Source organism: Centroberyx gerrardi, chromosome 3 (assembly GCF_048128805.1).
Source record: "Centroberyx gerrardi isolate f3 chromosome 3, fCenGer3.hap1.cur.20231027, whole genome shotgun sequence".
NCBI classification, from domain to species: domain Eukaryota; kingdom Metazoa; phylum Chordata; class Actinopteri; order Beryciformes; family Berycidae; genus Centroberyx; species Centroberyx gerrardi.
In genome coordinates, this window is record NC_135999.1 from 25,107,874 (window position 1) to 25,218,367 (window position 110,494).

General features: G+C 41.5%; 4 protein-coding genes across 5 annotated transcripts in view; all 4 read right to left on the reverse strand.

Moving 5' to 3' along the window:
- Window positions 1–855, reverse strand: part of adra2a (adrenoceptor alpha 2A) — a 2,469-nt gene extending 1,614 nt beyond the window's left edge. Inside the window, exons 1-2 of the mRNA XM_071899132.2 lie at window positions 574–855; window positions 1–396 (exon numbers count right to left, since the gene is read on the reverse strand). The exon at window positions 1–396 is cut by the window's left edge and continues 1,614 nt beyond it. Coding sequence (XP_071755233.1) covers window positions 1–197 — 197 coding nt within the window. The 5' untranslated portion in view covers window positions 198–396; window positions 574–855. The remainder of the gene's footprint in view (window positions 397–573) is intronic.
- Window positions 856–7,860: 7,005 nt separating this feature from the next.
- shoc2 (SHOC2 leucine rich repeat scaffold protein) lies at window positions 7,861–24,658 on the reverse strand. The gene is made up of 10 exons (XM_078281915.1): window positions 24,615–24,658; window positions 19,591–19,770; window positions 18,695–19,460; window positions 17,819–17,956; window positions 17,528–17,658; window positions 16,845–17,033; window positions 16,101–16,223; window positions 13,851–13,988; window positions 13,036–13,153; window positions 7,861–10,138 (listed from the first exon to the last, which is right to left on the reverse strand). The coding sequence occupies exons 3-10, from the start codon at window positions 19,395–19,397 to the stop codon at window positions 9,930–9,932; spliced, it is 1,749 nt and encodes a 582-aa protein (XP_078138041.1). The 5' UTR covers window positions 19,398–19,460; window positions 19,591–19,770; window positions 24,615–24,658; the 3' UTR covers window positions 7,861–9,929.
- Window positions 24,659–28,536: 3,878 nt separating this feature from the next.
- On the reverse strand, window positions 28,537–39,251 carry pdcd4b (programmed cell death 4b). Of its 2 annotated transcripts, none has more exons than XM_071899133.2 (12): window positions 39,196–39,251; window positions 38,586–38,694; window positions 37,915–38,232; window positions 35,598–35,692; window positions 35,009–35,122; window positions 34,334–34,555; window positions 32,039–32,136; window positions 31,360–31,474; window positions 30,453–30,560; window positions 29,762–29,872; window positions 29,490–29,629; window positions 28,537–29,264 (listed from the first exon to the last, which is right to left on the reverse strand). In XM_071899133.2, exons 2-12 carry the CDS (start codon window positions 38,626–38,628, stop codon window positions 29,204–29,206), a joined length of 1,425 nt encoding a protein of 474 aa, XP_071755234.1. In that variant the 5' UTR covers window positions 38,629–38,694; window positions 39,196–39,251; the 3' UTR covers window positions 28,537–29,203. The 2 variants fall into 2 exon arrangements, with proteins under 2 accessions (XP_071755234.1, XP_071755235.1); XM_071899134.2 differs by lacking the exon at window positions 39,196–39,251 and adding an exon at window positions 39,103–39,126.
- Window positions 39,252–41,556: 2,305 nt separating this feature from the next.
- Window positions 41,557–102,925, reverse strand: rbm20 (RNA binding motif protein 20). Its single transcript, XM_071899129.2, has 15 exons — window positions 102,801–102,925; window positions 60,373–61,426; window positions 59,590–59,654; window positions 59,036–59,142; window positions 57,762–57,862; window positions 49,242–49,388; window positions 48,200–48,331; window positions 48,004–48,083; window positions 47,291–47,652; window positions 46,917–47,260; window positions 46,343–46,429; window positions 45,612–46,191; window positions 45,421–45,486; window positions 43,427–43,548; window positions 41,557–41,687 (listed from the first exon to the last, which is right to left on the reverse strand). The coding sequence occupies exons 1-15, from the start codon at window positions 102,923–102,925 to the stop codon at window positions 41,619–41,621; spliced, it is 3,441 nt and encodes a 1,146-aa protein (XP_071755230.2). The 3' UTR covers window positions 41,557–41,618.
- Window positions 102,926–110,494: the final 7,569 nt, after the last annotated feature.

The following is a 110,494-nucleotide window of genomic DNA, read 5'->3' on the forward strand; positions in this document are numbered from 1 at the left end:
GACGCCAGGGAAACCAGGAACAGGTTCTGCGGAGCCCTCAAGGCCCGGCTTGTAAACACAGCTATGACCACCAGAACGTTACCGAACACCGTCAGCAGGATCAGGATCCCCACCAGGACGGTGAGCGGCAGGGAGATCTGGATGCTGTAGGGCGCTCTTCCTGGAAGAGTCTCATTGGTCTCGTTGTCGCACCCCATTGAAGCAGATTGGCCCACTTCCTGCCCGAGTTCACGTGAGGTTAACAAATATCATCCACTGAAAAGAGCAGGGGCTAGTAGCTCACAGCAAGACTGGAGAGGGGAACTGAATCACTCTTCTGTGGCATGTGTGTGTGGGTTTTTTCCTCTCATTGTGTGCCGGCTCCTCAAAGATCAGCTCTTGTGAATGAGGGTTCATCTGGAAGCAGGAGGGGCGCAGGCAGAGAAAAAAATCAGATCTTTCAATGCCATCAACACTTAATATTACCCATTATAGCCTACCATATCGTTTTTATTATTACTAATATCATTATTTCCTGCATTATCTCAGTGTTGTCCCTTCAATAAAGGCAAATAAAGTGCGAAATAATCTTACCTGAGGCAGTAAGCGGTGACACAATCTCTAGCGTGCCGGACACACAGACAGAGAAAAAAAACTGTCAGTAGGTAACTTCTTTAAGCAGATCAATAAGAAGCAAAGGCAATCCACTGCGTCCATGTGAAGGCTGAAGTGCGCTTTCATTGTCTCTCCTCTTCTCTCCCTCTCTCTCCCCACAGTATTATCCCTGTGCTGCATCTAGTTGCGCCTCACTAGCGGACCTAATAGAGCGCTAATCATGTTATCCCGGGCGCTGCAGCGCTGCTGTCTGTGTGTGGAGTCTCTCTCCTCAGTGTTACCCAGTCCGCCACTCCCTCTCTTTATAGCGCCCACACTGCAAGAAGTGTCCGCCTCACCGGGTCACCGAGTCTCATCACATCATCATGGGCGTCATGTGGGTCTGGCAAGGTGTGACACATACACCTCAGCCTGAGGGTATCCAGGTATGATCCTGCCGTTTTTAAGCATTACACTGGATAAAAAAGAGCAAGCAAAATTCGTCAGAAATTTAATTGGAAGCCAGCAATAAAATAAAATAAAATAAAATAGGCCTAAATAAATAAATAAATAAGCAAGTGGTGTGCCACTTAGCCTAAGTGTGTCCAAATTTGATCTCTTGAATTTTTTGCATTATAATGGAGAGCTAATTACATGATCGAGCAAATTCATCAGAAATCTATTTGGAAGCCAGCAGGATAAAATAAAATGAAATAAAACAAAATATAATAATTTAAAATAAAATAAATAAATAGTATTTATAAAAATAAAAACAAAAAACAAATAAGATAGAATAAAATAAATAAAAACTAAATAAAATAAATACAAATAAATAAAACAAAAAAGTAGGCTAATCCATCCCATCAGGAGGCATTCAGCACCAGTGTTCCCTCTAAGCTGTGAGCATCTAATAGTTTGGTGAGTTATACTGTACCTCTAACACTTTTTCACACTGACCAAATAATAACATATTGTCAGTCATCAGTCATTGCTCCTGTTTGTTCCCAGAAATTTAGTCACTGTAAGACTGGAAGTTTTGGTGCCAACTGATATGAGATGCAGGGACTTTGCCATCACTGTCCTTACTTTAAATCAAAATGTTCTTAAATAAAGAAAGAAAGAAAGAAAGAAAGAAGTGAGAAAAAAACTCCTGACTAATGAAGTGATCTAAAGAATCTGCCTCATCCAGGTTTGTTTTGACACTAAAAAAATCCTGAAACAAGTGAAAAAACATTGGAGACCCTTAAACACCCACTGTTTTTTTTCCTAACTGACGAAAAATGAGATTTTAAGAGTGAACGGGCTCTGTGGCTAAATTCCTTGTTCAGACAGACATTTTTTGCAGTGTGCCTACTAGACTTGGTTGCTTAGCAGCACAGCGCCACACCACGTGGATATTAACCGGGGCTTTTTATTACTTTGTCCCAACTCCATTTATTTGGCGACCTTTTACGCTTCATGCACCCATACACCAGGGGTTCCCAAACCTTTTCCATGTCCCGGACCCCTCAGATAGACTCACAAGACCCCCGCAGACCCCCATTAGATAGGATTTTGCCCCGAGGAAGCCATCCGATGTGACTTTATACAGAATTACATAACCGTCTCTAGGTGGAGAGATGAGATGACAAGGAGGGCAGAGAGACCTACAATCATCTTTTACATTCTCCCACCGTGCTGAAGTCTAGGAAATAAAATAATAATGAAATAAAACTGTTCCTCATTTTGTTTGGGACACCTGAAGGTTCCTACAGACCCCATTTTGGGAATTTCTGCCCACATAGACCGCCGTTTATATTGAAATAAATACAATGAAATTAAAACTGGAGGCCTGTCCCATCTTTGCAGGTTAGACAGGCAGCTGCTTTAGCAATACAGGGGTGTAGTGGAGGGTAAACACATTTAAACTCTTATTTTTATTGTTGTTTTCGGAATAGAGTTGACCCAGGCTGATATAGGCTAAATCTTTTACCTATATTTATACTAAGCAGGGCATGAAGATGTGGACTTTTAAATGGGGAAAAGTTAATGCTTTGCTGAAGATAAAACTGTTTTTCCATTGGTGCTTGCTTGCCAACTGAGGTCGTGGTTTGCCCATCATTTCATTTACCCGTCCATCTCTGGCTCTGGGGGTTTGTGTAGGAAACGTAGGAAAGGCTTTTTACCTTTGAAGCAGACAGTGAATATTCAGCCTGTCCACCTGTGCGCAGCGGGCTACAGAAAGCTCTCGGTTTTCTAATCAGCGGCAGCCTGCAGATCCTGTCTGGCCGCAGGTTGGCAAAATACCGGCGGCCGTTTGGCGATTGGACGCGGAGTGTTTTCAGTCAACATCACTTGTGTGGCGCTTGATGCATGAGGGCGCAGACAAAGCGCAAGGATACAGTGACACCTGTCGTCTCCTGCAAGAGGGTCCGAGCTGCGGCTCTCAAACCGCTTTGGACCTCAGCCGAGTCCTGCATGGTTTACAGGCTGCGGGACATGGAAGGAGGTGGAGAATGTGAAAACCAACCTGCAGGCCTTCCCATACTGCTGATATATTGTTATAGCTGTTAAAGGACTTTTTTTTCCTTTTCTTTTACAGGTGCGCCAGGAGCTGCTTTGGTGCACAGGAGAGCGTGAAACAGGTAGAAAACATATCAGTTTCCCTATATATCAGAGTAGAACTAAACACGATAGAGAGACACTGCAAGGTCACTTAATTTGCATAACAGCACTGACTTTCAAAATGGTGTAAAGATATAATATACAGACTCTCTGCCTCCCAAACTTCTCAGTATTGTACTGGAGAATAGTCAGTATGTGACTGGAGCAACTTCTACCTCTTCCAATAATAGTAATAATCCGTGATTTAACCAGCAGGGGGCGCTGTTGCACTGGAGCAGGCGGTACAGACAGGCCACAGGCCACTGCTGTGAAGAGACAGTTTCCACATAAGACCTGCACTACCTTTTATACTGGCTTTCAGTACAGGAGTATGGTTTAAACAAGTGGTGTAACTAATTCAGGGACAGAAATATTTAACCCATAAGGCCAGAACCAATCAGGGTAACAGGATTATTGACAGATTTATAAATGTATTTATTTATTGAACAGGCTTTGCTGTAAATGATCTGGTTCTTAGTTTGTAAGAAGATCAGGGGCGTAACAGTGCACACCACATTTTTGTGGGGGGAACATATCCACAGTGAAAATCACTAGAAAACCTTGAAAATAAAAAAAAATATAGGAAGGAAAGGGACTTGTGAGCTTGGCAACAGCTTCATTTTCAAATACAAGTAGTTTTGTTAGGAACTAAAAACATGAGAAGGAGAAGGAGATTAAATGTTTATTTAATGTCTGAGAGGTACCAGGTATAAAATATAAAATGGCACTAGTGAAAACAACCACTCACTTCATGAATCCAACAAAGGGCCAACCTATCTACTTTTTGTAATCATTCACTAGTAGTATGATTCTGAATATGTGTAGTATAGGTGTAGGTTTCCATGTGCATTCATTATTTGAATGGTCTTTCCATAACTGACTATAGTGGAGAAAATAAATTAAATCAGAACATTGTGTCAGTTTGCACTTAACAAATTCCCAACAGCAACCTCATGCTTAGTTGATGTTGAATGCATTTAGCTGCAAAAACGAGAACACATTCAGATATCAATATGTTTCTTGGGTACATGCCAGACAGTGTGAGCAGCCAGAGAGACGAGACCGACTTCTGCACATCACACGAAGAGATGAAAATGTTTCTTTTCAGTTTAGCGCCAGGCTGCAAGCTCTTCTGAGATTTTGGCAATGCATGGATGAAGGTATCAAGGGTTTAGGATGAAAGAGGCGTTGGTGGCATTTTGGCCTCAAATGAGTATATATCTCAGTGGAAAGCTCTTGTTTATCTCCATCTGATGGTCAACAGAACACATTCTTCATCATAAACAAAATAAAGGGGAAAATCCAAAAGACTCAAAAGGAAAACTGCAGTTTAAATTTGGTGCAAAAAGGACAGAACTGCAGCTTTTTATTGAATATCAATTTTCTCAATCATTATTCTCTCTAAAAGTATGAATGGTTCTTATGTTGTGTTTTGAATTTAAAAAAAAGACACATTTAGTTTTGTTTTTGCTCTGGTATAAAATTAGAAAAATGTCACTTTCACTCTAAACCCTTGATATTTCCATTGTGTCCAAGCTTTGCTGGTGCAAATCTTTGCAGAATGGTGGCAGGCCTACACACAGCAAACAGCATCGGCATAGAGATGAGGTGAGATGAGCACAAGAGCAAGTTCTTTTTTGTGTGTGTGGAAAAGAACATCTGCAAAAAACAGATCAGTCAGTGCAAAAGAATAAAGGATGTTTTGTGATCCAATACGTTTTGAATCTCGGACTGCATGAGTGCTCTTTGTGGTGTTCAGTGACAAAGAAACAAATACACAAGCATTACACATGATAAATTTGTAAATATTTATCGGTTTATTACAGTTAAAAAGATGTATGTACATACAGAACATCACCAAACATGGTCATTTTCACCCATTTGCAAAGTAGCACTCTTTGCAACTAGTTTGTTTCAGGATAACTGTCTTACAATGGGGCGGCATTGATTAAGTTTGTCATTTACAACCAAGCAAACAAATCATTGTGTTTTTCCTCTTTTTCATTTGCCAAATAATACTTAGTAAAGGCATATATCTCCAAAAACAGAACAGAAGGATGCTTAGTAAAAACAAATTGTTGTTGAATTGCTGGTCCGTATCCAAGTTCCCGCTGCCACCAGATGACACGCGTCTCTTTGTCTGTACACAGGTATAAACACCTCCAACTGGATCTTGGTCACCGTCGTTAGCAATGAAGACTCGCATAGAGGTAGTCATGTCTGCATCTGCCCGTCCAGTCGAGAAAAGAAGTGACCCGAAGACTTTGCCGTCTGAATTCATTAAATCCGTGGACCCAGATCCTTTCACCGTCGTTTATTTTAAAAACTGATTATCTGTCTTTGTTGAGTAAATCAAACTGTCGTAAAGGTTTCGCTTGGTGCACATAAGGCAGTCGAGTAAATGTATGGAGATACTATAGAGGGTCTGTGGGTGGGGGTTTATGTGGAGGTGGGTGGGGGGGTATACAGGGTTTCAGGTAGATGAGCAGTAGGAAAGAGCTGGGTGCTTCGCATTAAAGGGACATTCCACTAAAACTGATGTGTTGGTTGTTATTCTGCAAAAGTATTTTACTCAAGTTATGACTTGGCGATAAGGACAATGTAATTCTATGACATCATCAAACTGAATTGCCTGAAAAAAAAACAAAAAAACATTTGAATGACGGTCATGTAAGAGATTTAAGATTTTTTTCCTTTACCGTAATGCTTGGAATAGATATGGGAATATGGGATGCTTGAAATAGATACAGGAAAATGTCCATTAACTTTTTGTTCAACAGTCCAAGCACATCCAATTTGATGATGTCACAGGATTTTATTTTCCTTGATCTTGGGAACTCATAATTCAAAGCTCATGACAGCATTAAAAAAAAGAAAATCTTGGGAATTTTTTTGGAATAAAAAGGTCTGCCTGTGCAGAATAACAATGCAAGACAATTTTGGTGGAATTCCCCTTTAATGCCAAAGACGAGTGAGACGCAAGCTAATGCACATCCACCTGGTAGCATAATGGCATTATCTTCCATTGCACTCTTTGTCTTTTTGTCAAATTCTCATCACATTACAGAGTTGTAATACTGCTGAGTCTACCTTAATGTCAGATTACTGTACAGAGCAAAAAGGAAAATAAGACAGAAAGAAACTAGACCCAAATTTACACTGTAACGACCAGTTGCTTGTAATCAAGTACAGTCAGTGGCCATAGACACAAGGAATAGGCAAACAAACCCAAAAAAACAAAACATTTGACCATTAAGGCTGCTTGTCAAAGTAGAGTAAGTAGGTTAAGCATTGCCACACAATGCTTTGATACCCTTTGCAATATACAAAAAAAAAAAAATCAAAAAAGGAGCATTTGCAGATACCAAATAGCCACTAAATCGAAGTCCTCTATGTAAAAACGCCCGATTCCGACCCAGACAAATCATGTCAAATGTGTCTTTAACATGCTTGTTTCCTATACAACATAACCAGGCAAGAAAAAGAGACCAAAGAGACAGTTGTACAATTTAACAAAAAAAAAAAAAAAAAAAAAAAACAAGAAGAGTGAAAGGAACGAAATGACCTTGATTCTGAGATGCTCTCCATGGCCTAAAATCACAGACGATAGAAAAATAAACACCAATTATACTCCAATTGTTTTGGATGCTCCAGAATGCATTACATCATCCTCATCATCATCATCATGTGACCACACCTCCGACCGAACGGCCCAGTCGGAGATCTCCACCTCCTCCAAAAGCACATTTAAAAACTACATTCCCGGCTCTGATAAATGCTCTGTGGTCGATCGCCCCGTTCCAGGTTCAGTTTCTTCTCCTCTTCCTCCTCCTCCTTTCTCTCTGCGTCTCCGTACAACTGGCATTCCCAACCTTTGCGAAAATGGCACGTGAAAAAAAGTAAAAACAGAGAGAACTGAATGTAAAAATGGGACACAGCGCTCTCGCTGCATACCTAATGCACATCTCACTTTTGAGTACTCGAAGGCATTTTTCACACAATTGTTTACAGCTAAAAGTAAATACACAAAGAAAAAAAAACATCTTCCGAAGCTTTTTATATAAAACCCAGGAATGCAATGCCTCCGGTGTATTGTTGAGCGTGAACAGAGAAAGCCCTTTTTACATTTTTTTGTCTTTTTCCGACAGTCTTGTACTGTAACTGCGTTAAGCTCAAATATGCACCTTGTTGTGTCGTCTCGTCTCCTCGTCGGGTCCAAACGATTTGATCTGTTTGAAAACCACCGGGCCCGATGCCCCGACCGCAAAAGGTCAAGAGGTCAAGTGGATTTGTCCCCCGCCAGGTTTTTTTTTCCGAGTGGAGTCTGTATCAGTGTTGGGAGCGGTGGATCGATTTTTCCTTCCCCCTCCCTCTCCCCCCCCCCCCCCCCTCCTCCTCCTTGTCTTGTACAGCATATGTTTCAGTTCACAAAAGCAGCAACAGGTTCTGCTGGTAAATTAGAAGCAGCGGTACATTTGCCCCCCCCCCTCCCCCATCCACAAAAACACACCAAGCTGCTGCCAAAAAAAATATAGACCCACACATTTCAATACAAAATAGAATAATGATTGAATATAGAGTTTGGACGCAATGCATTTTCCAAAAAGAAAAAAAAAAAAAAAAAAGTTTGGTTTGATTACCTTTGTTGGGATTTTTAATGTACAGTCACTTGAAATAATACTAACTGAATACACATTTCATCATTTAGAAAAAAAATAAAAAATAAAAACACTATTCAACGTAAAATGATTCATAATAAACAATGCTGATCTGAACTGCAATCTGCAATAATTCAACTGAAGCCATGTCGCTAGCAATGAAGAAAGCAGGATATGGGAATCTGAAAACGTCTCTTACAGTTCAACAGAGCAAGTTCCATTTAGATCGACAGGATGAAACCTCCCCATAGAAAGTTACTAGTATATTCTGAGCTTGTGAAACTCAACATTAATATTTAATTGACACAAATTTACATGATAAACTGTTCATTTAACAGATAAAATACTTATTCATTTATGAAACAAAAAAATGCCCCCATCCAAAATAACCAATGAGAGGCTATTGTGTTTTTTTTCTTAATATAGAAGATGCCAATGTCTTTTAAAAAAAAAAAAAAAAAAAAAAAAAAAAGTGCATAAGAGCAGCAGCATTGCTGGGACAGTGTGGGACAAATGAAATTAAATAATAATTAAAAAAGAAAAATCCAGGGATAATTTTCCATTACATAATTGGAGGATTCTTTATAGGAGACATTGCCAGAAAATTAAGGAGAAAATGGGGAAGTGTCTAAAAGTAGAATGGCAGAGAGGAAAGGAGGGATTATTGTCAATGTTTTCATACCTTTTTTTTGAAACTCTGACATGCTCAACCACTTGTTCGAGAGACCGAGATACCGTCTTTTAAAAATGTTTGATATGTTGGTCAATGATCAGCTGGATGACAGCTCTGCAGCCCAACACTGAAGATAATAATATCAAACAAGTAAACATAATAACTAAAAATTGCACTCAAGGCAACAACCAGGATTTGTATACATATATAAAAATGTCTCCGATCACTTATCCCATCACCTATGTATGTTTTTAATTTTCAATACCTTTTTCGTCACACAAAAGTAATATACGGGGGCCACAGCACCGCCCGTTTTGGAGAATTTTAAGTCCAACTTTTTTTTTTAAGCATTTACGATTTGCATTTCTCGTATGTATACATTACTAGCTTAAGGTTTAACAACTACTGCTGCTATTTGTTAAAAAGATCTCCGATCACCTTATTTTACAACTGATATCGCTTGCTTTTACAGATTAATGCAACAGCAAAAGGAACAATTAAAAAAAAGGAAAAATAAAAAAGTAAGAACAGCAGTAATAAAAAAAAAAAAAAAGAATTATTGAAATAATTTATACCTTTGTATTCTCATGGACAATTGTGTTTAGAAATGAACCATCGGATCATTCTAAACATAGGCACAGTTTTTCAAAACTTAAAATGTAAAAAAAACAAACCAAAAAAAATTATAAACACACCATCATTAGACCTTTGTTCTCTATGGTCAAGAAGCTATTAACATAAGTTATATCTTTAGTCGACAAGTGGAAAAAAAAAAAAAGGGAATAGAATATCAAAAGAAAATGACTAGATGACAAAGTTAACATGAATTACGGCAGCAGCAGTAAATGTGAAGTTCCAAATATTTTTTTGTTTGTTTTTGCATACAATTGTATCTTTGCTCACGTAATAGATGCTTGTAATTACTGTAAATACATTGGCAATGGGAGCACGGTTTATATGGTTAAAAGACTTGCCACTTAGCTCACAGTTACTCCATATATCTTCAGTTTTGGCAAAGAGTTGGAAATATTTTTCATCTTACATGATTCGGAATGAAAGAGATGAGCGGGAGTGGTTGGGGTCCTAAAATGACCGTGATAAACTCTAGAGTGACGCCGAAGTCAAGTCTCCACAGAATCGCCTTGTTTTTGCCCGAGGAGGGTGAAGGAAGCGAACATTTCCCTCTTCCTCCTCCTCTGTTTGTTTGCCCCGCCCACACTGCTTGTGGCGAGTTTGTTTTCTTTACAGTGTATGACACACGTAATGGGGCGGGCGGGCAGGTGGCGGGCGAGAGGCTGCGGGGTGGGGCGGGGCCGGGCGGGGAGGAGGGGGCGGGGCTCGGGGGGGGGGTGAGTAGGGCTTGGGGTTGAGCGGCTCTCGGCTCAGACCATGGCACGGTACGGTCCCTGCATCTTGAGGAACTGGATGATGAAGGAGGGGCCTCCCGCGACGATCTGCGGCGGCAGGTGGCTGAGCGGACAGTTCTCGATGCTCATGATGGACAGCTTGCTGCAGAGGGCCAGCTCGAACGGGAGGCTGTGCAGGTTGGGGTTGTCGTTGAGGTACAGCTCCTCCAGGTTCTCCAGTGTACCTGAGGACGGAGGTTCAGTTAGATCAATTAGCGTTATCCAACTCGGCCTGCGTTCAGCCGACGCTCTCATCCACAGCAACTTACAGTCAGTGCAAGTGAGAAACTGGGAGAAAGTGAAAATTAAATCCATTTTATGCTCCTTATATGATGAAATGAGAAGTGTGCTTTTTAGTAAAATGTCTTCTGTTTATTTATTTTGGTAGGATGATAATGAAAGACTGAGTTTGGCTATGTTTCAGAAAAAATGGTTTCTTTGGCAAACTTTATTTGTAAAGCCTGGGAAAAAGGGAAAATATGTTCTATATATAGTATTTGAGTTTGCATATGGACAAGTTTCTCTTTACACTGATCCAACAATGTATCGTGTCTTCTAAGTCCATGTGGGCTGTGCACTTTGTGCATGACACTAAAATCAATCAAATCAAAAATCAATCAGTGCACCAGGGTCCAAAACAGACACACGCCAAGCGCCAGTAAAATGTGTATTTGGCAGATAAATCAATAAGGGTCACTCACCACACGGCCGAGACAATAACATTGAGACAATAACATTTGAATTCCTCAGTTATACTGAGTTCTGCTGCGATTCATGTTGAATTACAAATTCATTGTATTGAGCAAGTTTTACGTAAACAGAGTATCTGATTCTACACATGAAATAGCACTGAAAATGGGTAGGGTGACAGATTTCACTGAAAAATGTATATTGATTATTTTGACTGATAATTTTTTTTCTTGATAAGTAAATGTTTTGAGTTTACTAGCCCTTAGCAGGCGGACCAAAAAGCTAACTTCGGAAACTGAATGCAACAGAAGAACTTCAATTCCTAGATCTAGCAACTAGATATTAACTGGTACAAACAGACAAAATCACATCACTCCACTTCTGGCATCTCTTCACTGGTTATTTGTTATGCAAATGATTTTGAGATTTTACTGAACACTTTTAAAACATGCTCAAAGCTATATGGCAGACATATTAACTCCCAATCAGCCTTCTGACCATTGCAAAGTCCAGGCTAAAGACTAAGGATGACCGGGCCTTGACCATCAGGCTTTGGAACAACCTCCCTGAGGAGCTTAGACTAGCAGAATCAGTATCCTCTTTTAAATCACTTCTTAAAACCTATTTTTATAGACTTGCTTTTATGTGATGTCTTTTATCCTATAATTTTTTTAGCATTATATTGTTTTTACATTCTATTATCGTTATAGTCCATTATCGTTTTATCTAGTGGTACCTTCTTGTTTTAATGTATAAATATGATACTTGTTATTATTTGATTGTTAAAGCATTTTGTAAAATATGTTTCATAAAAGTGCTATACAAATCATTTTTATAAGCATCCTATAGTAAGGAGTTAAGGGATCAGAGCCAGGATGACTATATATTACTGTGAACCAAGAATGATCATATAACAGGGAAGTGCTAGGAAAAGAAATAAAAATACAGCAAGTAAGTAAGTGGTGAAAGGGAATTTCTTCTAGAGTAGGAGAAGAGATATGACGCTGCGGGCGATATGAGGCATTTCTTGAAAAAAATTGTTTTCAGACACTTTTGGCTGTCATCTTAAATTTGTTTGTTGTAAATTTGTTTTTGTTTTGAGGTTAGTAGGATGTTGTTTTAATCTCATTAGGTCTTTTTTAATCTCACCTGCACAATATTTTTCTCAGTTTTATCACTTATATGCACATACTGTATATGCAATTAAACAAATAAAATAAGCAGAGATGTGGAAGGACATGTATGGCTGGGTGGGAGAGATGGACGAAAAACAAAAAAAAAAATCGAGGCACCAGTTAGGGGAAAGAAACATGGAGGGGTGAAAAAGGTGTTGGAGGAGGGTGAAGAAAAGTTCTTCCTCAGGTCTCAGGTACAACTCACAAGTTCAATAGCAACACAATTAAAAACCACGACAAACTATTGGCGGTGACGTTGCTGGTGATACGGTCATACGTCACTCTGAAAAATTATGTGAGATATAAGCGTCTCTAAGGGCAACCTAAAGCCCCACAAGCCACAGGTATTATTAACTCTTGGGCCCAGTTTGAATACTCTAAAAATACACTCACCCTCACCTCCTTCCTCCACCTGTTTTAATCTCTGGCTTAACTCTTCGCCGCAGCAGTCACCAGCCAAACCATGTTGGATCAATCAGCGATCACTCACAGGGAGAGCAGGAGGAGGGGCGTATCGCAGCCTCTTAAGCTCCTAAATCCTACCGGTGGGATTTAAACTTTTATCTGAATAGATTTGCTCTAAAATGAGAAATCCATCATTTGGCAAAAAGTGGCACCTAGTCTTACAAAATGATTGATGGCATAGATAACACGTAATTTTTTACTAAAATGGATGTAAAGCATTTTGGACGTGTAACTTTCTATACTGAAATGTGTGGAAATGAGATTAAGAAAAAAAAAAAAAACAGCAAGGTTTAAGATTTGAAAAGATATGGAGTTCTACAGGGAATCTGTAACAAAACATTAAATCCCTTCATTAATTTTTTTTTCCCCCTGCCAAATTTTCAATTTTCAAAAGTCATAAAACCGAATCTCCTATGTGTTGCATCAATGACTATGTAATGTCTACACACGCAGAGAAGCTTATTCTGTTTACTCTAGTAAACACAATCTCCTGGTACCAAATTATTGCCGTTTTGGCAGAATTGTGAGCCAACATTCAAGATTCCATTTTTAGCCAATTTCACAAAGTAATAAGAATTTCTATTTCTGCACGTGCCTCATAAACACACACACACACACACACACTTCACTGGAAAGGTGAAAGGTCGCCCACACTGAAGCACCCTGGATCAGTTTGGGGTTTGCAGCAGTGATGGTAGGAACCTGAGCCGGTCTCTGATCTAAGTAGTTGAGGGAATGAGCAAAGTATTTACCAATCTCCTCAGGCAGGTGCTGCAGTAGGTTCTCCCCCAGACCCAGATGAGTCAGGTTGGTGAGGTGGCCGATGCCTCTGGGTAACGTAGTCAGCTGATTATTGGTCAAAACCAGTTTCTAATGGAGGGCAGAGAAACATTTAGATCATTTAAATAATTAAAAGTTTGAATAATGCATTTTTTAAACAATGAACTGATGCAAAACCTAAGGCATCACATCACAGTCAGAGTATGCTGTTTACATGTTTTGCCTTACACACATTATTTCCTTAATCACATTATTGATGTGCATGTAAACTTGGCCAGTGTATGCTGAACTGGGCAGACAAGAGGCATCATTGTTCATGTAATATAGGAAGTAACAAAAAAGACACAGACACAGAACAAGAACTAGCGCACTGATAATGTCGGTACTTCTCTTTTCGCACCACCCGCCTAATCCTTGCAACTCCACTGGGTGATAATAAAGCATTACATGGGGTGGTTGACTGGATATTGATCAGAGCATTAATTTAGAGCAGTGATTATACTTAGCAGTAGTTGGCCAGACTTCAAGACTAGAAACTTCAGCTAGGCTTATCATGAAATGCACAATCACAACCACCCTCCCTCCTGTACAGTTCAGTGATACAGCATGGCACTAACACAGCCAGGGTTAAGGATTCAATTCCCACTGAAACCGCCCATGCTAAAAAAAAAGGAAAAAAAAGTAAGAAAATAATGGAAATGATCACTTTGAATTGTGTCCACCAGTTGAGATATTTATAAGGTAATCTTGCATATACACACAACTGTAAACTGTCTGTAAATCTTACCTGTAAATCTTTAAGGTAAGCGATTTCGTTAGGTAGCGATTCCAACTTGTTCTCCTCCAGGTCGAGCTCCCGCAGCTTTCTCAAATTCCCAATACCATGTGGTAACTTCTTCAGAAGATTATTGGACAATATTAACACCTGTGTAGAGAATGGAAGTTTTGTTTACAATAAAGAATAGATGAAAACTGAAAATCAGACATCATGAGACGCAACGTTCTGAGCCACGTTTCCCTTAGTGCTTGTACCATTAAAGAAATCCACCCTAAAACAGAATTTTCATGTCTTCTTATAATGATCTCAGTTAAGTCGGTTAAGTCTAAATTTGTCTTCATAAGAAAAAAAGACCCAAGATCCTAATCTCATCATGTCATCAAGAGACACTTTACAAAACACACACTACAAAAGCAGCAATTGCTTAGAGTGTGTCTTACTTTCCCCCCTACCAAGCTAAATAACTTGTATGAAGATCTTATAATATGGTGATTTGTAGACTTAGTGAGATGTTATCCTTCATCCTCATTCTCCTACCATTGATGCCAACAAACCAAAATTACTTAATTAGACTATTGGATTATCAGCAATACTAGAAAATGTAGAATGTCTGCTGTAGTTGAAAATGCTGAAGATGTTGATATAAGATGGAAAGTGTAATGATATTATTTTGAGAACAATTGTATTGTGATTACCAATAATGATCACAACATCTTGGAAAAAAAAGAATAATCTGGGTTATCATTTTAGCCATAATTGTGCAGCCCTATTTTCTACCAAAAATGAAGTCATTGGCCTTTTTCTTTGTAAGGCAGTGCAATATCTGTGTCTTTCAGTTGTAATGGAAAAGCTCCAGAAAGCATCTCCAGATAACATCAAGAGATTACAGCCTCGATTTGAGCTGTGGGAGAAATCTGTTCAGCGTTCCCACTGAACATACACGAATTCTGTCTTGGGACACTAGTTCATATATCGTACAGCCACCTGCAGTCATTGTTTCACTAAATCAATACAGTTTCTTATTTAACAAAGTGACTCTTTACATTGTCTTTATCACTGTCTCATGGATGTGTAGTGAACGCTCAGCCGCCGTCATAAAGACTGTTTACAGTTTTGCGGATCAAGGCTGACTGCTTCTAACAGGTCTGTGCAGTAATCTTGTGTTTTTAACCAAACCCAAAGCTAAATACCAGGAATCAACGTTCCTTAGCAAAGTCCTAGTGCTATCCGTGTTAAAAAGTACACCAGACTCCAGTTCCAAAATCTTTAAGATCTATCTTCTCCGGTCGGAACACAAGAGTCACTCTCCATATTTTGTCACAGGTTGAGAACTCACCACTTCAAGAACTACCTCATATCACCTCCAGCCGGTGAATCACATCCCCTCTCACATATCGCCCTCCTGTACTCGCTCCAATATGGTTTTATCATGAAGTTCTAATTTAAAACGTTTAACTCCTTCCCTCCTTATTTTTTCTACCACTTCTCTCTCTATATGATCATTCTAGAGTCACAGGAGTATTGTTACGGCAATGTGGCTCTGACCCTTACGCCTGAACTACACAGCATGCGTAACATTTGCGTATCTGAACTTGTTGCAGCAGGGCATGTTAAGCTGATACACCAGGTCCGTTTTTGCCCTGCCCGCGGTCTGCCGGTTGTGTTGCACCCATCTACATTTTACCTACGGGTAAGTGAACACATTATCTAGTTTTGCTTATTTTTCCATAAACAACTCAAGCTGTACCGTGAGGAACTTTAACGTACCATATAGTGTACTTACGTCACCAAAAAGAAGCTTCTCAGTGGCTATCCATAGATAACCTCATCTCCAACATTTATTTAAGTGACATTGATTTATGTATCCTCTATTTTGTTTACTGATATAGTGATAAATGACTATAATAAGCAAAATCTTGGCATTTATATACATTTATATGGCTCAAATATGCAACAGACCGCGGCGTATTCTGGCAAAAATAGAAGCCATGTGTATCTCCAAAGTTGCAGCTGAGATCCGGCAACGTGTTGCGTACGCAGCCAGTGGAGCAGCTGCACACAAGTAAATGGCTGCGTATCTGATCCGACCCTTCTGACACAAACGGACAGAACCATTAAACTGCTAATCATTGGTTGCTTAGAATGTGATCCAAGAACTGAGGTTTATTCTACCGTTGCAGTCGTTGGAAGTTGCACTGGATAAGCGTGCCAGCTAAATGCCTAAAACTCAAATGTAGCCTATGTGTATCCAAGACTCACCTCGAGAGAAACAAGGCCACAGACGTCCTCTGGGATCTTAGTCAGCTGATTGGTGGCCAGGTTCAGCTCCACCATGCTAGTCCATGTGCCAAAGTCCAGCGGCAGAGACGTTAACTGGTTGTCCTGAGGAAGACAACGACATAGCTTTATTAACAAAATCACTGGCAGCGATTCAGAGTGACGACACAAGGACGCGCTGTTCAAGAGGCTAAGTAAATCAACTTCAGCGCACTATGCCAGCTATGTCACCTGCCGTCACAATAACATTTTTACAGAGATCCAAATCCTTCCTAGATCCATTACATAAAAAACAAACAAGTTCAGTGTTTTGTCTATGCCTGTGTCCCAAAGACTCAAGTATGACTGACCAATTGTATTTCTAGACAGCTAAGCCCCCAACACAAAATATTTTTGAAGAATAAAACCTCACCATTGCTCATGTAAGTGCATATTTACAGTTTTTGAAGCAGAACAGCTCAGCTATGATAAAAGAGTGTGCACTTCAACCTCACCTTTAGTTCGCATACAGCAACATACAGTATGTACTAATACCAGAAAGATAATATCACAATCAATATATCAATATAAATATCAGAAAGATGATTCATGATGTTTTCAGTTTTTCCACATTTTTTGGAAACAGAATTTTAAAGATACCAGTCTATTTACGATCTGCGTTGATCCTTCCTTCAGCAAGCCTCAGATTTATCTCTCAAACAAACACGCACCCACACACACACACACCTTCATGTTAAGCTTGCTCAGCACTTTGGCCCTGGAGAAGATGCCGAAGGGGATCTTGTTGATACGGTTGTGCTCCATGTTGAGGGAGTAGATGGTGGAGAACTGGGAGGGTCCGCCCACGGGGTACGACTGGAAGCAGTTCCTCGCCAGCGTCAGACTGGTCAGGTTCACCAAACTCGACAGGAGGCCCTGAACGAGCACCGAGACAGAGGCATGACAGAAAGCATATGATGAAGAGGTGACCAGCACAAGCTGCAATTTTTACAGTGGATGCACAAGTAGCTCTCGGACATACATAGGAATTACAATGGATAGGCAATATACATGGCAAACAACAGGTATTTAAGATAAACAAGCAGATTTGGCACATTTGCAGTGATGACATACATAGACCTTAGTGGATATGACAAGAGGATTGTCAAGTTGTGTGAAAATTCAAAGCTAAGGTGTTAAGATTCATAGTAAAATCAAAATAATAAAACTTTACTTGATGACGTTTGACAGAGCAAAAGGTACAGAGCCAAGTGTCTGACCTGAGTTTGGCTCTTGATGCCCAAAAAGTTGACTGTTGAGGTAGTAGAAACTCAAAACACACAACATGGCGGATGGCTTATAGATACACTTTAAGACGACAAAGTCAGGATTTACATTTGAAATGAAGTCCCATCTGATGCTCCACTCACCTCTGGCAACACTGAGATGTTGTTGTTTTCTAGGTTTAGCTCCTCCAGTTCTCGGCATTTGGCTAACGATCTGGGGATGGCTGACAATCTGTTGTACCTCAGACCTAAGCGATTTATGCTTGCCAGATTGCCTGCAACAATAAAAGACAAAGCATCTCAATGACAGTAACATTAGAATTCATTTTGTTCATCTGGCTTATTTATTATTTCCATTACCCTAAAAAGCTGGTGTTGGAGGAATACTTCAAAAGATTGGGACGATAAAACAAATCAACAATATTCTCAACTCACCTATAGTCTCTGGGAGGTCCAAGAGCTCGTTGTGCTGCAAGTCAAGGTTGGTTATCTGTGTGCAATTCCCAATCTCCTTCGGTAGGTGCTCCAACTGGTTATGGGCTACGTCCAGAGTAATGAGGTTACATAGCTCCCCTGTAGGAAGACGCACAAGAACACACAGGAGAGCATTTCAGATGGAGAGTTCATTCACTTCCCCTCCATTTACCCCATCAAAGAAACCCACCTAATTTTTCCCTCATTCCCTCTGTACAGAATCAGAACAATATTGATCGCCAAGTACACAAACCGTACAGGAATTTGTCTTGGTGACACTGGTGCGGAGTTTGGACAACTTACCAAGTTTCACAGTCACAACAGGATCGCACATACAGTGCAAACAGACATACTATGGGCTGTTGGACATATCACTTACATTCAAAATTCAATAATTTATAGGAATGTGCTTTTGAGTAGTGAGGTATGCAGTACGGCTGCAGCTGAAGAGGGAAGTGTAATAAGTGACCATCGGTGCTTTGGTCCGCCGTACCATGAGAATGTTATACTGAACAGAATGGGAAGTGTGAAATAAAATATGAGCAAGGGAAAACCCACATTCAGGACGGAAAATTAACACCAGCCAAATGCTGTTAAATTTTGGCTGTGGCTGGCAAGTCTGTCTCCCCTACCTGCCAGTTTGGCAGCTAACCAGCCATCATTTAGAGGTCCTATTCTAATGTAAAAATCTAGTTGGCTGGTAAATTGGCAAAAGCGGCTGGTGAATTTTGTGATTTATTAAGTGCTATGGCCAGTGGACAAAAAAAAGTTTGCTAGTTCCCACCCTTCCTATGTTTGAGGGAATCGTCCGATCTTCCCCCTTTAGTTTTTACCCACCTATCTCTGCGGGCAGCTGTTTAATCTTGTTCTCACGGATGCTGAGCATGGTGAGCTTGGACAGGTTTCGGATGTCCTTCTCCACTGCTGTGATGCGGTTGAAGCGCAGGTAGAGCGTGGTCAGCGATGTCACCCGGTAGACGACAGCCGGTATCTCTCTCAGCTTGTTGTGCCGGAGGTCCAGCATCCGCAGCTTCTTCAGGGAGTCCAGCGAGTCGGGCAGGCTGGTCAGGGAGTTCTCGCTCAGGGCCAAGGTGACCAGGCCCGAGAGGCAGCCCACCTCGGCCGGCAGGCTCTGAAGCTTGTTGCTGTACAAGTAGAGTTCAGCCAGCTGCGTCAGCTCCTTGATGGAGGTGGGCAGCATGTGAATGGACCGTTTGGACAGGTCCAGCCTCATTGAGTTCTCCTCCCGGCACTTGTTGAGCTCTTTGATCACCTCGGCATTGCTGGACTTCTTGCGCGTACCTGGCGCCGGGTTCGGTCGCTTTATCGTATTGTCAACGGAGAAGGCGACAGCTGGCGGTGCGCTGCTGGTGTCCTTCTTTCCTTCTTTGGCATCTTTCCCTTTGGTCTTGGTCTCCTTGCCACCGTCCTTAACTAAGCCGGCCAGAGCCTTGGCCTCCTTTTCCCTTTCTTTCCCCGCAGGACCACCTTTCGGGTCCTTTTCTTTCGAGTCTTTTTCTTTGCCTAAAGTACTACTCATGTCGACGTTATCGGGCCCCCTGCAGAGTTGCTCATGGGAGTCTCTCTCGTCAGGTTACTTATTCTGGAAAAAAGGGACACACACAGCCAGGGAGGCTTTTATAGAAGAATACGTTGATACATCCCTGTGCAGGCCTACACATTTATGATTATCCTTAAAAGAAAGGCCTTGTGATCCAAAGGGTTTTTGATACTTTTGATACTTCGTTCCTTCGTTAAAATGCCATGGGAGAAAAAATCCTTTGAAGTAGCTGGATTGTGGCAGCCATGGGCCACATGCTTAAACGTTTGAAGCGCATACAATCCCTGGGCCTTCAGGTAGAAGTGAGTTCAGGCTGCAAAGGTCATCAGGGTTTTCATCCTGTGTGGCTTTGCTGTTGAGGAAAAAAATGAAATACAGTTCAGTCTTACAATTTCATATTCATGCTTATTACATTTTACATTTTCAGCATTTAGGTGACACCGTTATCCAGAGCGGCTTACAATGAGTGAAACACTAGAGCAGGGTTCAACCGTAAGGATTGCCTGATGCTTGGGGCCAGAGAGAGGTGTAACCGGGACAGCTGATTGGTCAGCCTGAAAAAAAACATTCTGGTCTTAGTAGCTTTGTCATTTGATGAAAAGCCATCATCTCTGCCTCTGTGCTCTGACACTGGCCCACTCTCCTCTTTGTTGTGTTTTGACTGACTGAGATTGGACACCAATAAGTTAGTCAGGGATCCATCAACTCAGAGAGTTGTGTGGAGTGGTGGTTGGCTGGTGGTGGCTACTTCAAATTACAAAGAAAAAAGATGTTTCTTTCAACATTTTCCTTGGGTTAAAAATGATTAATCAATCCTGTATAATTTGCACCATTTTCCAAGTAAAGTGTATCAAACTGGATCATTTTAAAAGCACACTTATGGGAAACCCACAGTTGATGTCCATGACAAGAGTAAGCAACACCTAGTGTGTATGGTGGCAAAGCAGGTAGCTGACAATCACTGGTCGGGTCTGATTAATGCATTGGCAGGATGGATGAATGGAGACTTATCAGGCTCATGAATTTCCCCTCTGGTTTTTGTTTGTTTATTCCATGTTGTTGCTTGTTATATGTACAGAAAAGCTTATCCAAGTAAGTTATGGGGGTTCATCCATGAATACAATCAATGTAACAAGGGCCAATTTGAGTTGTTCAAAATCGTACATTTCAAATATATTCACAATCACTTAATTACATTTAGGTCTATTTTTCAGTCATTCTGATGTTGTAGTCAATATTACGAAAATTTTCTAGTAATATATTAGGCTACTTATGTAAAGATACCTATGTCAAACTCTCCACATTGATTCCTAAATCACCAAGATTTCAGGCAACCAACAGTAAAGGAGTGCAAGAGCCAGAGCGCCCTGACAATATTCCTTATACAGCAGACAGAAAAAGAAACACTTCAACAGGTTTGGTTGGTTGACAGTGCCATCAGATACTTGGACTAGAGCGTGCTGTACCTGTGACAGTCTAAGCAGATCTGTTGAATGTACTAGGCATAACCTCCCAGAAACTTACTCCTACTAAACAAACATGGCCCAGCGGGTGTTGACACTACTGTAAGCCTATAGCCCCACCTAAACGTACATTCAGCCATTTAGCCTTCCCATAACGTCTGCCGCACAACAATCGCATTGATTATTTATGTCTGAAAGACATCCAGACGAAAGACACAAGCCTTCGGATCTTTACACGACAAACTGAGCCGGCATGTCTCTGGCAGTCCGTCTCTGTTTAGTCTCTGTTGCTGTTGTACCTCGGCGTTCGTCTGTGTAAAGCTCTCCAGCACTAGTACAAGCTAAGCCGTTGCAAAAAGAGAGGCAGGTTTGGCTCAGGATCAGAGCTAAGTGAAAAGGTTAGGACTGCTGAGAGTAATCTTTAGAAGTGGCCTTCAAAGCATGAAGTCCCCGCAACAACAGGTCGTATGACCTTTTGGGTAGAAGAAAAGGTGGGGTCAATAACAGCAGCACCCCTTTAAATGATAGAATACTTGACAGCGTGTTCTGTAAATATAAAAAGGCAGCCACCACTTTTGCTGGCCGTCATAAATAAGGCAATGAACATCAAAAACTCTGTGTAATAGGCCTACCTGTGTACCAAAAAAACTATTAACATAATCTGAGTATAGCCAGGCCAGCCTCATCTCAAGGACTATCTAAACCAAACTGTGCAAGCAACTTCCTTTTATGGTTCTGCTCTATATGGCCCAGCCCTGGGACACCATCCTCTGAGTAACAAACTGTATTTAAAGAGTCACTTCACTCTCAGTTTCTGCCATCCTCTGGCCTATTCTCAACTGTGTAAAAGACAAAACGAGAACAGCAAAAAAGTTCTCAATCCAGTGGAGCAAATGATTTAAGTGAGTAGCTTTTCACTACTTACAATTGCCATTATGTGTCAAAGGTTAGACTTTGGCATGGGAATCAAGCTTAATAGTGTAGTCTTGTAATCCAACATTTGTTTATCCTAGAGCCAGCTACTCTTCGGTCATGTTTGTCCTGATCATGAAAATAAAGGATTAGCCAGACCTAAGTAGGTGTATTCTTAACTGCATCTCTCAAATGTGCACAGAAGGATTTTGTAAAACAGTGCAGTTTAATATGCAGGTGACCAAAGAAGCTCTCACTCCAGAAGAAGAAGAAGAAAAAAAACACTTGTGGGCGATTGCTGTTAGAAAAAGCACAGAGTCAGGGGTCATGCTGAATAACTTTCCAGTTATTTTTCATCCCTGACAACACACAAAAAGCTTAGGGCCAAGCTACAATTCACTCAACAAATTTCACAATTCTCTATGAGGAACAATAGGAAAGAAGATATTTGACAATATTATAGTAGTAGGCTAATTCTGGTGGTTCTTTTCAAGCCGTTCATTATGCCTTCCATGCGCAAGAAATGCCAGAATTTTCCAGTCACAAAGGAACCGATTGCACCAGTCGAATATTACTGTTACCACCCCATTTATTGTCATATGTAGCCTATGTGTTTTTTTTTCCTTTCCCATGTTCTAGGAGTCACTGTTCACAGCTCCTGAAACAGCAATCAGTACAAAGTTGTGTGTTTGTCAAATAAAGCGTTCTACCCTCATCGATAACCAATGTTGAAGCCTTTGAATTGCATGGATGTCACAACTGGACAACAGAGTTTTAGTTATTTTAACTTAACCACAACCTTCTGAAAATAAGGTAAGGCAATAGAAACATAACATTGTATTAGTTGTGCACAAAATGGTGGTGTTTCTTGGTAGTAATACAAGTAAGTAAGTATTTTAAACTGCAGATTACACTGTGCATGGTATTTTGTATGCCTGTGTGTCTATTCCAAGCTAAGGGATTGATTTAAAGTTCTCCTTGTGCAGTCAGTTGGCTTGGATCATAGGATAATGTTAAACCAATATGATTTTATTCCAAAATGGCCGTGCACTGTGATATATCCATTTTGTGAGTACCATGAAGCTGCAAAGACTAGACCTCTAGAGAAATGCTCACTAAGTAAATGTAAATATGAGGCACTCTCATGCACAATTTTTGAGAGGCTAATGTATGTGTACCAACAACACATATCAACAACACCATGGAACATTAATACAGGCTTGGACTTCTTGCACTTTTAACCCACATAGAGACTAATTATGCCTCCATTAGGGATATCTTGGGCCCCATCTAATAATGCAAATGCATTTATGACTAGGCAAGACTGCCCAATGTTCTCCAACTTGTTTCTCCATTGCAATGACTATTTGATCAAATAAGAAATGCATCAATGTTAGCTAATAAGTCATTACAATAAAATTCCCAATGAAAATGGAACAAATTAAAAGTGCTACGACGTGACAAATGCACTACACCAGACTACGTCACGAAATATCTGCAAACTAGCTCCTGTGGTGTTTTCTTGTCACAACACTAATAACCTAATGCAAGAAAGACACAACAAACCTTGAATAACCTTGCCTCTTAGATTCAATAGTTTTCCATACCAATGGCAAAAAAAAAATCATAGATGAGGTGGCAACTGTCTGCTACTACTACTACACAACACTCCACAGGATGTAGCTAGCTTGGGGCTACGCGTGCCAATGACAAATCCGCGGAAAGAGATTATCGACAAAACGGTGCCAATTCGGGGAAGTCAAGTCACCTTCCAAGATTAATTGATTTACATAAGAGAGACCCGTGCCTTGGGAACACATGCCGGGATTACAGATACTGCATTGTAATTTGTGTGACAATAATATAGGCTATACACAAGCTTAACCTAACATTAGCTGGCTAATTGTCGTTAGCCATCTAACGTTAGCTGGATATCTGTGCCTTAAAATTGATTGGGAGAAAGTATCTACAATATTCCCCTCTGACATTCATTCTTCAGAAACACCCCGTTGCAGTGACTGTCTAAACCGGCTAAAAGGACTGACAACAAGGCAGGAAATAAAATAGCTAAACGTCAACAGTAACGCAAACGTCAGTATGCTAGGTTGCTAACTGGCTAACGTTAGCAAGCAAGCTAGCTGACTAGCTAACTGAATTTCAGCGAGCGATCCTTCGAGTCAAGCGGGGGAGCAACAGCCATGTCCAAATTAACATAACTGGCGAAAACAAATGAATATACATATTTGCTGTGATGGTAAAACGGGTGTCAGGGTTTTCGATCACCGACAGATCCGTTCACATTGAGCGGCTGTAGCTCAAGCTAACGCTGCCCCTGCCAAGCGGGCTGACAGTGTGTGGCTGTAGGCCCGAGCAGAGCAGCTGTCAGACGTGGAGCAGCAGCCCGACCAGTGAGCTCAACCGAGGGGGAACGCTGCTGCAGCCAGTCGTGCGCAATCGGGTACGCCGTCTACAACTGTACTGACACCCCGAAGAAGGACAGCCGTTGTGTCCGTAAATATTCTCGGGTTCACAGCGTCGGACACCGAGGCAGTCAGTGCGCGAGTTATCACCATTTCTACGCGCCGTTCCCTCGCCTCCCTTACTGAATATTAGTGGAGGAAAAAAGAAAACACAGATTCTGAAAACAGCGGCCATTCCGAAGCTGAACAAAAGAGTGCGTTCTCACCCCGCAAAATGACACTGCCGCGTTACACACCGAATCAAAAGGTTGACGAGCGTGATGTCTGTGATCTCTGGAATGAATCGTAACCTTGTTAGGGGGAAAAACATTCACTGGTATGTGATAATATAACTGTTTTACCTTCAGAGGTGTGACTCCGCCATCCTTGCTTCCTCCTCTTTCCTACACTGCTGTTGCTCTGGTCCCCTCCCCTGCCACCAAATTGCGTCACTCGCACGCCTAACCAATGTATCACGAGACTTTGAAATACAATCAAATATTCCTTGATAAACATACATAGATGCACATATACACTATTAATGGAGTGTAGATTTATTCTGACCTTTATAATATGTGATTATTGGGGAGGCTGCTGCGAAATTCCTAGTGTAAATGAATAAAGGCCAATTCTAAACGAAAAATCACTACAATATTCACATTATATCCCTATACGGACTTATTTATCTGTTTGTGCTCAATAGTGAGTTCATCGTATTTTATAGTATTTTTAAAATCTCCTATGATATCACTATAATGTTGCTGTCATATTCCGGACTTATTGGGACAATATAGTTTTGCTGTGACTTTCTATATTAGTCACCAACTATGATGTAAATTAACTAATATTCAAGTAGAGTGTACAAAAAAAGAATAGCTTAGGGCTTAGAAGTTAATGTAATCAGTGAGTCCGTTTTTGAAAGCAAAATTTGAAATGACTGGCATGCAAAAATGCGATAATATCTAGGAGCCTGCTGTGCATGTAATGATTGACAACATAATACTCCTCAAAAACTCATGATTTCCTTTTATTTTACTAATAACCCTTACAAAAAAGAACCACGTGAATCCTTAAGTGCATTTTAGACATAAGCAAATATTACACTATTATAATATTCTATTATATTTCAGGCATTCCATATGAGACAAATGGGGAAACAAAAGGTTGTCTTGAGTTTATGAGGGTGAATTGTCCCTTGAATCGCCTCCAGATGGCAGTAAAGCACCGCACCTGGAAACCAAAGCACAGAAGAAGGTCACGTGATTCTCACGGAAGTGTTGGCTTGACAACCGCTGTAATCTTCGCCTGGTGCTAAAGGTGGGATTTTCCAATATTTAGATAATGTTTTGATTAAGGTTATTCGAGCATATACAATAATAGAATGATATCGATGTGTAGTGTTAGAAGTAGTAACTAGCGCTAACAGCTGATATCAGCTGAACTGATATTGGCAAATTAGCTATTTGTTTACTATATCAGTGCTAACGGTAAACCTAGCTAACGTTACCTTTAAGCTAGTTGGCCATAACGTTGCCAGTGTCTGCTTTTAAGTTAGTCCTATCACTCTGTCAGTCACCTAGCTGTAAGGATAACTTATAACGTTAATGTAATCAGAGCAAGATACTGTTACCTAACGCTGCATCGAAACCATCATGTTGAATAGAGTGAAAAAATAAATTGGCAATTGCAATTGTCCTCAAATACGTTTGGCTACCCCAGTGGTTAGCATAGTATCGTCAGACTCATGAGTGAACATTCAACATATTGTAATATAATGGTCCATAGATACAAACGAGAGGACAGCAGTGATGCCAGTTGTCAGATTATGACCAGTGTGCGTAAAGATGGCGGCTTCCATGATTTGAGATGAAATGTTTTTCTAAGTCCTATTTTTTATCTGACCACAAATATGTTGGGTTTTTTTTTGCTCTTCTGTGTTTCTGTTTTTTGCCTCTGTATTTCTGATTTTTTAATCACTTCACTTTACTTCTATGTTTCATCATTGTGCAATTAGATATACTAAACTAAATAAACTGCAGACCAAGCTCGTGCCCCAGACAGCATCCTCATGCCTCTTGGTAGTTTGGAAATGCTGGGAAGATGCACTGTGCGACAGGATGGGAGGCTAGAATGATGTAAATGATGCTACCACCACTATGTAGTGGAGTCCTGCATTTCATGGATATGTTACAATGGTTCATGGATATGTCAGTTCAATTCACCATTCATTATCAATGGAGGAATACCCAACATATTTCCCATTCAGTATTAATGGAGCAGCACCTATCTTGATGATCTTTCAAATCTTTGGTTTCTAGCCTTGTGAGAGAGCGGCCTACATTCACAAATACAGAGTCAACTGTCCTTACCCTTTAGAATAACTTTTGAATTGTTGAATTCAGTGCTATTCCCCAGTTAATTCTAGCTAGGAGATAAAAATGCTAACGTAATAAACTAATTTGTCTTGCTACCTTTCAGCAATTACACACTCAGAAGACACAATGCCTGAAGTCAAGTCAATATTCAGAGAAGTTTTGCCTAAACAAGGTTAGTACAGCAGCCGTTAGCTATTTGGCCAGCAGTAGTCACAAACAACGGTGTGTTTGTTGGTCCCACTACAACATGGGAACTGTTTGCGCTCACAAAACCAGGCACTGGGTTCTCAGTGTTGTGTGCTGCCTCTTCACAGTCTCTTTCACCAGCTCACCACCACTGCCATTGTTGCAGTATAAACAAAGTTGAGATGTATTAAGTTGTGAAACAGGCTCAGTACCAACAGCTGGATTGCACAGTCCAGCTGCAGTGTTAAAACTGTAATGCCTTTTACATGTACCAGTAGCACTAAGCACCAGATGTGTGGGAAAGGACAAAATATCCCATGTAGTGAGACAAATCTGACTGTACCACTAGCACTGATGTGTAAAAACTGACCGTCAGTACTACAGAAAATAGAGAATTGGTGAGCATTGGAGCCATTTGACACTGCTGAGAACCAAGAAGCCTACAAATGGAACAGATTGGACCCATTGCTCTGTTTTGTGACTTTCCATGTACCATATAGGGGCTTGCAGGCTACTTGTATGCTGCAAATTTAAATTAGCTACAGGCCTGCTTGGCACTCATGTTGATAAATGTTTATGCTACTTATTTGAAAAAGAGTAGCACTTGCAGTACTGAGAACAAATATTTATTAGTAAAGCCGACGCGTTTCGGCACGTGGCCTTCGAATATTTGTTCCCAGTACTGCAAGTGTTGCTGGAAGTTACTCTTTTTCAGTGTTAGCTGCCCATTCCAAGCACCTTGTCAGTGGTGTTGTGCCATAACACTTTTTCATCTTCTGCTACTTATTTGAAAAGTCTATTTGGAAAGAAAACATTTGTATTTGTATTGTGCTGGAGGCTTTTGTGAAATATGGCCATAATCCAACCAAATCTCTTTTAAACATTCTCTTTGCCAAGTTTAGTTGTACGACTGTGATCAATTATGGCGGTGTTGACGTCTCTTTGTTTTTTCTGGCAATATCCACAGGGCAGCTTTCCATGGAAGATGTTCCTACCATGATTCTGTGTAAGCCCAAGCTGCTCCCTCTCAAGTCAGTCACTCTAGAGAAACTGGAAAAGATGCAGATGGAGGCTCAAGAGGCCGTCAAACAGCAGGAACTGGCATCGAAGGAGCAGTAGAAGCCCAATGGAGGAGAATTGGGAGAGACTCCCAATGGAGTCAAGTCATCACAACAGTTTCTTTAGATGGATGGCAAAAATCCAGCGCTAGCACTGTTAACATATCAAGTATCCCTATGGACAGTTAAGTGCAATCCTGTTAAGTTATTGTTAAGTGTTACATAAGGCTGAAGTGTTGCTAAACTGGAAGAAACCTCCCACCCCCGAGGTTCCAGAGGGATAATCCTTTTGCCCGGTCCTAACCACATTTTGACCAAGAGTCTTGCTGTAGGTGGATGGGAGGTCTAGCTCATTAGGCTACTCATTTTTGCTTTTTAATAAAAAGGTTCAACTTTGAATGATCAGTGTCATTAGTAGGGCTTAGACTTACAGGTCAATTTCTTCTACATGGTTGGATTGTAATATTACAGTTGCATGTTGTAGCAATCTACTGTAATTTGGCATAAAATATACAAAAAACAAAATCTCTGCTCAGTTGTTTTCTTTTTAAAAGGTAAAATAGGCAACCTCCCTAAGTTAATAAGGGCAGAGCAAAAAGAACTTCAGTCTCAACATTTGGGTTCCAGTGTTAATATTCTGACATTCACAAAACACAAGTCTTAGATTATTTAATAGTGATTTATTGAACAAACAAGGAGCAATACTTGGTACATTTCACAAACCAGTATTCCCCAAATATAAAAATAAACACTCTGAACACCATTTTGTGAAATTATCCCAACTGGTATTTTTTTTTTTTGCACTGTACTATTGTCTTGTTGCCTTCAGTAATGACATCTTTGTGTGATTTAAAGGGTAAAAAGAAAAAAAAAGTCAAGCACAGCATAGAAACAGCAGCCAGTTAGGGAGCCAGTATTGCTTTGAACCAACGTGCCCCCCTTAGTTTGTTTTACCCTGTTATAAAGCTCTTAACACAAACCAGTCATTTCTGTACAAACACTGCTTTCTAGAAAACAGAAAAGGAGTGGCAGTGAAATCAAGAAAATACTCTACAAAAAACAACATGGAATGACTGACACTGAGAGGTGTGGCACTTTATAGGTTAGCTTATGTCATATATTGAAACACCTTGGAAAAAAGTGATCTACTTGTCTTCAATTTTAATAGAAAGTGCCGTTTTTTTTTTTACCCCACCCCTGTTTCAGAAATGTACATTCATTTGACTGTTAGAAGGGAAAAAAATAGTACCCGACTATTATGACAAAAATACGCCAAGTAAAAAGTAGCTTTTTCCTCCACTTTTCGGGAAATCTGGCACATAAAAGGGCTCCTCAGTAGCTTTCAAGTTTCACGCGACCGCCGTCTCCCTCGCTCACAAATCTCTTTCGGCCCCTGAAAAGAGAAAAAACAAACAAACATGCAAGTTATGGTAAACACAAGAGCACTTGTTCATTTGCTTTTAACCGATTGGTTGAAATATTTAAGGATGTGATTACAAACACAAAACATAAGGGAAAACACCCATCTCCTGTCAGAAATGAGTGTGAGTTGTGTGTCTGGGGAAAAAAAAATATCCCTGCATATTTTAATATTTTCTAATCCAGTATGTGCACTTACCGACAGGGACAAAGATCCCTTAACTTTTCATCAATGACTCCCGCACTGAAACTCTGGTCAACAAATTGCTCCAGGATGAAGTACGCTCGAGGGACATCGATGTTGATTTCAACAATGTCCATGTAAACTCTTTCATAGCCCTACACACACACAAAAAAAAAAGACATTGATGGTATATTGAGCGGTGTCTTGCAATAGGCCTGTAAACAACTGAGCTGTTGCAAGTAGATGGCTGGCTAGATGCGTGACTGTAACACCAGGTGGCGCTTTACCCTTCTCATTTGGTCCACAGTGATGATGGAGGACACCCAGAGAAATTTCAGTAGCTGCAGAACCATTTTGAATGTTTTCTCTCCTTTGGATTCCAAGACCATGATGATTGCCTGAGGAAAATCAGATAGATATTCACAACCTTGGATAAATACTCATAACCTTTGTGTGTCTGCTAGTAGCAAAGCAAAGCAAGATTATATTCATCAATTTCATGATAACTAGATGCAAGAGGAGCTCGCACTCACCAATGGAAAAAAAAACCCTCCTCAAACTGAGATATTGGAATACAAAAAACACGTATATTCCACACCAGACCAACTACATACTGTATGTATGCAACATATCTAAATGTATGTGTATATGTGTAGACTGATGTAAAAAGCACACCCATACTCATCATGTCTTCCATTCCTTATGCTGATTCTCTACAGCTGTTGTGCCCCATGTACTGTCTTTGTACTGCAAAAACATTTTGCACCGTTACACCTGAGCACACAGCATTTCGTTGGTGGGATGTAGAATAAACATGGTCTTGTTGTATTCCAGTATCTCAGTTTGAGGAGGTTTCTTCCATTGGTGAGAGCAAGCTCCCCTTGCCACTGGAATTTGCACCTACAGCACCGGTTGGTGCTGTAGGTGCAGATTCACTGTGGACTGTTTTTTACCCACCAATTTCAGCACAGTCTTTACCTCATAGACAAACTCGTGGTGGAAATGAGGAACCTCCAGGTCTCTCAGGCATCGTTCAGCCTCCTTGCTGTCTCCAGACAGGATGTACTCCTTCAGCAGCAGGTTCATCTGACGGGACAGAACAAAGATGATGGCAATAATTAACCTATGATAATAAGAAGAAATGAGGTTTGAAATACACTTTTTCTTGCAGCTACAAAGAGCTGTGAAAACAGTATATTAGACAATCAGCTATAATAAAAGGGAAGGCTTGCACTGCTAGCTCTGTTAAAGCTCTCTCAGCAGAAGAAGAGGTGTTATTACCAATCACTGCACCACACCCGGTGATCTTAAAAATCCCCTGTCCTCAAAAGCGGTAAGCCAGAGAGGTAAAACTCTAAAGAACTAAAAACAGTCATTTGGTGTAGTGCATTAGAGGGAAAAAGACCTGAGAACTCTTTTACTTAAACAAAGAGTGCTGCATCAATAAAATTTGGAGCAGCGTTTGCACAGAAATTACTGATTCATATAAAGAGCTTTATAACACAAAATTTTGATGGTTCAACAATCATTAGTCCCACTGCATTTGAAAAAAAAAACAAGTATATATGAGACAGGTTACATTACATTACGTCATTTAGCAGACGCTTTTGTCCAAAGCGACTTACAATAGTACATTTTGTCAACAGTAGTGAAACCAACTGTGCATCACAGTCTTCATCAGTTAAGACTTTTAATAGGAATAAGTAGCATTCGTTGACATTTTTTTTTTTTTTTTTTTAAGTTTAAGAAGGGTAAGAAGATAGGTTAGTTCAAGAAGGGTCCAGGTGTAACCTGAAGATCAGGTTATCAGACAACCATGGCTGATAGAAGTTTGGCCTGCTTGGTGTCCTCTCCAGTCTGCCTCTTGTTTGACCTCTGACCTCACCTCTTTGATGAGCTGTGTGACAGGTCTCTGGCCCCCGCCCGTCCCCCACAGGTTGTCTATGCGAAGACCTCCCATACTCATCTTCAGCAGCACCGCTGCCCGGTCCAGTGCCGCCCTGCAGGAACAAAGACACGCAAGGTTTGTGGGGGGGGGGGGGGGGGGGGGACAGCAACATCCCCTTATCACATTCCAACTTTAATTTTTGCTACATTCATTACTAGTCCCTCTTCCCAACTTGCAACTGATTGTGCCGCTGTGTGTAAAATGCAAAATTTTTTCCACACATACTGTATGTTAAATAATCCTTGCAATATCCTAAAATCTTTCCCTATCTCTTTAATAATTTCTGATTCTTATGGACCTGCATAAGTCCAAACCTCAAAGAGAACATCAGAGTCTCCTGCTCTTGCACACCCTCACTGCTCTACCTGAAGAAGTAAACTATCCCTATACATGGTTCATTTAATTAAACGTACTTTGTCTCATAGAGAGGCTTGCTTACACAATCTCTTCATCGACTAAAGCACTCTCCACCACCAGCTTGAGCAGTCAATATGATCCCACCCACGGACAGCCTGTTAAAAAACCCTGACATAATCTCTGAAGATTTTCATGATTGCAGCATGAAAGGAAAAAAAATGGAAGTATGGGCGCGGGGGCTTGGCAAACAACAGCGTACCTTGCGTGTTCACAGTCAACTCTGCCTTTGTAGCCCTCGATGTAGCTCTTGGACAGGATTTGGTCTTTGACAGCCCGCGCGATGAACTGGCCCACCAGCTGGAAGGCAAATACAAGAGGGGGGGAAAATGTAAACAATCCAAAACAAATTGCATAACGCCTCGTCAGGCTGGGGAGTGACCCTCCCAGAGAGCACAGGTCAAGGGAAGCTTGACTCATCAGGTTCAAGCCTCTGTAGGCCTGGTATTTTGCTTGCCAAGTTTGCTGCGCAGTCAAAATAATCACAGAGGACTTACTGTGTGTTACCAGGAAATCAAAAAGGTGACAGATTTGGACTGCAGCCACATGTCATGGGCCTAACTTTCATGCATGATTTAAATACATTTGGCAGCTAAAATATAATCTCTCTCTCTCTTTTACTCAAGGGTGCTGCAAGTTTGCACCATGGAATAAACATTTACAGATGATTAGGAAAACGGTGTGGCATTTGCTGTGAAAATCTTGTTAAGTAAACTGGCAAAGACTTGCAAATATTAACAGGTCTTACTTCTGAATTGTCTGTGTGATGCGTCATAGAAACAACACGTAAATAACTTTCATTTTGAAGGACTGGAGGCCCCTCAAAACCACTGACAGGACAGATGACTGACAGTGGCCTCATGGGCACGTGTGTGTGTATGTGTGTTTGTTTACAGTAGTATGGGCCAATGATTTAGGGAAACGAAAGAGCTGGCTTTGCTCTTCTGGTCTGGACAAAGCCTGCGCTCGTCAGCGGCCATTGTTTCTGTACAGACGAGAGGCAGCTCCATCTCATCTGACCTGTGGCTGTGGCTAGACTGGCAGGCACATGAGGAGAAAGAGAGGAGTGTGCAGTGTATGTGTGTGTGTGTGCAGTTTGAGAGTGGGAACCAGAGGGAGAGAGGTGGGGGCAGGGCAGAGGCATAATGCCCCTTTAAAACAACAGAGAAATGAGAGTGGGACAGAAATGACAGAGCGAGAGAAAGTGAGACAGTGTGAAAGGAGGGGTGGGGAGAGGAGGATGAATAACCCTTTTAGCCTCCTACGCTGAGCTAGCATTTTGCCGGCGCAGAGAGACAATGGCCAGAGATCTCATGTCTGTGCAGGCTGAAAGGAAAGAGCTGAAATACACACGCTAGTTCACCCACACACACGTCAAACCACAGTGTTCTTCCCCTGCGCTCCGCCGCAGACAGTGTGAAGGTTTAACATGAGCAAACACCTCACACAGAAACGATACTTTCAGCTGACGTGCCTGAAGAGTCTTTTGTGTTTACTGTAATGGGACTAGCTGTCGGGTGAGCCAGCGCTCCAGAGTCACCACTTTCATAGCAGATGCCTAAACATGATTACCTAAACATGAGTTAACTGCAAAATTGAAAAGAGGAGTGCGCATGCACCGTGGGATAAAAGAGGGAATGAGCAGTTACAGTTCTTTCCATAGATCATGCTTATAACTTTCCGTGTTCCCAAATTTTTTCCCCATTCAAGGGCCACAGAAATATTGTCATGGATATTCTCAATCTTGCATTCCTTACTATTAATTGCTTGCGATGTCGGTAATTTGGGAATCAAAGCATTTTATGCACTGTTGCAATCATTGTAAGTTGCTCTGGATAAGAGCGTCAACTAACTGCCTAAAATGTAAAAAAATAAAAATGTATATTTAGGTGTACATATGCTCTTTGGTAAAAATGTCACCACAGCGCCCTGTAACACGCCTTTTTTCAGGTGGCCCCTCAATACTGGAGTGGTGATCAGTATGTCTACATGTTCTAGATGATAACACACAGATATAATCTCCAAAAACATACATGAGAAAAAGGATGGGGACAGCCGCAGGTGTTTGCTTTGTGTAAATATTATGCGCAGTACATGCAGATATTTGCCTTCCTGAGCAACTGAACTATATTCTCTCTGAACAACAATACATACAGTACAAACATATGAGGGTGGCCAATTCACTAAATTCGAAATATGACTTGCATCATGAGATTGCAATTAACATAAATGGCAAAGCCTTTGGACTTTTTTTTCTTTTGCAAATTGGTAACTCCAGCATAATATTTCCAATTAAATTTTTGATTTTTTAAGAAAATCCACATCCTTAACTCACTGAATTTAAAGTGAATTATCCTCATGTTTTATATACAAGCAGTATAACATGCATACAGACATTAATAAAACGTTCATTAACAACTGTACTTGCTCACTGAACTGCAGGCGTACACACACACACACACACACACAAATCTCCAATCCCTTTCAGACTACCCACCTGCGGAGCTCCGGGTGTGTCCAGCACCAGATCTGGGAGCTCTTGGAGCAACCTGTCGAAGGAGCTTTCCACGTCACCGCGGGTCAGAACGGGCCCGCACAGGTCGGCCAGCAGCCTGGAGGTGAGCTCCCGGTGGCTGGCCTTGGCCTCCAGGGCCAGAGACACCGCCAGCGAGGGCACCCCGCTCCGCATGGGGCCCAGGTTCAGCTCCCCCAGCAGCTCCTGGAGGTGGAAGAAGGTTTTAACTTGGCGCAGGCTTAATCTTTAAGCATGCAGTCTTATCTTTTGATTCACATTATTTTTACAGTAGGGCTGAAAGATATTGACAAAAAAATCTAATTGCAATTATTTCACAGAATATTGCAATTGCGATGTAAACTGCGATTCATATCATCACAAGTTTTCCTTGTCATACATTTTTTAGAACTTTAAAATTGTTTAAGGAAAAGTGAAAAAAAATAGATGTCAGTGTGCAGGATTTACTGAGTTTGATGAGTTTAGAAATTAACTTTGTCTGATTAATTGTTCAGCACTATTTCATAGCACTTTATGAAAAAGCAGTTTGGCATGAAAAGTGCTCTACAAATATGGTTATTCTGTGTAGATTAGAATTTCAGTGAGAGATGAGGACGAGTCTATTGACAGGCTGTTTCCTGCAGGATCTGAAGCACTTACCGCTACTTCATTTGTGTCGCCATGCTCAAAGTACTCTTGCACTATGGGGGTAACAGTCTTCTCAAAGTCCCTCTCATCCAGCGGAGGGACCACTGTCTCATACACACAGTTTTCCTGTCAAACACAACAAAGGGGGCATTGACAAGAAATAATTACCACTGCTTTGGATCGCATTCCAGGTCTAAATCAATAATGGCCACCCGCCACACTGGCCAGTGATTTTTTCAGACAATAACTGACCAAAAACTGTGTAACACTTGCATTCAGTTGAATGCAAGTGTTACACAGTTTTTGGTCTTTGCTTGTTCTCAGACTTTGAAACTACGCTTCAAAACGCTCTCTGATATACAGTATTTTGAATTCTGTCACACCTCATGATGCATTACAATCTTGATCCACTGTATATGTGAGTGATTAATTTTGAAATTAACACTCAGTATTCGATTCTACACGCAAAACGTGTAGGGTGACATATTTCTAGGGAAAAAAATTATAGTTTACCAACCTTTGGCAAGTGAGCCAAAAAGTTAATTTCGGACATTGCTTGATATATTATGCAGATGTAGATTATCAACAGCACAGTTCGTACCTGAGCTTCGTCATAATTGGGGTCTTTCACATCTACCTCCTCCGGCTCATACACTTCACCGGACCGGCCCCACACACCTTTGCCTCCGGCTCCACCTGCGGACAAAGGTCAGGCCGTATTTAGATATTTTATAATATCAGAACTGTTCATGTTAAGGCAATGAGGCAAAAAACAAGGGCATCAAAAGATTCAGTGGCCCACATATCCTGGTTACCTGAAACATGAGTTGTTTTAGAAAAGGAACAGCTTAGACATACTGTTACTGTTGAACAAGAGCTCAGTCAAAGCTTTTGAGAGCATGAGGCTCCCTTCTGACAGGATGCCTTCAGCACCCTGAAATATAACCCCTGAAAAACACCTTCAAAAGCCTTTTCACAGCAGACATGGGGAGGTGGGCAGCGAGGGCTAGAGAGCATGATGTCACGTATCAAAATATCACAGAGACATGGAAACAGAAAGACGATGCTGATGTTCAGCACTGGAACATCTTAAGTTCCGTTTTTTTTTTTATTTGCCAGATTTTTGGCTTTTAGCTGATATTCTTCTTACGAGGAAAGTACAACGAGTGTGCAGGTAGGGGCTAAGTGTCTTGCTCCGATCAAAATGGTGAGGATCAAACCTGCGACCTTACAGTTACAGGACGGTCTCTCTAACCACAAAGCTACAATACCACCCTCTATCTGACTATATGATCTGAGAGAGAAAAACTCTGGGCTCTAGAAAACAATATAAGGCCTGACGTTTGGTCTAGTGAAGTAACGTAAATAAATTAATATTATGATTAATGTAATATTAATATTACCAATATTATGTGGTTTTACACATATCTGTGTGTAATCTGTACCACTTCCCAAGCTGTGTTTTTGAACAACATTAGGGCCAAACTGCTGGTGATGTAATCCATAGATTAGGAAGGGATGACGGGTTCATGAGTGTTACACAAACAAACATCTGTTGGGTCTCAGGTCAGCACCAACAGATTGCAAACAATTTAAGAAGCCCAAAACCAAAGCAGCTTGTATGACATGTTCTAAACCCTCCTTAAGACCCATCCCATTTCAGCACGAAACATTGTGTACTCCAAGCTTGCCCTCGCTGGGAGACTCCACACATTCACTGCCCTCGCCCGCAAAAGTTCAAAAACTGCAATGCATGATGAACTTTCAATGTAGGAACACAACGCTCAAATTGCAGGACTCCAGCGGCGTGGCAGTTCTGTTGCATAACCAGAAAAATGGGCTGACGGCATGCCCAGAGAAACTGCTCTAGTTCCAGTTCCACCGCCTAAAGGAAAAGCAAAGTGACTCGACTGTACTGCTGCTGCAGAACACGGATTCTGCTGCTGTGTGGGGGCGTGTGTGCGTGGGAATCGCACGCTGACATCACCAAATGAAGACCCGCAGTGAGTGACAGCTGGCCCTTTGGAAGATGATTGACGCACACCACCTTCTGTTCTCCTCATAATTTTGTGATGCGTTAGTGTTAAAAAGGTAGTTGGGGGACGAGAAGTTGGGTCAGAGGTGCACGGTCATATCTTTGGCTTGATATGCAAATTGCATAAGCAGTCACAGAGTTACTAGTAAATCATTACACCATGTTTCAGCTGATTCCCTAATGCTGTTATCACTAGGGTCCAACAGAATAATAATGCACTTATCTACAGCTATCACTGTGCCCTTTGATGAATAATCACCTCACTTCTGCTATGCAAAAGGCAACAGATTACAACTCTAATTCAAATAAACACAAAAGGACAAATCCTATATAGACCTTAAAACGGTCACCAAACCCCACTTTCCTCTAAAATCAAAGTCAGGTTTCCATGCAGGCACTCACAGAAGTTTAAAGATGGAATATTTACAACATGCATTTGTGAAAAGTAAGTTCTAGTACAGACACACCTAACCAAGATTATTATTTGGCCTCTAGTGGAAAATTCCAGAAAAGCCTGACCAAGCAGATGCCAAGGAAAGAGAAGAGTGCGTTTAAGTGGGTGTGAGCTGCTCAAGATCACCTTGCCATTTGTTTACATGCTAATTGGTTTACTGCTGCTAAACGGCAAGTCACCAGGTGATGACAACAGTAGGTCACACAGCCATATAGGCCTTCCAGACCATGTGGTTCACACACCAAATCAGCTGCAATGAGAGGTTTTCCTCTCTACACTAGAGTTCAACACATTATCATTTAGGCAGCAAGTACAGTACAAAATCACAGTGTTGCCAATGCCATATGAGTCCAACACATGACACAACATTATCACAATTACCTTCGTCAAAACTATTTCTTTGTTTATTTAAACGTTCAGTCGTAATACCTTTCTTTGGCAGGCCCCTGCCCTTGCCTAGCCGGGACTTCCTGTCCAGCAGCTTGCTCTTGGGACTGGTGGGTGCCGCTGGCGTTCCCCTGACTGAGTCCCCATTATCGCTGAGGGAGTCCCCCCTGCCGGAGTCCCTGGATGAGTTCTTCCTCAGCCTCCGCTTGGCCTTCGCCTTCAGACGCGCCTCGTGGATGCTGCTGGTGGAGGAGGGCAGCCAGTTGCCATTGATCTCGTTGTTGATGTTCTTGGTGGCAGTCACTGCTCCTCCGTTGTCTTCATCGCCAGATACAAAGGAGTCACTCAGGTCCTCGGCCTCTGTTGGATTTAGAGGAATGGGGGGGTGAATTTGTGTTTGAGTAAATCAACACTGAGCAAGTAACTTCTGACTCCTTTTGTGGTTGTGATCATCAATATGTCCCACAACAGAGGGACTTAATTGCACCGTTTGAATTTGCATTGTCAGTTTTGGCAGGCATTGCTGGATTTGATATAGGTTATCTCCCACAAAATGTAGGGTAAACAACAGAATCAAATCAATGGTGACTTCAACATCAGTAAGACTGCAGGCACTGCAAGCAATCAACCACTTCCGCATGAAACAGCCCCAGTGCCCCAGATCAGAGACAGCTGATGAGGCATTTAAATCCAGACGACTGGTTCACACTCACCAACGGGGTTTGCGTTCAGCCAGGCCGCGCAGTCAGTTGCCATGTTTTTCAATAGAAAATATAATTTGCAGCGGAACTGGGTGCAAATCAAAGAATATCAGTTTGATACCTGAAATAGTGCAGGAGAAACACAGATTTAGTATGCAGACATAACGTTACGTTAACAACATGCCCAGACATGCAGTAATGCAACAGCCACCCCTCCCCCCATTCATTCATAGTCACTCTGTTGATAAACAATAGCTAACGTTAGCTTAAACTGTTCGCTGCACTGTCAACGGAAAGAGCTGCGTCAAAAGGCGAGCCTCTGTCTGCAGCATATCTAATCTAACTGCAACGATAAAACAAACGCTACACAAAATCGGAAATGGCAGTTTACAGTTAACGTTACTTTGGCCGTTGACTCGACATTTCCCTGTTGTAACGTTAGCAAACTAAACGTCAGAAAAACAAAAACAAACTGCTCGTGTTCGCTAGCTCGTTTTAAAGCTTTGGCTACATCGTTCGCTGTGTTCACCTTAAAATAGACAACAGTGTCAGATTGAAATATGCATTTGCTAGCTAACTCAATTGCTCTCTCTTTTAAATAGCTCAAAATAAAATCACTGACCGTCTCTGGTGTCCAAGCTCCAAACTCTGATACGAACGCTGTTGTTTTTGTTTTATCTACCCAGCAACGCTGGCACGTAGTGCTGTGTTTTCCTTATCTGATTGGCTGGAGGGACGTAGGTTTTTAAAGCAAAGGACCAATGAAAATGCAGAATGGCCCTTTTCTTCTAGCATTTTCTGCACGGTCTATCTTGCTAATAAAGTGCTGCCCCCTATGTTTTGGGTTGCAGAACAGCACTTTTCTATTATGTAATGTTTCTGTTTGTTACTAGCAGCGATATGACAAAGTTTGATGATGATGATGATGATGATGATGATGATGATGATGATGGTGATATTTATTGGCTCCGCCTAAATGAACAAAATGTGTTATTCCATCCAAAGTAGGCCAACCTACTAGAACAGTTTATCTACAGGACATTATGTTCTGTAAACCCAGTGTGAATAACCTAAGACAAAATTCACACAACTTTATGTATAATTTAACTCTTTATAACCCTCTTCATACAAAGTATATTCCACAACAGAATATAGAGCAGTTCATAACCCTTACTCTGCGTAAGCCATATTAACAGTATAATGCATGATTGTGAAAAGTTGTATTAATAACAAAAATAATAACAAAGAGGATACTGACTTTTGACTATCCTGACGTCAAGTGTCCAAACAAACTCAAACTGAGTTTTACACATCTGCTGCTTGGACCTAGAAGTTTTGTTTTAAGACTTAGATGTATGTGTTTTGCCTCAACACTTGGGGGAGCTCTTTTCCAACAGTCCTGTCCAAAGTCCTCCCATAAACTGTCTGAACATAATGTACTGTAAGGATTTGCATGATTGTATTAACATTACACCTCATTATGCTTCAAGGAATAATGTTTTATATTATGTCTACATACAGTAAGTAACTTATTACAGCTTGTCAACAGCAAAAATAGAATACCCAGACTGAATAACACTGAGAATAGTGAAATTCTACTTAGATATGACATGAATTATTTTATATAGCCTACATTTAATTATAATAAGTAAACGAACATGTTCACTATATACTGCTTTTCTCAAGTTAAAAAGTAGTGGAGTAAAGGTATTAAGTTCCCAAAAAATGGCAACTCTGACATACTCTGACAAGCACAAGTATGTGAAAAACAACAATAATTCCTCAGATATATTTGAACATACTTTGCACGCTTCAGCATTTCTTGCATATTACCTGTTGCAACAGTTCCAAGCCCATAGGCAAAATCTGTTTTTGTTTTGTTGAATGAACGGGAAGCAGCTCATTTGAAACGTTTATTCAAGTTATTTTTGCATCAGAAAAAATCATATGAAAAGTTCATCAAAGAAAAACAACACTATCTTTGATGTCGGAGGATCAGTATTCACAGTGTACAAAACAGAGGATGTCTTGCTGAAACAATCTCTGTTGGCTGTCTCATCAGTCAGAAACATTGTTCATTTAACTCTGATAAATTAAACACATGGTCCAGTTTAAGGTTCTCAACACTTAACGCATTAAATATATAATGTCAAACATGATTGGGATTGTCTTGTGAATTGAATCCAACAGAAAAACTAAAAGAGAACAAACATCTTTTTGCATAGTTGCACTATCATTTATCCAATAATCTCCATTTTGGACTGACAGTTATTTCAGTGTACAAACAGGCACAAGAGGAAAGAAAAAAAAGAAAGCGACGGCCTCCAAAGCCACCAGTTATGAATAAAATGTATCTGTCTTATACATTCAAATCTGTTCAACAAATGCAACAAACCTGAGAATTTGCCTCAGTTTTTTTTTAACTGAGTAAAATCATTCTTTGGCACATATTTTCAAGTCATTTTTGCATCTAAAAATATATCATTATATTACTAGGACAAAGTCTAATCCAAACTATTAAACTGAGGTTTTCTCATGGGAAAAATAGATTTAAAAAACAGCAAATGGACTCAGATGAGCCAATACTGTATCATAAGTTTTGTCTTATCAGTCATCAAATATGACAAATACATTTCCACTGTATAAGAATAAGAAATTAGTTATATCCAACACAAATCTTTGGTGAAAAACTTTGATGCCGCACAGTATATCCGATGAAATAAATTGTAGGAAAATTGCTAAACGCTAAAAATTTGCTATCAAACACTAAAGCCTCACTATACATTACACTTCTATTATGTACAAAGTGGAGGGCAGCAGTAGCTGGGACTGTCAGCACCAATCTAGACATATCTAAGCATTTTCCCCCAAAATCTACCACTTGTCGAAACCAGTGCAATTTTCCAAATATTATAGCTTCAGTGTGTCATATTAGCCACATGTGCTGGCTAATATGACACTGTCCATAGCTGTCCATAGCCTGCCACCAACAACACACACACATTCTGCTGTTCGCTGTACAGGAGGTCAGAGGTCAAGCTGTAGTCACTCTGAAGAAGAGGGTTCAGTGAGCGCGCCCAGTAGACTCTCCTCTGCTAGCTGAGACAGGTATTTCTGCAGAGAGACGGAAGAACAGAGAAAAGATGTAATTCATATCCCAAAATATATGGAAACATATTTGAAATTGTGGCTGATCTGAGTGCACAGACGTCTCTTCTACTAACTCAAGGTAAAAATAATAATAGGTTTTCTCCACATTAGAATAAAAACTAAGACCCTTGACTATCATTGGTTAGCCTTCAAGAAACCAAATCAAATCAAATCGGATCAGGTCAGATCAGATCAGATCAGATCAGATCAGATCAGATCAGATCAGATCAAATAAATCCTTAAAGTGAAACTTAATTAACATAAATAATTAAACAAGTAATTATAAAATAAACAACTTATGTCAAAATATAGAAATGAAACCATAACAAGAAAATCCAATTAGTAAAACTAAACAGAAATTGAAATTAAAATTGATTTTGTGATCAGAATAAAGGAAAAAACAACTATTACAACCAGGGCACATCCATACACACACACACACACACACACACACACAGCTTACACAGAGCTTTGACAGACAGCACAACTGTTTTTAAAACAGTTTTTTTTTTCTGTGGATGTAATCCATCAAATGTTGGGGAATCTCTGCTCCTCCGGCTCGGCTCAGCTGTGCTGCCGGAGCAGAGGAAAGACTAGAGGGCTCGCTGCTGAATGGCCACTAATGAGAAACCTAATACAGTTGCAAGTTTGCATGCATGTGTTTGTGTGTGTGTATGTGTGTGTGTGTGTGTGTGTGTGCATGTGTGTGTGTGTGTGTGTGGCTGTGGGTGTGTTTGCATATACGGCTGCATACGTCTGTCTTTCTGTTTGGTCGTTGACTGCATTTGAGCATATTCCCATATTACAAACAAGGAAATAAGGAATATATGTATAAAAATGTTGCAAAGTATTGATTCTTGCCGCACATCAAGTCTCTAGAAAAAGTTCCTTTATTTTACATGAGATAAAAGGTTTAGGAGCGACCAACGCATTTTACTTCCTGCTTCTTCAGGACTTGAAACCTGAAGAAGCAGGAAGCAATTTATTTTATCTCATGTAAAATAAAGTTTTTCTAGAGACTTGGTGTGTGGCAAGAATCAATTCTTACAGTGGTTTTTCCTGCACTTTCCAGCATCCTAAAAATCATTTTTTTCTGTAGTGCAGGGGTTTATCAATTGGTGTATAAAAATGTCATATAAGAGCGCAGGTCCATGCATATATACAGTATATGTTCACCGCATTTCTGAGGGTTCTGCTGATCCGCACAGCAATTTCTGAATCAAATGTAACTGCCTGTTGCAGGGTTGGTGAGTAATCTCCACATTTTATTACATTGTTTTTTTGGGGGTGTGATTTATCAGCCAAACAAGCCTGGAAAAATCTAAGATGCGTGTGCCGACCGTCAAAGTATGAGACAAAGAGATTACTCACCAACCCGGCAACAGGCGGTGAAATCTCATGAATTTGGTGATCAATACACACCCAACAGACAGACATATATGCATGCACACATACACACACACACGCACACATTCACTCACAGACGCTCATATCTGCCTCAGCAAGGGCCAGCATGCTGATATTAGATTGTTCTTCTTCTAGGATTCATAATTCAGGAAGGGAAGATTGAATAAATGTGGACATAATCTTCACTTTACTCTAGATTATCATTGTCTTCCTCCCCCTCTTCAATATCATCACCATATCATCATCACCAGCAGGATCAGTGTCTTCACCATGCTATATGTATACAGTATATCTACCTGTAGGTTCCTGTAGTGGACGGTGCTGCGGCAGTGTGACGTCTTCGCCGTCTCCTCACTGGTGTAGAAGAGTCCACACAGCTTACAGAAGAAGCCGGTCCTCGGCACGATGAACTCCACTCCTATTGGACAGAAAACACAACAATTAGAAAACAAGCCCGTTCCAGAAATCAGCAAATGACAGATGACGGTTTGTTCACACAAGGAGTATTTACAGTTGTATCAGATTAGTCAATAATAACTCAAATATCGCAGTCCAGTTGATTTAACACTACACTTGTATGGAGTTACTTTTGTTATCTTTATTTTGAAAGTGAAAAAAAGTTTTGACACAAAGTAAAGTTTTGGATATTCGCCTAATATTCACTAACAATGTCCTTTTCATTCATTAAAATCGTATTTTTCCCATTAATTCACATAGTTTTTCCTTATTCATTAAAATCTGATTCATTCAGCCCCCTTTTTTTAATTCACCCACAACAACACAGACTACAGCACACTTTTATCACCTGCAGGCTCAACTAGTGAAATGCAATAACTACATCAAATAGAACAAAAATGTAATAGTAAGGAAAATCATGTGAAATATTTAACTCGAACCTATGGGTTCCTTTGAAAATTGGTTCTGAATGTATTGGTTTTTTTTTTATTAATTATTTATTTATTTTTTACAAAAGTTAAAGATCCAGTGCAATGATTTCAACTCATTCAGGAAAAGTTTTTGATTTCTAACACAATGAGCATCATTGTTTTTCAGTTTTTGATAGTTAGATGGTACAAAGCTTGCAGGACTGAGTGAGAGCCGAACCTATTGTTGCTCCACTGCAGGCCAATATTTCTATCTTTGCTATTGGCTATTGTCTGACAGACTATGAGAAACCTGATATGCCCACTGTCGACCAATCAGAGCATTCATTAAAACCTGGGTGTAGGTGACATCATGTATTTGACTCTGTTGACAACCAGAGGGAGAGTTTTTCAAAGGGCGTTAGTCAAATTTCCACAGTGCTGACAGTTATAATAATTTGGGTAACTTTACATTAACAGGTCCTTTGTTAAATTATACCAGGGGACTGAGAAATGCAGTTCTCATTGCACTGGACCTTTGTTTTTAAAATAAGTTTGATATACTGATAAAAGAATTCAGACAGATACTGGATGCCGGTAGGTTTATATTATGAAGCCGAAATGAAACAACATCAACAGCCAGACACTCGTCAATGTTGAATCTGCCTCAAGCCATGCACACACACACACACACACACACACATACACACACATTCTAAGGGCATCATACAACAGAAATAGCAGCACAGCTCATGACACGCACACAGCTCTGAGTGTGTCTGCTCTGTGCTCCATTGTTTTTGCAGCGCTCCGACTCTAACTCTCGTCCAGCAGGCCTGACGCCGGCCATGTGCTCGGCTGTGTCATTCCACCCTAATGGTAATATAAATACACTTCTCTCTGGGGTGCATTTCACAACCTGCTCACTGAAATAGGCCAGCAAGTGGCCAGGCAACTGATACTAACACTCATCCCTCTCCATTCCAGTCAATTAGAGTGTTAATGCAACAGGTTGTCGGTGCAGTTATTAACGATGTACGATAACGTTTTATCTTTAGGACCGAGGCCATCGGCTCATGACTAACTAGACCTCCATCAGCCTGACAGAGGTTAAATATAGTCCAGCTGGAGGACGATAAACACAAGTTTGAATTTAGTTTTTATAGTGGACTAGGTTTAATTCATGCCAGAGAAACTATTTACCACATTATTGCTATTGATGTTGAATGTGTTTTATTTAACTTGCTATTGACATTTTACATCATGAGGAACCCATTGAAAATAAGTGATTATATTGTGACATCCTCAATGATTTTATCAATTCTTACTTCTTTAAAATAGTCAAATCAAATAAGAATGGGTCTTCTTTTTGGTCTGACTATACAGTCTTTCATAACGCACTTTATAATAAAATGTGTTATGCTTACCCAAAGGGATGCTGTGCTCACTGACGGCCTTGTCTTGCTCTCTAGACGGCGAGGGAGCCTCAATCTCTGTGAAATGCACACAAGCTACAAGAATTTAATGACACATTTACAAAATATGATATTGATATAAACAGATCTGGATCTCCAGGACTGTTTCCATGCAAATATTTGATTTCTCTTCTGCAAACTACCTTTTTTAAGAGTCTCATCCTTGTGTTGCACTCCTTTACTGTTTGTCTCCGTGACCTGCGCTACTTCCTGGGTCTTGCTGCCCTCAGATACACTGACGTGGTTTTCCAGCGGCTCTTGCGATGGCTCACTATTTGGCACTTTGTCCTCCGAACACGTCTCCTCCAGCGCAGCCTTGAACTCCTCACTGGGGAAGTCGCTGATGTCGGTGCTCGGTAGCTCAGGAGCCGCTGGATTGAGCGTCTGGTCTTTGGGACTGGTTCCAATTAAAACATCCTCTGCTTTCTCAGTTACAGGTGTTTCGTCATTCCCCTTGGTCTTTTCCTGGTTGGGCGTCTCGTTAGGGGTCTCCTGCATCTCAGCGCAGGAGGAGGCGGGTGGTGGTGGAGGGACGAGCTCCTCCACCACTTCTTCCTCCTTGGACGCTTTGGGGCAGGGAGCGTACTCCGCCAGCTCGGGAAGGTCCGGCTCGATGATGGAGTCGTCTTCCCCTCCCACTTCGTCTACAGTGACCAGCTCCTCCATGTTCTTGGGGTACCAGCACTCCCCCTCGGTGTCGTCTCCGCTGTCCCACTCCTCCACCTGGGGGAACAGATACAAACGGATCAAGAAAAGAGCTGTCAACCCTCCCTCGCCTTGCAACTCCTCCACCAGCCCGTGCAAAAACTAAAATAATTTTTCCAGTTCCAACATGAGACATAAATGTGTGATGAAGATCAAAACGCCTACTTACACTGTCTTTGTCTTTCTCACATTCAGTAGCCTCTGTTGGCTTGTTGCTCCGCTGAGGTGAAAATGATTTTTCTTTTGACTGGCGATCCTGGCAAAAGAAATAACATCATTGTTGCTACAAGGATATAATAGGTATCTCAATTGGATGGGACGATACATCGAAATTCAATATATCGCAATACAAAAGCAGAAAAATGAACCGTGATATTACCTACAATTTCACAAGCTCTCCATGCAAATTGTATTATTTGCACTTTGTCATGACATTTTTAAATTGTTGTTTACATTCTAGCAAGCCAGTGCCACTGCTAGAAAGATTTGTGTCTCAGAAATAAACATAATTCTGCAGTCAGACTTTGTTGTCATTGAACTTTTATTTATTACATCGTATCGTGTTTGTATCAAATCGTGAACCCCATATCACGCATCGAATCGTATCGTGAGATAAGCATATCCTCCCATCCCTAATAGATATAGATCTGGCTCACCAACAACACTCCATATTAAGAATCATAATATCAAGAGGGTGCAATGAAAACAGTAGTGATGTCCATTTACAGCATTCCTATACTCACATTATTCTCAGTAGCAGTTTCTCTCTCCTGTTTCTCATTAGCAGCGTGCCTCCTGCTGGTTTTCTTGCTCCTCCTGGCTGGTGAACCCTGCCTCCTGTCTTCTGGCGTTCTAGGAAGCGGCTCCTCCGTCATCTCAGACTCGGAGTGCCTCGACCTGCCGTGGTAGTCGCCTCCGTCCCTCCTCTTCGACTTGGCATCGTGTCTTTGGTACGGAGCTCTGGGCGGCTTCTCTGACTTGTAAATCTGCTCCTTCATGTAGAAGTCGTCCTCCATGTTTCTGTAGGAGTTGAAGGACAAACCTTGAGGGCTTCCTCGAGGGTACCAGTCTCTGTTGCCCCTCATCCCTTCTCCTCCTCCTCCTCCTCCTCCTCCACCTCCTCCTCCTCCTCCTCCTCGTTCCTCTGCAGATCGGGGGCTGATGTGATCCAAAGGTTTCTGGTAAGCCTTCCGGCGGTCGGCCATGCGTCCGTTGGGCCGGTCGTCATCCACGCCACCCCCGTTCCTCCACAGGTCGTCCCGCTCCCTCTCCCTTTCCTCCTCGCCCCTCCTCAGGTGTGAGGACCAGTCCCAGGAGCCCCGGCGGGGGCCCAGGCCGTTGCTGCCTCTGTCGGGGCCCCGGCACGGTGCCCCCTGGGGGCTGTGGGCTGAGCTGCAGGACGTAAAGCTGGGGCTGTGGGAGCGAGGACTCAGAGAGCGGCTGATTGGACTGCGGGAGCGCGGTCGCTCTGGCATGTAGCTGGAAGAAGGCGATAGGTAGATTAGATGGACTATAAGTCTTCTACTCTTCTAACTTTGTACTTTATATTTTTCTTCTTGAAATAAGAAAAACTACACTAGTTTAGCTCAAAGTATTAATTCATAACATTTTCATATACATAAACTTCCATTTTGCTGTTCTCTATCACCGATTGATATAACTCAATTGCACAAAAACAAGTTTTGCTTTTCCACTGACCAGACCCCAATTTTTATGATGTAGATTGCAGTTCATGAAGCTGCGTGTTCAAGTGGCTGACATTGTAAACCACAACATCTGAAATGCATTTTATGAGAAGAAGATGCAAAAGAAAATGAAATGTTGTCTTACTGGTCGAGCTCTTGCATCTCGTCCCTTTCCCTCTGAGAGTTGATATCCTGGATGATTGAGTCAACATCTTTGCCTGGTTTCTTAATACAAAGAAATCAAAATTCACTATTTCGCTCACAATATTAAGCCATATTACACATCCAATCCATTATAGATGGCTTTTAACCTACAGCTTCTCTTTGTTCTTCAATCTCACCTTGAGTTGCAGCTCCTTGTACCTCTTAGACATCCGTATGAGAAGTTTCTGATCGTTAATCATGGCTGGGGTGAGCTGGTAGTATTGAACCATGGCCTGAGCCGCCTCAACATACGCCATCTCCAGAAAGGCCTGATGGGAGAACAGCCAATTTAGACAACGTCGCCCCTCCTCCTCCTGACAGTTTTATGGTCTTTCTTACAGGACGTCTGCACAAACATATCTGGCGTAACAGATGTCAGGCTGGATGCAGGCAAATCTTTTTAAATCATCATCACAAGATATCGTATTTCATTAGCATAATAAATTGTCAGCACAGTTACAAGTTAAAACATTGTAACTAACACCATGATTTTAGTATCTTTAAATTTGATAGGGGCGAACTTAATGTGTCAATTTGTTTTGATAAATGAAACTTAGAGCCGGAGTGAGACATCATGTGCTGCAGTAAAACTGATTAGTTATGACAAGATACATGATATCACTGCTTAGTTGTGGTGGAAAAAAAGATTTGCTCCTTGTCATAGAAATACACAATATAAGATAATTATACTATACGAGATAATTTGGTGCATTGCATTTCCACATAAACCCTAACACTAACGCTACAGGACTTAGATCAAAACAAAGTCTACAGTTTAACAACATTATCTAAGCTTTTCTAAACTTAGATAATCAGTATTGATTCATTTCAATAAACTGTGTCAGGCTTTACATGCCATCATTGGTAATAAACACTTCCACTGATGAGCAGAAGCCCTGACAAACTGCTGTACCTCCCCTTGATTACACATGCAAATACAGGCAAATTCACATGTGCCAATATAAAGAGGATGTTGTTAGCATTAGAGAAATATTCTGTTATCTCACTGCTGTGACTCTGACCCTTGACCCTTAATGTTGGTTGCTTGTAATATAAGCTATATATCTGAATAGGGGGTGTCAGCTAAGTACCAAAAGTATAAATGTAAATTATACGATGTGCAAACACAGTTCCTCTCATCTAGGTGTTTTAAAAAACTCTCACAAGGCATTACTGTACCTGATGGGTAGAGCGCATGAGGATGTAGTTGGTGACTTTGCCGAAGGGCAGTCCCAGGTTGATGACATCATTCTCCGTGCAGCTGCCTTCTGGGAGGTTGCAGATGTGGACGACGCGTCCTGCGATGGACTTCCTGGGTGGAAACGGCTGCAAATAAGCATAAAAATAAACATCTATGAGCATCTTTGAATACTGATACGAACACAACACAGATTAGCCAAAAATATATTGAGCTATATATATATATTGTATGAAAATTAATATTCATTCATATTACACTTTTTCAGTGTAATATTATGTGTATTTCAAACCATACCAAAATCAAAGTGAGAATTGTTTCTATCACCAAGAAATCTGTCTTGGTGATATTGCTGTAAAGACTTAATGACAACTGACAGAGTTTCACAACACTGACACACATGCTACAAGGACAACAGGACCTAGAATACATAAAACAGGGTCAAGGATACTGCATGTAACTATTCTGTGTAACATTTTATCAACGTAACACTATCACATGCTGCAGTTTGCCGTGCCATTTTCCCCAGACAGTCCACCTCTCTGCTTCTATTATTAGCGCCTTGGCGAGAGTGCGACAGTGATAATGAGAGTTTTCTTGTTTGGATTTGGAGACTCGTCAGCTGACCGGCCCCAGACATCTCAGACCTTTTGTCACTAATCCCTCTGGATTGCCAAGTACAGCGCCCCCCGTTGATGAACACCCCACTGTCTTTCCCACTTTTCCTTTTTTGTAAAGGAGAGCGGGCAGTCTGCTCCCTTTAGTACAATATATTTCACTTTATTGAGACAGTGGGAGTAGGAAAAAGTAGTGTCATCTTTAAAATGACTTTGTAAAATATATTGTTACAGACAGGCCTTAGTCTGATTTGTTTTTGGCCATTTTACTGTCATTGTGTTTATTATAAAATGTAAATTCATTTCAAAGTTGTAACAAGTGGTATAAAGTTTTAACGAGTGCTATATAAAGAAAGTTATTAGTCTCCCCCTCTATATCTCTCTCAGATTTCTTTCTTTCTTTCCTCTCCTCTTTCTCAACTGCCTCTCCCTCACTATATCTTTGAACCTGTCTTTCCCTCGTTTCTTCTGTACTATCTCTGCTTTTATCCATCCTCTTTCTTTCCGTCTGTCTCCCTCTTTTTGATCACAACCAACTTCCCTCCCATCTTCTTTCTCTTCTTCTTATGTCTCTGTATGTCTGTCTGTCTCTCTCTCTCTCTCTCTCTCTCCCCTGAAGACAGTTTAGTTGTTTAGTTGCCCCTGCTGTTTCGTTTCCCTCTGACATGTGTAAAGCCACCTGTTTTCCAGCAGCTAACTCGACCCCACTAAGTTTTTCCAGCCCCTGTCTCTGCCCACAGCGGGGCAGCAGTGAGGGGATCCAGCCGTGATGGATGACCAGCGAAGTGAGTGGATGAGAAAGGCATCAACACCCTTTCCCTTATCGCTCCGGGGTGGGAAAGCTGGTGCACTGGTGGGAGATTAATCACTTTACAAACGGTGGCAGCCTAAAGGATAGAGAAGTGGGCTTGTGACTGGAATGTTGCTAGTTCAAATCACTGGACAAGCTAGGAAAGTCTTGGCTTGGAAAGTGAATGAGTAACATGCGTGTATAACTCTATGAATGTGAAGTAGGGAGGTGTTAAAAATGAACATGCATGGTCAGCAAAAACAATCCTTTGATAAATAAAGGTGAAGCGTTAGAGGAACAAAATTGGCTCCTGTAAAAACAAAGCCTGACATACGACTAACTGTGTAAATATGTATGTATATACTGCATCTGACCTACAGAATAGTCACTTATGCAATCAGGTCATTATGAAGAAAACACACATGTGAGTAGAGTCAAATAAAACAAGCCAAACCAGTTCATCACTTCCTCAGCGATGTGACATGAGCTCTTGTAAAGTAGACTGGTTTTTATCTGTATTTATATCCTTGTTTACTCTCTGCAGCTCTAATATTATGAAGGTTTATAAATACACTTGACTTGGCTTTTCTTATCTTGACGTGGCATGATGTGGTGTGACGTGAAATGAAGTGACATCACCTAGTATGACGTTCTTAGCTATCAAAGCCAGGGTAAATTCACCATCGAACCAGCCTGTGCACATGTTACAGATCTTAACGCTCTTATAACATCTTTGTGAAATGTAGCAGCAACTTCAGCTCGTTATATTGAGCAGTCTTCTTTCTGCAACCTTTCTGCTGCAACTGCAACTTTCCTACTGCCCCTCCTCCTCCTCCTCCTCCCTCCCTGGCTGACAGACAGTCCCATGTGTGGGACAGACTGGGGTCCTTAATTCCTCCTTCGACCAGCAGCAGCCAGGCTCTTTTGTTTTTACAGGGAATTTGTTCAAGGAAAACCCAACACTAACATACACTTCACAGCAGGTCCAGTAGCCACCAAGCCTAGAACATACTATATATGGGGGAAGCAGGAAAAAATTTGAGAGAAATTTGAGACTGCTGCGGTCTAAAAGTCGGTTTCAGCACGCATGCTGACGTACACTTGCCTGCTGATCCCGACTGAAACATAATCGGAGGCAAGTGTATCAGTATTTGAAATATACATGAAGCACTGTTCATAGATACGCCAGAAATCACATCTGAGTGTATCTCACACTTGCCTGCTTGATAATCAATTTAGACTGAAAAAGATGTGTAGCTGACCAAGTGACATGAAGAGGTTTATTCCAAAATAAAGTAAGTAAAAAAGTGATTCCTATTCATTCAATATGATTGATAGCACAAAATTAAAGCAACGTCTAGTACGTCTTATAGTACTATGATTTATGGTAGCATGGTAACACTTCTACAGTCTGGATTAGTCTACAGTCTGGATCCTCTATATTTTGGAGGTTTTGAATTATGTGCTTCTTGTATTGATTTTGCCCTCAAAATGGATATATCCATTTTAGAAACAAACTCTTCATATTTTCAGTACACATTTGCATTGTTAATGTGATACAATTCTGCTAATTACTGTTATTCCCAGGCACAAGTTGTGTTAAGACCACTGTGTTATCGTTAAATCATATATCATAAAACCCCAATAAAAAGCTAATCTCCCAAAGCCTGATTGCTAGATTGTTATGCCACAATTTAATGGTCTCTGGCCCACAACCTGACATTAACGGCTTCAGATGCAAGAGTGATAATTCTATTAACAGCTCTGTGCCAGTGCCGCTGCCACCACCAGAATACATAAAAAAAAAGGTCAGTCTGGGTTTGGCTCAATAAACAGATCCAGGAATAGGCTGTTTATGTCCTTGGAATATTAGAGAGAACAAGAGTCCTGCTCATTGGTCCCTGCGCTCGCTGGTGTTTGGCTTATAAAATGTCGGCTGCGATTGAAAGCCGTTACAGCCTGACCACAGCATCGATATCACTGTCGGGGTTGGCTCAGGCTTTGAACAGTAGCCGTTTCTGTCGACCGCAAGCCTAGAGTTGAGGTTGGCCCGAGCAGCAGAGGGTTGGACAGAGACGCTGCCTACACATCGGATTCTGTTGACAGACGCTAAGTGTGTCAGTACCTCCTTAAAATGCTCTCACTTGCAATTAAAGAGAATTTCAGTACATAAAACAACAAACAAAAATGGGAAATTTGGGCAGAATGTGTATTTTAAATGCAAAATACCAACCTAAAAGGCAATTTCAGAAGGACTTAAATTCAACACCTGGGCTAAACAGCGTCACAGTCTTAGTTTCTGAATCAATCAAGACACTGAATAAGATTCACTGTAGCTGGATGCCAGTAGTTTCAGCCAACTGAATGAAAAAGGGCCAAACCGCATTATTTTTTGCACAGCGTTCAGTCATATTCTGGACTTGGTGAGGGACACATGGACTGGTGTTGAATAGTGGCCGAACTTCACCAATGACAGGTAATAAACACTGTAATACTCATAGTCTAACTTCTAGGCTGACAGGTTTTGCAAAAGGTGACGGAGTTACGCACCATCTGATACGGTGGTATATATATTATTATATGTCTGTGCATTACTTTCCAAACCACGAGGCCTGCATTCATGTGGGAATAAAGATTTTGTGCCACATTCATCCCAATGACTCCATCTTCCAAAATCAAGGTGGACTAATTTGATCACAGCACAATCGTCAGTGTTAATTTAACTCTGAGAGGGTAAAAAACACCATTATATAAACACCATTATATAAACACCAGTGTTTATATAAGCCCACACCAATGAGAGTTAATTCAACAGTTTTAGATAGTTTTGAACAGCTCTGTGAGTCAACAAACAACTCTCCAATCAACACTTGTCAACTCCACATAATCATCACCGAAAAATCACTCAAACAATTGTTGTTTTCCAGTTGTTAACACTGGAAAATTTGCTGTGATTAAAATAAACCTTGTGTAATTAGTCTCTTTTCAGTTTGTTTTATTTTTAATGCAGGCTTCACCACACCTGCAAATTCTGCTTTTCAGTTATTGTTCTTGATTTGAGCCTCAAGAAAACAGATGCAAATACAGCAGCTTCTCTCTTTAATGTGTGTGCCTACAATTCTACCACTAATCTACACTTCACACTCTCTACACTACCAACTACAGTCAACAGGGGTAACGATTTTAGATGCCTCAATGTGTTCAGCAGCCAATTGTCCTGTTAAAGTACCTGAGCAAAACACTGAACCGCCTACTTTCTCTCTTTTCATAAGAGCATCAGCCGAAATTGTAAATTCAGCGCTATTACCTACTTCACCCTCTCAACACTCATCATCTACCAAATTAGGGATAGAGTCTCCCAGAAGGCCGCGCCTGTTTAGTTTCTATAAAGTGGGATCCATGTTGGTGGATCCGGGGAGATGGTCCGGCTGGTTTCACAGTTTCTCCCCACGTTCTTACACAGATTTCATGCACGCCGGTCCCTCGGATCGCCTCACCAGCCTCTCACCAGTCTGAAACCTTACACCCCTCCGCCCGGCGGTGCGACCGGGCCGTGGGTCTCTGCTCCGACCAGCAGTGAGCTGTAATCCAGTGTTTATCTCTGTTTGTGTTTTGTTATCGCATGAAGCTACTGTGCTACTTTAAGCCGTGCTACTGCTACTGGATGCTGCAGTCAGACTTTGGGAACGAACTGCAGTATTTGTGCAAGCATGTGTATGTGTATGTATGCTTGTATGTATGTGTGTGTATTGGTTATAATAGTCATTTTTTTCCTTCATTTTGATCACATAGTCAATTGTCATTTTGATTTCAGTTCAGTTTTACTTAGTTTACAAAAAGGGTTTTCTTGTTGTAGTTCAATTTCTATATTTCTTGTGTAAATATTGTAACCTTGTGGATACAGAATTTGGCTTGTTGATTGTATGAGTTGCCATGTTGGACATACTGTATATACAGTATGTGATGTACTGTAGTGTCTTGTAAGCCCATATGGGCTGGGCACCTAACTGGTGCATGACACGAATCAAATCAATCAATCAATCTAGAGAAGTATGTTTTGTTATACTTTAACAATTTGTTTATTTAGTGTGTTAAGTTTCAATTTAAGGTTTTATCTAATTTTACTGTAGTTTACTTGTGTATATATGTGTATACCCGTGTGCGTATGTGTGTGTGTGTGTGTGCGTGTGTGTGTGTGTGTTTGTTCTCTCTGTTCACTTAGCATTTTGCTCACAAACAGTAAAAGCCCCACCTGTCATGCTCAGACAGGTGTGTGTTTATAGCGGCTAACATTAGCCCATGTAGCACAGCCTATAAAATGTCTCCCACTGCCACGATGAAAGCATTTGTACATTATCAAGCATCGATACTGTAGGAGTTCCACATGACTGAGTCTCAACCTCCTGTTAAATAGATTCCCCCGGCGAAGACGGAATGAACAAATGGCTGACTCAATAAAAGTAGAGTCACTTGTGGTGATGTTGAAGGGAGGAAATGTGAGTGTTTTTACAGTCTAACGCCCCAGACTCCCTTTGATCTCAGGTGCCATTTTTAAACAAAAGCTTGAGACTTACTTTTGTCTTACTTTCACCTAGGTGCATCCCTTTTCTCTTTGATCTTGATCTTTATTCTTTTCTTTCCTTTCCTTTTCTTTTTCTTTTATCCGTATTACCTAAATAATTGTTATTTAATAACTTATTTATTAATTGAATTGCAATTACTCTCTGTGAAATGCACCATTATGTACGAAAAAAGGAACTGTATAGATAATGATTCATTGATTAGTTAATGATAACAATGATAAACTGTATCTGAACGGCACAAAGTGCTTTACAGACAAAACAATAATGAACAAAACAATAAATCAAAAGAGTCACACATGAATTAAAAAATAATTAAAAACAAGGTCAAACAGGAATAAATGTGTAAATACAGCAGGAATAAAATAAGTTACCAAAAAACAAACTACATGAAAGACATAAAAATGACCCATTTTAAGCGGTGAATCAGCATAAGCTCCTCAGGCGGGCCGTCCCACAGCCGAGGGGCTTGGGCCACAAAGGTCGATGAAAAGCTTTGCTCCACATGCAATGTGAATCACGTCCACTGGCACGGTGTTATCAGACGGAGGCCTCAAAATAGTCTTCAAAACCGCTGCACTGCCTAAATAAGAATTCAGCAAAACGGGCGCCAGTACATCCCTTGATCATTTCTCCAGATTAACAGAACGAGCTGCGGGGGCAAGCTGTGGAGGCGACACTCTACACCTTGCTGAGTACAGCTAAAGCCAGACAGCGTGGTTAGATGCACGCACACACACACACACACACACACACTGCTCTTCTTCCCATGTTGTCACCCTCTCTGGGTTGCTGAGCTGGTCACACTCAGCTTGGAGTGAGATGACCGTATTGGTGCTTGTCAAGCAGTTTATCCTAGTGTGTGTGTGTGTGTGTGTATGTGTCTGTGTATGTGCATGTATGTGTGCATGTGTATTAATGCACAGTGGCTGTTGAAAGCTGCTTGCCAGACACCAGTGTGGGCTTTCCTCTGGTTTGCCAGGGCTCGTTTTGGGCGCCTTTCTCCCCTCGCTCAGCATCAGATCTGCGCTGCTCAGAGGACCCGCCTCCGTGACAGACGCCCATCAACAGCTGCTATTTTTCAACCCCAGTCAAGGGCCAACAATTTTGGACAGGCAAACTGTCGGGGAGGGCAGCAAGGAGTGACAGATATGCCCTTAGGAATACTCTAAATTAATTGTAGCCAAAGACGAAGCAGTGAGATTAGCATTTACCTTTGCTTCATTGCTGGTATCCCCCCCCCCCCCCACACACACACACACACACACACATTCCTGTAATGGAAGATCTCGGTAAACGACACTGTCATCATAGAGTTAAGTCTAAGTGTCTTTGCAGATTGTGGGGCCTATAGCTATAAAATAAACAGGACAACTAGCAGCAACAATATAGGAGGATATATGATATGTGAAACAAAGGTTACCACTGTCTGTATGTAACTTGTGGTTTTCTCCTGTCAGCTCTGGTGATGGAGGTTTACAGGCAATCATCACAATAAATAAAATGCTAAACAGCTTAATAATTAATGCTTAATTGAGCTTCTGTCCCCACAATATAGGTAAAAAAAAAACACTTTGTTTTTTTGTGCTCACATGGATAATTACCGTTATACATTTTATAGTTTTATACTACTTCTATACTTGTTTGCCCTTGGTGTAGGATGCATCTGAAAATGCAAGCTTGCTCTCACTGTGTTCCCCTGCCTAAGTAAAGTCTGACTGAATGGATGAATCAGTGAATGAATAAGTCAATTATCAATAACAATTCCGATTAAAGTAGCAAAATAACAGTACCCCAAAAATGCCAACTTGTATACTTATACACACACACGCACACACTGTGACCAGTTCCTAAAATAATTCCACAAATGCACACTGCTACACAAGATCCATACAGTAGCCATTTTCCTATATATCCCCATTATACTACTCAATGAGTGTCCAGGGGTTGGTCAAAACTCAACACACATGTTTTCAAGCCGGCATTTAATGACACAGTTTGCCAGGCTATCTGGTTCAATGGAAAAGAGTTGTCAAGCACAGACAAAGCCCGGTGTTGGGCCCCAGCAGCTGTCAACAGGGGGATCTGGGTCCATTCATTATGCTCTGACACAACAACACTGGCACCTAATGCAACCGTTGAGCTCAAAAGTCTTTAAAAATACAAGTAATACAAGCATCTGGGTGGCACTGGATGAGATACAGTAGATAGAGGAGCTGCTGTGTAACTCCAATTAGAGATAAAGAATATCAATCTAAATGTAGTTTGTGCTTAATGCTCTAACTCAATGCTCAATGCTCTAAAAATGACTAATTATTGATGTGAGTCAAATGTGAATCAAACATGTAAAAGCTTACTGTCAACATTTCCATTGCAGCGAGATACATCACGTCCCGGGATAAAACAGCTGTTCGCAATATCAATAGCGTTCTTTATAACCTGTCAAAAAATATGATTTATATCCACAGGGAAAATTCTAATCCTCCTGAGCAAAAAGCCAAACATTTGTCTGACCTTTGACCCTGGCTGGTGCGAGGTAAATCCAGCGCCTGACACAGGATAAGTCTTCATGGCTGCAGCTGGCAAGTATGACGCATTGGCTCCTGAGGACACATCTACGAAAACAATGAGAAATTCAGGTTTAAAATTGGCCACAGACAGTAGACCAAACGTGGGAAACATCATGAGGCCTTATTCTGTGGAAAAACACAAACACTGATGCGTTCTTTTCAAGTGTTGGCAATATGGCTCAAAGTTATACATACTGTCCATACTGTGTATCATTCAAAATCAATATTCAAATCAAAGAGTACAAAGCAACAAAAAAACTCACATTTTCATTTGTTTGTTGGCCTATTTTATTATTTAGCTTTTTGTTTATTTATGACTTAGATACCACGATAAAGGCTTGACTGCACAGTTAGAAGAGAAGGTCTCCAAAAATTGTGCACCCATGTTGAGAAGTGTGGTGTTACTCTATATATGATTTGAATCTCCTTTCAAATAGTTTTGTAAAAAACAACATTTTGGAAAAGTTTGAAAACGTGGGTGGTGCAGGTGGTGCCTCAAATACAACATCCATACACTAGATAAAGGTTTATTTTACAATCTCTATACTGTGTCTTCTAAATTTGCAATCAGTTGAATGTAATTAATGTTGTGGCTTCAGGATTTCTCTAAAATGGCACAAGGTGTTGTGGAACAGTGGGATAGTATGCTTTACTTGGAAGCTAAAAATGATAGCTGTGCCTCTGTTGGTTAAAATGTTGGCACAATTTCTTTCTTCTTATTTACAGTTATTCTTCACACCCTTTTTTAAATACTGAATATTGTTTTGAAGGAGGAAGGATCAACACCTATTTCTATTTGTTCACCCCAGAAACTCCTGTGTAGCAAAGAAAGTCAGAAATCAGTCAGCTGTTACAAAATGTGCGTCACGATCCACAGTTTCGGGTTCATTCCTGGTTCCTGAAGGCACCATTACTGTGTCTTAAAACAACAGGAAGTGTGATTTGAAAACCCTAAGCAAAGCAAAAGCACTGACTGTTCGGTGCTCTGTGTCCCACCACATTTTGGGTTTTAAGACGCTTTTATTCTAACGGCGTATTTCAACATATCAAAATACGTCGTGTCAAGTTATAAGAACATGTTCCCCCTTACCCTCTAGCAACTCTAAAAATACTCCCTGACCTCTATCACTCTGTTTCACATATTCCTGCTATCAGAAAACAACATTGTAACATCGTCAGCAAACGGGGACATCGGAGGTGACGGATGGGCTGCCCTACCTTGACTTGCGGCAGAGTAGACCATGGAGTTATTTCCCGCGGCGTTCAGACCGTCAGACGGCCCGCTGACAGCGTAGTGAACAGCTCCAGCCGCTACCACCGCCGGGCTGCAACGACCATAGGAGGCTGATTTTAGCTGCCTCTGCTCACTCATATCTTGTGACAGAGCTCATATTCATAGAAACATTAAGACAGCTGTATACGGAGCAAGGAAAAGTAAAATTGAATGCCTCCGAGACTCAAGAGGGACGTTTACTTTGGATTTAAAGCCATTAGGTACAGCGCTGAAACACAGGATCGAATTCACATTCAATCGCAGCCGGTAAGAGACGGATAAACTTATCAAAATAAGGTCAAGGATAATCATAAAAGGAAAAATTCAGACCTAGAACTGCCTCAAAATGTAAGCAAAATCAGATTAACCAGTATAAACCTGCGTGTTACATTTATCTTTAGCTGTCGTTCAAGCAAGATCGTCCTGGAAGAGCAAATTTTGCGATCACAACGCACTTTAAACTGCTGTCCCATGAATTTTAGAGCCACTCGTAACTCACCCCTCGTTTGCGTACAACGATCGGTTCTGCAGGTGTAGCTTTCCCTTCACGTGCTGGTCCCAGTCCTGAAAACACACACAAACACAGATACACACACATACACAGACACACACACACACCGTCCAAACATAGACTCAGTCAGCTTGGACACACTTGGAGCTCACTGCATGTCCTCCCTTGATCGCCCTGACATACCCCTTGTATAAGCTCACGGCTGGGAGAAATTAAAGAGACATCAACTTGGATTAGGGAGCGTCTGCTCCTGGAGTCACAGTGTGTTGTTACTGAACATCAGTTTTCAGTCTGAGACGCACATTTTCACACCCAAAGCCAGGGCAGGACAACAAAGACCTCTATTAGCACCACATGATGCTTTATTGATGTTAGAACAAACTATTTGGGGATTGGTTTGCATACTTGCTCAATTCTTTATTGTCTGTTTTTTGAGGCTTGGGCTAGATGGAGAAATCTTTAAATAGTAACTAAACACCAAACCCAAATGTAAACCCTGACATCTAAAGGTAAAAAGCATGCTACTGAAATTGCCATCTGCTATTGGCTGATCTTTGGTGCCTCGTTGCACTCGATAGACTTTACACAGATTTGGATTTGGTGTTTAGTGACTCTTTAACTGTTCTTGTAGTGGGATTTTGTTTAGTTTCAGCTGTTAAACTGACCCAGTATTTACTCTACATCAACTTTGTTTTAAAGTTCAACAACTTCTCCCCACAGGAAGAGACATACATTTGCTTCCTGTACAGACATTCTGGTCAGCTCACCCACCTTGAGGTTGTAGACCTTCTTGTCACAGATGGTGCACTGGTGTGGCAGGTGGGAGGGGGTGACGGCGTGGTAGTCATTGACCTGGTGGGGCTGAAGGGTCATGGAGCCTGCTGACAGGGTTTCCTCACTCCCCTGCAGGGGCTGGTAGCCCACAAACCCCTGCGTGCCTCCTGAACCAAAAGAGGAGACCCCACCGCCGGGATTGAACTTGGGGTCAGAGGTCGGCTCCTCGGGGTTATACAGCTCCACTCTGGTACGAACTGGTTGCCCAGCTGCTGTCCACACAGTAGCAGCATTAGAAACCATATCCACCTTTCCAGTGTGACTCAGGTTAGCCGGGCCTTTCCATTGCTCCTTATGGCCAGCTGAAGTATAAGCATTCATGTTCTGTTCATTGACACCAAATCCAGCATGTTGCCCTTGCATATCCTGCCCATAGAAATCTCTCTGAAAACCAACATTGTTCGTGTTTTTAGCCTGAGTGTTTATCGATGCATACTGTCCATCCCCAGCTTTGGTTGATGCTGCAGAAGTCGCTCCGAGGAAGCTGTACTGAAGACGCCTGTCAGTATCTGAAGGGTAGGCGGAGCCTGCCTTTTTGCCATACTCTCCTCCCTGTTGGCCCACTGCGCCCCCCCCTCCGTAATGGTTCAGCCTCACGTTCCCTGGGTTCTGGTTGAAGCCCCCACCCACCAGGGTCCCCAGGGCTGAATTTGGAGAGGGGAAACCCAGGGCACCTGAGGGGAAGGCGCCCTGTGGGTTCCCGACCATGGCCGATGTCCGGAGCTGGTTGAACAGGGGCTGGGACATGGCCACATTGGAGAGGACCTGATTGAGGACAGTGGCAGCAGTAGCTGCGTTGCCCCCCACGGTGCCCTGGGCCAGTTTGAGGCGATGGAGGGTGAGCTGCGCCTGGAGCTGAGCGAGCTGGAGGCTGGCGGGGGTCAGGAGGAGCTGCTGGTTCTGCTGCTGCTGCCCAGCCTGCACAGCACCGCCGGGCAGCTGGCCGCCCACCGAGAGTCCCTTCTTATCGCCGCTGTCCGCCGCACCGATACTGTAAACAAACACACAAGCAAAGGCTTAGGATTCATCAAGGAAAAATCCACCATCAGATACTCTGAGACTGTGAGATATCGCCAAAGTTATTTTGTGATGAATTGTTGTAATTTACGTTTTTGGTGAACCCACTTTCCCTCAACCTGCCTCGTCTACTTCTACTTCAGTTAGTGATTTCCTATGTTTCCCATAATGACTTTCTACAGCCCCCCGACATGGGGCCTTGAACTTGTTGCTTTCAATCAAAGGTGGGTGTATAAATATAGCATGCTAGCCAACTAGTTTGTGAACATTGGGGCGTGTCTATGATTGCAGCCACGCCCCTTACTGCATTGCCTTCTGGTCTATTGGGGCTACCGGTGGAGAAATCAGTATCTCTGCCACTTGTACAATGGATTTCTCCCTATATGATTGTTGAACGTCGGAACAAAATGGTGATTCTAGGAAGAAGTCCTTGCTCTCTGACTCTGACTTCCAAAACCTGACTTTTACCGCTGATGTTTTAAAAAGCTGATTTTTTTTTCTGCTATCTAAAACATCAATGATGTGCAAATGCAAGGTATATCACCAATAGCTATTTTGTAAAAGTGTTAGTGCTTTAGGGTGGATTTTCAGTAAGAAATGTTGGCTCTTCTGTCTTTTGCAGAAATTTCTGAAGCTGTTCAAACAACACCAAGTGCGAGATTTGCCTCATCATAGTTTTGAGTCTGATGTAGTGAGAAGAAAAGGACATTCGTACATGCTTCAATTAGCTGGACAGAACACGCTTCAAATATCAAGAGAATACCAGAGCAGCTCAAGTGCGTGTTTTTCTACCGCTATACTGTCCATGACGTGACAGCAGCTTCCAGCAGCACAAGCTGCTGTAATAGAACCACACAGAACCACATACCCTGCTGCCGCTGTGACCCTGTTTGACTCGCCTGTCCTTTCGATTTCTGATGAATGCTCTCACATGCTGTCTAAACTTAGTCTGCTCAACTATTAATCACATCATCCATGTTAAGCACCTGACACGGCCACTGCCCCTCCCCGCCCCCCTGAAGGGCCGAGAGACCGATTGGATTAGATGTGGTGAAATCCCAACTTGCTCTAGATGCAGATTTGTCAACTATGATGTTCTGCACACATGACTGGGATACTGAGCCATTGGCATTATGGGTATTTCTGAACATGGTATACATTGATCCCCCCTGAAACCTTGTACTGGAAATGTGGAGATGGGTTACAACTTGAATGGTCGCCGTTGCCCCATCGCGAATATGGAAAGTTCTTCAGACATTTACAAATATGAATTTGTGCAACTGAATCTTGCGGAGGATTATCACCTCCTGGTCTGTGTTTCTACTGGCTTCTGGAGTTGTGATATGGTCTTACGATGACATTGCCACATCATAAAGTCATCATACCATAACCATCACTCATGTTCCTGCCACTGAGCTAATAACTAGAGCGCTGGAGACGTGCGGTTCTGAAATGTCACTCCTAAGGTAGAAACTGAAGACTTCAGAGGAAGATCTATAAGTTTGTTTTGTGTTTTCAGATGATTGATGTTTCCAAATGTCATTGTCTAAAGACTGTCAGTTACAGTGTTGTGTTCATTCATAAGTTTAAGACAGTAGAGGTTGTGTAACTTCAACTCACACCCCAAATAATTTGGAATGACTATACTAAGTGCATTGGCTGTACAAATCAAAATAATTAATCTAAAACCTTAAACTGTCAGGGGAAAAAACAATTGAATCCACAAAAGGCAATTCAGAGAGAACTGATCACTGATTCCTTGTCCATAGACTCACATCATGCCTATCGTGACTATCACACACAGTTGCTTGCTGACATACACATTACTTTGCTTATGGCATACCAGTTTCACTTTCTAACCACATACCACATGTCATGATTTATTACTGGCATAGCAAAGTTGAGCTCTGAATCCTATGGCCAGTAGCAGCTTTCCTGAAGACCTACGGCTGTGTTTTGGTCAGATGGTTTTAGAAGGTTTACAGTGTAGCCTGGGGCTAAACTATGAATTACTTGAATTACAAGAAAAGTAATCTGAGTTTCAAATCAATTCCAGCACAGACTTGCTGACTGGCTGCTCATTCTTCAAGTCCTACCTTAAGGCCTACAAGCTGTAAAAACTAAAAAATGTTTTTACAAAACAAACAAAATGTTGTCTTCTCTCTGCTGCATTAGATTAAGGTTCCAATAATATCACAATAATGTCTCTGTACCAGTCCCAGCAGACAAACCTCATACCAGACGGTACTGTTTATGATCTACCACTCACCAAAGGGATAAAAAAGTACTGCTGACAAATGAGGACGACCTGCACAGCAGAACATTAGTGTTAATTTTGTCAGTGTAAAATAATAATGAAAAATATTTATCAGCGAACAAACACAAATCTTCCAAAACACAATAGCCTTTATCCATCAGACTATGCAGTCTGCAAACCAGCACCTTAAGTTAGGCTACCTTCAATTTTTTCACCATGAACTTCAAATAACAATGGTTAGATGAAAATATTTTTTCATTTTACTTCAAGAAATGTTTTGATGTGAAGATTTAAATTTATTAGAACATGAACATTCAATCTGAAGAAGCTGCTGTTGTACATAAAGTTGTATTTCCATGAAGTTTTTCCATTTAAAGAGAAAGCAGAAACACATTCTCCATGTTTCACCATATCATCTTTCACCATATCACTCCCAAAATCCTGATTTCACACACAGTACGGTTCCATTCTGACACAGACACATTGACACATTTGTTGACTAAACCTAATAAAAACTAATGATGGATTCAATGGCCAAAATATAACTACATCTAATTGCCATTCTAGTCAAAAGACTAAAGCGAAACCCAAAACTGTTGTCAAATTAACAAGGCATATGATTGAAAAGTTAAGAGGTACATGAGCTACATAAACAATGTTATAGTGAAAAGATGATAAAATGGGCCTCTACTCGTGCACTTACATACTCACATGCCACAGTTTAAGTGGGTACGACATGTAATTATGGCATTTAACTCATTTTGGACACCTGACAGTCCAGTTTCCCTGCCGGTTGTAGACACTCTTAACTGAACAAGCATGCTGATGGAGAGATAAACTTACACCTCTCCAGCTTATGACTCAAAGCTATAAATACTGGAGTCGCCCTCTGCCATCCTGACACACAGTGCCCTTAATAGACCGATATGCCTCCTGGGCAGCTGGCTCAGAGCGCCAGACACTTCAGGCCAACCTTGTGATGCAGATATTGAATAGATCTAGGAGTCAAGTGAATTGCAATCAGGTGTGCTAGGGTTGTGTTAAAAAGGTTAAAACAGGAGATGCTGTAGATAGAGAGGGATGAAAAGAGCTAAACCCTCACTCTGGGTGTGGTGAAACACCAAAGATGGAGGTAACCAGTAAGAGAATACCAGTAAATGAAGTAAAAACTCTTTGAAACAACAAATTAAGCATTTAAAACTTTTTTGGAGGGGGGAGGGGTGGGTGTCAATTATTCATTTATATTATTTTACATTAAAATCTAAAAACAAATTGAACAGGAGTGGCAGAATATATTTAACTATATATACCGTCAGATAGCCTAGCCTGGTTAGCATATAACCTCTATGCAGCAGGCTAGCTAACACAACCACAAATCAGCTAATGTTTGAATAAGGCTACATACATTAGATTCTTGATTGTGACAAATGACAAACTGAAGAGGTGAATCATACAGAAATCGGGCAAAACTGAAAAATCATCAAATATACAAATGACTTGCTGATGAAGAAGTGTTGTTTGGTCTCTGAATCCAGGTAGAGACTATAGTGGCAGAGTGTATTTTGTGTTGTTGTCTTACACTTTCATTGGAAATACACACAGCTTTATTTTGGATTTTATTCATTACAATTAAGTCCATTGTTTACCTAGTAACTGAGTGAACCATGGGACTTATTTTCAGGAATATTTGCTAGTTTACAGAATAGCTGCAGGGAAGCTATATGGTTTGGCTTTCAGAGTAGAAAAAATCAAATGGTGTAATAATGGATTGCGTCAGTACTGTTAAACTTTTCTCAAGGTATCTCCATTGTAAAATAATGTAAAGTGAGTGACATATCCCTTTAACTATAAAAGAGCAGACACTAGCCTATACTCCCTCCTTCGGTGCACCCAAAAACACAACTGATTTCTTAAACTATGTGGCAAATACCAAATATCAGATTTAACAAGCCTGCTGCTGGGTATTCCAGAGAGCTAAAGTGTATAAACACATATTGTTTTCAGTCGGCGTGTGCACACACCCGTTCTCACATCTCAGAGAATAACTGTTGAAAACATGAACCGAGATCGCATGACATTTGCTATCTGTTTTCCCAATATTAACGCCGGTGCAGCTTTCATCTGCTGCTCCTCCAGACCTCCTGCTCCTCCTATACGGCCATAAAAAGCCTCTCACGCACAGAGCCGCGTCACGGCCGAGCCTGTAGGCCAACACACAGTATACTTAGCTCAGTCTCAAGAATAGCTGGCCGTTTAAAAACTCACACGCACATAAACACATTTGCAAATCTTAAAGCCACAAGGTATATTCCTGTTTTGTTTCACATTAAAAATAATAACAATAATGTACACAAAGCATAAAATATCAGACACAAAAACATGTAGCATTTGTGTCAGTACAGTATCTATAATTACAAACATAAAAATTAAAGGAGTAGTAGTGTAGCGAAAGCTGTGAATATATATGATTTGTAAGCTATTTGTAGTGTTGACCAGTGTTGATCAGAGTGCTGTATATGTGGATCTGGCAGACTTACAGTAAGGGTGGGGCAACATGCTTCATATGCTGTGCTTTGATATGTTGTGAAGTTTTTCTTATATAGCAGCTGGGAAAGCACTAATAATAATAATAAGGCTGATGTTATGTTCCCATTTTTGTGTATACGTTCCTTCAACATTGTGGGTAAAGATAAAGCCTCTAATAAAGATATATAAGCTATATACAGATAAATTACATAACTTTTAAATACCCTGTAAATAAAAGGAAAAGTAAAGATTTTGGATAAAAAATAGTTGAAAACTGGTTGATTCAGCCAACAGCTATTTCAAAATTATGTCAAGGTTCTCTTACAAAAACATGTTATAAAATATGATATATTTAATTTACCCAAACGCTTAGGAAAAGAGTTCATTGCTCTGGTCAAGCTAAATGTCACTTTTTGATACTGCAAATGAAATATCACACCCGTGGCTGTAATAGATTACAATTTTTTTTTTATCAAAAAGTTTTGAAAGTTAAAAATGATATATTAGTCTGTATGATGATGATGTATTAATCTGTACTAGTATGGTGAAAAGTTAACAATTTCTTTAAAGGTGAATACAAACAATTAAAATATATTGAATATGTCCAAACACTAAAATTAATGTGAATGAAGGGTTAATATAGTCTTAATTCAGCCTTATCACCATGTAATTTCACCATAATTCTGTTCATCGCCGCTCGGCGTCTCGTCTCACGGTCTAAAAACTAATTTGTCTGGATCACGGCTTTCACCAACTCTCCAACACACAGCTCCACTTCTGTGTGACAAATGGCTATAGGAAACCATAAGAGCACTATATGTTATCTGCCTGTCTCAAAACTAAAGGGTTGACTCCATAGCTCATGATTCATGCTGTATTGTGTGTCTCTATACTGTTACGGCACAGTCCGTTACACCGCATGGCGGCCGCACACTGCAGACGAGCTGGAGCAGTCGTGAAATACAATTCATGGAAAAAACGACACATAACCCCATACATCTATAAAATACAAGCAATGAAATAAAGTTTATATTTAGAAAAAAAGACACATTTCTCAGTATTAAGCAGTTTCATAAGCCATGCCTTTAAAAAACTCCACAACAAACTAAATACTGAATATTACAATTAAATTTGAATGTTATCTACCAGCAACCTTAAAGAGCTCTTAATGACAAGTAGCACTCAGAGAAATGTAATGTGATCCACTGCTGCTTCATTACATTTGACAAAAATATTTGACCAAATGAGTGCTGAAAACAAGTCACGTTTCATCCAATGTAACGCATCAAATAAGATCTGACTGGGATTTAGTACTGTTTAAATGCCAGTAGTAAAGTAAACATAGCACTCCATATTTCTGCATTTAATCACTGTAATTTACATTTGTCTTTATTATGACGTTTGGCATTAACGGACACATATGATGTGTTGCTATCGTGATGAAAAACAGCATTTAACAACTTTTAAGATGGAGTCCCTGCTTCAGCTTGAACACAAAACATCTCTGAATACTGCAACACTTTTCAGCTAATTCAAAAGTACAACATCAACACATGTAACTACTCTTCAAGAGCACACCCAACTTCATAAAGACATTGTGTCTTTAAGTTTAAGTTTAACGTTTAAAGTTAAAGTTTAAGTTATGATAACACTTTTAAGCAAATTACATCAAACATGTAGCCACTTTTCAGGCCAATTCTGGAGAATAACCACAGTTACTGTTAGCTGTGAAGCAAGGTAATTTGCAAAGCCAAATTCTGGTCCACACTGTTCCCACACAATACCACACACACTCTCACAAAGATCAAAGACGGCTCCCTAGACACAACAACACGCCACATGGGCCCCATCAGTCCGCACAGCTCCACCAGAGGAAGCAACAAATTAGAGGAAGGATCCAAGGCGGGCCGGCGAGGGAATAATCCCCCGCTGAGGATCCAACACAACGTCCCACAAGACGTCCCACACCTACCCAACGTCCCAAGTGCACAGAGGGCTATCAATCACGCCTTTAATTGGATCTTCAGCACAACATTTACACCAGACAAGATTTACCTCCACGTACACGAGCCTCGCTAGTATCCAAAAGCGGGACCTGGAGGGATTAGGAGGAGCGCACAAACCTTGAAAGAGCGGCAGCGGACGACCGAGTTACACCTCTGACACTATACTCCACACTGCTCCTCTATAGTATGACCTCTGCCCAGTGGGTGAGGCTGAGGCACGCTGCCACCTCCCTCTACCCGCTAACATGACGGCTAACGCTAACACATGGACAGCAGCGTAACGTCCCCGCTAGTGTTGTTCCCCCCCGTGTGTTGCCCTGTGTTATTTACCACCAGACAGGCAGGGGAGACGTGAGTGATGAAATGTCACAAGTGGTTAGCATGTGTGTGTGTGCGCGGGGGTCGGGGGTCGGCCGACACACACAGAGGGAAAGCATTTACGGGGAAAGAGGAGGCCTTCGGGTGCCGCCATGTCACCCGGGAGCTGCTGCATGCTTTCAACCTGGTAGCAGTTTTGAGCCTCATGAAGCTCAATCTGGAGTCAAAGCAGGAGAAACAGCAAAATGGCTGACAATTCCGAATTTCCGGCCTTCCAAAAGAAGCAATTGCAAGACTACAGACCATGCAAAATGCTGCTGCCAGGGTCCTAACTAGGACAAAATTGAGAGAACACATTACACCTGTTTTACGTGAGTTACATTGGCTCCCTGTGTCTTTTAGAATCGATTTTAAAGTCCTTCTCATGGTTTTTAAGGCACTAAATGGTTTGGCTCCTCCCTACATCACAGATTGTCTTTCATTTTATGTCCCCCTCACGTACCCTTAGGTCATCTGCAGCGCACCTTCTAACTGTCCCAAAGGTTGCCACAATGAAAATGGGAGATGCTGCTTTTAGTGTGTCTGCCCCCAGGCTATGGAACGTCCTGCCACTGTACATCAGAGAGGCTGGCTCAGTGGACATATTTAAAAGACACTTAAAAACATACCTTTTTAATCTTGCTTTTAATTAACACTTATTCTTTTTTCCTTTTTATGTACTTTTTTATTCTCCTTGTTTTTCTTTTCTTTGTTTTTATTGTTTGTCTTTACTCTGTAAAGCACTTTGAGTTACATTTGTATGAAAGGTGCTTTATAAATAAAGTTATTAAAAGTTATTATATTTAGAGTTATAGCCCATTTACCACTCTCTACATCTAGTTTACATTTCTACAATCATTTTACAATGGATGCCATATGTAATTAGATTTCTTAACATTTACTTTTTTGTCATTTTTTTAAATACAAACTTCACGGTGTCAAACCTAGCTTGAAATGAACTGCTGTCCCGGCTAACAAAGACGTCCCAAAATAAGAAGACATGGGTGTGATGATAAAGTTTGTTTCTGAGGGATTATTTCCTGGCAGAGACTTACATTTCTTCCTGTTTGTGTCAGGTGATTGAGTGGAAGCAGAGCGTAACGCAAAGCAGCGCTGATATGGAAACACTCAACCCAGACACACAATGATGTAACAATAAAACAGAAACTTTAACAAAACCAAATTAAGGCTTCATGTTTACTGTGAGAGTTTATCTCGCTCGGTCAATTTTCTCAACTGTGGAAGCTGTTTTTTCATACTGTACAAAATGAATGACAGCGAATGGCTTCTTCTGCAGGGAGGAAAACGAGCCTTGATTTCTCCAACTACGCTGACTGTGTGCAGACGGCGTCAGGAATAATGTAAAGGAGAGGAGAAACCTAGACGATTGGCACAAACTTGAAAAAAAAACTGGATTTATCCTTTAAAAAACTAAACTTTACAATAAAAGATCAATGTGAAAAATCAATTAACTGCCAAAGTATCAAGTGTTAAGATCTATGACAGTGATAAAGTATTAAATGACATATCTCCATATAAGTCAATATTGGTTTGCAGGTCTACAGTTGTGCTTTTAATATTTCAAGGATACCAAAAAATGATCAATAAGCTGCTCTACATTTATTATATTTAATTAAGCCTATACATGTGTTTATAAATATTTTTTCTTTTGGATATTCAACAAATAAAACTATTACAAAGAGGGTTGTCTAATTTACCACTACAGAGAAAAGCATGGAATGTAATTTATTCTCTCTCAGGAAAAAGGGAATTTTAAGTTATAAGTTTTATTATTAAGTGATTATATAATAAAAGCAAGAAATAGTCCAAACATTAACCAAAAACAGCAACCAAATTGACACAAATTTATAGAATTTTAACAAATGTTGAATAAATAAAACTTATTGAAATTAAACCACACTGATAATTTCACTTGCTGCTGTTGAATTATTGCCACCTGATAAAAGACATAGTACAGGTTTTTAAAAAATAAACAGAGAGGCTCTTCAGTCTATCTAAATCATATGTCAGTGCAGAAATGTAACTGTAATGTTAGCATTTTTCATCAACTTGAGTGATGTTTTAGTAAAAGTCAAAGGGGTGAAAGTCATTTCACTGGAAATAATATTTAATTTCACATCCTATGCATTAATGTAAGCTGAAACACAGCTATGAAATCATTTGGAAGGTGCAGCACGAGATTTTCAGATTCTAATGGTTTTGTATATTAGCATCTAACAATTTCTCAATAATATAAACATAGCAACTTTTTGGATGGACTGAAATAAATTGCTCACTTGTGTAGAAAACAAGTATACCAGGTATTTAGTTTAGTTAGTTTTAGTTTTCAGATGATTACAAATAACATTTATTATAAAATAAGTTAAATTGAATAAATTGTAAATATTTTATAGGTTTAGGTTTGTTTACATGTGGAATATTTTCATAAGCCTCATTGTTTTTATGTTACCTGCACAAATTAGCTTCTCCTTTTTTCTGTGTTTATATTGTTGGGTTTTATCACAGTGTCTTTTATTGCTTCACTTCTATGTTTTATCACTGTGCAAATAAAGTAAAGATTAAAATAAGATGAAGAATTACATCTTTTTTGCCTTTGCTGATCTTTTTCTCTCTATCTTTCGTTTTATGGCTTAGTATTCTAATTGGAATCACAGTATTATCTAACATTACACAATACATTTTGTAATTGGGCTTTTATTTTATAGACACATTTGGATCCATTCACCTAAATAGAAAATTAAAACTTGTAACATTAAAGAACAAAACAAAACTTTTTTTTTTACTATTTCATAAATCACTAACACCATATAATGTAATGAGAAAAGTAAAATTAGCTAAATTATTGCATCCACTACCATTACATCAACTGGATTTTATTGTATCATCATTTTTCATGTTGCAATGTATTTTTAATTTCCATATTTAGACACTTTTTTCATTATTGTCTATGTGTTTGACAAAAAAACAAAAGACAAAAACTATCCTACACATATCCTACAAAGAGATCATCAACCTGCACAGTCAACACATACTTCCATCTGCATTCTGTCTGTTCTGCCTTCCTCTATATTCCCCTGTCTGTAGGTTTTGAGCAGCTGTAAATGAGCGGCCCTTTACCTAAGCACACAAGTATTCGATTCCCAGAGAGGTGTCACTCTGACAGATTTACAGCCGCTCCATCTGTTAGCATCACACCCAAACTGAGCTGCTGAAAATTTACTGTACATACAGTGCAGTATGGGTGTTATCACTAGTCAAATCTTTACAGGGGCATTTAGTAATCTATATCCATCTCTTTTGGTGTCCAATAGGAATTGCAATAGAGCTTATCTTCATCCTATACAGCCTGCACTGCAGAGACAAGTAAGCTAGTTTATTAGAGCAGAGATCCAACAGAAAAGTCTAGTGAAGAGGTAATATATCACGATGCAAGATACTGTGATAATAATACTGCTTTGTCATTTGGTTTTTTAGCCTTTGTAGTTGAGATGTTTTGTCGCTCGCATGTAGCACCGTCCTCCATCCCTGAGCTGCTGAAAATGTGAGTAGGTGGTGGTGGGAGCTTTTTTTTTTCCCACAAAAGGGCCGGAAAGTGAGTTTTGAAAGCCAGAAATCTCAGCATCTGGTGAAGTAATTGTTGAGTCATCGATATTGATCAACCTATCAACCCCATGCAGATTTATTATGGTCATTTTGTGCTATATGGAGCAGTAAAAATCGTCTATTTCCCTTTAAGGCTATTTCAGTGTCTCTTCAGTGTCTCTTTTAGTAACCAGCTATCTTTTATGGTTTGCTAACCTGTTGTTATGTGCCTTTATATATTCAGAATATGATTCCCACTGGGGCCACCCACTCTAAAAATCCATATAGTCATGGTAGCCTTTGCATCCACCAAATACCACACACACACACACACACAGACACACACACACACACACAGAGCGTAGGTGTCTTATGAAACACTTCTCCCCTGGCCCACTAGGTGGTGCCGCATGTTGCCGTCACCGGCCCCAGGAGGTCTGGTGGGGATACATGAGGCAGCCATATGAGGGCACTGTGCTCATTCAGATCAGCAGCTCTCACCAGCCTGCCAGGATGGGTGTCAGGTTGTTTACATTTGCAGGGAGTGATTTACATAACTCACAAAGTAATGTCACTTTGGTGAGTCACCTCTGGAGTGGGATGAAAGTGCTGGAAAGACGCTCAAACTAATCATTTATGTAGAACTTTACCACCATATGTCCACCATATGCACGCAAAACACTCATGGTACATGTGGACACATAGACACACACGGCCACATACATGCACACACACACACACACACACACACACACACACACACACACACTCCAGATTTCACGACTCGTACCGCTAACGAAGAGACGATCATGCGACCTTTGACTCTTCCCGATATGGCAGAACCAATTACTGACATTCCAGAGCCTTAATTTAACTTTTCAACAAATCGGACTCGTCGCTCCGGCCTGCCTGGTCAACACCGCCACCGCCATGCCATGAGGAAGGGGGGCGGGGGGGTTAGTGAGGTTTGGGGTGAGGCCTGCTCGAATGGGGCGAGGTACGGGGGAGAGGAAGCTGGGTCAGCTCGCCTGGCTCCACATTTGGCACAGTTGCGAGGGGGGAGGTGCCTGATTTATGGCACCCCAGGAATGGGTGAGGTATCTTGGCTCTAGCTCCTCACGGCCCCCATAAGGCCTGAGCTTCCAGACCGAGGCGTCACTTTGATTCACGCCGTGTGACGGCAACAGTGAAGCGAGCGTCCGACGATGCTTGTAAAAGTCAGATTTATGCCAGGGATCAGTCGCGGGGTTTTATTAAGTGATATCAATAGATAAACTCAACTTTAGCGGGGAGACTGCAAGCGTCACATGTTCCTGACCTTTGTCTCTCGCTGTCAAATAAACCCATGAGCTCCACATGCTTCTGGAGGTCGAGATCAGTCACTGAGTCTCACACACACACACACATGCATTCAACCCACAGACGGGCAATTAAACCCTGAGAAGCTTAGGGTTGGAAAAACACTTTCCTCCACTTCTCTCTCACACACACACGGTAGCTGTAGGTGATCTTGTTTCAACCATTAGGAAGGTGTAACATGGGATATCGGGGTCACAGAGGAACATGCAGGTCAAAAGGAACCTTCTGACTTGACAGCTGGCTCCCAACTGGAACTTTAAGAGCATTCCAGCAAATACGTCCCGCACAGGAAACACTGCAATTAGTCTTTAGAGCTCTGCTGACGAAGTGGCCTCTTGAGGGCTTTGGAGAAACACCTGTTTTACGCATTTGCTAAAGAAATAAAATATCGCTGGAGTGTTTCAATTTGTGGCTTGATGACAAACCTCTAAAAATACACAAACAAACCTTTGAATGAGAGTGTTTAAGAGCATCAAACTGTGCAGGCGCACATTTCTTGCACAGACTAAGAATGTGCTCACCGTGCAGAGTTCCTTAAGTAAACCTGCAAAGCCCGCAAATGTAAACCATGAATTCCCACGCCAAAGTTTTTCTGAAGTTTTATCAACACTTGCCCCTCTTTTCCGGCCTATCGGGTGTTCTGCGGTCAGGTTTGATGCAATAGTGCTGACAAGGGCTAAGAAAAGCCCTCCAGTTACCTGGGGTCCGCTGACATTGAGTGTCAAACTGGGTGCTGAGAGCCGGGGGCCGGGACACTGACTCTTCGGACAGCTTGCTTGGACTTTGGACAGAGTGACATCAGAGATCCATCTGGCTCGTCAGAGTTGCTGCCGGCGAAAAGAAGCGTGACGACCGCACAGGCTGCAGGGAAAGTCTAAACTTACAGCGGCTATAGCTTACATCACAGTAGCCATACGTTTGAAGGAAAAAAAACAAAAAAAAAGCCAGTGTTCCTTCATCCTCAAGTCAGTCAACGCACTTGACGTTGGGAGGGAACTTGGCAGGAAGGAGAATTAGGGGGAAAATGATGAGTCCAAATCAGATAAACAACAAGAGGGAAAATTGTGTTCTTTCTCTTGAAGTTCATGCTGTCCAAATTGGATTACGGAAATATGTTTCCATCATTTTGTGCATGCAGACCGCACATGTTCCAATTATTTTCATTAGGAAAGGACCGGAGGCTTGGACCGGAGTGGAGTTGGGCATTCACGCAGAGGAAGCGTCACAAGACTCAGAGGTGAAATAGTACGAGGGGTGGGGGCAGAGGATTGTGTTGGCTTTGACAACTGAGCCTGACCAGCCATTTTTCCTGCTGCTCTGTAACAGTTATTTATAGCTGCTGCCCGGGTGTAAAGAATAAATGTCTTTTTTCTTTGGCTGCTGCTGTGCTGTCCAGTGACAGATTAAAAAGTCTATAAGTCTTCTTTATGAAATTCCGCAGTTCCAAATCTAAACATATGAAACGGGAGCGTTGTGTTTTCCCACAGGCTCCCTGATTGGTTGCAGTGTGTGAATAGCTGCAACGTACAGTGAGGAAGCTCTAACTGGAGTCTTCCCCGACTGTGGACAGCAACATCAGAGCTATATTAGTATACAAGGTGACGTAGTGATGTTTCCCGCACCCCTCCCCATCCCACCCCTCCTTCAGCCCCTCTCCCCCTCCTTCCTCCCCTCTTTTCATATCCCCCTCTCTCTCTCTCTCTCCTCTTACCTCACTCCCACCCTCCTCTGTCTCTGTCCAAAGCAAGCGTTGCATTTTACCATCTGTCAGCGCTGTCATGCTTGTGAATGCCAATCACACCCAGTCGCACCGTACCACCGCCGGCCTCCCCAGCCAATGGCGGCCCTCCTCCTCCCCTTCCCACCTCCCACCCATTTTGTCGTTACTTCACTGCCCTTGAGCGCTGACTTGGGATCAGCGTTCCTGCCCTCTTTTTCACTCTGTATTCGGAGGGAATTTGCAAAACTGTACATTGTCAAAGCAGGCCACTGTGCAGCGTTACTGCTCCACAAATATGTATTACAAGTAAACAAGCGGCCCTAGCCCAGCAGCAGTGAGACAGGTGGTTGTACGCGGTTGCCAGGGAAACCCTGCGGTTCGAGAGACCGTCCAGGAACCAAAAGGTCACAGATACGATCCTGCAACAGTATCCAATGCCAACGCGTACCTGTTCACTCAGTGTAAGTTGGCCAGAATAAGAGTGCCAGCTAAATGCCTAAAATATAACATACAGTATAGCCAAAAATCTTTTAAACAATTTTGAAAACTGATCACACATCAGTGTCTCTAGACAACCTCCTCTTACTACCAACCCCTCACATGGAAAAATACTGTATGTCCCTGTGCCCGGGCCATGGTGTAAGATGTGAGGTGAGGCTTCCAGGGTGGCCTGCACCCGCCCACCCTGAGCTCTTCTCTCTTTACGCCACACATGTGATTGAAAGTGATAGCGACCAAGGCGAGGATGCACAGGATTCCCTATGTGAGGATGCCTGTGCAATATCAGATGGAGCAAAAGGAGGCAGAGAGAGAGAGGAGGGAAGACACAGATTTTTATTTGATTTGATTGTCTGATGCCTTTAAAAGCTCACTGATAAAATCCAGGGTGTCAGAATAATAGATTTATTTCCACTGCGGTCCTCATGATGTAAAGACTGCAAGGTGGATTAGGCAAAATTCAGAAGAGAAGGAGAAAGACAGAAAGCACACAAAAGAAAAACCCTATTCATACAAGACTATTACTAGACTATTACTATTACTCACCTCCAGCCTCTGTGTTTTGTGACGCATTCACGCAAGATCATGAAGTCACCGGTGCCCCAGATACAACTGTATAAGGTCAAAGTTTTATAATTTGTAACTTTCTGATTTTGCAAAGCAAAACTTGAAGTTTTGTAAATTCTACTACTGCCTCCATTTTTCATGAAAGTAGGAAGATACAAATCAAGCATCAAGAAGAAGAAGAAAAAGAAATTGCGTACCAAAGACAAATTACAGCTGAAAATACAGATTAGTACTATCAGGGGACCGATTCTTCACCAAAATATGGTGCTGGAATTTTTACTTTACAAATTACAGATGTGGCCGATTCACATGGAGTTCAAATCACAGACGATCTCCACAATTATTTCAAATCACTTCATGTCCACAGGTAATATTAGTCCCATGCAGGACTAAAGAGAGACAGGCAGAAAGGTAAAGTATTAATACGAATGATTGAGGGTGTGGTCTATGAATGAGTCCCATTAATGGATACTCAATAGGTCGTGAGGGTCATGACATCACGGATCGCTGATGCTGAAACGTGAGAATGTGTTGGACACGTTGCGTGTATCCACCGCTCGGTATTTCTGCTGGAATCCCAACGCTGACAACCGTTGAATCCAGATGGATTCCCGCCCAAAATGCGGACGCCAAATGGCAAAGCAAAGTATAATTCAGTCAACGCCAGAATAATTCTCAGCATTGGAAATGGATTGATATGGTTGTCCCACGTGTTTTGAAATTTTGAAATGCAATATCGTGCTATTACAGTAATAGTGGACGAGGCAAGGCAATGAAGATGGAGGCAGCCTGTTCAAAGTGAAGAGAACAGATGGGTGAAACTAAACATTTAGGGAAAACAGCCAATCACACACACACACACACACGCACACACACACACACGGTGGACAAGCCGCAGGTCTGACAGTGACAGAAAGGGTGCCGCAGCCATATGGCCCCACATGTCTCACCCTAGGAGGCCGCTGGCATCACAGGCCGCTCAAATAGCCATTAGTGCAAATTAGCCTAAACAATGAAGACAAGTGAACTCAGCGGTTTCTCCAACAGCTGCTCTGCAGAGACCCAAACAGACAAATGGAGAAAAAAAAACAAAAAACAAAAAAAAAGAGAAAGTCAACGAGCAAAACCCCCAGCGTAAGTGAGAAATCCCCCTCAAAGCCAGTGGACAGAATGGGTTGGCTATGCCCAGGAGTAATGGCCGCCGAGGGATTGCTCCATACAGTCTGTATTATTTTTCTCTTCTTTCTGTGGTTTAGCGTCTTACACCTGCAGATAAACATGCAAGGTCTAGTTTTAGCTTCGCAGACAGATGATGAAACTGAAAAATAAATGAATGAACGATTCAGCACGCCATACGAGAGGCTGAGGAAACCAGAGCGCTCAGGACGAGAGTCAAGCGTGTCACATCTGAAAGAAAAATGACATGGTGGGATTGGGTTTATTTGTGCAGGGAAGGCCTGATGCATCCTGAGGGAGGGATTATGACGTTCTGTGTGTAAGATAATATACTTTCCACAAAGCAGGGACTGTCACAAACCGCCCCGTATTTCATCACAGTCACCTCATATTTGGAAAACCCCTGTTACACAGTTATAGCCCTGGATTCTGCGGCTCTTCAGATACACATTACAGAGAACAACGGGCTAATACATCATAAAATACCATGAGACATGAGAGGGTGCAGTAAACGGATTACAATGGGGGATTGTTTTATAAACACGCCACGGCTGCTCACTGAACATAATATCACTGTCATAAGCGAGGGCCTTATCTCAAAGCAGAACTCCTTATAACTCGCAGATTTGTACAATATACAGTTACATATATCCGTGATGTATGTGCTGTATATGTATGATATCCGGGGTATTTCTGAATTCACAGAGGTCTGATGGCTTGCGGGTGATGATCGGTGACAGTCCGTGATGTGGTGGTAAATTAAAACATGGGTGACTCTATATGGCAAAGGTAAACAAATACCAATACAAACAAAAAACAGTTGTATTTACCTCCACCAAGGAGATTATGTTTTTGAGCTTTAGTTAGTTTGTCTGTCTGTCTGTCAGCAGGATATCTCAAAAACTTTTTAACGGATTTCCATGAAATTTGGTGGACAGATCGGCCTTGGGCCAAGGAACAACTGATTAGATTTTGGTGGTGATTTTGGCGGATCTGGGATTTCTGCCATTAGCTGATTTTTTTGTTTTTTAGCCATAACTATGAAACTAGCAGACACAGAGACTTGATTCCAAATCCTAGAGGTATGTTTGCAGGGAAAAGAAATCAATTCAACTTAAGTGATAGGAATGATGTGTTTGGGTGTAACAGCAAGTTGAAGAATTGTTCAGTGTTTGTGCTCTCCGAGTGTCTTCTAGTTTCAGAATAGCATTCAATTGTGAATTTTTAAAGAGATTATTTTCATGTAACTTGCAACATTTTGATACTTCTTACAATGAAGTGGTATAAAGATTCATAACAGCTCAAATAGGTGGGTAAACTACGTCAAACACTGAGTGTAGATGGGTTTACCCTGCATTACATCGATCCTTTTCCTGCTGGGTTGGGTGGGTGTAATCATTTATGTCAGTTATAATTGTCACACACAGAGTCATTGCATAAAATAAGTAGAACGCACTCAGAGAACTTCTGCCAACTCTGAACAATTCTCCAACTTGCTGTTACACCCAAAGACATCATTCCAATCACTTCAGTTTTAAGTTAAATTGATTACTGAAACATTTTTCAGTTTTTTCCCTTAGGATTTGGAATCAAGTGTCTATCTCCGTTAATTACGCCAAAACAAAACCCATAATCATCAAAAGGCGGAAATCCCAGATCTGGATCACCATCAAAACCCAATCAGTTGTTTCTTGGCCCAAGCCCTTCCAGTCCACCACATTTCATGGAAATCCTTTCATAGATTTTTGAGAAATTTCTACTGACAGACACTGGAGTGCCACAGTACTGATTACCCAGAGCCTGAGTTGAGGCACGGCCCCGCCCCTACAGTGTCTGGACTAAAATCCCTTTTGTGATCCTCATATTCAGAAATGTTTTTTAACTTTTATTTCACACCGCTCTGGTTTTGAAACAGGATTTGGGAGCAGGAGCAGGAGCAGAAAGCTAGTCACAACTAATGGAACAGTAGTGGTCATTTTACTTTTAACACTATATTTCTGATTATCTTAGTAGTCTGCTGAAAGAGCACTGAAATATTTTACTCAAGTAGATGTTAATGGACCGGAAAAAAAAAGCATGGAGGAATTTCCCTGTGAGTGTGTTGGCAGAGCAGCATCAGCTAACAGAGGAAGTTTTATCTTCGGTTTACTATCAGCGAGGGAGAAATCTACAAACCACAGGGAGACAGGAAGGTTACTGCCCCACTATCTTCACCATGATGAGTCGCTGACAGCTGTATCTGAACTGTCCCAGACACACACACACACACACACACAGCCACAAACAGAAACACAAATGCATAATGATTCTTTTTCTCTCTCTCTCTCTCCCTCTCCCTTTCCTTCTCTCTATCACTCTCTCTCTCTCTCTCTCACACACACACACACACACACACACAGATCATTACAGTCGTACACAAGCTCACTCTATACACACTCGACCCAAAACAGTTCATATTTCTCAGGAAAACATGTGGCATCCAGAGAACATATTCATATCCGCAGTGCAATTACAGTCAATTACTTAATACCGGCTATCACCGAAGGACCAATCAGCAGCCACCATCTGTCCCCCCGGGGTCCAATCGATTAGCTGGAAGGTTAATCGACAGGAAGACCCTTTGGTATGGGCTTCGACCTTGTGCTGACAAACGGAAAGCCTCGTCCCACCGGGCATTTTAGGTGTCCCATTAGCATGCCTGATCTGAAATCTGTTCCTCAAGCTGCCAGGCATGACAGCACTGCTCCGTCATACTCTCTTTCTATGTGTGTGTGTGTGTGTGTGTGTGTGTGTGTGTGTGTCACCCTATCTACCTATTTCTCTGTCTTTCTGTCTTCATGTTTCATGCTTTCTCTCTTTCACCCTCTCTTAATTTCTCACTCTTTCTTCTTCTCTCCAACTCTGCTTCTCCCCTCTTCACCCTCTCTCCCAGTTTCTTGCAACCTTCTTCTCTCTCTCTCTCTCTCTCTCTCACTCTCTCTCTCACACACACACACACACACACACACACACACCTCTCCCTCCATCCTTGACACTCCATGATAGCAGTAGTAGAGGGGCTGATAGCAGAGGCTGGGAATAGAGCTTTGACGCAGCACTTTTTTTTGTCTTGGAGCCGGCGCTGCGATTACAGGAGTCCACGGCGGGAGTTAATGTTGGAAAGTTATCTCATTAAACTCCTGTTCCAGACACGGCCACTGACGTAAACTCGACCAAGCATGTTTGGAGCGTTTTATACAAACTCTGGAGCGTTTACTCCTTTAGTTCGGTTCGTTTGGCCAGGTGAGAACCATGTAATCCCGAGCAACTACAGGAAACGACCCCAAAACACAAGGGTTTATGGGTTTAAGGAGATGGATGTTGACATCTGACAGCCAGCAGTTACTCATGCTTGAAAGAAAAAAGAGAGAAAACAAACCTAGTCTGGACTGATGCTCATATTTAGCTATTTCTTCATGTGTTGTTACCTGGTATGAACACTGGAGAAGGTAAAAAGCACAGACATGTCCATCATGTTTAGCTAAAGTCACAGGGACTGGAATCGGATTTGTTTTGACTTCCCTCTGCCGTCACAATCTCTAACCATGGGCAGTGTGAACTTAAACGAACCAAATGCAGCAAAGTCAAACTTTTCCAATATGGTCTGGACCAAAGAAAACAAACTATAGGTGTGACCGCAACATTAAAAAGCAGTCATCTAGCTCTGTGTGTGTGGGTGCATATATGTATGTGTGTGCCCACATATGTGCATCTGCATACATGTGGAGATGAGGAGAGAAAAAAAAAGTGATTGAGAGAAATGTAGGGAGAGAAAGTGAGATGGAGAGAAAGAGTGAGCAAGAGGAGAGAGGTAGGAAGAGAAAGTTGGAGAGAGTTAAAGAGAGAGAAAGAGAGGTAGGAAGAGAAAGCGTGAGAGAGTTAAAGAGAGAGAAAGAGTGAGAGAGGTAGGAAGAGAAAGTGAGCGAGGGAGAAGGACAGAGAAAGAGGCGAGACATAGGAAGAGAAAGTGAGAGAGAGAGAGAGAAAGAGAAGGGTATGAAGAGAAAATGAGAGGGACAAAGAGTGAGAAACAGGAGAGAGGTAGGAAGAGAAAGCGTGTGAGAGAGAGAGAGAGAGAGAGAGAGAGAGAGAAAGAAAGAGAAAGAGCAGGGAGTAGGAAGAGAAAGTGAGAGAGAGAGAAAGAGAGGGGTATGAAGAGAAAATGAGAGAGACAAAGAGTGAGAAACAGGAGACAGGTAGGAAGAGAAAGTGAGAGAGAGATAACGAGAGAAAGAGGAAAGAGGTAGGAAGAGAAAGTGTGTGAGAGAGAGAGAGAAAGAGAAAGAGCAGGGAGGTAGGAAGAGAAAGTGAGAGAGAGATAACGAGAGAAAGAGGAAAGAGGTAGGAAGAGAAAGTGTGTGAGAGAGAGAGAGAAAGAGAAAGAGCAGGGAGGTAGGAAGAGAAAGTGAGAGAGAGATAAAGAGTGTGAAACAGAGAGAGAGAGAGGTAGGAAGAGCGAGAGAGTGGGAGAGACTTTCATAACGGCGTGTGTCAAGAGTGTCAAGATAAAACAGAGGATTCTTTTGCTCCACATAACTCTAAAATAGACATGGGACAAATAACATACAATTAACATACATGGCAGTTGAACCGCAAACATGTCAGTCATAACATTTCATATCAAGCTGCACAGCTCACAGCACATAATCATCACCGTGACAAAGAAAAACAACTCTTCTGATTTCACTGCAAAGTATTTTGACAGAGTAAGTGGGTTCTGAGCTTCAAACTTGGCATTGCATCATCATCAGATATGTGACCCACTTTCCAAAGTAACTGTGTTTTAGTGTTATGTGTGATGACGGGCGGCGCAGTGACTCATCCTAGACCCACAAACCTCCAAATGACTCACCGCTCCACCCGAGCTACATGACATTACGAGCCCATGCCGCTCCGCACACAGAGAGACGCTCAGCGGCACAAAAGCCATCAAGAGGAGTCTGAGCTTTGTCACAGATCAGAGCCGCGAGACTGGAGGACGACTGGAGGAGGACAAACTTTTTTTTTTCTGTGTCTTTTATAATGCAGATTTGAGTTCGTGAAGCTACTAATAATCCGTGACATTTTTCATTTCTATCTCCCATTATTATAACACAATAGTGATTAAACCCTGTACACTGTTCATGAATTACGTGTTGTTTGGGTAGATCTCGCCGAGGACAAATCCTCTGGTGCACAAGAAGTGATGTGTTTTACATTTCTGGCAGCGATTTGTTTGTAATAAATGAAATTAAACTGGGTAGTTAGCATGAGCAGTGATAGCCACCATGGCTGAACAGACAAAGAAAAGAGCGCCACCTACAGAAACTCAAACTTAATCAACAGAAAATAACCTAACTAACTCTAACCCTAACTAACCTTAACCAAAGTTTTAGTACTTCAACCCTAATCTTAACCTTAAATTGAACCAAAATTGTTTTACTTGCCTAAACGTAACTGTTAGCTAACCTTTTCACATGATGAACAAGTAAAAATGGTGTGTCCAATTCTTGGCATTGTCATATAATCCAATTTGTGGTGGAGGAACATAATCTTCACATAATTCATGTCCACGACACATAATCTGCGTTTCAGAGTTTGAGCTCATTCACAAAATTTTGTAAGACTGTGGGACATACTGTTTGATTGCCAAGTGATCTCTAGGAACTGAACTGCAGTGCAAAAACACCACAGAAATGACCATTTAGCACGAAAGATGTCACCAAAAAATGTTTAAAAAATGAGAATTTTGAGGATTACTACTTTAAATATCCCATGTTATTCACTTTTAATTAATTTGTTCATTAGTTCATGTACTATGCCTCAGAATAAGAATAATGAACGTCATTATGCTTTTAAAGTAAATGTAGTTAAGATAAGGAAGTATTACTCAAATTAATTTGAAGAAATTTTCTCACACAGAACAGTCACGGTACTGGACCTTGACTGGCAGAAAGTGCCAACTGCCCGCATGGAAATGATGTGAAGCTGCTGACTGGAGGCATTCCAGACGGCCTGAGAGGTTAAACGTGTCAAACCTGCCTGTTGGCAGGAATTTAAGCAGGTGTGTTTGGAGAGTCGACAGCCAAGCCCAAGTCCAGTTGTGCAGCGTCAGCTGGAGCTAATCTAAAATGCTTGCAAAATGTGACAAGGACAAACACTCAAACAAAATCATTCCTTCATTAAATATCTTTAATCGCATACCTTTGTATCTACAGGATATCTTTTTGTTGCTATAACATGGCCCCTTTCCAATCAACAGTAAGAAGAGTCATTGTATGAAGATCTAAATCTGTTGTGCGATGACTAACACGGTGACTGATGACTCAGGTGCGGTAAAAAAAGCCACCTGATGTGCTGTACATGCAGGAGACTGTCGCCCTTTCAGCGTCGCCTACATACTGTAAAGCTGAAACATCTCACACACAGAGGCTAAGCTACAGTGACGCATTGTGAAACGGCCCCAGTTTTGAGTTTCTGTGAATACATATTCATAATGGCAAATAGTATTCATATGGCGGCCATTAATTCATTTGCTAATATGGTGCGGAGAGTCTGGCAAAGCTCCACGGTTTTTGATTACGGGGAAGATAATCCGGAGTGGGCTTGGTGACAGATTGAGTGGTTTTCACCGGTGGTGAAGCGTCTCATGAGACTCCATTGACCGCGGTTTTCCTATTGCCACCCTGTTCAGTCCATTTACATCTAATCCCCCAGTGTAGATCCTTTCCAAAGATCTGCTGGATCCCACTGGTGTAAAACCTGCTGTCAACGTGCGACACAGCCGGAGGGAAGAGGGGTTTGGTTGATGTGCAACTGTATAGCGTGTATAGTGTTTCTGCAAAAAAGTGCTCATTTGTTGGAAGTGTTGCACGCTGGAAGCAAATGGCTTTTTTATTCAATGAAGTAATCAGTGTTGGGGAAGTTGATTTGAAAGTCTAGTTTTACAAGCTACCAGTTAGTTCACACTGGAAGAAGTTGAACTGCAGCAAAGCTAGAGAAATATAGTTTTGTTAGCTGAAGTTACTGTGAAAAGTGCAAATTACATCTGCAATGTTATATATACTGCAAAAACACATGATGGCAAAAATAACACTAATTAGGATGTTAGCAGAAATTGTATTAACATGAAATAAACGTGCGAGGAATGTTCACTGAGCCTGCCAGAAACTACAGTCTGGACGTAAACACAATCCAAATGACTTCTATCTGGGTTCATCACAGGAAAAAGTGAAAGGAATATTACTTTTCTTTGTATGTAATGTTCATCATTCATATATTTTCTCTGTCCTGTCTGCCAGTGACTACAGTCTGGACCCAAACACAACCCAGTTTGGGTTCTTCACAGACAAAAGTGGAAGGAAAACTTTCCGCACGTAAACTTAAATAAATAAAATAGTCTTTGTAACATCTGACTGGTACAATCGTCACGCTTAAAGAAGTACATAAAACATGTGCTTTTCCTGAACTTAAAACCACGTTAAACCTTTGACCAACTTGGTCATAACAGGAGACCAAGGTCTGAACAGTTGAACGACCACCAATGCAAAATGTAATTAATCTAATAGTTTAATTACATGTAGTGAAACTATCACCAACACTGGAAGTAAAACCCACTTAAAGACTCATGCAAAACCGGACAGTGGGATCAGTAAACCACTATATGAAGAAGAACTAGATTTAAATTCTGACTCACTGTCCTTTTATCAGAACTATCTCAAGTATGAGATTCATCAAGAGTCAAACAAGAGCAGGTGAGCGCTGACACAGTCGGATTAAAGAAAAGTATTTTTTACCATTCCGACTCCTCTTATTTACCTAACGTGCCGCACGGTGGCCACTGCCCACAATAATCTTGGCGCAGGACGAAAGGTGACCTGTTTTCGACTGTCAACAACTCCACAAAATGTCGGCAGGGCCCGATCAGCCGCTCGCCCAATTGGCAGCGGCCGGTCACATGACCGAGACCCAATACTCCGAGGGAGCCGCGCGGTGGATATCAGACATTGCTATCCATTAACGTCGGCGTGGATCGTATCTAAAATTACAATTGGTGAGTTGTAAAATTATATATTAACCCCCGACCCTGACCCCCCCACCCCAAAACACACCTGCTGGCGAATGGAGGCGGGGGGGGCGGGGGTTTGGAGTGGCGGGGGTGTTGGCATGTCTGATAATTTATACACTGCCCACCTGGTGCCCAACACACAGCATATGTTCTGAATCTGCCAGGCGGACTGCAGACTCCACCATCTCCTGCCTCGGCTCTGCCTCCTCTTTTTCCTCAGAGGGGGAAAAACTAATACGAGCAGCACCAAAAAACACGATGAGACAACCTTATAATATGTCCCACTGTATCTTAATACCCCCACAAATCACCAAGCCCCCGTCAGCGTGTCACTCATCGCCAGATATAGTCAAAAGCACATGGTAGTAGTGTGAGCGGTGCTGATGGGCTTTCTTATGCTGCACGTGTTTAAGTAAAGTAAGTAAAGCTTCATTTATATTGCACTTTTCAGACGAGAAGTCACAAAGTGCTTCATTGATAACAACAAACAATATATCCAGGTGATGCAATACAGTACCAGCTAAAAGGTACGCGAGTGGAGATTAGAGATTGGAGAAATGAGCAATAAAATGTAAAAAGTCAAAACAAAATATAAATGGTAAAAGGGACAATAAAAATAGTGCAAGCAAACATTTACTCGCCTCAACAATTAAGAGTAAAAATAAAAGCCAGAGTAAAAAGATGAGTTTTTAAGCGTTTTTTGAAAACAGTCGACATATGAATCTAATAATTCAGTGAGACGACAGATGCAGCTAGAATGAGACGGACTGAGCAGCGGCTGGCAACCGACTTGCTGTGATGGGAAGGAATATCGATGTCCTGGTGGGCCGCTGCTGACCTAAGAGCCGTAAATCTGGAATGCCAAGACAAGGGAGATGAAGCTGGTTTTAGGACCTACACATGTTGCTTTACTGCCTCAAGCAACATACAACTCAGTTAGGCAATGCTGAAGTGCTGGGAGAGGAGACGGAAAATAAACATGCTGAAAGTTAACGCAAAAGTAAAAATTTAGACTGAATAATTCCACAGTCTGGAATCACTATATGAGATATATTAAGGGTGCAGTTAAGAAATAATTGACAGCACAAAATAATAAAAAATAAAAAAGAATCATGATACATTTAAAGGATAGTTGGGAATTAGTTGATGACAAAATTTTAAACACTGGAGAAACATCTATATTTTAGAGACAATAAAAGAAGAAATTCAGGGAATTATATTATTCCAAAATGGGCACACAGAAGTTTTGGAAATTAATTTACATTTTATTTTTTAGAATAGAAGTTTAAACTCTTTTTCTCTGAGGGTGGTAATAGTCCATTAAAGTTTTGAAGGTGGTGTCCTAATTGAATCTCGTTTATTTGTTTCTCGGATTGTTTTTTTCTATTATTCTTTACTTGAGGTCAATGCAACACCATGAAAATGTGCACCTTCTTGAATAAAAGTATATTAATTTGTAAATTTCTTGTAAATTTGAACATGAATAAAAACTGAAATTACAAAAAAAGCTTTACTCTTACCAGTGTCTTTGCATGTTTTGTGTTGAGACTTAAATGTAAGATATCTGTTCATACGCAGCACGCTGTGTTATATTTGCGTGATTCATCCAACTCCATACGCCGGCCTCGCATGCTAAACCCCGGGCCGCTGGACTTCTGGGTATTGGCGCTGAGCGGCCGGGCGATTGGTTTGCTGACAGGCACATTCTCCCACATGCAGCTCTCTGGTTTCACTGCTTTTCAAAGGCCAGCGATAAGAAGCTCCTACACACTTTACACCCGCTTCCCTCCATCGCTTCTTTACGTCAGTCCGCCTCCGTAAGGACAGAAATTAAGATTTATGTTAGATGACTCAATCACCAGGTGCAGGTGAGGGTTCAGTGACTGGATCAAGGGGTGAACGCCTCACAGCACCCTTAGGTCCTTGAACAAGACTGTAGAACAACCTTTCTGAAAGTCTTAGATCAGCAGAATCCATTACCATTTTAAAAATAAAGGCCCATTTTACTCTTTGGGCTTTCAGTTCCTGATGTGTTTTGCCTGCTTTTTTTTCTAAATATTCTCAGTCTTTTTGTCGGTTAGTTTCTTTCCTGTAATTATATTTTTTCTTTTTTGTTTTTCTTTTGAAGTGCTTTGTGTTTAAGGTGTTATATAAATAAAATTGACTTGACGTTTCCTGAATCAAACCTGTGACATCCCAGCTATAGGACTGTCTCTTAACCCAGTGGTTCTCAAAGTGGGGTTTGGGGACCCTCAGGGGTCTTTGAGGGGTTTCCAGGGGGTCAACAACAAAATAAGGAATAGTTTAATTTCACTATAATTTAATTCATCATCCTAAATCATCCTAATTAGAGACTGTATAATAATGACTATTGTAATCATAGGTTTCACTCAAAACACTCTCATCTCCCCATGTACAGTTATTCAATTCATTACTAAATCACCAGTAAAAATCTTCCCATGTGGTTCCTCGGGACAAAATCTTATCAAATGGGGGTCTGTGAGGTCTAACGAATTTCTCTTCATTCTAAAATCTTTCTCTTCATTCTCAGTTCTCAAACTTACTCCAGGGACAAAGTTTGAGAATCCCTGTCTTGAACCAGCATGATTGACCAGGATTTGGTCATCGTGACGCTGGTCGGCAGTTTGAGCTCCGTTTCACTGCTTCAGTAAATGTCAGCAACACACACACGCTCCCAGGGGGGGCAATTTATTACTGACATTTCTTTATATTACTGACATTTCCTGATTTGCACAAACAGAGCTTAAACTGCCCACCTGAAATCTGAATCAGACAGGCTTATATAATGTCATGACGACTTTCCAACACTTTATAATACCTTCTGTGCTCAAGGTTTATCCAACTAGAGAAATTTGACAGATTTTCTTACATAATGCATAGCGGTGCTGAAACTGTGGTGTGATTACCTTTTTGCATTCGCAGTCACATCTTTTTAAGGAGTGCTCTTAAGTTGCTAAAGTGCTGTGGATCAAGTTGTTAACCTTGTGGCCAGACCGCACTTTATTCTCTCTGTATCTAGGGTCAAATACCAATGTTTTATCGCCTTCACCCTTGGGCCGCATATGCCCCCCAACATAAAAGCGCGGCTACCACAAATAGATGATTTACAATGCGTCATGTAAAAGCAACCAAAAAAAATCACTCCGGAGAGGAAAGCTTAGTGAAATACAGCATGAATAACAGAGGAAAGAGGAAGAAATTAAATTCTCAGCGACATTAGAAACTCCCTGGAGTCAAATCTGCTGCTATAAGACTGAGCTGAACTACTGTGAAGCCATCCGGTCTGGTTGAATATCCCACATAAGGGAATACTGGAGTCTCAAAGTAGGATTTAAGGATGTTTGGAAATACTAGATCCAGGAGAGGAAGAGGGAGAAATGGAGACGGGAAATCCAGGCAAAGGAGGCACAGCTACTTTTGATTAATTTTATTTTAATATGTTGGGGAATCCCAGAACCAGCAGAGAGAGAGAAGAGTGAGGCAGAGAAAGAAAGAGAAAGAGCAACACAGTCTCGTGAAATTTCATGAAAGGAGCATGAACTCTGAAACGCTGGTTACGTGTTGTGGACACGCATTATGTGAACGTTATGTTCTTTCACCACGAATTGGATTATGTGACATTAGTACGGATTGGACACGCATTTTCACCTGTTCGCCACATGAAAAGGTTTGCTAACGGTGACGTTTAGGCAAGTGAAATAATTTGGGTTAAGGTTAGGGTTAGGTTTGGGCAAGTAAAACTTTGGATAAGGTTAGGCAACTGAAACGGTTTGGTTATGGTTTTGGTCATGGGTAAATAAAAATAAGTTTTGCTAAAAATGAAAAAGTCACTCAGAAGAAAACTAGAACACTAGAAGACCCAGGATTTCAACCCGGGTCGTCAGATTTGAAGGTAAATGTAAACACCCATTCACCCACTGTTTCCACCTGTTTCTAGTAGTGTCTCCAATCCCTTTGTGGTGGGAAATCCTACTTCTCTCATTTTTATTTGCATTTTAAGACATTGTGCTCATTTCACAAAATTTTAAGAGACCAGACTCAAAAGAGAGAAAGAGATGAAGAGAGAGAAATTGATACAGGGAGACAGAGACGGTGTTGCTGAACACATAAAACAAGCTGCTAAAAATGTGAGGGTTAGGAGTTCGTGTCCCGTCTCAAGTCTTGAGGCACAAGTCTCAAGTCAAGTCCGAAGTCTAAATCTAGGTTACCAAGTTTATTGTTTATTAAATGGATCCCCATTAGCTGACGCCTTGGCGACCACTAATCTTTCTGGGGTCCACAAAAAGGACATAAGACATAATACATACAATACATAACATAAAACATACAGTTAAAATGGTACAATCAGATACTTAGGTGTATAGTATCAGTACAAACAATATACATTATATTTGGTCAAATACAATTGGTTCCAGTCATATGGTCAGCGGCCCCAAGTGTGCCTTTAATAGCCCTAACCAAGTCAAGTCCAAGTCAAGTCCATGTCATTAATGTCAAGTCTCAAGTCTAAATGTAGAACAGCAAGTCAAGTCAGAACAAATCAAGAGTCCAGTATCAATTTAATATCTTAAAGAAAACTAAATATCTAGGAGTTTTCAATGCAATATGGTTTTAATAGGATAAAAACCTGGTAAGAGCATCATGAGTTTGATTTCTATAATCAGTTTCAACTTCAATAAATTCAATCATTCCATACAAATTCAGAAAACAGAATTTAAATTCAGTCGTCTGCTGGAACAAATCTCATCACTTTCAGTCTAAGTCATTTACACAAACACAAGATCTCAAGTCAAGACTTTAGAAACCTTTTCAAGTCATCAAAGTACAAGTCAGAGTCAAGTCCCAAGTCACCAGAACCCAAGTCAAGTCAAGTCTCAAGTCTTCTCTTCATGCATCAAGTCAAGCCTCAAGCAATTAAAACTGTGACTCCGGCCCAAGTCATGTGACTCGAGTCCCCACCTCTGCAAGGTACTGTCAGGTGCTTTGGATCAAATGGTACACGTTATTCAATGTGAGAAGGAGACACAGAGACTTGTTGCTGAATTGCATCCAAGATCTGAACACGCAGCACATCACACCGTCACTGCAATGCATCCAACATCTTAACACTTCACACAGTTATGAGTAGGCTTGACATCATATTAACCATTTAACACAGCAAAGCCTGAGCCGGGTGACTTTTATTTTTTCCCCTATTGGATGATAATGAAAAGCTTAGTGGCCAGACAAACTGATACACACCTCCCCCCCTCTCTTGGTCCAAAGCAATTAGGATTTCGAGACCGCCCCACTACCTACTGACGTCAAAGACGCATGAGTCATATTTCACTCACGGATCGTTTATCTGGCGATTATGAATAATTATAGGCGGGTCATTATCACCCCTCGCCTCCCTTCAGTCCGCCTGGGTGGGTCCGAACCCCCGGCGCTCCCTCCCGAGCGCCCGCGATCTCTTACAAGGCCGAGAAGCTGAGGCCACCGCCTCTGCCAGCAGGGATCTATAGATAGCCGGACCCCCCGCTGACGGGACGGGGGGCCGCTCGCTAAAAGGATCCTCACTCTGACTGCGACAGAATTCAAGCCTTAATTCTATAATCGCCGATAGTCTGGCTCTTTCGGTTTATGTAACCCACTAACGACAAATTCTCGGTGGTGGGTGTCGATTGACTGGCACAAAGTGTATCTATCTATCTATCTATCTATCTATCTATCTATCTATCTATCTATCTATCTATCTATCTATCTTCCCCTCATGTGTTCTTGGGTGGGCCCTGCCTCGTCCGAAATAGATGGGATCGCATTAACAGGGAGATTATCACCACACAATAACATACGTTCATTATAAGTAATCGCTTGTGTCAGATGACCAGCGTCTATATTCTGCTCCCTCTAAAAAGGTCCACAGGCGCACATACAGTACATATACATACACAACCCACTAACACAACCCTCCCGCCCCGCCCGCACATACAAATACAGACAGAGGCAAACCCCAAGTGTTATACGGGCTGTTAATGAAACTTTTCTGTTCGGGCAAAAATAAATTGCGAGGAACACGGTGTGACTGTTGCGCAGCCGTTCTCAGCTTTTGGCACACCAGGTACTTGCAGTGAGCTCTGACCGTAAATATAAACCCTAGTCACAGTAATAGCCTCCTTCCGCTCGTCAACCAAAACAGGAGGCTATATCCGTGTTTCCTCCGAGTGCTGCCGTAATGTGTGCAGAGGATTAGATAGATCCACTGAGGTGAAAAATCTCTATTTCTAGTGAGACCTGAACAGGCAACAAGCATCATAACAAACTGAAGCGTTGTCAACAAGTGAAAAATGTAATCAAAATCACATTAAAGGTAGGCACAATGTTGAAATTCACCATATGAGCAATGTCCCTCCTATAGCAAGGATGTCAATATGACCAACTGGAAGGCGTATTAATGTTGGGTTACATAAATTTGACACTTTTGTGATGCATGTGTGTGTGTGTGTGTGTGTGTGTGTGTGTGTGTGTGTGTGTGTGTGTGTGTGTGTGTGTGTCAAGGTCAGAAGTTAATGGGGACAAAAATGCCCATGAAATTTCAGAAAATGCCCATGAAATTAAAAATGAGGGAGCAAAAAATACCTCCGACACTAATAGTGCCCTTTTTTTTTTTTTTTTTTGAGATGTCAAAAATGTAACTTCTGTCCCTTATGGGCCACCATAGGCGATTTGTTGCCACCTATAACAGGGGGAGTCTTTCCAGTGCATTCTGGGTGAGGAAAGTGGAGCGTTTTCTGATCAGAAAACAAGCGAGTACGCAGCCTGAAGCAGGAGAAACTGTTGGCACCATGCAGCCAAGAGTAGATGAAAATATCGACCAACACAAACCTCTGCATCCACAAAAAATAAAACAACCAATATTGTAAAAAAAAACCTCAACAATTGAGGGGTGGAAAATGGACTGGGTGGGGGCAGAGAGGGAAAAACAGCTCCATCCTCTGCTGCCAGTTTCCAGCAGTGGGAAAGAAGTGTTGGATGTGTGGTTTATTATGATTTAACATAAAGCAAATCTTAGTGGGACAAATTGAGTGTTTATATAACAACATAGGGTAATAAAATACCCTCTGAAAAAAAAAAGGACATTTCTTACCCTGCAGTGTGTGTGTGAGTGTATGTGTGTGTGCGTGTGTGTGTGCACCTGTGTGTGAGGGGTTTAAATTTGATTTCCTGTATTCTGGTCCTCTCACCATGTAGATGAAAGCAAGATGCCTTTGGGGTGAGCACACGTGCTGCAAACTCCCGGCCTCAGCTGTTGGTGCCGGCCTAACAGAGCAGGACTGAAACAGGGAGGGTTTATCTGTCACTACGACGCCCCGACTCTCCTACTGTTAAACCTGGGGGGGCAACACACATTCAGTACATTCCCCGCATTCGTAGCCGAGGCGGTTCATTGAACTCTGTGTGCGATGGGTAACCTTGCGCCGGCGGCGGACGCGGCGGTGTAGCTTAGGCTTTAGCATAGCATGCTAACCTGGGAGGAACTTAAATCATTTCGCTGCTTCATCGGATACAAATGAAGGTATAAGGTGTGCAACGCAAAAGCCAAATAAAAACAAAGTGAGTTAAAGAGTTGGCAAATTGAATCACAATTGCTTTAAGGGTTCGATCAATATGGGTTTATGAAGACTGATACTGCGGTTTTTGTATTAAAGCTGCCAATAGCCAATATTTTGTGCTGAAATTCAATATCTTTACATTTTCCCACTTTCATGCCAGAAAAATTACAAGTATTCAGTGTTTCCCTGCAGAATTGTATTCTTGTCAAGGTGGAAAACCCTCTGAAAGAGCATTTACATCATGGGACACTAAAACTCTCCATTGAAACCCAGACTAACAGGTTTTACAGACTGATGATACATGTCTTTGAAGGCTAATACTGATATTTTTGTATTAAAGCTTCCAATAGCCAATACTGTGTGCTGAAATTCATCATCTTTCACTGTTTCCCTTCTTATTCTTGTCAGCAAGGAAAAGCCTCTGAAACCGCATTGGGATGATGGGACAATAAAACTCTCCATTGAAACCCAGACTCATTAATACTAATTATTTTATGGGTTAGCAGCTCCTCAAGGCTGATTGGCCCACTGCACCCATTCAGCGTTAGGGAAACTGGGATACATTACTACCGCATATTAAGGATTACTTTACAAATGTCATTTCTATTTCATGTCAGGTTTACAGACTGTTACAGATCTGCAGTGGATGACATGACTGGCTGATATCCAGTGTTTCATAAAAGCCCAATATAAAAGGCTGATGTACAGGTGAAACGTGTTGACTGTGACTAATAAACTCCCAGCTCATTCATTTTTTGACCGTGTTGGCTCTTCTAACAGATTTCTAAACCCTCCTGGCACCAAACCCTTGATTTCTTCAAGTTCTTTTACATTTATTGTATTTGGGGAGGAAAGTAATGCCGATTCTGAAAGAAAGAAAGTCAGAGAAGGAACTGGATAGACAAGAAGTCATAGTAGAAACGACTTGTTGATGGAACACTAGAACGTTTCATCTCTAATAATAGTCACTTAAGTGGTTATGTTAACAAGACGCCCCCTTGCTTTTTCTTTTTTTGAATTTGCCAATGCAACTCTCCAAATTCTGGTTTAAACCAGGGATTGGTGCCTTGTCTGCAGGGCAAGTTGTGGGCATGACTGGTGACTGACATGACTGATCAGTTTGTTGTTGAGATGAACAAGGCCAGATGATTTACTGAGCGATATACACAGAGGAAAGATGGCAGAGGACACACACATTCACCTAGAGTCGAGTGAACCAGGGTTCGGGTCAATGCCCTTTCAACAGAATAAATCCAGGAAGTAAAGTGGTGTTTCTTTAAAATTCAAAAACTGTAAATGTTTTACCATACAGTATATCCAATCTGTAAAGAAATCATTGAGAATCAGGAAGCTGTCATTATTATGTAAACTGCAGATTCAATGTACATTTAAAATGAATTGTCCCCAACGCACCAAATGGTGGCGTGTGTACCAAAAAGTGAGTGTGCATTCACAGTCAACTGTACATGTGCACACAAATGTGCACACACACACACACAAACACACACACACAAGGGAGTTTGAAGGTCTCTCCCATAAAAGGGCCACATAATGTCTGAAATGTTGGCCTTGGCAAACATCTGTTTACATCCCATTTTTACAGTCAAATAAAGTCTATATCTGATTTAATATGGAGTTTGCAGCCTCTGCCCTACATCTCCTGAGGGACGCTGCACTTCATTAGCCGCGTATGAACAGCCCCTTTAATTTTAGACTGTGTTTACACCGAGACCTTTAGACTCTGCCAGCTCATATATTTAAGCATTAAGGAGTGGGAAGGTAGCGATGAAGAGTTGATCCCAAAACAGTTGATTGATTGTCTCCTGCAGTCTGAGCTGAGGTCGACGCCTGCTTAATGTCATAAAAACAACTCTTTGTCACCCACAATTGTAATTGAATTTTTTCACTTTGAAAGTTAATGGCTGGAAAATCTAGCGCACATAATTGGGGAGTTTCATTCCAAAATGAAATATCCACCATCTGAAAAATGTCACACCTACTCTGACAAATGATTGCCTGGCAGGAAAGTCACACTCAGAATATTACTGAAGGTATCAGCTATCTGAGCCCTTTACTTAGAAAATAGGAACATTTTGGAGGATGTAATTGGCTATTTTACTAATCCTGCTAATCTTTATCAGTGTCATGTTAGTCGACCAGAGTGCACAGGACACTACCAAATGGTTTCATTATTACAGTGTATCCAGTTTCAAGTGTGAATGTGTGTTGGATGCATAGTTGTGCATAGTTGATGGAATGTGAATTTTATTAGAGTCTGCTAGCAGCTAGTCAGCTGGCCAGCCATACATTTCAGTTATAGGAGTTTCCTGCTAATAAAATGACTTTGGGCTGTTGTAGTTGAGCCAAACAATTGATATTACAGTTGTTCATTTTGTAAAACATGTAATTTTACCATTGGCCAGCACATCATCTGATCCCCATGATAGATTCATTTATACAGACCTCTAGAAATCAACCACAAAACTGTGATGATGTCAGGATTAACAGGAATATCCCTCTCGATCCAGTCCATGTTATGTGCAAATCTCACTGGTAAATATATATAGATGGAAAAATTTGGCAGTGCTGTTCTCTCATTGCTTTCTTTTAACCTTGATGCAGGGTATAAAGACATTGTAAGCCTCTTAAACTCTGTCCGTTCCCAATGTTCCAGATAGTTTAGCCCCGCTAAGTCTACCAACTCAACGCCTGTAAACCCTTTTCCATCAGGACAAAGGACTGTACGCTTCAACATCACAACCAGAGACTAAAAGCCTGGTGGTAACTTAGTGATACTAATCAAATTTGGCATCAAGAGGTCGCAGTATCTAACAGTGCTTTAAAGCAAAAGTAAAGGTACATTTCAATTCAAACTGTTCTTGAATGTATGCAAGACGCACTACTGGAGCTATTATGGGAAAAATGAGGCTCAGGAAACCAATATAAGCAGAGGGGTTCCAGGGCATTTAAAGCTGCACCAGGCAACATTTTTATGTAAAAATACACCTTACATAAAACACTTATCAGCTAAATCACAAAGTGGGGCTGCAATAGAGAAGCGCCTCACATCCCCACTAACTGAGACCCTGTAGATTCTCCCATTTTGTCCAAATGAAATTATGGAAGTGACAAATCACAAGACTGACGTCATGTTACAGGATTTCTGGGTACTGAAATTCATATTTTTCAAATAGTTCCCTCTCACTGCCATTTGGAGCCGCCAACATGTGATAGTTGCCTAATACAGCTTTAACACTATAAAGGCCAGGCTTTGAACCCCATACTGTGGCCAAGTGACGTTCAGAGGTGTCAGGACTACACAGCAATGATGTCTCCATCCAGTGTCATATGTTGGTGAAGGGAGTGATTTCAACAAATCTATTCTACCAAAACGCCGATGAAAAAGCGTTGCACCAATTGTTCAAACTTTAGTCTCACCCACAAAGGTGCTGACTGGCTCAATTGTTTCTTTTGTTTCTTTCTTCTCTTTTGTTGACTTGAGCAACACCAAACTCTCTGAATTGCTCAGCAAAATCTGAAAAGTGGGCGGGACGCGATTCAGGAGTCAGGAACCAGGCTATCTCTTCTCTAGTGCAGCCCCACTTTCTGGTATAAGACGGGTGTATTTTTACCTAAAAATCTTTCCTAGCGCAGCTTTAATCAGGATGCTCCATGTCAGCAGGAGAAGTGGAGGACAGCCTGGCCATAATGAGTCCCCCGCCTGGTGCCACGGACCTGTCAGCCATTTAACATCAAGATTAGCCCCAGTTGCTGCCACGTGTCAACACAGCAATGAACACATGCTCAGGGTGGTGGAGGGGGAGGAGGGGGTGGGGTGGTAGCGACACAATAAATATACAATTTCTGTAAGCGAAGAGGGAATAAAATCATCTCACCTACAAATAGGGCCGTAGCATGACCAGCCTGCCGCTGCCTGTATAGCTGCACTGCTGGAGAACAGATAGCATCTAGCCCCAGGGGCAGTTAGCACATTATGCTAATGTCACCAGCCTCCTCCTAATGGTATTTCAAAATACATTTTGTAAGAGGCGACAGGCACGTCGAGCATTGTTTATACTGCCTTGCCTCTTCATACCGCCGGCCGCCTGCATGGGAACCTATTGGCCGCCGCGGAGCAGCAGGATTACAAAACCACCTGTGCCCTTCTCTGAGATAACAAAATAAAACGTCCAGGGCATTTATTTTGCTTAGCCTCGTTCAAACAAACGACGTGGTTTTCAAAGGATTCCCCCCCCCCCCCACCCCCACTGTCGCTGAGCTGTAAAGCTAGCTCGCTAATCAATCGTCTAAGTCCGCACCAGCACCGACGGGCAGAGCCGGGTGAGGTGTGGGGAAGCCCGCTAGATTAGATTTGGTTAATGACCTCTGGTGGGACGGGACTCCAGTCTTCACTTCACTTCACCAGTCATGTTAAATAACCCTTGGAGATTTGTTCTGTTATTATTTTGCAAACATTTTTATGATCAACAGACAGATAGATAGAGAGATAGAGGAGACAGACCGACAGACAGACAGACAGACAGAGAGAGAGATAAATAGATAGATAGATCGATCACAGGAGATTTCTACCTCCCTCTCAAGGCAGAGAAAATCAGATTTAGTGCAACCAAAACACAAGGCGTCAAATTCTGCTCATAAATATTATTGTCACATCACATGACTTGAATAACAAAACCATTCAGTGCATGTTTTCTATATACCAATACTTCCGAGGACCAGTAGCAATGTTTTAAGCCAGCTGAAGTTAAGTAAGAGGTTATTGAGCAATGGACTACAAACCTCTGACAAACTTGTAAATACATTTACGGCCATTCTTACTTGTCACATGAACCATTACCCCAAACTGCCCAAGCTGATGCTGCTGAAATTGGCATGACACGCGTGACATGTGACGTAACCAGCAGCTTTTACAACTAACAAACAAGCGTTTCGAAGAAAAGGCAACGTAAGAGAACTGGAAAATTCATTCCATGCTGCTTTACTGCAAAGGACACCATATATACTGATGCTCAGTGCTGGAAAGGCAATATGAAAACATTTGGTGCCTTCAGGTTGTGTTGTGGAGTCCAGACATGGCCTCACCGGCACCACAGTCTGAGATAAAAAAACAACAACCTGTAAACACAACAGCAACACCTCCAGCACAGCAGGAGAAAAGGAGAGGTGAAAAGAAAGCACAACTCTTCACGATTTACCTTTCCTGTGGCATTTTCACACATGGGTGCTACTGAAGCAGAGCTGCAGGGACTGAGCTACAGGACAGCATTCACTTAGAGGGTCCAGTAAGGTAAGATAGACAGTGTTCCCAGTGGGCTACTTTGTGGCCATCGGTGGAGCCTACCGAGAGGTCAGAGGCAACTTCCCCTCCAGTGACAAGCTGTCGGAGTGATATAGAGGCAGCAGCTGGGGAAGAGGGGGATGATGAGGAGGACGAAAGAGAAAAAAAAGGGGGGAAAGGGCGATGGCAAAGGTGAAAACAATGCCGAGACAAACATGTTGACAGTGCTTCGCTAATACATCTGTCCACAAACCTGTTGAAGCACAATCCATCATGAAGCAGTCGTCACCAAGCCTGAAGACACCAAGAAAACAACTTGTAGCATAACTTATTTTCAACCTGGTCCCATTTTTCCCATCATTTTCCATCATACTGATCAATTCTGACCAAAATCTTACTTCTTGCTTGCCTTGCCTGCTCCTATAGGGCCAATGGACACTCCAAAAATCAACTCCAAAAGCACCCAAAGTATATGTTTAAAGTTTATTAAAGTGTATATGTTTAATTTTCAGTTTAGCCATGACCTTACAAGTTTCACTCATTTACAATGCCGAATGCAGACAGACAGCCACATCCAGCCAGTTTAGAGTAAACAAGTGCTAAAGCAACAACCAAGGTGGAATCAAAACTGTATCAGAAAGACATGACTTTAAATCATTTAATTTCACATCTTTCTATCAATATGTCTCAAGCAATCAATATGTTGAAAAAGACATTCTTTGGGTGCATTTTGGGTTAAATTTGGAGCGTCCATTGGGCCTATAGGACTGTATTGGAGAGCCGCGCACAGAGTTGTAGTAGTAATCAAGTATTCCTACTATTACTACTTCAAGCTGGTTACAACAAAAGCCCAGAATTGCTCGCAAATGCAATTCAAGGCAGATCTGGTTGTATTGTGCTATGGATTTTATATTAACTGCAAATCAGTGGCTTTCTGAGATTATAATATAGACTGAGTTGAAATGCACAGAACTGAAAGCTGAGTTTTGGTATCTGAAGGCTCACGTGGAGAGAGCGGGTTTTTATAGGACTAGAGAGCAGAACAGAAGAACTTGAGACTGCAACCTGCATCCTGTAACAGTATCAGTGAAAAGACTCTGACAGGTGCTGAGACGCCAAGCAGGATTACATCAGACCTCTGACTCAACACACAGAACAAACGAGGCCCCGTTCAGCAGGGTCAAAGTGGACAAACAGCTTCAGTCAGAATATATTCACTGAAAATATTTGACGAGTTTGGTTCCAAAATGAGAGAAAGTGACACGTATTTATATAAATTATAGTACTTTTAAAAGGATACTAGGCAATTTAAGTCCTTGGTTGACGAAATTATAACTTTTTCACAAACTGGATTCTCTAAATTTTAGAGATATTGAATGATACACTTCAGGTAATGATGAATGATTTTTTTCTTCATTCAGCTCTTCATTTGGTTAAGCACTTCTAGAAAGGGATTAATGGCTCCAGGATTTTTTCAACTGTCTCAAATCAGCTCCACTGATTAGATACTGGTCACAAATAGCATTGGAGAGTGCTAAAAGATAAGATAAACACACAAAAAGAGGAAAGCAGAGCATTTCTTATCTATTAAGTAGTGGGTTCAGTCGTGGGTTATTGTGTGCTGTCTTATTAGTCTTGCAGCAAATCACATTTTACAGCCAAAGTTCAACCCCAGCTCTATTTTGTAGTTTTTCAAGTTGGTATTTTCCATTACTTGTATAGTAACTACATTGTAATCGTAAATAATTTGCAATGTAAATACAACTGTAACTCCAATGTAACTACAGTATAATTGTACTTGCAATGTCATTTTAATTATAACAGTATAGTAACTACAATGAAATGGTATTTGCCATGTAATTAAAGTGACATTAACGTGAAACCTAATGCACGTGGCTTACAGCAGTTGTGTATTTAAAGACCTTTATGGGTTTAGTCTAGCCTCAAACTGAGTATCTCATCCATGACGAACAACAGCGAAGAATCCTCTGAAGACTCCTTACTGACCGACACGAAAACGTAAGAAAGCCCACTGGATGTCAGGTGGGCCTACACACATATATACAGAAATTGTTGATGATCTAAAATAGAAGCAGCGCACTGCAAAGCCATAAATGGACCGCTCTAACCTTTCACTTTCTAGCTCAGCAAGCAAGCGAACCAACATGGCGCCAGCAGCACGTAGGCGCGTACAAATACACTCTCACAATTCACTCTTATTCATTCTCGCTCCAGTGTTAGTCCATGGCAAATCTTTGACCAACAAAGTCAGCGCTAATCCTGCTGTAAACCCAACAGCATCCAGTAAATGCCACACGGCGAAGCTACAAGGAGCTATACTGTGTTCTCTAATGCCGATCTGAAATCCAACCGCCAAGAAAAATCACATACCTGTCCCCACCACTGATGGCCAATACTACAAGTCTAATTAAAGAGAAAAAAAAGAAGCGTTCAATTATCAGTTAATATGTGTTGCTGTAAAGGAAATTCTCATAAAAACCAACGCAATACACAGAATACAGTAAGCTGCAGTGTAGAGCTGAGTTTTGCTGCAGCGCGTTCGCTCGATGATCACGCAGCAGATCTCTTTATATCGTTTGCAGCACTTTCTGTTGGATTACGGTTAAGCTGCGAGAAATGCAATGTGTCTCAAAACCTCAGCCAGTGTTGAGATACAGCTATATGGTGAGGCTGACAAACTCCAAATCAGGCGTTCATGTAAGGCCTTAAAACAATTTCCACAGCAAGAGGCCTCAGTCGGCTTGCATGACTTCACTACACGCGTTTCTATATTAGAAATGAAATTCCCAATTCCATATAAGTGCATGTATTTGTTTAAGCATGCCAACCTGATTTAAAAGTGCCAACCTAGCTTAAAAGTTCTTTATCTACAAATATACACTCATCTGATTTTTAATAGTCACTTTGATCCAATAAACAACACTATCTTTGAATTGTAATCCAGTCTGATTGGACAGTTAAAAAGTTAACAATGCGTTTGACCCGGCTGAACAAGGTCAATGAACTACACTGGAGTATGTTAAGTCAATGCCATTTATTTTTTCCTAGGTGAACATGATAGTCTTAAAAGTAACAATGATATAGACTATCACAAAAAGTTAAACACTTTTTTATACAAGCAAACCCTTGCATATATTACGGCAAATTAGAAAAAAGATTTCTGAGACATGTGCATGTAAAATCTCAGTATTCAAATATATCTTAAAAAAATAAAAATTCTTAGTAATACACAAGGCATGCAATAGTACCAAAATGTGCAGTATATTCTTCTCTCTTCTCTTTGAAAAAGCTACGAAACATGAGTTTGATTTACAGCCGAGAATCTTTTTCTCTTTTGACAAGACCTCTAGCAACACTTAATTTTGAGGAGGTTAAAACAAGAAAGAAACAAAACAAGGTTTGTTAGTTGCAAAGCTCTATCATTACTTGTGTGTAATACAAAGTCCTGCAATAAGAGCCAATATATTATCTCCAAACATACTCATCTAATTTTAATGTCTTGATCTACTCTCATCTTCAAAGAGTCACAACTACACCTAGTCTTTACTTCCAACACAAACAGTAAGACACCCACCCTGTTTGTTTGTTTTTTGCTATTAAATTCTCTTAAAAGGAATATATAAAAAAGAATATATATATAGAGAAATTATGCTGTCATTATGAATTATTCAATCAAGACTGTAACACCAATCTCTGAGTTTCAGTGGATGAATGTATTCCAAATAAGTCAATGTGTTTAAAATAAAAACATCCAATTCAAAACCTTGAACAAACCTTTTATATTAGGTTTATTCACACTCTTCTTTATATTTGCCTTTTTCCACTGTGAAACTACGTACAGAGTCGTAGCGCACGGCACTCGACGGGTCGGCATGAAATAACCCGGTGCTTCATGGGAAATATTACGGACATTTATTCTTGAGAAAGACTGCAAACGATAGCTTAACTGAAATCAATTTGGGGCCAGAAACGCTGCGGGCGATTTCCGTGCGGCCCATCCATCTCTCAAGGCCCAGCAAGGAGAATTTCCTTTCCTCCTTCACAGCCGAAGACATTCCAGCACAGATATAATTCATCTTCCACAGATACTTCCCACCAACACAGCTACTTATGAAAAGATATATATTCATGAATGCCATCTCCCAAATCCCCCTTGAACAAATTAATTTTTCATACAGCGACTGTGCGTTAACAGCCATGGTGCATATGAATATATATATAAATCTTCCTATTTCACGGTGCAGATAAATTTCCCCTTACCTCTGCAAGAGTTCACCGGATGCCTTCGGGTTGTATCCGCCGCCTCCTTGTCCTTTCCCCAACATTTTTGTCTGGCCGTTCTTGACACTTTCGATGCCACTCGTCCGATCCCAGGCCTGCTGCATGGCAAAACAAACTCCCTAGCACCACCTGCAGCCTTCACACCCTGAACCTTCCCCCCCCCCCCCACCCCCCAAACACCCCCCTCAAAAATAACTAGCACGGTCCAAAGACAGCGAATCCTGATGAGGCAACTTTCTCTACCCCACTCTCTCTTTCTCTCCCCCCCCCCCTCCCTCGGCTGCAATGAACAGATGACAGGGAGGCCGGCCGGCGGGCTGGAGCGGAGAAGCCGGCTGCAGAGCGCTTTGGCGGGGGGCGCTCCCTCTCTGCCGCCCCTGATCGACAGCAGCAGTGGCAGCAAAAGCCCCCCTTCGGCTTCGGCCCCTGCTCTCCCTATAACGCTCTCTTTCCCTATAACGCTACACACACTTTCCCCAGGACTTTCCTTCTCTTCCCCCTCTTCTCTCCAGTCTCAAAAACGGGGGCAAAACCGGAGCAGAGCCCCTTCAAAGGGGAAACAGGAGGCTGAGTGAAGATTTAGAGGAAGCGACAGAAGAGGTGGGCTCAGGGGACGGCAGGAGGGGTTGAGTTGAAAGGCGCTGCTGGACCAATTGGGAGTCCCTGCCTGGGACGGCTCCATGCGGCGCAACAACAGGGACAAGAGAGTCCCTCCGGCCACTGCTGATTATCACCTCTACACACACACACACACACACACACACTCACACAGCCTGTCCGGTGAAGGGGATGCGCCGGGGTGCTGGGAATGCCATCAGTCACTCAGTAGGTGTCGGGATCAATTTAGCTGCTGCTTCATTGGAGGGTTCCAGTCTCCAGGCCCCAGGACAGTGTCAGATTATTCACATTTTGTGGTGGCCCGACTGTCTGAGGTTTCACATCTGTGAGCCAAAAGGTGGGGCCCGTTCGCTGATAAATCAATCAGGGGAAGAACAGTACTGAGTGAGAGAGCATCGGCGAGCCCCGAGGAGCACACTGCACCCCAAAGGGAAGAGCCAGGATCCTGCTTGAAGTGTTGGCTTGTTGGATGGTTTGTTGGTTGAATCAGGAAATGGTCATTTGGCAAGGGGTGGGAGGGGGTTAATATTGTGACTGGCAACCTAGGCTGTTTCCACAGGATTAGTCTGAGAATCTAAGCATCGAAGCTTGGATTTCCTCTTCAGGTTGCCAGATGTAGTGGCACAATAGCTGCTTTCACAAGTAGAATAGACTATAAACAATGTCTCTTTCTACAGACCTAAAATCTGGCTCCAAACAAAAAAAGTCCACAAAACGATTTCCATCATTTGAAAATAATAATAATTTATTTATATAGTACTTTTTAAAACACACAGTTACAAAGTGCTTCACATATAAAATACACACATACAAATGCAAGTATACAAACATACCTACATACATACATACATACACACAAACAAACACACGTATACATGCGTATGACACGTTAGAAAAAGTTAAAGCACACGACCAAAATAAACAAAACTGTAGAAAAATAGAGAGAGATTTTTTATAAAAAGGCTAACCTATAGAAATGAGTTTTCAGAAGCCACTTAAAACAAACCACAGATTCAGCAGATCTGATGGGATGGGGAAGGCTGTTCCAAAGTTTGGGAGCTACAACCGCAAAAGCACGATCACCTCTGGTGAATATACTCTTAAAAAAGGATTGATAGCACAAAATTGAAACAAATTGAGGCACTTTTTAAGGGATAGTAGATAACTGAAGTCCTCTGTTGACAAAATGCTCAAACACACAATGCAACATTGTGAAAATTGGCCCAGTTTAGTGCATGTGGCTCAATAACTCTTACTGTCTTTCTCAAATGTGTCTTGTGTATTTCACAGTTGCTCTCTTCTATAGATGGATGGACATTCTTGTTCTGCTGAAATCTCAGCTGACTGCTGGAACCTGAGTGATACAGCGGACCTTCTCCCATGCAGTCGCTGTCCTGGATAGGAGGCATTCTCTCCATCTTCACATCGTCTGTGTCAATGATGAATGGCAAACTTCAGCAAACATCTGACAAATTCCTTGTTGACAACCACCGGGAAACTCTCGCTACGCATTGTGTGCGTGCGCACGCATGCGTGTATCTGTGTGACAACTCTACATAACAATCCCCCCCCCCTCCATTTATTTTTGGCCCTGTGAGAAAGCAGATACCACTGTAGTATGAAGTGGTTTCTATAATGGTGCGTGCCGGGATGACTCAATGTTAAGCATCGCAGTAAGAGAGATGAATTACAATGAAACTGTTTTCATCCAGTGAGTCTCCTGCTATCTGCAGGAAAGTTTTCCTCCACAGATGTTCTACCAGGATGTTCCTTATTCAGACGTTCCCTCCTCTTTTACTCTGCATGAATGCAAATCTAGTCAAATTTATTCAGAAGATACAGTAGTTTATCAAGCAGGTTTTTCTTCAAATGTTTCCCAGAGGACAATACACCGATATACAAATAAAAATAACAGATGAACACAAAAGAGCAATGACAACTTCAAGATGTGGGGCCAATTGTGTGTGTGTGTGTGTGTGCCTGTGTGTGTCCGCACATGTATGAGAGCACTTTGCAACACCAAGGCATGTAGTCAATATTAGGAAATGTAGGGGTCACTTGGGTTTCTAGTTTTACAAGGCTAAAGGCACAAGGAGACGTTCTGTCCTTTGTGCTAATCTTAGTGAATGAAAAACGGAATGGCAACAAAACATCTCCGTATCGCTATCCCTATCATGTTTTGTGCCACAATAATTCAGCGAAACATAGACAACCATAACAATCCGTTGCGAGTTGGCATTTGCCAAATGCCGGAGTAAGACTGTGTTAAGTAAGGAGCAACTCCCTTTCCAGGCGATCCGTTTTCCAGAAAACGCTCCGGCTGCAGCTGGGAATGCCACTCTGGAGCTTGGACATTCCCATGAAGAGGGGAATGTTTATTTTGCAGAGGATTTAAGCTGACATGTGTGAAGTCATTAAGCGGGCTTAGTGTGATAATTAAAACCATTCTAATATTCTACCTTTAGCCTCATTACGGCAGGGCCTCTGTGTTGTGAACTGAGCGCGCTATGTGACACGCCAAGGCTAACAAATGCATGCACGAACACATGTGACACACACACACACACACACAGATACACACAGATACACACATTGAAGGTCATATGCGGCTATGGCCATTGCATGAGAAGAAGGTATCTATTTCAACAGGCCTCTTTTGTTGTGTACACGCTTGCATAAGCACGCAAGCTCACAGCCACACACAGACACACACGCACACAATAGAGTTCGACCGATATAGGTTACACACACACACACACAATAGAGTTTGACTGATATAGGTTACACACACACACACACAATAGAGTTTGACTGATATAGGTTACACACACACACACACAATAGAGTTTGACTGATATAGGTTACACACACACACACAATAGAGTTCGACCGACATAGGTTACACACACAATAGAGTTTGACTGATATAGGTTACACACACACACACACACACAATAGAGTTCGACCGATATACTGTAGATTACACACACACACACACACACACACACACACACTAGAGTTCGACCGATATAGGTTTTTGAAGGCCACTACTTATATTTTTGGACTGAAGATGTCGACAGTAAAATCCCAAAACTAAAAGGATTCAGTGTTCCCCTCATATTTTTATTCTCTGCAGGGTGGAAAAGCCTCTGAATCGCTCTATTAAAACCCGTGCTAAGGAAATTCTTAGGTTGGCTGTCAGCCCTTTAAGGCAGGGGGAGGCAGATTTCATTGCAGGTTTTACAGACTGACAGACACAGACGCTCAAAACCTTTAATCTAACACCACTACAAAAACAGACCATTGGCTGTTGCCATTTGCAGTGGGATACTGGTGTCCCTGTTGCTAGCCCAGACTTCAGAGAAGTTATGCCCAGCCGTCAGCATTTGGCCGAGGATCCAGAGAACGCATGACCTCATAAAACGAGCTTAAAAAAGGAATGAGGCACCGGCAATCACTGACAACAACGGCCTGTAAATTCCACTCTTCACAATGGGCCAGCAGTTGCATTTTTATATGTTGAACTAAAATTACACGGTGACACACAGCCACGCCACGGCGTACAGAATCGCTGTCGCCCCGTTCCCGCTGTGTTACTGGGTTTTAAGGAGGAGGAGGAGGAGGAGGAGGAGCAGGCAACAGGGGATGTTTTAAATAGCCGAGATGAAGAGCGAGTTTGTTAACACTTAAGGATGTTTTATAGACTTGAAAAAGAGTAACACCAATAATAGGAGCCGCATCAGATCCTGTGTAAATGGGTTTAAGGAAGCCCAACACCTAGGACGAGGTGAGGAGAGAGTTTGTTAAGGAGAGAGTTTGTTAACACTTTAACATTTTATAGACTTGAACAACAGCTAAACCGAGAAACAAGTCGCTAGGTGATGATGTTGAAAGACTGTAAAAATAAGTGGTGAAAATTCTTTAAAATTGAATTGTGTTCAAATCTTGAATTTCAATGCAGCACAAGCTGCCTGTTGGTAGCCTAACTACTTGAGGGAAATTCAAATGAAACAGGGAATTTTATAACTTCGCACGTACCTCAGAATTAGCATCATAAACCTTTGATAGGTAAACAATGAGCTACAGACAGCTTACTCAATGCTAGTTCCTGTGATGTATTATGGGTAATTACTCTTGTCATTCCCTATTGCTGATTGATATAACACAATAGTGATTCAACCTAAACCCAGTTCATGAAAGCGTTTACATTTGCTGTACTAAACACCCGGTGTTGGGTAGGTCTTCCTCTGGAAAAATCCTCTGTTGCACAGGAAGTGATGCGTTTTATATATAAACAGAAGAAGAACTGGGTAGTTAGCATGAGCAGTGATAGCCACCATGGCTGAACAGACAAAGAAAAGAGCGCCACCTACAGAAACTCAAACTACATCAACAGTCACAGTACTGGACACACTGTTTGATTGACAGGTGATCTGTGGAAAGTGTTGTGCAAAAACATCACAGCAATGAGCGCTTAACACCAAATGTATCATCAAAAATTTAAAAAAGTGAATGTTGTGGATTACCACTTTGAAATCAGTTTCTTCATATTTTAGTTATCTAATTTTGCAGTTGATGAGATTATAAATTATCGGAGGTTGAAAACTAGTTAAAATCACAGTATGAATTATTAAAAATATTGGCGCATCATGAGCATGTATAACACATAACCTTTAGTAGCCAGGCAGCATGGGTCATAAAATGAAATTAGGGGGCCAGGTCGTCTGGTGGTGACCTCCGGCTCCATGGGGTCTGAGCCATTAGACCCAGCCTCCTGCAGGCTCCAGCGGGCCTGAGGGGGTTAATGCCTGCCGGCCCGTCTGGCAGATTATAGTTTTAGATATAGGGAACCAGAGTCGACGTCATCCCCGTCCGGCTCTGGTTCACTCCTGTCTGTTACAGTTCGTTGCAAATTACTTGATACAAGAAAACTACAAACCATAGAGTTCCCATTCTGAAATAGTGATATTTACTCCTCGGCCTGATTTCGGTGGAATTCAATTGATCGAACTTATGATTAAATGCATTTACGTTTACTACACCCAGCAACCATTCAATACAAACAACTTCCTGGGAATATCATTTTAAACACAATCTTTTGCTTCGTTTAGTTGATATAAGATGTGTCTCCCCTGTGTCTATGGAAAATCGCAGTAGCCACCCAGCTGCTAGTAAACCAGCGGGGCAGTTTTGGTTAACTTCCGCTTCAGCTCGCTGTACAAACATTACTTAGAGACAGAGCTAGCCTGGTAAGACCATCCTGATCACGTGACCTCACATTCTGTTTCGCTCCACGGGTCAGTCTGGACTTCCAGCCGCCCACATCGATTTCAGTGGGTGGGAGTACTTGCCTTGACAGACAAACTCCTTCAGCCAATCAGCGTAACAAAACATGTGACGCCATCACGGTGCGCTGTTCAGTGGATACACGGGATAAACACGGTAACGTTAGCAAGGATTAAACAAGCTATGTCTTCTACAGAAGTGAATGATTTTTGCCGTCTTTGCAAAGAGAACAGTCGAATAAAAGGCACTTTGGCTGTGTTTACTCTACTAACGTTAGCGTTACCGCTCGTTGCTTCGGGAGACGCCATTATTTTGCCAGCGGCGGCCTGTATTTCACGTCATCAACTACGACGTAGTCCCTGATTGGCCCGGTTACGTCGTCAACTATGACGCAGTCCCTGATTGGCCCGGTTACATTGTAATTTCAGGAAATCGATGTGGGCGGCTAGAAGTCCAGACCTAATACATCCATGGTCCAGACTGATCTGTGGAGCAAAACAGAATGTGAGGACAGAGAGAAGACAGAGCTTATGTGAACAACTTCAATGATGGAGCTAAAGAACAAGTTTTTCAGAACACGTTAGCTAACTGGCAAACTTTAACGGCAAAGACGGAATTCTGGTCAAAATATAAATAAAAATATAAATGGAAATGACTTTTTGATTTTTTCATTCATTCATGACCATGGCATTCATGATCTTGGAAGGTCAGCAGCTAGCTAACTAGCTTACCTAGATAGATAGTTTGAACTTGGAAGGTCAGCTAGGCTAACTAGCTAACCTGTAGGTAACTGGCTTGATTGCATTTTTTCAGTTAGTAGCAAGAGCGCTAGGCTAATATTAGCTATCTCCCCTTTCCTTTTGCCTTTTTCACTGGGCGTCAGTCAGATGAACTTGTTGTGGAAACAAATTTCAGCAGGTTTTATGGATAAAAAGACACATTTGAGGAAAAAAATAGAAGGCCCACTTTGGCTTCTGACTCCTCAGTGCGCACAGGCCTGCAGGCCGAACTAGTCGAATTCTTCACACCAGCCTCCACTGTGTGGCTGTAAATTGCTCTAAAATATCATGTGATTGGTTGGGTGGCCTTGTGGAAAAGCATATCCATTTCCTCTTCTGGTTCACTGCTTTACATCCCCTTGCTAACATCTCATGGTCAACTCTTCAAAATGAATCTTTTCGAGGCTCAACTTGAGGATATCTGCACCTTATATTCCCTCAGCCACCTTTGTCACTCTTTCACCGCAGTCGTTATTGTTTGCTGAGTTTTTGTCACTGCTATTTCTGGTTTCCCTGGGTTACCTCTTTAATCTTCATACGCCCTCACTGCCATAAAGTTTAAATAAATAAAGAATATAAAGCTGCAGCGAATATACACATATTTATATGTGGCAGTGTGTTCCTGTTTCTATTTCAAGCCAGTTTGACTTCACTGTGATTACACTGACAGCTTAAAGTCACACTGAAATGAAAAATTACTTTTTCACCTTTTTAGCGCATTCAAACTATTATAGGCTACCATACACCATTTGACAATTTCCAAAACCAAAAAGACAAAAAAATATTTTCTTGTATTTTTATATCAAAATCTCATTACTTTTACTTCCTGGAAAACAGAAAATCTTTAGTGGTGACTTCACTGTGTACCAGGAGGCGTACATAAAGCTTCCAGCCAATCAAACCAACACAGATTTTTGAACAGTCCCGCCCCCTGCCCCTCTTATCCAATAAAACTGCCTTTCTTTGCCTAGCAGGTATCCCATTGGTTTA

Coding starts and splice junctions, on each gene's coding strand:
- shoc2 (XM_078281915.1), bottom strand. CDS start 19,397: ATGAGTAGTACTTTAGGCAAAGAAAAAGACTCGAAAGAAAAGGACCCG. Junction 17,957..18,694: donor ACAGCTGCCCGCAGAGATAG/GTGGGTAAAAAC, acceptor GTCTTCCTACAG/GGGAGCTATGTAACCTCATT. Junction 13,154..13,850: donor CTTACCTTAAAGATTTACAG/GTAAGATTTACA, acceptor GCCCTCCATTAG/AAACTGGTTTTGACCAATAA.
- pdcd4b (XM_071899133.2), bottom strand. CDS start 38,628: ATGGCAACTGACTGCGCGGCCTGGCTGAACGCAAACCCCGTTG. Junction 38,233..38,585: donor GCTGAACGCAAACCCCGTTG/GTGAGTGTGAAC, acceptor TAAATCCAACAG/AGGCCGAGGACCTGAGTGAC. Junction 34,556..35,008: donor GCGACACAAATGAAGTAGCG/GTAAGTGCTTCA, acceptor TTCCACCTCCAG/GAGCTGCTGGGGGAGCTGAA.
- rbm20 (XM_071899129.2), bottom strand. CDS start 102,925: ATGCAGCAGGCCTGGGATCGGACGAGTGGCATCGAAAGTGTCAAGAAC. Junction 48,084..48,199: donor ACAAGGAGCTGCAACTCAAG/GTGAGATTGAAG, acceptor CTTTGTATTAAG/AAACCAGGCAAAGATGTTGA. Junction 46,430..46,916: donor AAACTGCTACTGAGAATAAT/GTGAGTATAGGA, acceptor TTCTTTTGCCAG/GATCGCCAGTCAAAAGAAAA.